The 143,324-nt window shown below is 45.4% G+C and overlaps 2 protein-coding genes across 5 annotated transcripts in view; one reads left to right on the forward strand and one right to left on the reverse strand.

Moving 5' to 3' along the window:
* The first annotated feature begins 1,882 nt into the window (after window positions 1-1,882).
* EXT2 (exostosin glycosyltransferase 2) lies at window positions 1,883-82,113 on the forward strand. Its single transcript, XM_075030958.1, has 14 exons — window positions 1,883-2,008; window positions 3,870-4,429; window positions 4,605-4,694; window positions 9,770-9,886; window positions 14,048-14,243; window positions 17,603-17,742; window positions 18,602-18,695; window positions 39,582-39,713; window positions 51,408-51,597; window positions 63,573-63,739; window positions 70,857-71,000; window positions 71,548-71,676; window positions 72,865-72,947; window positions 79,259-82,113. The coding sequence occupies exons 1-14, from the start codon at window positions 1,883-1,885 to the stop codon at window positions 79,395-79,397; spliced, it is 2,307 nt and encodes a 768-aa protein (XP_074887059.1). The 3' UTR covers window positions 79,398-82,113.
* Window positions 82,114-87,390: 5,277 nt separating this feature from the next.
* The window catches only part of ALX4 (ALX homeobox 4), a 63,884-nt gene continuing 7,950 nt past the window's right edge, over window positions 87,391-143,324 (reverse strand). The window contains exons 2-5 of one of the 4 annotated variants that reach the window (XM_075030959.1): window positions 130,282-130,695; window positions 102,496-102,806; window positions 94,257-94,385; window positions 87,391-92,349 (exon numbers count right to left, since the gene is read on the reverse strand). In XM_075030959.1, the coding sequence (XP_074887060.1) occupies window positions 92,026-92,349; window positions 94,257-94,385; window positions 102,496-102,806; window positions 130,282-130,693 (1,176 nt within the window). In that variant the 5' untranslated portion in view covers window positions 130,694-130,695 and the 3' untranslated portion in view covers window positions 87,391-92,025. Of the gene's footprint in view, window positions 92,350-94,256; window positions 94,386-102,495; window positions 102,807-112,233; window positions 112,486-125,669; window positions 125,838-130,281; window positions 131,056-143,324 lie in introns of those variants that run through there. The other 3 variants (XM_075030960.1, XM_075030961.1, XM_075030962.1) reach the window with 3 other exon arrangements.

Raw genomic sequence — 143,324 nt, forward strand, 5'->3', positions numbered from 1 at the left:
ACATCCAGGCACAGCTCACGCTGATGAGTCCCGTGGCTGCGGAGATCCAGTGCTCATCCCAGCAGCCCCAGCACATGAATGGTGCCCCTTCTGATTCACAAAATCAAACACGGTCCATTCACCCTCCAGAAGGAGAGTTCCTGCCTCTGATTTATGAACGGGGCAGCTCGCAGCAATTTCAAGCTGGTGGGTTAAAACCAGAAACACGATATGCTCTAACAAACCCTAGTAACATGTGCTAGGGAGGAGGAAAAAGCCATTACCAGCGCTCAGAAAGGATGCTTTAAGATCTATAAGTCCTTTCTGTTGTTGGCTTTGAATGTCATGGACAGGATGAAGAAGGTAGCAGTGAGTCTGAGGAGAATGCTACATCACCTGCTATGCAACGTGTGTGAGAAGAGCTTGAGAGAAAGCACTGCAGTGACAGCGTTTCTCCTTTCTTGTGGGAGTACTGAGCTGTCTCTGTGCGTGCATGTGGACGGCTTTGCAGGAAGCGGTTTTTCCCAAGGGCAGGTGAAGTGAAAGAGGACTAACCCATTGCTGACAGTCAAGACTGCTTAAGGACACTGTACTTTGTGTGAGAGACTCAGTTTAGAGCAGGGACAGGTACAAACACCCCATCCTTTCACAACCACACATTATAGAATAGTACACCATCACCTCACCATTGCACGTGAGCTACAAATACATAAAAATGGATACAAGAAAAATTGAAGAGGGGAATAATACACTTCAGGCCAGCAAAAGCTGTCACTCTTGAGATACACATGGTAAGAGTCTTTTAAACAACCAAGGATTACAGGCCAGGACCAGACCTGGCCTGCCTCGTATCCCAGGCAGCAGACAGCAGGTAGCAGACCGGAGATGCTTCTGGCCCAGAAACTGGGCAACTGAAGTGGCTGCAGCAGGAGAAGTTAGCATGGCAGGACATCGCTGAGCTCTGGTAGCTCCATGGCTATTTCAATGTTCCCTGGAAACCAGAGGCTTTACAAAACCGAGGACTTGCTCCTCAGACAGCCCATATCTGTCCTCAGACTGGCAGGAGAGGCGAGCTGGTAAACAGGTGAGAACCGTTTACAGGTGAGAGATGTTACTCTTGAGAAGGGTTTGGGAAAGGTGTGGGTTTGGGTTTTTTTTTCCCCTCACTTAAGTAGCGTGATCCAGCAGGTTGGAAGCGACACATGACCCAAAAGTCCTTGGTCAATGAGAAAGCCCAGAATACCTTTGGAAAGGCGCACAGAAATGGAAGAAAGCAAGCCAGGAATGCAAATGTACGGAAAAGCTGGGCGGCGCAGGGCTCATCAGCACAAATTTTGTACACCCAGACAAACGCTCATGTCGTCCCCGCGCCCTTTCTGACTGGAACAACGTCCCTTCGGCAGGGAGAAGCCTTCCCGAATCCCGCAGCCGGCCTTCAGTGGCTGGGGTGGGGCTGAAGCTGGCGCCGATTTGGAAGGAAAGTCACCCGGCAGCCGAGAAAACTCCCCGGACCGTATGGCAGGCCTCGGAGGGGACCCAGGGCCAAGAGCCCTCACAGGGACACGGCCGCCACGGCTGTGGAGGCAGGAACGTGAGGTAGGGGAGGAACGTGAGGTAGGGGAGGAGGAGAGGGCACGGCTCCGGCCTGGAAACGTTTGCCGCCTGGAAATGTTTGCTGTTTGGAGGTACTGAGGGTGCTTTTTCCCCTAAAAAAGGGGTAAAGTCACGGGTAAATTCACAAGGGGCGTTAAACCCCCCGCGCCCGTTGGCGGGCTCGGCCCAGCCCGCGCCCTGAGCCGTCCCCTCCTGCCCGTTCCGCCCTCCCGCCGCCAGGGGGCGCCCTCGGCGCCGGCGCCGCCGGACGGCGCCGCTCTTCGGCCGCGGCGCCGGTGGGGCAGCGCGCATGCGCAGCCTGGCCCCCGCCAGGCCCGGTGGCGGCGGCGGGCGGAGCAGCCGGCCTGCCCCGCTCCGTGGGGCCGGCAGCGAGCTGGCGGTGCGGGCGGCGGGGCCTGAGCGACTGCGGGCGGAGGTGAGTCTGGGCGGTTAGGCGGTGAGGGGTTCGGCTCGCCTTGAGCCGGTGCCGTGTGGAGGGGGAGACCGGGCCGGGCCGGGCCCTCACGGGCCTTGACGGCAGCCGGCGGCCGTTCCGTCCGCGGGTGGGACTTTATCCTGTAGGATAAGACCCGCGGGTGCCGCCTCTGTTACTTTTCCTTTTTTTTTTTCTTTACCCCCTTTTTGGCTTCTGTGTCTTACCCTTCTTACTTGTAATACTCCAAATGTCTTGTGCCCGCAGGTTGTTGAGTGGGCTTTGTGCCGCGTAAAAGTGATTAAACGGTTCCACGGGTGGAGAGTTACGTTTCATTCAGGTTCACCTCCCCTCCCCCAGCCTTAGGTCTAGGCAGCTTTGCTGTGTGACTCAAATGCTTGCTGCAAATGTGTAATCTTTGTTGTAACACGAGTGGTTCTGGCGCTGTATCAGGAAGGAGGAATAACGTGGTTAACAATCAGAAGCGTCTGGAAAGTTTGAAGTTATAAAACTGATAGTAATGTAGCATTTCGGTATCTGTCCTGATAACAGCTTCACGTGCGTGTTGCCTTGTACAGCAGGCTTTAAAAGCTCTCTCCGGAATTAGAATGTGAATTGATGAGAGCAACCACTAAAAGTGGAATATTTATTAGTGTCTGAGATTATTTTTGTGTAGCTGTGAGTACAGTCAGTTCACGCGTTAGCCACCCCATCCTAACAGTCTTTTGTTAAGAACTGCCAAATAAACATAACCGGATTTGTCATAAAGACCATTTAATGCCTTATTGATACTTCTTTTCTTCGTATTTGTTGCCTGCTGTACTGTCAGACTTCTTCCTCACAAAGCAAGAAAACATCCCATTTGTCCAAAAGGAAAACATATAATTATACCATCCACATTCTTCTTCAGGAAGAACATGCTTCCTACATTTAAAAAGCTCCCACTGTGCAGAGTTCAGGTTGGATTTATTTATTATGGAAGCTTTAGTTGAAAACCTAAACAGGTTTTTGTATGCAACAAGTAGCTGATTCTTCAATCTGTAGTAGTTATTATAAATTGCTTCTTGCTGGAGCCACAATTCTGTGTGTAAAAACTTGTAAGAAACATCAAAGATGACAGTAGTTGTGTGACTCTTTGTGACACTTTATATTACATCATGTTTTTCACTACAAGTGTTATTCAGACTGCAGTGAACTATTATTTAAATGCTTTTCTTAATGTGGCTGCAGTGGCAGCTCATAGAACGCTTTTTTGCCCCAAAAGGCATATTGACAAAGATGACAAATGAATTCCTTTTTCTTGCCAGAAGTAGTTTAGCATCATTCTGGCAGGTTTTGGTGGGGCTCCTGTAAAATTCAGTTTGAAAGCACCTTTACGTTTGAAGGAGTATCATGATCCTAAGTTCTGTGTGATGCCCTGTTACAAGCCCTTTGTGGGGTATCCAGGTTGTTTCTCTTCACTTGTAGATAAGTGTTTTATTTTTTTATTAGTATTCACTATGAATACACTTAGACATAGATGGAATGGCACCTACGAGGACTCACTACTTTTGTAGTGTTTGAAATTTCTTCCTCCCCTCACTGTCCAAGCCATGTCCTTTTCTCATGTGTGGTTGTTAACTGACCAACATCATTTCGTTACAGCCAGGCCCAGCAGATCAGCCTCATGTAGTCCTTGCCGAGTGGTGGTCCCAGTTGGCTTCTTAGGTTTTGGTGGCACATGTGAACATCTGAAGAAATTTTACTGTAATCTGCCGAGGCAAAAACCTGTCTTGAAGGTGTTAACTGGATGTTTCTCTGTGTTGTGATAACTAGGTATCTCTTCCACAGTTCATCCTAAAACGTCTCTCTTTCTGTTTTGTAGAGACAAGAGATAATTGATTCCATTATGTGTGCGTCGGCCAAATATAACACCCGGGGTCCAGCCCTCATCCCAAGGATGAAAACCAAGCATCGCATCTACTACATCACTCTCTTTTCCATAGTTCTGCTTGGCCTAATTGCCACAGGAATGTTCCAGTTCTGGCCTCACTCCATTGAGTCATCCAGTGACTGGACCGTTGAAAAACGCAGTGTCCATGATGTGCCTGTAGTCAAGCTTCCCGCCGATAGCCCCATTCCTGAGCGGGGAGACCTCAGCTGCAGGATGCACACCTGCTTTGATGTCTATCGATGTGGCTTCAATCCCAAAAACAAAATCAAGGTATACATCTACTCACTGAAAAAGTATGTGGATGAATATGGAACCTCGGTGAGCAACACCATTTCCAGGGAATACAATGAGCTGCTAACTGCCATCTCTGACAGTGAATTCTACACTGATGATGTCAACCGGGCCTGCCTTTTTGTGCCATCCATAGATGTCCTCAATCAGAATGCGCTCCGTATCAAGGAGACAGCTCAGGCTTTGGCACAGTTATCCAGGTACTTACTGAAACTTCAGTATGTGAATTTAAAGAACTCAAAGTGGAAAAAACTAAGGTTAATGCAGGAGGGGAGGATGCAGTGAGTCAATGCCAGAGCTAGGCTTTGACAGAACTTATCATCTGTATGTAAAGAACACCTTTCTAACTTTTGTCTGTTTCTTCATTTGCCTTAGGTGGGATCGAGGCACAAATCACTTGCTCTTCAATATGCTGCCTGGAGGGCCACCGGATTATAATACTGCCCTAGATGTTCCTAGAGACAGGTATGCGTTTTGCTGTGTTTGAATGCACAGATCTGGGTTAAAATGTCACTGAAGAAGCAACAAGCTCAGAAGTGCAGCTGATAGCAAAGGATGTGCTCCTTAACCTTAATAAAGCTGGATTATGACTTCCTCTCTTCTCAAAAAAGGGAAGTAGAGAAGTCCCTGTCTTGTATAGGACAAATGTTTGCTCCTGAAATCTGACGGTTTAGCCCCATCCTTAATTTTGCACAGGATGTGGCTGACAGCATTTGCTCATAGCTGTTGGGCTTGCTACAGCAAGGATGGAGAATCTTGAGGTTAGAAGTGTATCTTGTGTGTTACTGAACCTGAACACTTTACAGAATGTCCCATTTGATGCAAATTAGAAGTTCAAAGATGATTGTAGCTGCAAGTTTTTGATAGAAGTCAGGTGCCTCAAGGGCATTTTAAAGCAGCTGCTCTACTAGACAAAACTATGGTGAATTTCATGAGTTTTCATTAGCTTAACAATTACACTGTATTAGTAATTGGTCAAATGCTCTTAGTTGTTCTCTGGCAAGTGTGTTTTGAAAATATTTGCCAGAAACTTAAAAGGTGTGAATCCTGACCTCAGTTTTCACTTGCAGAATAGTTTACTTTTGGAAGAGGAAAGGAGGTTGTAAGGCAAAGAAAATTGGAATAAGACACACTTATATAGCTTAGATACTGTTACTGAATATGTTTCTACTAGATTAGCCTGTATGTGCTTAGTTCTGCTGAGTTAGGTCCTGTAACCAGTCCCTCTCTTGAAGGTCAAGGTTAACTTTCTTCTGCCAAATGTCAACAAAATCTTGCCTGAGATAAGGGATCTTTGCTAAGATGTTTGTGTATGGAGTATATCTTGATTTCTTTGCACCAAAGACGATTTAAACCATCCTTCAATGCCAGAACAGAACATGTGTTTTCTGGACATGTTCAAAGAGTAAGTTTACTCATTGTAATTAAATCACTGACTGTGAAGTAAGGCTTTAGTTTTTTACTTCTCTGTGAAATATGTTATATGCATGTGGGTTAGCCTGAAGAGGGCAGTCAAGCATCATTCTTACATAACCAAACCTGTTAATTTGTTAGTAAATACTCGTATTTGTTATCTTAAGATTTATACTTCTTAAGGGGGATTTTCATTTGGCAATGCTCTGTTTAATGGAATGGACTGCTCTGGGACTGTGTGTTTGTAGATGCATATGTCTATCAAAGAAGTAGGTTTATTGAATGCAGTAGATTTCTTACACTGCACAACTGTTTTTTAATTTAATTTTTCTGTGTCATTTATATCAAATGTCCATTTATATTTGGCCTTATGTGTCTTGGCTTAGTGTGCGGGAAGTGTATTATTTTGGTAGGTGTTTGTTCTAAGTGTTTGTCATGCTAACATGGAAAGCCAAGTGATTTGAATAACAAAAAAAATCAAATCTTTTTTGGCATACTGCTGTTGTCATAGCTTGCCAAACTGACTCTCCCTGCAGCTGTAAGATCACTATCTGTAATACATAAGAGAGGCAATAACAGTGCTTGGGACAGAAAAAAGGTGGAACCTCCTTTTTGTAGGCAGCCAACAGTTAGACTGTATTCAGTGTAGTACGGAACCTGTACTACAGGTCACAGGTGTGAAGACAAGGGATCTATGAAAAAGTCAGTAGTGTGGACCTAGTCCTGGAAGGGCCCGAGTGGTGCAGTATGAGGTTACAGTATGATTACGGAGACCTCTGGAGATCTTCATTCATGTCTAACAGAACAAGCAACCTGAGTGTGTTTTCTTGATTTGAGAATGTCCACACATTACAGAATGGGTAGTTAACAAAGTGTGAAGGACAGTTGTTTGTAGCATCACAGGGTGAGAGGCTGCAGTCCAAAACAAAGGTACATTGGCAAATTCAATTGGTTTTGAATGACTGGCCTGAACTGTACCAGTACAGCTCCAGAAAGACTGGATTTGTGAGATTTTGTTGCTTGCTTGTGAAATACACAGGTAATATTTGTGAAGTTTGCACAGGGCGTGTGGCCTGCCTTCTCTATTTGGCGTATTATCAGAGATCATACATAGTTGAACGGTAGTGGATCATGAGGTTTGCTAGAGTTGTGTTCTGTTGATTTGCTGCAGAATATTACTCCAGGTAAAATAAGACCTTACACACAAAGGGGAGTTCAGTTATATTTTTATGTCTGGAAAAGTCTTTAGCTGAGTTACCTCACTAAGGGGTTGTTTGTTTATTAAATCTTTAAATCCAATTTCCAAAGACAATGTAAAAGCTCTTTATTCCATTATTTCAAAGATGGAAGTCTGCGTTGTGGGGATGGAGGCAACGTTGCTGGTATTAGCTGCCATGACATATGTAATCTCCTGCCATAAAACTTAAAAAATAAGCTCTTTATTATTTGTTAATAAGTGCTATTGAATTTGGTACAATAATGAGGATGAAAGGATTTCTTTTGCAAAGCTACTCTGTAGCTGTAGAATTGAACATATGAACTAAGATAATTTTTTGTTCTGCTTCAGTTGATGAATTGGGTTTCAGTGACTTGTGAAGTTTGGCAGCAAGCCGATGATGATGGCAGCTGGGCAGAAACATTTAGACTACAGACCAGTTAGGGCACTTCTGGGAGAGAAAGAAGGATCAATATCTGAAAAGTGGTGAGAAGTTGCTCAGGAACAGGCTTATTCCTCACTGATCAGTGCAATTTAAAGATTATTTGTCTTGAGTACATTAGGAGTTAATATCTCCCTTACTGCACTGGACAATGAAAATCTGAGTGGCATTATTTAACTGGTGTTGGTTCCCTGTGGGTTTATTTAGGTAAAAGTCTGCATGACACACACCTGCTTTCTCAAGGCTGATGAGGTGCTGTCATGTTTTCACCGGATCCAATTAAAACAATCTGGTTGTAGTTTCCCAATTGGGGCAGGGTGTGTGTGTATGTTAAAAAAAGAGGAGGGGGATATGAAGTGCAAGAAAAGCAACACCCAAGCCAATTTTTTTCTCCCTGCTTGTAACTGAGTTAATATGGGTAAGATAGGAACATGCAGCTTCAAGGTTGAGACCTAGTCATAACAGCATTGTACATGTTACCGGCGTGGGGGTGGGGGGGGCACACATTGGAAAGGAATCCAAAATAATCACTTGATTTGGAACAGAAATTCTCACTCAGCACGTATGTGATTTATCATCCTGTTCTCGAGTTGATTTCTGCTCCCACCATAGTTTGTGATCTGACTGAGGAGTAATAAAGGGCAAGTTGTTTTCCTTTTGTAATTGTTGTCAAGCTGAATGCATCTCTAATCCAGATCCTCTAATCCAGAGCCTGGGATTTTCAAAGAGTTTCTTAAACAACACTTAGGACTGCTTGCTTGACTACTTGGGTGAAGTCACATTTATGGCAAAGTGTGCTTGTTGTGTTTGAACAACTGTGCTGCAGGTCAGAGCAGGAAGTGAAGTATCCCATGGGACATCTGATGGGGGTTAGAACAGGCAGAATGTACTGGTGTTTATCCGGGGTGTCATGTTCTGACAGGAAAAAATGGATAGGTCTTGGATGATAATTAGGTATAACGATCATCTGTTATGTAACAGCTGTGGAAAAACTGCTTCTCCAAGCACTATACTAAGGATTTAATTCAGTGATATCTGAAAACGAGAATATCAGCTATTGGATTGTCAGTGCCTCTTCCAGTCTCACCTTGACTTTTTGTTCTGATGTGTCTGTTCTGATTACTGATGAGACATGTGCCTGCTTGGATCTGAACTGTGACAGTATACAAGCTTGTGATAATAAGGCTTTTGGCTGTAATCATAGCTGCTACAATGGGTACAGCTCCTCAAGATCCTTTCTGCAGGGCCTGGTGTAGTGGTGTATTTGTGTTCTGCTTCTTTCCACAGAGGAGGAGAGAAACTGGAATTGGTGAAATACTTCTCTCCAAACTACTTTGTATGGTACCATAAGCAGACCCAGCATCCCTGATGGAATTCAAAGCATAGCACACCGTGCTGTTTGGTGACAAAGGACTGAAAGTTTGATCAGCTGTTTGAGAAGACTCACTAAAGAAGCAGAATATGAGCTTCTTTCTTGGTGCCACCTGGTCACTGAAAAAGAAATGGCAACTGAAAAGCTGATGTCCTTTACTAGCATATTTCAAAGCAGCCTGATTTGGGATAGGAGATAGTAACAAACCCTTATTTTCTGGCATTGTGAATGATGCATTGCTTTCTTCTGTACACATTGTTCTCTTCTGTTTCTTAAAGCTCTTCTGTGTGACAAAAGGTTGTCCCATATAGGAAAAGTCACAGACAATCGGGGTCATCCTGTTGGGAGGTTGAGTTACATATTCGTTTATCAGTCTTTGATGATTCCCATGCTCTCTAGCACATAGTGTCCCAAGCAGCCTCTACTGTTGGAAGTTAGTTTCAGAACATACAGAGTTCTTGTCAAGTTTTCTGTTTATAGCATTTTTTGTGTAATATAAAAATGAAATAAATTTCACTAGTTTGTATGATCACTTTGAAAATACAGTTGCAAGTAACTCCATTTTATTTTCTAGCCTGAAAAGTCCAGAGTCACTGTAAGCTGACAAAATACTATGTTACTGTACCTGGACTTGTATCTCAGATGTAGCTTGTCTCTACACTTTGAGAGCTGTGCTATACCCTATTTTAGTGCAGGCATTGAGGAATATGTTAACTAGTATAAATAATTAAGAATGTATTTATTTAAATTAAAATTGACTTAGGACATGTAACCTTGCAGAAATGCAAAATTGTCATAATGACTGCAATAGATTAAATTTCCCTATATTAATACAAAAATGGTCCATTCCTCAGTAATCGTATGCAATCGTAAGCATTCCGTTGATGACTAGATTCAATCTGGCAGTAAGCCCAGTTCACGAAAACTGAAGTGAGTCGAAAAAATGCATGAAAAATGCCACTGACAAAAGCTGATGGAAAAACTTATCTCGGAGCATGCATCTTCTTGATGTTCTGGTAATGACAATCAGTAAATCGAGCTCCGAGTTTGAATGGTGTACATACTCGGTTTAAAGTCTCTTTCTTGTATTTTTTCAGAGCTCTGCTGGCTGGTGGAGGCTTCTCCACATGGACTTACCGGCAAGGCTATGATGTCAGTATTCCTGTTTACAGCCCGTTGTCGGGGGAAGTGGATCTGCCAGAAAGAGGACCAGGGTAAAGCAATTCCCATGAATTGGGTGAAGTATATTCAATATCATGTTTAAAATTGATGCTGATAAAAAATAAATATAGCTACTAACTTGTTGGTGGGCTTGGGCAATTTTGTAAGAGTTGCTTTTAATAGCTCTTGCTATTAAAATATATGATGGTTCCAATGCTAATGGCCATGGCACATCTGCCAGTGTGTGGTTTAGCTGCGAACTGAGGATTTTTTTGGAGTGATTCTGTTTTTCCCGCTCTTGAAAGTGAACTGTGAAATATGACAGCATGACAGTGTTTCTAGTAGAATTAAATTCATTATTTCCAGTGAGCTAAGATATTTTGGATATAAAGAAAAGTAGTTGTTAATATGTTTGGTTTCTTTAAAGTGTAAGTAAAGCAGGGCAGTAATTCAAAGCACTATAGATTCCTGTTGTGGTTTAAGCCCAGCCAGCAACTAGGCACCATGCAGCTGCTTGCTTACCTCCCTCTCCCCACCCAGTGGGGTGAGGAGGAGAATTGGGAGGGGAAAAAAAAAGAAAAAGTAAAACTCGTGGGTTGAGATAAGAACAATTTAATAACTAAAGTAAAATAAAATGTAATACTACTACTAATAATAATAATAATAAAAATATAATAATTGTAATGAAAAGGAATATAATAAAATAAAATTTAGGAAAAAAAAAAAAACCAACTAAAAAAAAAAAAACCAACAAGACAAGTGATGCACAATGCAGTTGCTCACCACCTGCTGACTGATGCCTGGGCAGTGATCTCCCCCTCCCGGCCAACTCCCCCCATTTTATTTACTGAGCATGATGTTCTATGGTATGGAATGTCACTTTGGCTAGTTCGGGTCAGCTGTCCTGTCCATGCTCCCTCCCAGCTTCTTGTACACCTGCTTAATGGCAGAGCATGGGAAACTGAAAAATCCTTAACTTCAGATGAGTGCTGTTTGGTGACAACTAAAACATCAGTGTGTTATCAACATTAGTCTTACACTAAATCCAAAACATGCTGTACCAGCTACTAGGAAGAAAATGAACTCTATCCCAGCCGAAACCAGGACAATTCCCTAATAAATAATTACTTCAGACAATTTATTTTAGGATACATAAAAGCAAAGTAATGGCAAAAGATCACTCTTGCAATGATAAAAGAAGTGTGCTATACATCCATTGTGACTTTAAAGAGCTAGAAGGGATCATGGGGATCAACACAAGTGCCTCAGGTAGTATCAGCCAGTGCAAACTTTGAAAGAATAACAGGAAAATAGGAGTGAGGATGTCATCTTTACCTCTGTATATCTTACGGATACATTATTCGTAAATCAGTTTAGATGTTTTTCTGGTTCTGAAGTCCTTCCAGAATGTCATCAAGAGTTTGGAGCAGGAGAAGCCTGTAAATACATCTCTGAAGGGAAGAAGTTCTTGCAGAATGAATCTTAAGGAGGTTAGCGTGGTTGGCTCATGAAAAAGAAGGAGAGCTGATTTCATTATGGCAATAGTTACATCCAGAGCTTAGAATACTGATTTTATTTTTTTCTTTTTTAATGGAGTAAGATATAAACACAAACAACCCCCCCCCAACCTTGTAGCTGGAAGTAAAGCAAGACAAGTGGGAAATAAAGCACTAATTTTAACAGATCATGTAATTAGCCATTAAAATGAACTACCCTGGAAAGTGGTGGTTTTTCTAATCCATTCATGTCTTCAGAACAAGAGTATGTAGAAGTCTGAAGACATGTTTTAATTGGTTATGGAAGACTGCTCTTTTAATATTTCATAAGCCTCTTAATTACACAGCTGAAAATGTTTCACTGTAGCAAGGTCTTATCTCTGTTATGGTTTGAAAGATGGGCAGACTGAGGCAATGGGGGTAAATGACATGTCCACTGATTGTGAAGATCAAGTTCAGAAATGCAGAAACTTTAGGTCCTTTTTTCTGACAGCATCTTGTAGAGAATATGAATTTATTAAAGTTGAAAACCGATTGAAAGGGTGCTGCCACCATTGGACACAAAAAGTTATTGTACTTTGGCTTCAACTGTCTTCTCTGGTAATGGGAATGCTCTTGCTGTTGCTGTGGGCTGCTTCAAGTAAGATTCCACAGTCAATTACAGGACAAACTTGTGCAATAGTGGTTTGCTTTGCTCACACCCTTTATGTTCCTGCTTGTGATGCTCCCGGTCCAGGCCAATGTAGGGGCATCTGGTTGCATCCCAATCGATTCTTCATAGATCTCAAGTATTATTACAGTCTGACACAGAGTGAAGGCGTGCTCTGTATTTCTGTCTGGAAAGCATGAACGTGATGATAGGCTTCAGCATGTATAGAACCAATTGTAAAGAGAGATGCAGTCATATTTTTCATGTCCATGTAGTCAGCTAAATGCTATGTCTGGTTTTAGGTCGGATAAGAGGAACTGTTGTGTGGGAACTGATGCAATGCATGAGTCTGCGTTCAGTGAAGGTGTTGGAGCTTCCATGTTCTCATAGTTCTGGGTTTTGGGGGTTTTTTTTGTGAGGAACAGACTGTCGTCTCCGGAGTACCATCTAGTGGCCAGTTAGCATTACTAATTGAAACACATTCGCAGGTTCGATTGCTTTGTGCAGGAGTAGTGTGACAATGAAATGATGCTAAGAATTTGGGCTTACTTGGGATAAAGTAATACATTCCACTGCACTAGTGTGTTATTTCCTGGGAGCTGGGACATACTTTCTTTTGTAGCAAGATTTGATAGCTAGATTTTGAGTGTCATAGGATAATGACAGTTTCAAGGCAAAACTTGATTTTAAACATATACACAAACAAACCTGCATAATTTTTAGCTGGTTATAGGCATTTATTATCACTCATCTGCAGCAGTACTTTCTTTTTTTTGAGGCAAATCCTTTTTTTATTCCACTTAACAGAGCTGAACTGAGGGGTTTTGATTTACTCTCCTTTTTAGTCGGTTTGTTTAAAATGTTTTAAATCTACCTCTGCTAGAAATACATATTCTGTAGAGCTGTTGGTAGCAAGTTGGTAGCAGCTGGAGGCTTGGGAAAAAGAATGTTAAAAAAAATTCTATGCAAGTCTCATCTGTGAATTGGAGCAACAAAAGTGACTGGCATGAGAATGAGTAGAAGAGGTGAGAAGAGCAGCAGGAGAGGTCTGACTTTATAAAGTGTGTGTTTGTATGTGTTTTCAGAGCTGTAAATTAAAGATAGCATCACATGGAGTAGAACTGGAATCCTAAGTGCAGGCCTCGTGTTTCCTGTGTTCTTTTGGCAGCGTGAGGGCAGGCACTCGCTGTGTGTTCCTTTCAATGGGGAGCGGTAGAGCAGTCTGACTTAGCTGACCTGTTTAAAATGAAACCAAAGTAGATGAGAATGAGTATAACAATTACATGACATACTGTTTTCCAACATAAACCTACCTTTTTAAAGCAGTGAGCACCTAATTTGAGACTGTATTCCTGTGTATTTTACCTCCAGTGTTAATTAATGTCTTGCAACATTTCAGTATTAAGGCACATTTGAAATATTCATGGTTTTGGAACATGATAGGAGTTGAGAGTGAATGGGATAATGGGCCTTCAACTTTGTCCTGGAAACGTTGCCTTTAAGGTGCCCAAAAGGGACGGAACTGAATCACAGCTAATGAGATGAGCTTGTCCTGCTACTGCTGTCACTGTATCAAGACTAAATAAGCACAGGGTAGCTGAGTCGTCAGTTCAGCATCTTTTTTCAATTAAAATTGATGAGAAAATATATGGGAGGAGAAACTAGCAACAGCATTCAGTGTCCTATCTACTTTGTTATGGTACACAAACACCAAACAAAAGAATAAACAATCCTGGCATCAGAAGCAAGCTGTTTTAATATGTAACTAAATAATGTTTATTTCAGTTTATAATAGAGGTTATAATGCAAGTGCCTATTCTAATGTAGTAAGCACTCTTTCCAAGTACAGATTTATTCAAAGTTGTAAATAATGCTGAGCCACTTACTATCCAAGATTTAATTGTATTGCATCATTACCCTTTCCAGCCTTGTCTGAAAATACGGTCTTGGCAGTGTCTCCACATTCAGTTAATCTTGCTCTGCTTTTCCAGGGTGGAAGTAAATGTGTTCTAGAGTGGCTTGGAAGTAAACTCACAGTGCTGTCAGCTAACCTTGCTGTGATTTTTCAGTCCTCGCAGGTATTTCATTCTGTCATCTCAAATGGCTCTGCACCCAGAATACCGGTCTGAGTTGGAAGCTCTTCAAGCTGAGAATGGGGAATCAGTGTTGATCCTAGACAAATGTACAAATCTGTCAGATGGGGTCCCTGCTGTTCGCAAACGCTGTCACAAGAATCAAGTCTTTGATTATCCTCAAGTGCTTCAGGTAAGGCTGTCTTTCCTGCAAACTTCTCTTCCCCTTGGTGACCGTCTTAGCTTTGGGGCTGTTCCTGTTTAGCACTGGTAGGGTACTTCCTTGTATTTAGTTAACTTGCGGCTATGTTTTGAAACTGCATAATTTGTTATGTTAGCTTGACTATTGTATCCTAACTTTATTCTTATTTTTAAGAGGGCCAAGAACTATGTACTCAAACTGATATGCAGATTACGCTGCAATTTGAAAACACTGCTTATGTATAACAACTTCATGAGGTTGGTCATGGTGGTCTTCTAGTAACACATGACAATGTCATGTAAACTTAAAAAATGATACAAAGATACTGTCAAATCCAGCAGCAGTGGGAGGAGAAACTTTTGGAGGCCAGACAAAATTGCTCACTTTACAATTGGGGAAGAACATTGGAATCTATGCCCTACAGAATAACTGGCAAAATGACCTTCAGCAGGCATGAATTGGAATTGATTTCTCACATATGACAGTGCAGGCCTTACTAGATGAAGCTGGGAACAGAGGATGGCTTTGTCGATTGGAGGGAAGATTAAAAGGAACTTTAAAGACCTTATGCATGGATTTATTTGGGGGCAAAAAAAGAGTGCTATGTTTAAGGAGAATTGGTCAGATTATATTTTTTTTGTATGCAGCTTAGTAGTTAAACCCTACAAAATTCTCTGTATAGATGTGACAGACTGAGCTAGAAGACGTGTCAGCATGCAGCTATGAAAACATCTAGGTGAAATGTGTTTCATGGCCTTGGCCCAACTTTCAGAGGCCTTTTGATGTATCAGTGAAGATAAAACTAGATAGCGTTCTCAGACCCCTATGTCTCTTGGCAATTCACTAACAGAGAGGTGCTTTGGCATGCACTGTGGTGAAGTGAGTTATGCTACAGGCCACTGTGCTCTGTCTGTGGCCACCAGCACATAATCTGTCTTTGAACTTCAGCAAATGATGATAAAATAACAAACAAGCTGAGGAAAGGCAAAGTTTCCACCCCTCCTGTTATGTTTTGTAGGAAATATGTTTAAAATTCCTCGTGAAGGAGAGGGAGAGGGAGGAAAGGGTCACCCTGAGTCCTAAACTTTCAGCCAAAAGGGGAAAAAAAAAAAGTGTTTGCTTTATTTCCTTAAATGCAGACTGGATTGCTCAAGGATAGCAAGTCAGGGAATCTATATCTATATCTTGCTATATACGATTTTATAACTCAGAAGAGAGCTGGCACATGCCGAGATTGTTAAAATACTTTCCTTTGCAGAGCCCTGCATCTCCCTTTGGAATGTCTGGCTGATAACAGTGGTGATGCGAGGAGATGTATTTATAGTAACCTTTGTCTAGACAGGAAAAATGGTTATCTGGCCAGATGAGCATGTGTGTCCACATCTGGGCTTCTTTTTTTTTTTTCTCTCCCAGACCTTACTAGAGTCTCTTCCACCTGCTGCTGTGTAATCTAGCAAGTCAATGGTTAAAATGTGTGTTCATTTTCTCCACAACTTCCATTCCCCAAACCCTTCTTTTCCATGTCTTCTGGTCTGAGAGTGGGGGAAGGGGGACTGTGATCACAGTTCATCTTTCCAGTGCTGCCTTTATAGACTTCCTACTAGATAGGCTTTTGGGCTTCTGGGTTGCTAATGCTTCCTGTTTGCAGTCTTGGATGACATTTTCAAGCCTTTTAGTACACTATGGGTATGAACACAAGTCTTATGATTGCATTAGGAAACAAGTGAAGAGCCAGCAAACCCCCCTGTATTTCCTAGTTCCATTTTGATGTTTTGCTGTCCTGCTGAGCCTCCTGGCTCTTTCTCCTCAGGCCACAGAATGCAAGCTGGACAGATGTTTTCTTATCCGTGGGAGTCCCTGTGTCAACTTTATAATTTTTCTTTCTTAAACTTAGGGATAATACTGACTTGGGCTTTTTCCTTGTTTGTGTAGCTAAACTCTACAAGCATTTATTTTGCGATCTTGAATCTGTAGCAAGATTCCTCAGTGACAGTGAGAACCAAAGTCCCTATTTACAGGGTGAGTGCAGCATAGTCAAGAAGTCTTCTCTGCTGCAGTTTGAACTCATGGCATTTTGTCTTGTGTGTTGTAGACATAAGTGGATTTTATTCTTCCTTTTTGCAACAGCTTTTTATATCATTGAAGCTTCCTTTAGCCATCTTCTTCTTGCCCTCACCCCTTCAGAATAAGTAGTACCGATATAGCCAATCTTTCCTTGTAGATCATACTTTCAAGGTAAGTAATCATCCTGGTTTTTTACCCCTGGAAGTGCATTGCCCAATACTGAACACACTGCTATGAGGTCTTTTATTACTGAGAAAAGTGAGTGATTCCTTCAGTTCTTTTAGATTGTGCTTATTTTTGCATTCTAATACAACCTATGGTTTGCTTTTTCAACAGCTGCCTTGTGAATACCCTTTCTTTTCCTGTCCTTTTGTATTAAATGTCCTCTTCTGCAAAGTGCAAAACCTAGCCAGTTACTTCATGGTTTATATTTGTGCAGTTGATTATTTTATCTAAGTATTGAGCCCTATACGTATCAGTATATTTTAGTCAATTTATCCATATAATGTCAAACTGTAATCCCATTATCCATTATGCTTGCTAATCCTACAAAATCATAGGTATTGTCAGATCTAATAAGTATGGTCTTAATTCTGCTCCTTGGTTAACTACATTGAATACCGTTGCACCCAGGAAAGATTTGGTCATGACTGTTTTGCCTGTGAGCCACCAGTAACTGCTTTATACTTAGAGTTCTGTAACTATAATTTATGTAACTATAAAGCCTATGAGGGCTTTATCTAGCCCATGATTTCTTAATTTGCCTATGAAAATGCTGTCAAAGACGATGTCAAATGCCTTTTAAAGTTGAGATATGAAATCTATTACTTTTCTGCTATCCATAAAGCTGGATTGTCCTATAATGGAAGAAAATTAAGTTGGCTTCATACAGTTTGTACCCGTTAAGTTCATGTTGATTGTTGCTCACCTTGTTGTGCCAGACTTTCAAATTGTTTAACTTATTTTTTCCCTTGAATTTTCTCAATTAGAATTCTGAAGTCTGGCCATTGAAATAAAGCATAGAATAGTCCCATTAGCTGATTTCTCATCTCCCCAGTTGTGATATTTTTGAGCCTCTGGAAGATAAAGTTGCATAATTATTTTGAATTAGCTAGTAATTCAGAATACATTGGTTGCATGGAGCAAGCCTGCTTTCCTTTTGACTTGTTTTTTTACAAGGGAGGGCAGGAAAGCGTAATGCATACATACAGACATACACACACACTACAAATCTAACGTTTCCTTTTTTTTTCCTCATCTGTGTTTTGGATACCATTTGTTGACAGGAGTCTACGTTCTGTGTCGTTCTACGTGGAGCTCGCTTGGGACAGGCTGTGCTAAGTGATGTTCTTCAGGCTGGCTGTGTACCAGTGATCATTGCTGACTCCTACATTTTACCTTTCTCTGAGGTTCTGGACTGGAAGAGGTCTGTACCCTCACTATTGTTCATCGAACCACTGCATAAGAGACTTCATTGGATTCAGTTATTTGAATAAATGTGTGATAAGTCAAGTGTACTGGGGATTACAGGGAATACAGAGTAAGATACATGCAATCTTTGTCCTTGATATATTATGCATCAAAAATAGGAGAGGAAAACAAAGAGGCAGAGATGACAGAGCATTTGGTTATCCTGCAGCCAATGATATTTTTTCTAAAACAGACTTGCTTTATTATCTTGTGCTTGAATTCAGTGAGGACTGGTCTGCATTCAGGCTCTTTTAAGAAAAGTATATGCTAAAAATGCTAAATTCCCTACATTGTGTCATGATTCCTAAGTTCATCTGAGACTGAAAGGTATAATTATTTTGTAGCTGAGTACACTGTGTTAAGAGCTTAGATTATTTTTCCATGCACGCACTATGCCCAGTTACGTGATCTTAGGATAATACATACAAAAATTACTAGTTTGTATACATAGCACTGCATATGCTATTACTGTTTGGTCACTCCAAAAATCTCGGCTGACAGCAAGTCAGTGGCAATTCAGAGATGAGAATTCAGGATTTCTGAGTCTCTGTCCTTCCGTATTTATTAGGTTGTCTGTACAGATCAGTCCGCAGACTTCTGTGGCATTATCTGTGGGCAGACTGGCTGGTGTTGTGAAGAAACTGCTATAGAATAATTCATTACACTCAGAGAAGATTATTTCTTTCTGCTAATATGTTCTGAATGTGTCTTATTAGAATAGGACAAGATTCTGGGTTGGAAAAGCTGTTGACATCTTTTAATGTAGAACTTCTTTCTTCTCTTTTTACCATTTGTTTTGTGTTTTTTGCTTATAGGGCCTCTGTTGTCATCCCTGAAGAAAAGATGCCTGAAATGTACAGTATTCTGCAAAGTGTCCCCCAGCGACAGATTGAAGAAATGCAAAGACAGGTAAAATCATGTACTGTATTTAAATTACTTCATTTATGGTTGGAGTGTAGGTTCATACACCTGCCTTACTGTGAAGTCTGTTGGAATGCAGAAGCATCCATTATACTCATGTTAATGTTTGGATTATTCAACCCTCTTCTTTCTTTATGCTAAACATACTCATTCAATCATTACTTTTCAATGTCGTGTCTCTACCCATCACTGGTGCAGCTAAATGTGTTGAACAGTAGCGGTTGATCAGTACTGCATTACCCATCAGGTCAGGAATTTCAGAACATTGCGTATGATTGCAGTTGCAGCAGAACACTTCAGTAGGCAGACTTCAGTTACTCAGAGTGGATTTTCTCTAACCTACTACGTTAATGTACATGCTGTTGTGAAATATATTATAGCAACTTTAGCATCCACAGTGATCAAAGCCTCCCCATCCTGGCTTGCAGGAGATCTCCTGAAATGTGAAATTGAGGTTTTGACTATCTGCTTTTTCATATAAAGATCATGTGGTATTTGCCATGAGTGGAGACTGTCAGTTTCTACCAATGTAGTCAAACTCCACTTTCATTAATTTAACTTTTTCTTGCATCTCCTCTGCTTTCTTAGTGCACCCTGGGATAGAAGCTCTCCCTGAATGCAGGTGGACTCCCTACTCACATATATTAACATGCTTCTTTTTTCTACATGTTACTTATATTGTATTAAAGAAGTTCAAGAGTATGTCTTTATCTCAAGAGAGGCTTTGGTTTGTAGATAAATTTTAATTGCTCAAAATGTGAGGGAAACATTAAGTGCAAAATGTTTTAAATATTTTAACTAAGTTGACAATTCCTCTGAGAGGGAAATTTTACTTCCTTGGTGACTGGAAGAGCTGAGGTCATGAACTGTGCAAACTTGTGAATGAAGTCTGTGTGGGCTGAGTATATGGTCAAAAGGAAGTGTCTTCTAGTTCACTCCAGTTGATGCCAATTCCTGTTTTTTGTTAGCTTTGCTGTTATGGACACTATCATCATCAGTTGCTCTAATTCTAGAGCTCACACATAAGGTACAAACTGAACAGATGAGGACTGGTAGCTGTGTGAGGATTTCCACATAGTGTGAAGAGTTCTGTTGTCAGATTAGGAGGTAGGATTCAACCACGTTGGTCTTTTGGTGGTTGGAATATGTAGATGACATTTTTGGGCCAGCAAAGAAGTAAGATATTAACATGTATTGTGAAGTTGTATCTAGGATCTTTCATCCTTGTCACCTTATTGTACCTGAACATATATTGTTATATGGTAGGGAGATGACTGTTGTCATTGTTTTTCCTGATGAGGAGCTGAGAAAGTAAGAGCTACGTATGTAGGGAAAAAGTAAGGTATCTGATCTTAGGTGACTTTTAAAGACACATAGGATTTCTGTAGTCGAATTTCTGCAAGAATTATGAAGGCATGTTTCTGAAATCGCCTTACACAACCTTAGTGGCAAAGTCATCTTTTGTGTGGTCCTTGTAAGAAGTGACCCAAGGCATGTTTTTTTCACGGTGTAGCCTACAACACTCTAGTTATTTCTACCTAGACAGTGCTAAAAGCTGCACAGTGTATATTAGTACTGGATATGTGTGAAAAAGTAGACTCTCAGATTTAGTGGTAAATGTCTTTTCATGCCTGAACTCCGTTGCCAGCTTCACTTCATTCTCTGTACAGAGAGTCTGCAAATATCTCAGCAGCCATCAGGGGTCTCCTTTCTCTTTAGTCCCTTCACACAAATGAACCGTTTTGGTGGGGTCCACTGGCAGCACCAAGTTGCCAGCAGGAATGGCAGGTGAAAAAGTAGCTTTGCTATTACAGCTCCTAGAAACATGATTTTGCTTTATTTTCTTTTTTTCTCTGACATGAATGTAGAGATGTTAACACTAGGGAGTTTTTCCTAACAAAGCTTTAAAACTGACATTAATGGTCTGTTAAAGTATGCATTGATTTTCTTGTCCATTTTACTAATATCATAAAATAATCATTTCAGGATAGTGTTCTCTTTCTACAGAGAATGCACTTGACATTATGGACAGCTTAAACAGTTATTTTAAAGTATGAAATCAGGAAACAACACTAGTTTGTTAAACAAACAAAAAACCCCCTCAACATGAAACAAACCAACACCCCCCTCCCTTAATTCAGATTATCTATAAGTTTTATATCTATATATCTATATATATCTGTAACTCCATAAAATTACGTTAAAATAGAAGATATTTTAATACCCAGAATGCAGTTCTAATCTGTGTCTGGAGTTAATTTTGTTGTAGTATAGACCGTTTGTGGTAGTCATTGTCACTGGGTCCAAAACATCACTGAACATATTGGAACCTGTGATTCTATTGACTGAAGGTGGGAAATATGGGGTGTTTTTTTTTTCTAAAGCTTAGCCTCCCATCTTGATGCTTTTGTTGAGGATATAGTTGTGTGCTTTGGTAGTAAGAGTGTCAGGATGAAATCACAAGGTCTGTCTTTCTCTTGTCCTTGTGAATTTATTTCTGTCTGCATATTGAGGTTACTTACACGTGTTATCCATACATTTCATGTCCTGTCAACCTTATTTACAAGGTAAAGTCGCAGTGTAAGCATCTGTGAAATTCCCTTGCTTGATACATGGTACTAAGTTCTAGCTATCTGATAGGGTGAAAAAGTACTTAGCGACTGATACTGTGTGGACTACCAGTAACCTGATTGCTTTTCCTCATTGATAAATATGCACTAATATTCCACCTGTGCTACAGATTTTTGTTTCCTTCTTACCCATCAGTCTCACAGTAGGGAGCAGCTGCACACTTTACTTGCTGTCTTTCGATTTAAATGGTTTGAGAAAGTATCGTAGGACTTTTTGGCTAGACAAAATGTCTTCCCAGTTTTTTTCAGTGTCTTCACTTCAGTGACAATACAGGAGCTAATGAATAAAGATTCAGAAAATAAGGCTGAAGTGATGATAGGAGAAGAAAGAATTTGAAGTTGGAATGAACCTTTTGAGGAGGGTGGTGCTAAGGTAGTTTGGAAGCGAAGTGAATTTGTCCTATGTGCTCTATTTTGCTTCTCGGGCAAGGAACTACTAAAATGACACTCAACTATTACCCATGTATAGAATGGATCTGCAAATGAACTGAAATGATTTATACATGTTTTCAGATGTGATTTATAGCAGTTGTTTAGTCTGCTTAGCCATGGAAGGGCAACAAAAGTGTCAAAATATTCTGGTTTTGCAAGTAACCCAAATTTCTTGATAATTTTTAAACTGCTTCCTTTTGCTGCTTCAAATTCAAGGGCTAGTAACACTTGATATACAATATTTTGATGCTTGTTTTTTGTCAAGTGGAAGAGGACTGACTGAAACTGGTCTTGTGATATGTTTGGGTTTTTTTCCAGTCCATTCTAGTTTTCACTGAGCATTGCTCTTATCGAGATGGAAACAAAGATAGTTAGATCACAATGATCATGTTCTTTCTTGCTTGTACATTGTGAAACACTTGGAGTTTGATGTAACAGTTACAAAAAGATTGGTCCATAACTGATGTTAAAATGACACAAAAGTGATCTTTGCAAAGACTTTTCATTAAAATTGATATGAAAATTGTTTTACAACATCTTACTGTTTCCTTTGCAGTTAGGATGTGTTTAGGTTTTATTTCAAAAACTGTTTTTGTTGCACATAAAATTCCACTAGGGGAGACAATACGTTTTTGATAAAGACTTGTAAAACATGCTTTGCCAGTACCTGCCAATTAACGTACTTTTTCAGTAAATTAAGAAACTAGTTGACATGTTCTGACATGAGTATGGTTGAGATCATCCTCATTTTAGCCAAACAGAACAAATCCTTGCTCTAAATCTCTCCTGGTTTTTAGTAGGATGAATACCTATCAGACTTTCTGGGTCTGATAACCTTTGTGGGATTGGAGCCTTGCTGTCTACTTTGGTTTAAGTGGTTGTCTTGGTTATGACATTCCTATCCTTAGTTGGAAAACCTCATAATTAAAACAAATTTTATTGTAAGTGTTAGCTTGCCAGTTTTCTTTGTTGATTAGGTACTCTTTTTACAGTATTTTATTGCAGTTGATTCTCTGGAGATCATGCACCAAGATTTTTATTTTTATATATATATATATATATCATACACACATGTATATATGTATAATTTTTTTTCAAGTTGAAACAGATTGTCTGCTTTTAATGAGTAAAATTTTATCTGTGCTTAATTTTTGCTTTGTTTCTGGAAGTACTTCTAGCCGTACATCTGCTGGAGAAGAGAGGAAGGCTCTTAAAGAGAAGTCATTACATTTAAAATATATAAGATTTGAAAATATTTTCTTATGGTTTGTACAGCGATCATGAGCATCACAGTACTATCATGAAAATGATAAAATAGGTGCTTTAGCTTTGGAGTCATCATCTGCTAGGATCTACAGCTGGTGTAACCTGGGCTGCGATTTCCTATAATACAACTTTATTTTGCTCAGTTGTTTTGTGAGACATTACATGGTATGGACCAGGAAAGAGGTTTATTGGTTTGCGCAGAGCTGGAGTGTGTGAAATCAGAATTAATTTCTACTGTCCTGATTCTGTGAGGTCTCTGGAGAGTAGCCGTATTAACTTAAACTTTTATTGTTCAAACTTGCAGAACATTATGCCCTCAACAGTTCCTGGTTCAGTTTCCTGTCTTTGCTCACAAAAGGGAATAGTTTCTGTGCTCATGGCCTAGTCTACACTGCTGTGAAAAATTGTTACATATTTTCAATACTACGTGTACAGCCTATGTCCATGAGAACTGGAGACTAACGTATGATAGCTTTTATAAACTCCAGCATATTGACCATCAAAAAGAGCCTCTGCTAGTTGAGCTGCTAAAATTAATAGGGGTCTGGGTGAAACTTATGCATCTCTGAGATTGCTGTCTTGTCTGTTTTCTACAGTAATGTTGTCGTTCCCATTTTCTTTGAAGCTTCCTTGAACCATCCCCCTCTCACAAATAGTTCCATATGGAGTCTGAAACACTGGCAGAAGTGCCCAGAGGCAAGTTGATAAGCAGTTCAGCTGCACAGCTACTGATCCAGCAGACTTGATGCTGCATCCTTATGCTTTCATTTTCTCTGCACCGCAAACTAGCACGCAGGTAACAGCAAAGTTCTAGAAGTGGAGGGGCAAGAAGTAGAAGTAAATGTAATGGACCTATATGATAGTGAAATGTGAAATTTTGTCTTGCTCCTGAAGAAGAGTGAAATAGGTAAAGGAAAAAAAAACAAAACAAAACTTTGCTGGTGTCTGCTTATCCCATGCCTTGTATAGTTTCCCTCTAAACAGAGTTTTTCTAATGTTTTGCTTTGAAGGACTGTTAATATCTAGAAACATATTTTACCACTGTAGTTGATACATAAATGCCTTTAACTTGTATGAAAGTTTTCCTCAACTTATATCTGAGCCTCTGCGCCTTTTTTCCCTTCTTTTTGTGAGATGAATCTGTCTATCTGAATATACAGACATTTTGGAAATATTTTTCCTCACTAAGTATCAACATACTTGGAAGTCTTTTAACACAGATAGGCTCATTAAGGCATAGGCGCAGAATATGAAAGTACTATGCAATGGGAATAGAAGAGTTATTCCTCTGTTTATTTAGGCATTCTTTCTCACTGAATGAATTTTAGGTAAAGAGTTTATTTTTCAAAAGAAGGTTTTGTGCGCCTGTTCCTTTTTGACTTTATAAGACTCCCCACCTCCTAAAAATAAAACTTTTGAATTAATATCTAGTCTAGAAGACTGAGTAACTTTGTGTGCCCTAATGGTACAAGAATGAAGAGCTAGTGTTCTTGAGTGCAGGAATTCTTTTCATCCTGGTTTCCTAGGGAAACAAGGGTATGATCACGTGCAATGTGCATGCTGATTTCTGTTACTGCCCAATTTCAACCAAGCTTATGGAGAGGTGGAGATATTGTAGATAAATACCATAAAATTAGGTAGCTGTGTAGAAGGTAAGCAACCCAGAACAGCATAGCTTACTAAGGGAAAATTTGCAGCTCAAGCTAACAGTAATACAAAAACCCCTTGCAGTTACCCCTTATGAATGATTCTGCTTTAGGAAAGGTTTTATTTGGAACTGGCACATCTTAGACCAAAGAAATTCAGGTATAGCATGACCAAATGATAAAGTGACAAATGAAATGCAGTATACAAAGAAAGGGGTATATATGCAACTTATACAGCCTTCTCATAGGCAATGATGGCCTCTCGACTAGCTGCAGTCACTTCGAAAAGAGTTCTTAGACTATAATAAATAGGCGTGTGAAAATATAAATTCCATGGTCAGTTGTGGTCAAAAATAGTAATATAAAGAATTTTTAAAAAAGAGGTAGAGAACAAAATGGAAAATGCTATGCCACTGCATGAACCTGTTGTATGTCTGCACCCTGAATACAGTCCATAGTTATGGTTGTCCCATCCTAAAAAGGATATAATAGAACAAGGGTGATCAAAGGTTTCACGACAAGAGTGATTAAATAGCCTAACAGTCTTCATCTTGAAAATGAATGATCGGGAATAAGATGAGGAGCAAGAATATAATACAGAACTATAAAATAAGAAGGCCATGAAGAAAGTGAATGGATATTGCTGTACATTGTTTGATACAATTTCATTTGATGTTTCCTAGAACTTGTATTATTGGGAACCTGGTCTAAAAAAAATAAAAAAGGAGATGATCTTTTCCCAGAACTAGTAGGTAGTCTGTGGGGATTGCTGCTTCAGCATTTTGTGTGAGTGAAGGGTTTTTAGTGGCATAAAGGGTGAATGAAGAAATCCAGAGAAGGAAAATCTGTCAGAGATGAATGCAAAGATAGACCTCCTGGCTTAGAAGTTCCTAAGTTGCAGAATTCTGGAAGCTGGAGAGTACTTTGGGGAAGTGGTGGCTTATGCTTGCTGTGTCTGTGTGGGGCAGTTCCTAAGGTACAGGCTGTGGACCATTGTCAGAGACTGAATACAGAAGCAGAACGCCATTTGGTCAGACCTGGTGCGGTCACAGTGATGCAACTTCAGGACTTGGGTTTGCAGGAGACCTTGGTCTTACAGTGCCTTGTGGAATAACCTTGTCAGATCATCAGTGGGTTTTTTAAATGCATCTTAACTTCACTGGCTGCCAAACACTTCTGTGAGAGAATATTGACTGTGATGTATAGTTTCCTTCTTTGTATGAATGGATAATTCACCTTCCTGAAGCCCCACAAGATACTCTCTCAAATAGTGGCCACACAGCATTCTTGATTTTTATTAATTAAAGTTTTAGATAATCACAACCTCTTGTCTTTTCAGCTGGTGTGAACAATTAAAAGCTAAAAAGGGATGTAAATACAGTTTAAAAAATGTGGATAGAAAACTTGTAGTTTGCAATGTTTGTTCCCACAGTCATAATACCTGGACAAGCTTATTGTGGTTTTTCTAGTGCATGTCCCATGAGCCTCAGCCCTGACCTGAAGAAAAGTTCAGACTCTGGGTCAAAGAGAGCTGAAGACACATGCATAAATCAATGACTTGTTTTAGTGCCACGTTAAAACAACATGAGTGGCTGGCTTTTCTGACCCCTCCTCCCTTTCATTTAATGTGCTTCTTTGGCTCTTCTTTAAAGAGGGCTCTGTAGAGTAATTTCAACTCTTATCAGCTTGCTGACAGCTATATGAGCCTTTCTGCTGGCTCCAGGCAATCATTGCTGGTGTGTGAAACATCCCGTTCTTACAGTGAAACGGTCCTGGATAGAGTTAAAGCAAATGGGTGGTGGAGTTTTCCTGTGGGTGGTGCAGCTCACATAAAAGAGATGGGATTTAGTTCTTGTTAGCCAATTAAACAGAACTTCATTTCAATATCTGGACACTGGAAGCTCTTTGAGCATAGTTATATTTTTACAGGTCCTTTTAATGAGAATATTCAACTTCCAGCTGCAGTTCTTTCCCTGACAGGGGACAGCTTCTGTCTCGGGGTTCTTTAGACTCATCATTATCAAATTTAAACGAACTTTCATCTGTCTGCCATTTGTAGCATTTTAAGGAGTGTGATTGGAGAGGCTAACCCTGCTTTAATCCTCCCAGAGTGCTTCAGTGGAGCTGCGGGTCCCCCATAAATGTCAAGGCTGGACAATTTGCCATCTTATCAGATGCACTGAAGTTAGTTCCAGCCCTCTCACCCCTCCCCCAGAGGAAAGATTTGTTGCTGCAAACAGCAAAGGAAAGACAAAACTTTTTCCTGGCTTACTGCCAGTATCACCAGGGGAGTTGTAGAATCCTTGGCATTTATATATGAGACTTTCATTGCTCCCCCCTCCCCTCCTCATTTGTTGCGGAGAGTATCCTTATCCTAGATTTTTTTTTTTTTTTTTTTTTTACCCTGTTGTCTGTCCTGCCCTGTTGCTTTCCAGAGTGAAGAAAACTGTTTCCATGCTTGTATTACAGAGTGGTCTTCATGGCATCTCTGAGAAAGAGCTCAGAAATTTGAGAGCAATCAGCACCTCAATGAATAATTTTCATAGGATGCAGTTGGGCTGCCTTTGTATCTAGGTTTGCAGCCTCTAAACAACAAAAGGTTAAACTTCAACTGTAAGAGGGAAATTATGCTATTTTAAGACAATATTGGTTTTTTTTTTTTAAGAGTCTGTATGTTGTTGCAAAGTGGGCTTTTGGTACTTACACTTTGCAGATTGCTATACACAGCTTGAATAGACTACAGATAAACCCAGATGGTCCAAAAATTGGAAAGACATGTACTTTTAGAAGGAATATTTGAAAATATTCTGTCATGCACATGAAGCGGTTAGCTGCAGATAAATGGATGATTAAGCATCTCTCCTGGTGTTATGCTCATTCTTTGTTACTCTCTGATCTCTGCTGCTGCTTAGTCTGTACCACATCACATTTCTTTATCAAATTCACTTGCTCCACTTACCCTTTCATTATTGAAAGTGTTACAACTTTAGCATTTACCTATATATAGTATAAATACACTGCATTACTGTAGTAATTTGCCTGTAAGTATATTAAATAGTAGTAGTAAATACAACTTGGTATTGTATCCAGTTTACTGATGAGTGGATATAAGGCATAAATAACTTGTACAAGGTCAAATCATAATATTAGAAGTGGAATTTAGAAGTCCTGGATCCTGTTTTAATGACTAAATCAAATGTATCCTACAACACAGTAGGAACGTTTGGCTTTTAAGTTACAAAGGTCTTACAGGTTCTATAGAAACAGTCTGCTGCCAGATAATCTTTAGATGGCTTTTCCTTTAATTTTTGTAAATTGTGCAGATATATCTAACAGTTTCTTAGGTGCCTGTTTATAGGAGAACTATGTATCTGTTACAAATGAAAAAGTGGGCTGTGCTAGGAACATACTGTAATGCCCTTTGGCTTGCAAGTGATGTAACTTGTGTCTGGGGGTTGGCTCCTTCCTTTCCTCTCTGCTCTTCTTTTTTTTTTTTTCTTCTTTTTTTCCTCCTTTTTCCATTAGCTGACAAATTTGAATGCTCTTTAGAAACAAAAATGGCACCTGGCAGATATTGTGTCCTGATGGCTTAAACCTGTACAGATGCTCTGGAGAGGAGTATTACAGAGGGTGTGCATATTCCAGGATACTGATAGTGGAGTAGGGAATCAGGGATAGAAGTTGTTAGATTATGGTTAAGCTTAAGAAATACAGTTTCCTGCAACCGGACTCAGCTGGTAATGGAATTCTGGTCCCAGGGGGTCCACAGAATACTTCATCTCTGTTCCCCCACATGCCACAGTCTACCATAAAATGCTTCTCAACACTGCAGCAAACAAAAGCAAAAAATATCAATGGTAGCTGTTGAGGCATTGGGAAAAATGTTCTGGATCCTGAATCTGGTGATTAGGTTAAGCATGAGCATGAATGCAACACACATTAACCTACTGTCTGAAATGCTTCAGTAAGCTAGCAGCACCAAGCCCAGGCTCTGTGCTTTTCCTCACCACTTGTTTTTTTTGTGATCTGTTACTACCTGTGTTTAGTAGCCAGTGCTTCAGGGAATTTCCTGAGATGTGAGTTCTGTCTATTGCAGAGGCCAAGTTATATATATCAAGGGGGAAGGGAAAACAACTCCTTCCTCATGTGTTTAATTGTTCAGGTGAAGCAAAAGATTAATACAGAATAAATATGCAAATGCTGGTCAGTGGTGTACTTTCCATCTTTTTTGGGGTAGCAAGGACTTCTGTAATAAGCTTTAATGTTTATCTTTGCGGTTGCTTCTCTTTTTTACAAAATTCGGCTTCATGCAGTAAAGAATATTCCTCTTCAGCATGCTGTTTCAGATGTTTTCCAAGAAGAAATAAATAACTCTTGTTGATGTTTATCAATTATTTTGTCCATGTAAAACTATTTTCAATCCTGTTCTGTTGCAGTATGACCATCACATAGTATTATCACAACCAGCAATTATTAATCACCTTATCTATTTCATCAGACAGCCATATAGCCATGCACAGTTTGAGTCATAAAGGATGAGGTATTTTTACATAGCTTGAGCTAAGATCAGTTATTTTTAAGGTGTGGCGTTAAAAAGCAGCACCATGTCTTAAACTGAATTTTTTCCATAGATATGGGAAAAAACTGCCATGATTGCCAGTCCTTCAGCTTTTATCCTTGCAGAAGTCAGTAAAGTATATCTGTATTCAAGCAATGCTGGCAGTAATGTCTGTGGTTAAAATTGTCCAATGTTGAGAACTGTGTGTATGGGGGTATATGTATGTTTATGCTTATATAAAATAGAGCTATATAGCTTACAGGAAACTGAGCAAAACATGTCTTCTTCAAAAGGGCAGGTTCTTCCTGGTATAGGGCTTAGGCTCTGAAATTGAGGTATGTGCTGATTTTTGACCGCTATAATATGGTGGTAACCCTACCTAGATTATTTTTTTTCTTGCTTCAAAAAGCTGTCCTTTCATGTGTGTGATTGGCACTGGGCTTGCTTTGTGTTTAGCTTCTCTAATCAAGGGAATTTAAGCTTCTATTCTCCCAGCATTAGTACAGCAGTCATGGGAAATCTCAAACAAGACAGATCTTGTTGCAGCAGTTGACACAAATAAAGGCAGTTGTGCTTTTATTTATTTATTTTTGATGCTGGATGCTGATTAAAAGTTTCCAAGCATCCTTTAGCCATGTTATAAAGCCAACCAGCAGAGAGCAGGGCAGCTGCTGAGGAGGGGAGATGCTGGTGGACATAGGACAAGATCACAGTGGGAAGCATCAGTGTGTGTAACTCAGAAAGCTGGGAAAGGTGTAAACAGATCCCCAATTTATCTGTAGAGTGGGCTCTCCAAACACTATTTTATTGGCCAGTGGCTCCTGCTTTACTAACCTCTAACCTCTGCAATACTCAGAGGTGCTGCCCACCAGCCAGCCTTGTCTTTGAACCCCCCTTGGCTCCTGCCACCTCAAAGGCTTGCAGTCAGATTCCTGTGTTTTGCTTGGGACCTCACCTCTCAGCAGGATGTCTGCAGCAGGGAAAACCGATCTACCCTGAGAACATAGACATATTTGAAGGCAATACCCCTGGGACTAGAAACCTATTGCTTTCAGTTTCAGGAGCTGTCCATCATTTGTCAAGAAATGTGGCTAAAAGTCCCCCCACCCCCCAACTTGTGGTCATATAGTAGTTGAATGTTCCCTGCAATTACATACACATATTTGTTTTCTATTATTTTCTGGACTGCTGTTGAATCAATGATAGCGTAAGTCTAGCTCACTGTAGGTCTGGTTTCATGTGGTTAACAGGGAATGTGCAGAGGACAAACTTATAAAAAGGATGGTATAGATCCAAGTAATTTTGACTACTCCTCAGGTTAAGTGTGCCTGCCCCTTCACAGTAACAGCCTGGTGAAATTGGAGTAATTAGGGAGCCCTACAAAATCCTGGAAACTGGAGGGAAAGAGTGGGCTATTTTTTGTGTCTTTACATCATTATCAGTGATGATTATGTAAATATGAGTATCTGGAAGCCAGAGTAGGATCTATATTACTGTTTTACAGCTGTGTTATTTCCGTGGTGTCAACACATGTCATTTGGCTGTAAATAGGAAGATGGAACTGAAAGCCCTTTGGGAGCAAAGGGAATGCAGTAAATGGTAGCCATTTTTACGTTATGTGTTTTTCAAGCTCCAAGTGCTTTATGAGACTTTTTTTTTTCTCATCCTGCTCCTTTTTTTGCTGTCTCTGTCTCCATGCTTTGCGACAGTATTCCCAGCCATGGCCAAGAACAGGGTGGTTCCTTGCTGCTCATAGCGTTGATACCTATTTGTTGGCTCCATAACTGAAATGTATTTTGGCAGTGGATTTGTAGGGTGCCAGGGCAGCAAGTCAGGTTTCCTGGCTGATGCAATGTTGCCTTCTGCAACAGAGTTGTGGAGTTGACATACTTCTTAATCAAAGAAGCAAGTCTGAGGTGCAGAAATATATGGAGGGAGGGGAGAATGCCAGTGCTAAGTGGTATTTTTATCTATTCAAGTCTTGTGTTCTTCTTACTTTTAAAACTAAGTTACTATCACTAGGACAAGAAATAGCAGAAATCTGTATTTTTAGGGGTCAAGATAATGCAGGATTTCAAACGCATATTAAAATGTTACCATTTCTTGACAGAGAATGTGAACTATGCTGTTAAAAATAGCTGCTTCTGTGTTGTATATTTGAGCCAGATTTTGAGCAGAACAAGGCTCTTCTTCATAACAGAAGATGAAAACCTTTAAAAAAACCACCACCAAACAAAAACAAAAGAACACCCCAAAACAAACAAACAAACAAAACCCCTGCAAATTATTTGAAAGTATGGAAGCAAGACTCAAAATGTTAACTTTAACAGATATGGTTTCAAAGAGCCATTCTCTTATATGCATGGTATGTGGTGTTGTACATATGGATTACTGTAACTGATATAAGTGATTCTTTTCAAAGCACTAAAGATGAGAATCTGAGGAAGACTGCGGTGCAAGAAGCTTGAGATGAATATCTGAGCTTGCACTAACTTTTTCCTTTACCCTTAGTTCTTGAGTCAGCATTTGTCAAGTAGTATACAGCAGTAAAAGTAAGAGCCAGTAGAAGTTACTTACCCCCACGTGGCTGGTATCTGAAGAGTAGGACTAGCATTTTGAACTCTGACCCCTGTCCCGTTATGAATCAGCAGCTTCAAAAAGAAAAAGGAAGAAAAAGAAGTTTGGATGGTGGAAAGACTTAGTTTTCACTCTCCGTTGTATCTGAAGTAGGCAGATGTGCTTGTTTCATGGCTGAAATTACTACAGTGGAGAATGTTAAGCCAGGTGATTAAATCCGCCCACTGCTTTACTTTTGAAGAGATATTTTTTGAGACTGAATTACAATAAAAACCAGCACCACAAAATGTCTATCTAGAATATCTTTCTTAAAATGTAGGACACTATTGTTTTGCTTGCTCATCCTGCAGAAGTGTCTTGTAATTAAGGAATATTCCTCTATAGGCCGCTCACGTAAGTTGTATAAGTTAAATAGATGAATATTTTCAGGGCTTTACTTGGGAATCATGCATAGCTCAGAAACAAGAGCTTCAAGATGGAATGAAAATTCAGAAACAGTATTAGAACAACATTGTCATGTTCCATTGGAAGCAAACCTTAGCTAAACTGGAAACAGCTGTATGTACCCTGTGTTGTTCTGCTCATTCCTCCTCTTCCCATCTGGAGAAACTTCTGGTTTGAGCTTTGGGAAAACCCAATGTTGAATTATGGATTAGTCTTTATCTTAATCATCAGACAACCCCAAAAGTGCTGTCCCCATTTTTTAGCCTTAAAAGTGGCATGCTGATGTCATGAGCATTCTTTATACAAATGTCTGCACTACTGCTTTCCTTGGATAGGTCCTTGTTGACAAATAGACACAACACAACCAACTTAGGTCAAGTTTGAAAGGTGCTTTTAATCTGATCTATAAAACCTCAAAATAATTCAGAAAGCTTTTCACTTTTAGCCAAGTTAGCACGATTTTGCCAGTATTGCATTAATTTAATGGATTAACTCTTAAGATTCCTACATAGTAGTCTGTGTATGGGGACAAAGAATCTGATTTTTACTTTCACATTGCTCTTACGTTTTTTCCATAGCCTGAAACACATGAATTATTTTTTAAAAGATGTACCCTACGTTCTTGGTTAATGGTTTGACCATTCATGGTTAATGGTTGGACTCGATGATCTTGAAGGTCTTTTCCAACCTAAATGGTTCTATGATTCTTGTTTGTTCTCATTTAAAATTTTTTTGCCTTTCTGGGAAAATGAGAAGGCCCTCAGATCATTTTTTTAGTATAGGGCTTGAAGGGAAAGAAAGATCATGGCCCACAGCTGGTCACTTACTCTGTCTCCTCATGCTCCCTTAAGAGGAGAACAGATTGTTCAGGGGGTATTTTAAGGTACCAGAGCTCTAAATTTCTCTCTGAATGAAGCTCCTCCCCCCCCCGCCCCAATTACAGAGAGAAGATTGGGCCAGCCAGCTTTTAGGTGTGTTGAACTTGATTGTGTAATATTGCTAAGGGTGCTAAACCAAATAAGCATTATTTTTTTTTAAACCTGAATTCTTATCACTTTCTAGAAACAACAAATTACTGTCTAATTCTTAATAGTATAAAGTTTTCTGAGGGTTTCTCGTAAGCCTGTGTAAAGAAACAAAGATGGCACTGGTTTTAGCTGACCCAGCTGGTATCTTTGCTGAAGAACTGCATACTAAAAGTGATATCTGTGATCAACAAGGAAGTTGTTGGAACAGGGAACCAGCTGTAGAAACAGGAAGGCAGTCCAGAAAGAGGGGGCAGATTACAATTCATAGGCAGAAAAATGTGGGAATTTGGGGTTATCGGGTCCTCAGTCTGAACCCAAAATTTGTCTTGGGAAACTTTCTATAAAACGCTTATTCTTCCAAAAGAGGAACTTTATGCTCTTTTCAGTCCCGTTTTACCTTGAGGTGGGAGGTGGGGGAGTAGGGAGCTTGAGAGCTCAAGCTTGCTATCTGATTATTATATATCATCAGCTGTGCTCATATGCGTCTTTGGTATGGGGCAAATATATAATAATTCAGTTTATCTTGAACCTCAGTAGCCTATCTAATCCTATTGCACAATGGAAAGAGGTTTGGGGGGGATTGCCTGTGACCAATTATAGTAGTTTGCTTGATGGGCAATAACTTGTTAGGTCTCAGTAGCTTAAAAAACATTTGATTATATTATGGTATCACATGCAGCTTAAGAGCCTGAAGGTCTTAGTGGAAGAACTTCCACGCCCAGAGCTGTTAGATACACAGCAGAGCTGTAGGTATTTCTTCTAATATCTTTTATATCTCTGCTGAAGGTACACATTTTAGCAGAGGATTGCCACAGTCAGTTACTTTGGTAGCATTGGTTAGTTAAATATTAGTTTCAGTAGTTTAAGGTTTATTTTTACAAATAATAAGAGAGGATAAAGTTAACTTTTTTCTGTTCTTCTATCCACCCCAAAATTTGAAAGGTCTAGAATGGTTAAGTCTTACAATGTCTGTGTGAGGTGAATATTGCACATACTTCTGAGAGGCTGAAGTAGAAGCAAGAATCAAATGGATGTCAAGCATTTATCTGGAAATAAGTAACAGAACCAGGATTAAAAGTAAGATCAGCAAGCTTCCAGGCCAGTGCTGCTGCAGCAGCTAGGCCGCGCTTTTTTCTTCAGCCAGACTTCCCTAACCTAGCTGGTCAGGGTAGAAACCAGAACACCAATAGCCATCAAGAAGGGAAAGCATTTAAGTAGAGTCACCCCAGCCAGTGTGAAAATGGTTATATTTCAAGGCCTCATAAACCTTTTCAAGGCATTTTGGAAACACTGATCTCCTGCAGTGGGGCAAAATCTTACAGCATCATGGCGCCTGCCCTAAAAGCTGAGAGAAGTGGTGGTTTATGGGCAGTTAACTTTTACTACTCTTTTGCGAATCTTGTTTTCTTCCCCTTTTGCTAACTTTACCAACTCCCACCAAATCATAGGCTGTGAAAAGACAGGAGGTTAGAAAGTTCCTTTCATGGACTGTTTTCCCCTTGATCTAAATGTTACAGAAAGTATTCTTTTCCTTGCCTCATGCCCAGTGTTTTTCTTTCCACAAACTAATGAAAAGATTTACATTGATCTGTCTTGCACTCTACACTGGAGCACCATTAGTGGCATTAACACTAGAACTTACAAACATTATATGAATGGACTTTGTAACCTGATGCTATGCTGGGTTGTAAAGAGCTTATAAAGAGATGCTAGGCCCCCAAGTGTGTTTATTTCTAAGGAAAATAACACCTTACCTAAATAAATGTTACTTTCTGCGAGTCAGCTACCCTATTGCTGTGTGCTGCTGCCTGTTGTCTCTTATGAAAATAACTGCAAATGCTTCCGTCCCAAGCTCTTGCCTCTATGAGTATATGCTGAATATTGTCAGTTTAGTTTGTTCATAGTGCACCTGAAAAAAATCCTGGAACTGAAACCAAGTGGAACTGGAACTTCTGATTTGGATGCTTGCTTACTCGGTTGACGGAACACCAAATTTCCTATACTGTCTCCAGTTCTGAGGGAGAAAACTACAGAAAGTTTCTAAACTTTTTCTTTTGTCTTACAGATATTGCTAGTGTTACTCAAAGTGTGCATATGTATTTGTAAAGATAAAGTAACACCTCTACATTATGTTAAGCAACTTTAGCCTTTGCAGAAAAAAGTGGTGGTTTTTCATGGCAGATCTAATGAGGATGAAGCAGTTGAAACTGGGGTGTGGAGGAAAGATGAGAAACAACTTAGAGCTACCTACTGACATGCCCACGTTTGTGACCTTGGTCTGCAGAGCTCACCCCTTGGAGAGAAGGGATCGTCTGGTCTCCGATTCCTTCAGTCTTTGGCTTTCACAGTGAGGCTGTCTTGGTTTTGTAAAATTTTCTGCAGAAATTGAATTCAGGTGAATTAATTTCACGCAGAATCTATTGTATTTGTAAGAGATTCCAGTCACTTCCAACCCATTGAGCAACCCGATAATACCATGTATTTCTCATTGTCAGTCAAGTCATTCAGTACTCTACATTTGACTCTTTCACATGTTGGTAATACTCTTAAAGTAATGTTTTTCTGTCTTTCACCTTGGATCTATCCTAGATTTTCTACTTATCTGAAAATTTAGAAGGAGGAGAGAAGCTGTGTTTCTTAAATACCTGTTTGCAATTCCTGGCAAGCCATACACCCAGAACAAGATCCCATAGGTTAACATATGTTCATCTGTGTTGTTTTGGCAGTTGTACAAAGATTGATCTCTATTTACAATTTATATTGCCTGTGACCTAAGCAATATTTAGGTTTATACAAAGTTAGCATTCTCTCTACAAGTCTGTGGTCCACATAGTGTTTCCTTAAAAAATTCTGAAACCACATCAAGCAGACTAATAGAGTACTAGAAGTTAATTTCAGTTCAAGTTGAAAGGAATGGTAGTTTGGTGATATCACAGTTGTAGACTGTTTATAATCAATGCTACGTGGAAGACAAGATCTGTAATTATGGATCATTTATTTCAAGATCCTGAAAGACTCTCAAGTAGCTCTAGTATGTTACAACTGCAATACCTTACAAACATTACCCACTGTATTAAAGCTACTCTTGAGTATACAACCATTAGTCTTCTGAATTCATAGATAAGGGAAAAGAGAAATGGACAGCTCAGAAAAACTATGTAAGAATACAAAGAAAGTTGGCATAGGATTCAGGAAGAGATCTCTCTCTCTCTCTCTTTTTTTTGTTGTTCTTGTTGTTTCTCTCTCCTGTATCCCAAACGTGTTCATGGGGTATCCCTCCTAGATATTTGTTACATTCCAACATAAGCTTTTCAACCACACCAAGTAGGGCAGAAAATACATTTCAAATGGAATCGCCATACATCTTCCCAATAGAAAACTTTCCCAAAATATTTAGTAACTTAGCATGCTGAGCAGCAGACACTAGCAAACCATGTTAATCAGTTCTGCTTTATAAAAGCAAACAAGGTGGGGAGGAAGTAATGAGACCCTGAAACATCTGTTTGGGGACTTTGAATCCCCTTAGAAGGTTTTGAGTTCTGCCTTAAAGAAACACAACTCCAAAAAATTACAACCAACTGTGGGAACATTTTCTAGCTCTTTACAAAAAAATTAATTATATAAATATTAGTCTATAAAAAGTAAATTCCCTCTGCCCTCTTCTCCAGTTTTGCTTCTGGTATAAAGGTGTAATCTTGGCTGACATTGCAAACATTCTTTCAGTAAAGAGAGGCTAGATCAGGTCCATCCTAGTTTTGCCAAAGGAGGAAAACCAACTTTGATTATTACAGAACTAGATAATCATAGATATTACAGTATTAATAAACACTCTTAGAACAACATAGGAATGCTGTCATTTAATAACAGTTTAATACATGGTCTTGTGTGTATTTCACCCAATTAATAGCTACTTAATTGCTTTATAAAGTTATATGTTAAAAGGCAACATAAAATAATTTCTCCTTCCCACTTAGTGCTGCTTATAGCAGTGGTCCTAAAGTGTTATCTATTGTGAAAATGAAATTTGAAATCTGTGTTCTTACCCTTGTTTATTTAGGGTATTTCAATAGAGAGGTTCACTGTTCTGGTCAGTTTTAATTCTTAATCTACTTCTGGTTTTCTTTTTAAATCAGTTGAGTTCTGGATCACACGTTTTTCTTAAGAAATGGGTCATAGGAAAAGGAGTATTTAAGTCTTTGCTTAGCATGCGGTGTTTGCTTTATTTAGTGTCTTTCTGGTATTTTAGGAAGGCAGACATTATTTATTCTTACCTGTTTATGTAATTCTTTTGCTTTTATAGTTGGACGTAATATTTGTTTTGTTCTATGTTCTTGGTAATTGGCCTGTTATCCAGCTGTTAAGTTCTACCAGGGAGAGAAATAAGGAGAGGGAAGTGATTTTGTTCTAGAGTGAAATTGCTTTGCACTGTCTCTGGATGGCAAGCTCCAGAGAAGTGTAATTTTTGGACATACTCATCAGTCTCCTTAATAAAATTTTGAAATACTTCGAAGTAGTAAGGTTTATGGTTGTTAATGTTTTCTCACAGTAAAAGTAGTGCTCCAGAGAGCACTTGTCTCTTTCCTAGTTTGCTTTTTTTAATTGTAGCATGGATTTTTCATCTTAAATATTTAACAGAACTATTCTGAAGAACCTATTTTACAAACTGTCCACACAGAGTAGAGTTTTAGGGCCAGTGTTTCAGCAACAGGTCCTTAGTTCTGAATCTCATAGCTTACACTTGGAGTAAAGTACACTTGGGTAGCATGTGCATGAATATGTGCAAGTTTGCTTGTGAATTTGCACTTTCCCTACTTGTAATCTTTCCTGGACACTGCTATTTAGCCTAGGAATGCTCTAGCATGAAGTCTACTTGTAGGAAAGACTGTCTTCTATTAAAAAGTAATGACCCGCAGAGTGAGGCATACTGGCAACTTGTTAACAACAGCTAAACGAGAGTTATTTTTAGTTCATCTTAAAGTCTATACCTCCAAAAGTTTGGTATTCTTTCAGTAACTTAATATTCTAAATAATATTATTCTCATAGCATGTGATTAAAATGAGCCTGTCTGTAGAGCCTTTTTGCTGTTTAAGGAATCCATAGCAAGAGTAAAATAGCACTTGCCCAAATTTGTGTGTTGTTTTCAGTTGTATTCTGGCTCTGAAAGCTTCTTAAGCTTCCAATTATCAAAAAAAAAAAAGTCTTTTGTTTTAATTGTTCTACAACCTAGATGCAAACGCATACTCTCATAGTTGATACTGAACCATAGAGAGACTGCAAATTAAATTACCTTCTGGACACTTAAAGGTGCTGGAATTTCCTGAAGAAAAATTAGGTTGAAAAAATTCACATCTCTTGGGCAAAACACCTGAACTACATTTATTGGCAAAGTGTGTCTCCTTCTGGGTTGGATGGGGTCATACAGGATCATTTGGTGGTTCTAGGCATTTAAAAAGTAAGAGAATCGGATAAGTCAACGCTTTCATTTCCAAAACTCTACTTTTCTTCCAGCATTTCTGTCTTACGTAGAAACTGGGACAAGATTAAAACTTGCCATACAGGACCTTAGCTTAAAAATGACTCACCTGTGAAATTCAGTGCATCTGTGTATAAGAAAAACCCATGCTTCATTTCAGTGTTTTTACACTGCCTGTGTTGTAAATTAGCCTAGATTAATGACTGTAACAAGCTGGCATATGCATGTATGTTTATGTAAAAATCTTAATATTTACTTGTATAAATAATTTTTGGTTTTGGGAAGGTATTAGTTTGGTAGGGTTCATAAGTACTGAAATTCTCTAGCTGATCAGATGTCTCTAGTATGGATATTAAAAGGTGACTTTTAAGTTCCACCTTTTAGGTTACATGCTTTTTTCTGGCTGTTTAGCTGCATTGTGGATTCCTCTGCCTTGGAAAAACTGAGTATAACAGCAATTTCTTCTGTTCTATGGTCAAACTGCTTTTGACATTTTTCAAGAGGAAAACATATGATGAAAGTGTGAAAGTAACTGATTCCTTCAAGTATTCTCATTCTGTTTAATCACTTGCAAAGTAATGCTGCTGCTTCTTTTTATTGGCTGTAAATCCTGTTTTCTTTTTTTTGGGGGGGGGGGGGGAGGTTGAGTTTAAAGCCTTCAGGCTCTGTGGAAATACCCTAGCTACAAAAAACATGCCTCCTAATTTAATTTCCACCTGACATGTAGACTGCAGGGAACATATTGTGCATGGCAAGCCAAAATTGATTATTAAGCACTGGATCTGTGCAATGTGAAAGTGAACTTCATTCTCTTTACAGGCAAGGTGGTTCTGGGAAGCATATTTTCGATCAATGAAAGCAATTGCTCTTGCTACTCTTCAGATTATCAATGACAGAATTTATCCGTATGCTGCCATTTCCTATGAAGAATGGAATGATCCCCCAGCTGTGGTAAGTAAATTCGTTTGATTTACTCATAAAACAAATTGTGGTTTTGGTTTTTTTTGCTCGTATAAAAGGTATGTGCTATGAAACTTGGTAATAATTCTGTGTATGTGTGTTTCTGTGTGTATGTGTTGGTAACTTGCACAGATGAAGCTAATATATTTTATGACAACTGGCAAAATAACTAGCAGTTCATTTTATGTCCTGGCGGTGAAATGCGAACTTTTAACTTTTGCTATTGCACACACTAAGTTGCTTGCTTGTTTATATATTTATTTATTTTTCATGCATGCATACACACACTCTTCTTTATTTCTGTTAAATTTAGTGTGAGTTTAGTGCTCTTAAAAATGAATAACTGTAGTGGAAATAGCTGGTGGAAGTACTGAAGATCTTAAACAATCTGCAAGGCTCTTTCATGTAATTCTGATGAAATAGCTAATTATTCCTATGCCTACAATTTTCTCCATGTTATTTCTATGTAATTTCTCTTCTACAGAAACTAATGATCAAAGTTTTGCTCGTTTTTTTTTTCCTTAAAAAAAAAAAGTTTCACTGGTTGAACCCACCTCTGTTAAAAAGAAACACTGGAGTATTAATTAACCTTCTGCACCAAGCAGCTGGTTCTGATTTTTTACTATATAAAAGCCTGCAGATGATTTTCACTCATAATCAGTTAATTTTCTATGTGTCAAAATATAAAAAATAGTTTTGTTTTACTAATAAAACCAAACTTGTTAACTGTCTCACTTTATGATGGTTTAGAGAGAGTTTCTCTGAAAGCTGGGTAGGAGTGCTCAGGAGTAGTGTGTGTTTTACTTTAAACTCTTCAGGCTGATAGAGTGTGAACAGTTGCTGACAAAAGAGTTAGAAGCTCATTGCTGGCTTTCTGAAGATGATTTTCCATTGCCTAGCCAAAGGCATTAGTAATTTACTGTTGTCATTGCCTAGAGAGCAAGCATGGCACTTGGCAATATTTAAGGAGGAAATTAAGCTGCACAAGAAGTAAGTGTGTACTCCGCAAGAAGGGGATCAGAACATCTTAACACCTTCAGATTATGGTAACAAAACAAGGACCTTGCAACATGTAGGAAAACAAAGAAAATGGCTTTAGGATTACTCAGTCTTTAAAGGGGACGCAAAAACATCTCCTGGGTTGTCTCCTATGCTGGAAACCTATCTATTTCTGGGGAAGCTAATCTTACTCTGACAACAAGCAGGCTCTTTTTTTTGTTTTCTTTTTTTCTTTTTTTTAAATATATACTTGGAAACAATATTTATGTTAGTCATTCAACCTAGAGTTTCTTAAGCAGAAGGTTTATGACCACAGACATGGCAACATACAGAACAGAACTCTGAAACTGTGGAGGAACACATAACAGCAATATTGTGCTAGGGCAGTACAAGGAGTAGGCAGGAATATTGTATCAATGTGCAATTGCAAAGAAAAGTTAGAAGATTGACTGCAGTTAGACAGGCTGGAATTTGTCCAGGACGTTGGAGTTAACACCTCGTATCGTGGTGCTCTCATGCCACGAATGGTCAGTTCCTTGGTGGTTTTATGTCTCAGTTGAAAGAATTTGATGTTTATCCTAGTCTATGAAAATTGCTTAATATGTGCACGAATTCATTTCTTGCCTCAATATGAAACAGAAATATCAATAAAAGTTCCTTTATGGGCTGTGTAAGCTCCATATTAGCCAGCAACACAGAGTGCTTGTGACCTTTTCTCAGAGGGTCAGTTAAAGAAAATAGAATTCAGATCAGGAATTGTTTAAGAGCAGTTAAATTTGTAGAACAGCAGTACACAATCCTGTGATATCTTCAACTGGGGATTTTGATGGCTACTCTGAGCATGTATGAAAATTTCCCTCCATGAGGCTTTTATTTCTTTTTTCCTTTTTTTCTTTTTTTTTTTCTTTTAAGCCAGCTAATACTGTTTGGTTTTGACCATTGTTCTTTCATTCGAAGTTCTTTCTTGTTCTTTCATTGGAAGCAAATAAATGGAGCCTTCTCCGATATATCTGATATTTTTTTTCTTGTTCTGTGAATATATGTTATCTCTTTGAGGTGAGAGCATATTACAGTTGCAGTCTACAGGGGAGCGTATTTTTCAGGACTCAGCTAATTTCTAACTTCAGCGAATTTAGAAGGTGGTGGTATATACAGTATCTGCTAGTAGATTTAATAATAGTTATTTTAATGTTGGGGTTTTTTTTAAATAATTGTGCTAGTCGGAATTCCACAGTTGGTGTCTGCCTGTCAGGGGAATAATGACCCGATTGAGCCTGAGTATGTTTCTCATCTAAGCTTGTGCCTAACCTCCACTCAGCACTGTTACAATTTCTAGTAAGCCTGGATGAAACATTATAGTTGGAAAGCAAGTACATATATTTGTACATTTGAGGTAGCAGAAGATTGCAACTGTATCCTCTAACTCTGATAAGAAGACAAAATAACTAAAGATGACTTGAATGGGTTCCTCATTTACAAGAAAGTTGCCATATTCTTCTCTAAATAAACTCCAAGACGGAAGTGTTTAAAGCAAATTATTTCTGGTTGGCCCCAGGGCCAGGATATAGGTAACTGTTAAAATGAAGCACCTGCAAGTTAATGTTAATCCCACAGTGAAATGTGCGAGTAACTGGGTGTCATAAGATGTTATGTTACTGACTAGAGCTGTACCTCCAGAACTTGCCATAAGTATTCCACCTTCAAATTCAGCTGGCTCAACATCCAGTTCCTCTAGCTCGCTTGTTGTTCCTTGTGATGTTGTGGTTGGTAAGGTTTAAATGCGGTGCTCTTCTATACGCTCTTGCTCCTGTTACATGGTTTAGATAGGAACGTGAAGTTGCAGAAAAAATATGTGGAAGCTGGAGGCAGATTAACAGAAGGTGCAGAGGTGCAATCACCATTTTAAGGCAAGGGGCTTACTGCAGTTAGCCAGCTATTTCTTTAATCAGTACAAGGCTTTTAACAGAGCTCAGGTCCCTGTGCTTTGAATAGTGAGGTTTTGAAAATGAGAGCATGGATTTTCCTATGGAATATTTCTACAGAAAATGCCAACTTTAATGGGTTTATGAGCTTGCTAGAACAAATACACCTTTCTACCAGAAAGAAGAGCTTTCTGTCTGTGCAAGATCGTCATGCAGAGGAGAATCCTTAGCTAGAAAAAAATCCTTGGGCATTGTTGCTACCTGCCTGTCTCCTTGGTTTAAGGTTTCTTTTTTCTGGTGTGCTTATAGGGGTTAATTTTGCTTAGTATGTCACTAGGATCCTGAGAAGTAACAGAAAAATAGAGTTCAGTAAAATGTCCTGGTTGCTAGTTGTTTTGCTGCTCAATTGTAACAGTTGCTTCAGATGTTAAATAAAGCACTACAAACATTATTTCTACTTTGCCAATTAGGGTAGCTCATAACTCTCCAAGGTGCACGTTTTACTCTGCATTTTGTTCAGCTATTGCAGCCTCGTGAGTTTGCTTCCAGTTTTAAGATTCATCATCTGGTTTCAGTTCATTTCCTATGATTTTGTGTAGTACTGCCTTTTATTATTTTGACTACAGAACAGTAGAATTGAATCTATTTTGAGTTAGCAAACATTTAACAGATTACAGCCTGTAAGTATGCTAGATAAAAGAGATTTTTTTAAGGGCCTCAAATATTCCATTAAGTGAATTTGTAACAACAGCACCTATGAAGAGAAAGCTGCATCTTTAACAAAAGGTTGCCTCAAGTTTGATGTCACTTGCAAAGTAGGACTGGTAGGGACTTAGGGATATTTTCTGAAGATTTTCTCTGCTTTATTTTTGAACTTTGTACTTCAAATTAGGAATTAGGACATATCTGCAAACATAATAATGATTACATTCTCTTTTCAGCAAAATATGATTTTTGTATCTGAGGGGATGGCTGTTATCTTGTACAGTCACCATGAAAGTGATACTCATGCATTTAAAATCAGTGAGGCATGCTCATGGCTAGATCTCCATGTAGATTAGCTTTTTTTCCTGTTCCCCAGAAATTTCTCAAGTCTCAACACAATGACACACCAGCCCACCTTGTGTTGAGTCTGTAGTTTCCCAAACACTTTAAACCACTATAAGCAGGTACTGTTGCCAAAAGCAGCAGTCCTGCACTCTTCTTCAGCTGGATGACGATTTCTCTCTCTGTGTGCTACCTTCTTTTTGAATTTTCTAATTCACTTGTGGTGAATTAACTGAATTAATTTTCCTCATTTAAAACTTACCCAGCAAAAGAAAAAAAAAAAAGGTGCAGGGGGAAACAGGAAGGTGGCTGGAAGGCTGGGTTTTTGTGTTAGTTTGGCTTATATTGGCTCAAAATATTAGTGAGACTGTTGCCTGAGTATCTTCACAGTGTGGATACAGCAGCAGTACAGGAGGGTGTTTTCCAGCAGGAGGGAGTATAAGGTAGAACAGAAGATAAATGCATATGCAGTTAATTCCATACTTTGTACATTACTGAGGAAGCGATGCAAGCAGTTTTATGTGTTTGTGTGGGTTGACTGAAGACTGTTGGCCTTTTCTAAAGAAAAAAAAAAACCATTATAAAGTGGATTATTTTCCTACTTGTCCACTATCCCTTTGAGGAAGTGGAAGACTAGTAGCATATAACATGCTAATATGTTAGGGAATAGGACTTTCAATAAAAATACATTACAAGATATTTCCTCCTTTTAATGAAGAGGGGCAAATGATGTTTTTGGGGCCTGAAATTCCTGGACCACTTGAGTCCTTTATGTCTCAGACAGTCTTTTGCTGCAAGCATGGGAGTTTAATGCCTTTTGTATTTCTTGGCCCAGCCATTATCCATTAGGCGGGGGCAATCAGTTACGTTCAAGTAAGCCAGAAAATGACCACTTCTATGGTGTGCATTCTGATGGTTACCAGTTTGGGCTGGATTAGAACTAATGATCTGGGTTTGAGATGTGATCTGTTACCTTCAATTAAGTACTTCGTTATGCTCTAATAGAGGTAAATTACTTTTTCACTTGTGCTTCTTTGTAGATTATTTAAATTCTCTTCTTACTTTGCCTTATACCTTGCTAACATATATGGGTTTCTGAAAAATGAGTAAGACAGGGTTTTTCCGAATTGCTTCAGTTGCTTTTGTTGAAATTCTTTCAAGCCTGTTTATGATGTAGACCTATAAAACATTAGAGATTTTTTTTTTTTGTCAGGGGCTGCTTTTGAGCTATGACCTTGGATGATACAGGCCACAGTTTAAAAATCACTTGAGAATATCACTATGCCGAACAATAAACATATCAGATTTCATTTCTCCCAGCGAGGTGGAAAACAGCACCATCATTTGGTGTAAACTAAAATAGCCAAATTAACTTAGTGCAAAAAGTGCCATTCATTAAGCAAAGCCTAAGTAGGATGCTCATTTACAGAATACTTTGTGGGCTTCTGCCAATTACCAGGCAGTTGACACTCATTAAACAATTAAACTATTTCTAAGCTCTTTGACTAGTATTTTACAACCCTCAGTCTTCAGATAATGCCACTGTTATAACTATACTTCCATCCTAGTACCTTTCCTCATCTTCAAAGCATTAAGCAAATATTAACATACACTTTTTAACCTACCTGTAAATGAGATCAAGCTAGCACTTTTCTGGGCAATGCACATCGTTGTTTTTTTTCCATTGAACAATATTAGGTTTCTCTTCCTGCTGTATTTCCAGCTACATTGTGTGATGGTGTGAATCAGCTGCGTGAAATTTGGCTTTATTTACTATGTTAGAATTTAGGTATTCTTTCTTATACTACATAAATTTCGGTTTATTGATATGTTTTGCCAGTGTTGATATTATGGACAAGTTGAGTATACCACATGTATTCAACTATAAATATTGATATTTTTGTGTGTGTGTGAAACATGATTTAACAGTTGGTTCTTTAACTTACCTGCCTAGAGATTAGGATTCTTCTCTTACACGATGGTAGATAACCTCACAGTTATTCTATGTTGTGTGGTTAGTATCTAGTGTGTAGGTTTATTTCCATTGTAAATGATACCCTTTGAGGCATGAAAAACAAATTTTTGGATTTGGCTGACAGAATCAGAATATTTCACTTGAGTGACATTTTAGTTCTTAAGACTACACCTAACCATTTAATACTGTTGGGATTTATTTTCTAAGGGCTTTTTGCTTTGTCTTTAGCTTAGAAGTAGACACCTAAACACACAAGTGAGAGACACGCTTTTAATATTAGCAGAGCTGGTTTTGAGATGCACCCAAATAAAAATTGTGTTGCTCAAAGGCAAGGGTCTCATCATTGTTGCTCTTACCTTGTTTGTTGCACTGCCTGGTGCCTCCTGTGGCTTCCTAACTGTGCAGCTTTATTGTATGTAGTGGGAGTCATTAAAAAAACCAAAACAAACTTTGTTGTTGCTTTGGGTTCCACTAGTCATCTTCTCAGTACTCCCTGTCTTTTCTGGCTTTGGGAGCATGAAAGGTATGTTAAGCTCCATTTTCCCAATTCAGATTATGTCATACCCTGGGTTTTTTGGGTCAGGAGCTGCTATGTTGACTTACAGGGGAAAAAAAAAAAACCAACAACCAAACAAAAAAACACAGAAAAACTTGAATCCTTTTCCTGGTTCTCTTTCAAATCTGGTTCTCTTTCAAATTGTTTGAATATTCTCATTAGGGTTATAATGTTGTAATATTCTTATAATATTCTTATGAAAGAATGGCAAGAAAATTGATGGAGGGATTCCAAAAAGCATAAGTATTGTGGCAGCTGTATAATATGAACTCAGTTCTTGATGATTCTCTTCTTCTCACTGCAAATCTATTTCTTTGACACATTATTGAAATTAAGGAGTTGAAGAGATGAGCCTGAAGCTGAGTTTTTATATCAAAGAATGTGTTCAGCCAATAGTTTCTGTCAGAAGGGCTCAGACAGCTGATTAGATTTAAGGGGCTAAACAAAAAAAAAAAAGATGCTGAATAACTTAGTGTTATAGTTATGTGATATATTTTGGCAATCAAAATTCATGATTCATGACGGTATCAGATTTCATCACTCAAGAAGGAATAGGTAGAAATTCCTGTGTGTCTTGTAGCTAAAATTTTTTTTGAGGAGGGTTTATAATCTTCATCAAAACATGAAATGGTGGCCACTGCAACTTGGCTTGTGATTCTGCAGTGTGAGCACTATGGTTGGCTCTTGAGAATTGGAGAGGGTTAATTCCTTTGGTTTTGCCCTATGACCACTTGAGGATGGGAAGCACGATGAAATACTTTCTCAAAGTATTCAATAGAAACTTATCATGAATAATTGGAGCAAAATAGAATAAATCAAGGCTTTTTTTTTGGTCTGGTAATCCATAATTGAAACCACATTGCGGTTAGATTGATATTCAGAACAACCCAGCTGAAAAAGCCTTACCCACAGAGGCAGGGGATATATCTCTGTTTTCCTTAGATGTATAAAAGAACTGCTTAGCTACTGTTTAAGTTCAACGCACTGTTGTCCTTACCTCTGTGCTTTTAAAAGACAGTGAGTTATTGTTGTTGTTGTTCAAACTGTATGGTTTCACTAGTCTGTGGTTACAACAAGCCAGTCTAGCTGTTGAAACTAAAATACACAGGGAAGAAAGCTCACTCTCTTGTTTATGGGAGCAGTGAAATTTTATTCTTCTAAAGTGCTGTTGCTGAGTTTTCCCACTAAGCGATATGGGAAGTTCTTGACTGTCTTCTGTAATTTGGGACATCTTACACAGCCTTGTTTTCCTAGAGACCATTCTGTGATGCAGTTTGTAATGTGTCTGCTGTGTCTTTCTTCAGGTCTCTTTCAGTGGTACTCAGTGTCCACCCAAATAAGTAGTTTTGGTGTAGGACCCCGTCTTAGTTATGTCTAGTATTTCACCAATACCTTTGAGGCTCTGTAGCATTTATTATGATTGGCCAGTTCTCAGTCCAGTTGCGTTCATTGATGTCCTGAAGCTCCCACCTATCTCACTTCTGTATCCTGCTAAGGACAGTCTGTTTAAAACTTCTCTGCTGACTTGAACCTGAAGACTCTACATCGAGTCCAACCTTAAGCATCCCGCATAATGAGAATTCAACTCCTTTCATACCTTGTCCTTAATTTATTAACTTCTCCTAAAATAGAATAAAGTTGGTTTTAATGACCAAGAGGGAGGGCAATATTTGATGTATCTCTAGTAAAGGAAGGTGCCTTATTTGTAAGGCATTATTACACATGCACACTTGTGGAAAGCATGCACAGGACAGCTGCAGCAGTCTGAATCCTTCCCTGTATACATAGCTATTCCTGAATTCTCCTCTCTCCCCTGCTTCAGTCTATTCCTAAATTCTCACTGTCATTTGGGTCCCACTACTTTGGATTTTCATGTGAACTGCAGAGAGCTGTCAGACAGCTGAGACTGTGAGACTTAAATGACATGAGATTACTCTTAGGAAACTGGCATTTGAACTTGATCCTTTTTGCCCATAAAAATGATTCACAGCAAACAACCTATTAATCTTAGATTAATTATGCTGGCTCTTCTAATGATATTAGCTGGGAGGGCGAGAGTGAAGGGTTGTCTTATCCATAGCTGAGTGTCAGCACTTTGTCAAAGAAAGGTGATGGATGATCAATCCACTGTTGCTGTTTGCTCTTCTCTCTGAGAGTGAAAGTTCCTGTGAATTTCCATCAAGAATGTTAATAAAAATGGGACAGGAGCAAATGTTCCTTCACCACTTGGTCTCTTGAGCAGTGACTGGGAGAACCCATCCCTATGTCATTATCCATTTCATGCTTTGCTGCCATAATGGAGATTTAATTAGGTTGCCGTTGAATTAATTGCCTGTATGGTTTGCTTTTCCCAAGCAGAAATCTGGAAGACTTTAGCAAATTATGGAGGCTTGAATTTGCCCGATTTCCTGCAGAAAGTGGGGTCAATAGGTCTCAGACTGTAGACACACTCTTCAGGCAGGCAGCAGGGGGTTGGCTCTTAATGGCACTTGAGAGATGCTTAATTGCCTTTTTGAAATGTTTTTCTCAAATGAGAGGCATGGTTCTCCCATCCATTAGTGTGTGTCTATGGGCTTTTCCCTCCCTCCATCATCCTTCAGTAGATGCATGAACAAAAACACCTCAAAAGTTGCCTTATTTTTCCTAAGTTATAACCAGCAGGGGAGAATTTTCATGCCTTTCTGAAAGTAGTAAAAGTTGGAATTCAAGTAATGTACGTAAAACTTAGGTTTTTAAGAGAAAGCATGATAATTTTTTAGGCACATATGCATGTGCTCACACACCTGTATCTGTATTTTTTTCTGTAAGTACCTAAAATATTCTTAGATGATAGAAAAGAAATAATCCTTTTCCAAGGATATAATAGCAAGTGATTTGTTAGGAAGTGCTGTGGCCAGAGAGAAAAAGTTGCTAGAAAAACTTCAAGTGAGAGCTATTAATTTAGTTGGCAATACTCACCCATAAGTAGTAACTACAGCATTGTCTGTAGATTACCAGTTATTTCTTCTCATAGGGCAGAAACATTAGATTTTCTTGGCACTCTGAGTACGATGTTAAACCTCTGCTTCAAGTATTAATGAAAAGAGGTTTCCGAAAGTTGTTTTAAGAAGCTGCTCTTCATTACAAGGGTCATTTGGGTAATAGCAGTCTTGGGGTGGGGGTTGTGTGGAAACGAGTCTGTAAAGCTTTAATGAGATGGATTATGCTCTGGTAACATTTAGATTGTGATTTGCTGTAGGAATTACTGAAGCTGGAGCAAAATCAGAGGGCTGTCCCATCTGCCACCAGTTGTCTTGTAGAATTAGCAAAAGTATGTATAAAAGCTTTAATTTTAGAAAATGTAATAATCTGAAAGCAGATTTGTCTCTGCACGTATCAGTTGCTAAAGTAATGGATATATATTTTCTGAATTACTGAGCATAGTCCTCTGCTATCACAGGTAGTCATGTCCCTTTCATGAACCAAAGTTCCATATTATATACTGCTACCATTTCTACATTATCCTATTACTCCTGTTGGGTAAAAACTAGAACTTGATGCTTTCCATTAGGGACCTCACAAACAGTTTATGTTGAATGCTACTTGTACCAGACCTGATAAAGTATGTGTAGCTGAAGATTAGTTCATCTTTCCAACTATTTCAGGAAGTCTACTAAAAGGTATTACTCCTCCTGACAGATCCTTGCCTGGAACATACCCTTAGACCATCCTGGATAAAACAGTGTGCCAATGCTGTGCTTAACTTTAAGTGTCTCTTTTCTACCTCACATATTTATCCCATCTTCAGTGTTGATGTGTTCATAGAAGGAAATCATATTCACATCATATTTTTTTCTCCTTTACCAAAATGGTCAAAATGTTATGATGTCTTTTAGTAAATAGGCTCTCTATTCTCCTCATCCTTGAAGTTATTCTAGTTAGAGGTGTCTAACCACTAAATATGAGGAAGGTGATAGTTGGGTGTATAAAGTAACCCAAAGACTAAATAAGGAAACGGAAAATTGCAAAGTTTATTTCCTGCAAATATGAGCTGGTAACTGTGAGTCTGTAAAACTTGCTTTCCTCCTGACAGAAGCAGGTTTATGGTGTGAGTTTAGCTGGAGATTCTCGCAGTATTTCTGTAAACTGCTGGCAGTTACTAACGTCTTATGAGTGTTCATAGTTTTTACAGGCTAGGATTCAAGACTTCCCTGAAAAACAGCATCACTCAGTTTGTGCTTTCCCAACTCTCCTTTTCACCTCGTCCCAAAAGGTCTTGTTTTTCCCTTTGCTTCTCTGTCCAACCCCTGCTTGGAACATCAGCTGGAATGGAAAAGTTGAGACTGAAATGCTGGCGCTTTCAGTCATGTCAAATGGTCCCTTCACTGCCTCCTCCCCCACGTTGTCAGCTCCAAAGGAGGTTGGCACGTTCAGTGAGAATTTGGTTGTCTGTCTTGTCTTTTACCAGCTGAGCTGGCTTCCTTGTGCTGACAGTGTATTGAAGTAAGACCTTTAAAGTCTTAAAAGGGATGCCCTAGTTAAAATTCATAAGGAGTAGGTAATGCTCTGAAATTCATCTTTGCATCTCATGCCTTTTTTTTTTTTTAATGCAATAGGAGGTTTTTTTCACCATTGGATGAACGGGGTTTTGTGGAAGCTGGTACATGATTCCTCTTAGTGCCTGTTTCACCTTTTTTGCTTGGGTACACATTTTATGCTAGGTTTATGTTTTTGCTGCTTTCCGTTTGTTGTTGTTAACTCTTTTTCACTTCTGAAACTGTAGTGCTGATTAAGTTTCTCTCTGTTTATTGAGTCCTGACTATAAATACAAATGTCTTGAAATAGCGATTAGTAAATGAGAATTGAGTTGTGTTAGCTGGGTTCAAAATTCACTTTGGCCTCCCTTCTCCACAAAGCTACCTGCCTCTTCCACTTTATTTTTTACCTGAAACCCCTCTTGCTTGCAACAATACAACTAGACAAAAATGAAAATTGAATTAAGAAAGAGATTGGAGTAAAAGTTTTGAGAAATTGCTGAAGTCCACTGTGGCCAGAATTGGAGAGTCAGCCTGCCTGATCTGAGCAAATTCAAAATCTGACAGCTAGGTCCTGGCTATGTGACTTACTCCCTACTGTAATAATTACTTCCTACTGTGATAAGTCACTTTAATTGAATTGTTTTCCTGTTTTCTTGTTTTCCTTCACAGAAATGGAGCAGTGTGAGCAACCCACTCTTCCTTCCACTGATCCCACCTCAGTCCCAAGGTTTCACAGCCATAGTTCTGACCTATGACCGGGTGGAGAGCCTTTTCCGAGTCATCACAGAGGTGTCTAAAGTGCCTAGTCTATCCAAATTATTAGTTGTCTGGAACAACCAGAATAAGAATCCACCGGAAGGTAAGACCCCATGGTAGGTGTGGTGGAGGAGGGTGAAACTGGGGGTAGCATGCCTATTTGCACCTGTTACAGAATGACTTCTCTTCTACTTCATTAGTATGTCTTCGAAAAGTATTTCACGGTTACTTTCAAAATAATAAATTTGGAATTTTTTTTTGTGGCAATATTTTTGAAAGTGAAATGAGAAAAGCCAAAGTAGATTAAAAGACAAAAGTATACCAGTGTTTGTGCTGCTAATCTTCTGAATCAAAGGTAACAGATGCAATAGTTACAGGAACATTTCTGTCCTTATCTTTATTTTGGGGAGTGGTAAGGAGAGACCCATCCTTGATTTGTCAATGCTTGGTTTTATTTCTCTGTAGACAGTCTCTCATCGCAGTGATTACTACTTCTGCTAGACAGTTTTCTAGGGCAGATGTGGTTCAAAGCAGCAGAGTAGTTTGAATGCTTGGAGCTATAAAATAAGTGAATATTTTGGCTAATGAAATGAAAACTTGGGACATTTTGGGTGTCTGAAAAGGAGTTCCCACACTACCAGAATATCTCGTGAAAATGCTACAGCTAGCCCAGTAAGAAAAGACATAAGTGCCTTTTTAAAAAATGTTTCTGTTTCCAACACTTATGATACTATGTTGCTTTTTATAGTCTTTATGAGTGAGTCTGGTGAAGTCTGCATGATACTTTAAATTTTTTGAATTCATGGTTATTGTAAAATGAGGGCACATTCACAGACCTTTTCCCAAATGATTTAAATGAGTACATTTTTGGAAGAAGATTTGGTTTCAAAAGTATATTAATGATTCCAGTGTGAACTCAGTGCTGTAAATCTCTGAACTAATTTGTTTAATTTTCAGTAGCTGAGGTGTGCTTTGCTGGCATGGCATCTGCTGGCCTGGCATGCTGCTGTACTGTATCCCCTCGTGCCAGGACCTCAGTCTCGGGCTGCTCAGTCCTCACAGCTTGCTGCCTACGTTTTCAAACCCAAGATCCTAATGCCATGTTTCTCTGTCTCCTTCCCTGTAATGCCACTGCGTGCACCGTGGCTGCTCCGTCTCCCACCGGCTCCCTTTTTTTCCCAGCCCCGGGCTGTCTGCCTCCCAAGACCATGTTGCTCTTACTGTTCTCCCAGGTCCTCAGCTAGAAGCATAGATCCTGACATTGGTGAATTCCTTTACGAAATTGTGGAGTAAATGGGGGAGCCAGGAGACATCGTTGCCCCATGTAAAGGAAGATAGCTAGGCTTGGCCTGTGGTAATGCTCTCCAGTGCCAGACAGCCACTCCAACGCTGCTCATTTTATTTCCATGCTTATTGCTTCCTAGGATGAGCTTCTTCCAAGTTCTGAATGCTAGTACTAAAATCCTGAGCAAGGTTCTGGGCAATTAAAGCTTCCTTTTCTCATTCTTGATTAAATACTGTAGATATAGTAGCTGTAAATGAGGTGGTTTGCCGTATTGTTGTGTGTATGAATCTGTCATTCTCATCTGAAAATGTCGTGATTTTGTGGGACAAGAAATGTTGCCTTCTAGGAATACGTGTTCAAAAAACCACTATATTGTGGATTCTTCTGTGTTCTGTAGTGAATGAAGTGTGTCGTTAGGACTCCTTGCTTTGTAATTCACTTTTCAGAGGCTTCAGCTGCTGCACCTTGCCACTCTTCGAAGTTACCTATTCTGCATAGCAGCAAGATACAATGTAAAAATGAATACCTGGCCACTTTTCTCAATTTATCATCTTCTAACAGCTTCTCAGAGCCAAGCTATTGCTACCATTCACTTGGCTCATTTGCCATTTTGGCAACTTGCTCCAGTTGAAAGCAGAGTAGCTTTACTGCTTGCTTTAAAAAGTGTTCTGTAATACTGCTGTGTTGAACGCCTCAAATGTAGTGGTTTATTAAAAGTTTTGCAGTCCTTTAGAGTGAAAGGTGTTGTGTGTAAATTGATGATAACTGAAATTTTTGCAGTAAGAAGTTTTTTTCTAAAAGCAAAAATGCTTAGTGTTATATAAGCACTGAATGCAGGTGGATTTAACCCAAGTGGATTGTTTCCACATTTTGCTTGAATGAGTCTGAGACACAGGAGAGTTGAAGCAAATAAATCATTAGAATGGTCTTTTTTGTTAAATCATTCTATTAATCTTGCATTTAGAAATTATTGAAAATTAAAGTGTGTTTAATTTTTTGTGCCTCAATTACCACTAAGTCATAAACTAGTTTCAAAAAAAAAGAAAGAAAAAAAGCTTTTGCGTGTAAAGCTTAAAATTGTGGATTTGAGAGCACAGCTGAAAGCATAGGCAATTTTGCCCTTATATTAGCCTGAGCATTGCATTGAAGCAAATAACTGTTTGTTTGTAGTGTCCTTTGTCCCTTTATTGCTGTTATAACCATTGTAATCTCTTGGCCTATGGCTAGAGAGAGGTCAGTTTGATTAAATTAACTTGTTTTATTCCAGATCCATGCAGGGCATTCCACTTGGCTCTTCAGCCAGTCTCTCGTTCAGTCTGTCTATTAGTGATCCTAATCCTTGGACTTCAAAGCTTCTGCTGTTTATAGCCTGTTAAAGCCAGGAAGTTTCTGATGGATTAGAGCAAGGAATGAGTTTGAAGTTTGTAATGTGCACCACTGTCACTGATAAAGTCTAGTTTATTACCCTACAGTAGTATCTGCACTTTTATGGCTATTCACTTTTAATTGGTCATAGTAAAGCTGAGGTGCTTAACCTCCTAGAGTATCAAGTGCTGTATTTCCTGGTCCTTTCCATGTAAGGGACACATTTTGGTACAGAAGCAGCTCCTGGCTTTTGTTGTTGCAGTCCTTTGTGTGTTTGTTTTGTTTTGCATGTGTAAGTGGGATGGCTGGGTGAAGGACATCCAAGTTGTCTTCCTTAGTGATTATGTGCAGTAAATTGAGAATTGAATTTAGGTCTCCTGAGATGTAGCTGGGATAGTGCCACACAAATGTGACATGTAGCTGCTCCTATCTTTCCTCTGTCAACACCAGAAAAATATTATAACTGAAATTGTCATTGCTATCAAAGCAATATGTATTGGAAATAGAGGGAATCTGTCCCTCGGAATGGAAAGTTTTGAAGTACATGCAAATTCTAAAATTAACATTGTTTTTTGTTTGTTTGTTTTTTAATGAATGCTTATATACTTGTAATAATGCCTTTACGTAATGAAACTCAGCAAACTCAGGACTTAAGAGGAAAACAGAATAAAAATGAAATATTATGTTCTAAATGTTGTACAAAATCTAAGATGCTGCACCCCTCAACAGATGCAACACTCCATAAGATAAAAATCCTTTTTTGCTTGTCCTCAGCATTTAGTAAAGTTTGAGTGAAAAGATATATTTGTCAGCATGACCTGAAAATGAGCTAACGGTGATACTTGTCAGACGAATGACGAGGCTGTATTGTGATCACTCTGCCATCAGTACTACTGAGCATCCCTCAGTGCAGGTAAGAGGCTGTAGCTGATCTCAGCTGCTGCACTGTGGAATGGTTACAGGTGTGGGAAGCGTGCAAAGTGTGTGGAAAACAAACTCCTTGCAAATCTAGGTCTGTTGGAGCAGATGGAGCTCTGATCTGACTCACAAATTTTTTGTCACATTGGCTGACAGTAAATCAAGTAAGCAGCTAAGAGGGCTACGGATTAATTGAACACTTGACTGGAAAGTTTTCATGCAAATAACGTGCAAAAGTATAAAGTTGGAGAAAAAGTAGCTACATGTATATGGGCTAGAAATCAGTAGCAATTTAAAGACTGTTTTTCCCTTTGTCCTACGAGTTTGCAAGGACCACTCTCGTAACTTGAAATGTTTGAGAGCTGCATGTGCAAGTCTGAGCTCAGCACTGCATTTCATTTAGAATCAGTGAAAAGAAACAAGCACCTCCATCTAGCCTGCATTAGGTATTTATTTTAGGGTAAACTAAATCATCCCTACAGATGTACCCTTTTTTCCTCCACTGAGTATGAAGGAAACACAAGGTGACTACTACAAGCTTAAATGACTGATCTTTATACACCTAACTGTCTGCTCTGAGTTCCTGCTTGTTTTGCCATACTGGTACCTGAACACAGTGAAGGACACACAGGCTGTCTCACAAGGTTCTTGAGAAAATTAAGGAGCACTAAAAACAATGTTTCAATTATTGTTCTTGGGCAGATAGTTGTTGCAGCTGGGACACTGACGAGACACAACTTCTGCCTGCTGAATGGGAGCAACTCATTTCTTACTGTTCCTCAGTTTCCATGTCTGTAAAATGAATACAACAATATTGTCTTAGATAAAATGCTTTGAGACCTATAGTTTAAAACTGCTATGTATGCAGCATTGTTCATGGCATTATTATTAGGTAGATGCCGAAATTTCTAATTAGAAAGTTAATGTCTACTTTGAAATCAAAGTAAACTATAAATATATTAAAATATAAATAATAAAGGAAACTGCTTTTTATAGGTTTAATTTAATCTGAGTACCTTCAAAACATTTATAAATATGTATGTGTCCTGACTATATAAGCAGTAGATTAACTGGTTATTCCCATTTTACAGCTTTACAAACTGGGGTACTCAGAGGTGAAGTCTTCACCATCACTCAATAATTCAGCTTCAGGGCAAGGGATTGATTCAAGAAGGTCCTGTGCTTTGGCCTTTATTTTGCTTAGTTGAACATACTGCCTTCTCATACTTTCTATTTGAGAGGTATCATAGACATAGGTATGTATAAAGGGGTAGAAGCTTTACTGTGTATTTTGAGGTCATTGCTGAATCTGTGCGCCAAAGTAGGAACACTGTGCTTTGGGTGAGACTGGAAAGCAAGGGTCTAATCTTTTGGTTTTGAACTCAGAAGATGAGCAGTATCTTAGGAAAAAAAATACAACTGCAACAGATGAATCTGAGCAACACAGATGTCTTGGGCAAACATTTTGAAGTTCTCAGGAGTGCTTATGATGGTAAAAATGTTGGATCTTGTATGTGAAATACAGAGAGAAAATACCACATACGATGATGATTTTAATCTGGAACCTTGAAGCTTTATAGAAACATCTTGCTGATCTTAAGTGCTCTCTGGATTTAAGGGAGGTGATCTCTGCTCTGTGTCTTTGGCTGAGTTTTGCATATATTCTCAGCCATACAGAGTATGCTAGAAGCCTGTCAACTCAACAGTAATGTCAGCAGGCCCATGACTGCATGTATAACATTAGTAAAAAAATTAAAAGCTTTGAAATATTACAAGCAAAAAAAAAGAGATTTTTTTTTTTTCTCGTTTACTTTGCATCTATTAAAATAAACATTGTGGTCCAAGTGCCTGCTGCTGGGAATATTTGCGTAGACAGGATGTTTTTTCATCTTCTCCATCAGCCAAATACTTTTGCCCTTTCATTTGTATTTGTCTAAATTGCTAGTTCTGAAATGCAAGAAGATAGTCTGTGATAGAAATTTCCACCGACATTTCATCACATTTGTTTCAAACAATTGAAAAAAAACATTTTGTCTACCACATAAATGGTATAAAAATGTATTAATGCATTACTGTTAGTAAATATGCAACAAGCTACAAATCGTGTGTGGTAGCTTGATTCCTTTTTAGGTTCAGTTTTATAAAAATGAAAAGTGTATTTTAAAGAATGTGTACTTTCTGTGTAGTTGTATCGGTAGTGGTTCCTGGAGCTAAGTTGCTGATAAACTTGGAATAAGATACAGACTATAAGGCTTATGGGTATTACTGCAATAATCATCTTTGTATTTCAATTTGATACTATTAATGGACAGCACTGATATAAAACACTGGGCATAAGGAACCTCAGTATCCTATGGATTACTGTTTCTTACAGTGTTAACTTTAAAAAAAAATAGTAAAAAAAAAAATCTTCAGTGGCAGGTTTTTTTGCATACCATGCCTTTAATAGTCAACACTGGTAAGAATGTTTTTTCTGAACTTCTCTTTAGGTTTTGAGTTAATTTGGCTTCTTCACAAGAGACTTAATGCCATTTTCCTTGATTAGCTAGAGAGCTAATTCATGATGGTTTTAGTCTTCCATGAATCATCTTACGAACATTTTGCAATGTTATTTCCCAAGGAAGTCTAGAAATCTAGCTCAACAAACCCAGCTTAGCAAAACTGGGCTCTAAACGTCCTAGAAACCAATATTCTGTTATATATAAGAGGAATTCTGTGCATTACTGTAGATGAATATAAACATTGTAATGTAAGTAGAAAGCACCTGTTTTGAACAGATAGTCCTAAGTTGAAGCAGTTGAAATGTCTGGACAGACTTCTTCAGTCAGCCATTACTGAAGGAATTCTGGTAATAAATAGATGTAACATGCTTGATGATGTTGTTTCTGGCAGTCTTTTGAAACTTCAGATTCCAGCTAAGTTCTGCCATTCAGTCTTTGAGCCTGAAAAAGTACTTGTTAGGCTTCCATCATCCATGTTCAATTAGTTGAATTCATACAGACTACTATAGACCAATTAGAATGAGCATCAAATAAAAGATTTTTATAAAAGATCAGGTATGAGAGTTGAGTGTGATGTATAGGATTCTGTGCAACTGCAGATACATACAGAGGAGCTTGTTTAGGGGTGTTTTCTGCCATTTTTTTGATCTTAGTCTACCTTGCACAACTTCTGGAAAGGTTTTTCCTTTTTATAGTTCCAAGTGGGCTCCACAGAAGTTGTGGGAAGTCTGAGCTTAATACAAATCAATACTCTGGTGCCAGCTTATCGGTAGTCATGAGATATTCCTAGCTGTTGTTACTGAGGAAGTAAATCAGGAGAAGCATGTTTGTATGAGCATCTTTGTATGAGTCATCAAAATGCCATTATTTTAGTCAATAAGTGGATCTTATTTTCATTTTGATTTGTCATAGTGCTCTTAATACTGGCAAGCAGTCAGTTCTTGCCATCAAGAGCGTACACTGCATTTCCAGCTCCTCATTATCCTTACCTGCTGCTTCCAATTACAAATGCAACAAACCATCTGCATTCAAGTATCGTGCTATTTTTGAACTTGATACTACTTAGAATGGGTGTCCCAAGAATATTGGTTAGCTCTGTACAGCAGCCGTATTGATTCTCACTTTCCCTAGGCTGAACGTTGAAACTGGGAATGGATGATTAATAATTAGAGCAAGTCATTTCCTATATAAATACACTTCTGTCTGCTGACTAGGTAGATAATAATGCATCTGCTGCTGAGGACCCCTTCAGATGCTATTAACTTCCCAGTTTCTCAGAAGCAAGGATACAGAGAGTGATGCTATTTAACAACATGACAGTGCCATTTCTCTTTGAAAAGAGATAATACACTCCATAGAAATATTACTCACTATTATTTTTAATAATCCTTCTTTTATGTATGAGGTAAGAGTTCATTTAGAGCTGAGAAACAGGGCTGGATTTCAGACTAAGAATTCATTTTTATACATAAGCATTTTGCAAGCTTATGTTACTTACGTTTTTGTTACAAACATCTGATGGCAAGCCTAGGGAGATGTGGAACGTGAAGGGTTTTTTTGGTGTGAGAGGGTATTCGTTTAGGTTATAATGAAGTTGCCTCTCATGATTGTCCTCCCTTCTCTTCCTTATGTCTTTCATATAATTCACTGGGAGTTGTAGCTGAGAAGTGCGTATTTAGAGGATGGGTTTTTTTGCTTCTTTTCTATATGTGACTGTTTTAAATGGAAATGTAATTACAGCACTTTTTTGACCCTCCAGTTTGTGGAAGTCATCTTGAAATCATGCTTGAAAAATTTGCTGTGAGATGCGGACTTTCAGGACTTAATGGTGAGATTGTGGGCTGGCCAGAAATACAGCCATGTATGTGGTTGTTAGGGATTGTAAACCCATTAGAAGTGGAAGCTGCATTTGGCAAAGTTGAGAAACTGCTGATTTTGTGTTTAGAAGACCACATGCTGTTTTCTGTGGGCAGCTCCTGCAATCAGTGCTTCAGTAGTCCTAAATAGCACAAAGTGCCAAGAATGCCCTGAGTCTTGTTGCCAAAGAGCAAGTGTAAGTGTTATTCAAACACTCTTCTCTCACAATTATTTCAGTATGATGTGCAATAGGAGGTGCCCATCATTCTCTTCAGTCTCCATATATACGTGGACTTTTATACATTCCAGAGAGCTTTACTTTCATATTTTACCTCTCTTCTGCTGCATCACAGAAAGTCCTCACTGGTTTTAAAAGAAGTAAGAATAATTCCCAGTCCAAGCACGCATTTTTACTTTTGTGTGCTTAAAGGTTCTCATGCCTTCTTGTAAGATCTTTATCTACCTTCGTCTTGGACTTCTTTTATCTTTGTCATACTCTGTTAAATGATGCAGTGCCCTCTTACTGTAAGAATAAAGCATGTGCTTTTACCTTGGTTATAATAAAGTCTACTAAACTGAGAATTTCCCCCATGTATGTTTTGCTAGTGCTCAGGTTTCTCATAATTTCCCAAGCAGTATCTGAAATTTCAGAGCGTGGTGTTACAGAAGTGGCAGACCCCATCTCTGACTTCCCTTTACGCCACGTTTCTCCTATGTGCAAAAAAGAAAAGTACAAATACTCTTGTGGTCTTTTGAAATAAATATAGACAGTGTTAACCTTCCTGATGGATTCCAAAACTTTGACTTCTGAAGTAGCTGTTGTCTTTTTTTTTTTTTTTTTTTTTTTTTTGACTATATATTTCTTTTGGAGTTCCTGCAGCAGGGCTAATTTTGAATACTTGGATCTCTGAGTGGAGCCTGCTGTCCTTTGCAATAGTCATTTTTGCCCAGGCTGCCAAAGTGGTTACCCAGGTGTCATTGTGTCATGACACCTACCATGGGCTTCCATCTCTGCAGGTACAGCAACCTTCAGTATCAGATCAGATTCTAGGCAGCAAGTAGTCTTATGTTTTCTTTCATTTTGTGTGCTGCAGGGTAACTGGTACCCTAATGTCTTATTCAAAGTTTCTCCAAAATGCTGGTATTTTCTGTTCGTGAATTTACGTCCAAATTCAGAAACTTTTGTATTATGTTTCTCAAAGCACAAATATTTTCCAGTAACATACCTCTTTTGAGAATTCATCATTCTGAGAGTTTCCAAGACCTTAGTAAATCATGTGGGTTTAACAGGATTTGCTGACATACGAGATGCGTGCTGATTATAATTAGATTACACCTTCATTTTTCATACTTTTCATTACTTTTTCTTCCGTTACCATATTTTTGTGCAAGTGGCATGTCTGTTAGTAAGCTATCAAACAGTTGATTTTCCAAAGAGCTAGCTTAAAGCATCCATGCTTGCTTGCTTTTCTGAATTACTACTTTTCAATCCTAGTGACTTTTCAGTTTCAATTTTTGTTTCAGTGTATTCCTGCACTGAAATAAGATCTTTGTTGCAATTTGGTTGTCTTGTCTTTTTTTTTTTATGTGTAGCAGATGTGAATGGAAGAAAAGCCGGAACAAAAGAGTACTTAACGTGTATAAAATGTAAACTTTGTTAATATTTACAAATACAAATTTACAAATACATACATACCTATGGCAATTCTGATTGCTACTGAAGCATTTGTGACAGTAGGATATTTTCAGGGTCTAGCAGGCTGCTTAAAATTATTCAATACCAATACTGGGATTATAACTGGATAATTATAGGCAATTAGCCTAAGTTCTTTAAGTAGCTTGCAAATGTTAAACAGTCTACGGTCTTTATGAGGCCATTATATGTGTCTTTGAGGTATCTGTAAGTGTCTTATAAATATGGATACTTCCATGTTGTAGGGTAAACCAGAAAGCAGTGAGTTGACTTGAGAGTACTAATTTGCAATGGACGGGTCCAGTTGTTCAATGTTACTGTCTCCTGAGGTTAGGATAACTAGTAAGATGAAAATTTGGAATTTTAGTGGTGTCCTACTGAAATCATTGTTTCAGATTATGGTTCAAGCAGGGGATTTCAAAGACCTTATAATGCTGAGAATAAAATGAGCTCATTGCACTATAATTGGAATCCGTGGCTTTTGAAGATTTTTATTGTGGTCCCAAGGCACTTGCTGTATCTCCTCAGCTGCTGGCTGACTGTGACTTCCATTGGAGCCCATCAGTAATGTGGTTGAATCCTTCCAACTGGCTACTAATCAGTATCACAAGCCACTCAAGTGTGCACTGGTATTTGGGCTGATGCCTCTTGCCTTCTACTAGAAGGAAAAGAGGTGAGTAAAACTGGACAAGAACCTGCATAATGTCAAATACAGACCGTGGTCTATAAGACCACCCAGATAAAGGTGGATGTTACAGTCACTTTTTCAATCTCACAGGAAAAATCTCAGGGTAGGAGACTGAATACAAATTTTGCCAGTAAATACAACTGTGTATTTCTTCTCCTTTCTTTTGGCCACCCAAGCGTGCCAATCCTTCTTTCTAAAATACAGCTCCAAGAAAAACTGACTTTTGAAGACTTTTACTGCGGTTTGGAAAAACTGCTTTGTTTTCCTAGTGAAGTAGTGTTTGGACTCTGATGTCTTTAAGCAGTGTACAGCTCTGTGTTTTATTTGAGTGTTGTGTGAGCTGTTAAATCTGAGAGGCCCAGTGGCAATGAGGACGTGGACACTCGTTCCTGGGAGCAAGTTTTACTTGTACACGTTGGAATGAAGCCACTCCTCTCCTTCTCTGGTAGTAACTATCCTTCCTAGTGCAACAGACTGACAGTGGAAAGAAGGCAAAGCTGTCTTGGAAGCAGACCTGATTTTGGATTATTATGGAATTGGAAGTGTGTATGCATAATTGTTTCATGTTGTAACCCATTTATTTTTTGTGTTGTCTGTCATCCAACATTCTTCAGGTCCTTCTGCTGAGAATACTTCCAGAATTTGATTATATATTGTTGTTTACAAACTAAAACCATTTTCTCAGGTTAGGATTTCTCTTATCTCACCCCTTACAGTGGCTTTTTTCATTGACACCTGTTTTACCTTCCTCTTTTCATTCTCAGAACACACAAGCAAGGATCTTATTTCCTTGTGCTATTTTCTGAATTTCTGTATTCGCATCCCATGTCCTAGTAGTTTACATTCAAGTTTCTTATTCTCATCCCAATGACAGTCAACAATCTCACTGTTCATAGCGTTTGAGGCAGAAGGGGCAGTAAGATCGTCTGGGTTGACCTGTAAGTCATGAGTCACCACATTACCTTTCCTTTCAATCCGGTGACTTCTAACTGGAGTGCATCTTCTAAAATAATACCCAGTCTTGTTGAAAGACAAGATGTACAGAATCAGCTGCTGTCCTTGTTAAATTCTTCCAGAGGTTAACCACTGTTACTGTTAAAAATGTCTGCCTTAGTCATACTTTGAATTTGCCTGACTTCGGATTCTAGTCATTGTTTTTTGTTATGTCTTTCTCCAGTTGGTTGAAGATATGTGGCTTTTTTCTTCCTGTGTAGGTAATTGTACATGTTACAATTTTCATTACAATTACATTACTGTCAACAGTGATTAACATTTTAGGTGTATCTAGATTTTTAATTGATACAATAAAATCTGTTTTTCTCAGCACTTGATAGAACTAACATTCTTTTCCAAATTCTTTATGACCCTAGACTTGCAGTCAGTGATTGTATACTGTTGCTTCAAATTCTTTTAAAGCACTGCAGTTGAGTAAAATATCTTTTCTTGCTGTGGGTCCTAAACCAATACATAGTATCACTGACTCTTGTTACGCGATTATCACAGACTGCTGTTTTGGGCAAGCTATCCCCCTTATAGCTGTCTGTGAAGCTCTCCGTAGAGAGCAAAAGAGGGAAATGTAGCTGAACTTGTCTCTCACCTTCGTATGCTTATGTGTTTGCCTAACTGAAAGTCGGGTGTAAATTTGCCATTAAGAAGCTTTTGTTTAAGATGTGAAGGAAAAAAGAGTAAAGAGAAGCTAAGACAGATGTGCAGCCTCATTCAGAAGTAAAGTATAATATTGAATTCCATTTCTCTTAATTTTTCTCTCTAGAGTCCCTCTGGCCAAAGATTCGTGTTCCCCTGAAAGTTGTTAGGACTGCAGAAAACAAACTTAGTAACCGTTTCTTCCCCTATGATGAGATTGAAACAGAAGCAGTGTTGGCTATTGATGATGATATCATTATGCTAACGTCAGATGAACTCCAGTTTGGTTATGAGGTAAGAGAATTGGTTTTTTCCTGTCTCTTAGGCTGTCCGCTCCAACATTGCATGTGTATATAAAGTAGAGAAAGCACTGCACAGTCTGCTGATTCAGATTGTTGCATCTCTCCTTACCGTAACAATTCAATGCTGACTGAAATATTTTTACAGGTAGTCATTACTTTATGGAAAAAAATGCCAGCTAACAGAAAATTTTTGGTAACTGGCACAGTAATGCCACGAGACTCCAGAAAATGTTGTGTAATTGGTGTAATGGAAGCAGTCTGGAGACTGGATTGCATTCTTAACAGTTTCAGACGGTTTTCAGACAAATCAGAAGTGCTATCCAAGTTAACGTGTCTTGATGGACAAGACAAGTTTCAGAGATTAAGTGTTGGGAACAGAGGAGGCCTCTTGAGGACATGCCGAAGTAAGGTGGAGTGCAATGAAAAGAGGAACTGAAGAATGTCAGGGAGGGGACATATGTATCATAGCTTGAAATGGCAAAGCTTCAACAGCTGGTGTTGTAATGAGGGTATCAACAAAAAGAAAGTTTGTCCAAACCAGTTACCCATGGCAGTACAAAGAGGTGACAGTCTTCATAGGCATTTGAGTTGTTTGTTAAAAAGTGCACTTACTTAAAGCAACACTTGTCTTCCTTCCAAAATTTTGGGCTGAATGAGTTAAACTTTGTCTTCCATTTGTATTTGAGCTTATGACACAGTCCATAATCTGACATTACTGTTATGTGTGTATTTAAGACAAACATGCTACATTTGTAAATAAATCGGAGACATTAGAAAATGTAATATCATATTTTAAGAAAGGTTTGAATCATGTAGTCATACCTGTCCCTGCAATATCAAGAGCAAAACAACACTGGGCTTCATACACGAGAGCTAGAACACGAAACTATTGCCTAAATTGAGTGAAATAATGAAAGCCACTTTTCTAAAGGGTAGAAAGCAGACTAAATGTGATAGTTGTCTCATTTTTAACAATCCCATGTGTAGTTGTTAACACCAGAAGATATTTTGTAAGAGATGTTGGAAGTATTTCTTTAATGTGAATACATATGTGGTAAAATACAGCTCTTTCTCCCTCTCAAGTGAAAGAGACTGTTAGCAAATAACGAGCTTTGGACTCAAGAAATGACTTGTGGTAATATAGGTATGCTGATGTAATAACAAAGATGTTAAGTAGTGGAGACAGAGGTTTAATCTATCATGTGTGTCTCCAGAAAGGAAATACTTTCCTTGCCAGGTTAAGAGTAATGGGTTAGTACATGAAGTGTGAAAGAGGAATGAAGAGAAGACAACTAAAGGAAGGGGTTTTTTTGGCCACATATGCCTTCTCTGTACTCCGTTGTCTACACTGAATGTTTTAAGCACTGCACTGCAACAGCAGAGCAATCAAGTGTTGGCAGTTCTGCAAGCTGACTTACTTTTGTCTGTGTTGGTGCTTATAACTACTAGTTTTGAGGGTGAACTGACAGGATGAAAGATAACAAATCCATAATGTGCATGCTGTGTAAATCCTGTCTCCATTTGCAGTTTGATTTTCATTTTCATCGAGCTGTCTCTAAGTAAATAAAAATAAGTCTTATAAAAACCTAAGTGACTGTGTAAGTAGTTCCAAATGAATCTCTGCTACTGGCAAAGCAGTCTTGGAGGACTTCGAAGCAGAGATTCAAACTGCAGCTGAGTTTCAGCTGTGTCAGCCAGAAGTTGTGAGAAGTAGAACTGCAGTGCTCGTGTGTCTGAAGCGTTAATTTAAACATCTTCAGTGGAGAATTATCTGTAACTTCACATACATTGAGTCTGGTCACTTAGGCAGGAAGGGGTTATCCTCATGAAAAAAAAATGGAGCAAAGAAAATTTGACATGAATTCCCCTGTAGTCAGTGTGATTAGGTGGCAGTTGGGACTTAAAACTGTTCACCCCAGGTCTAGCTGTTGGACTGTGCTGGCTAATTTATTGGTCTTCTGTGGACCATACGCATTGGTTGCAGGGACTATCTGAGTAACAGTCCTTATATTCAGTGTGTGAATGTAACTGTTTGGACACAAGATTGTTTAGTCTGGCAGACTAAAAACTATTGCTTTTGCAGTTTTTTGCATTTTATTATAAATCCTATTCCTTTTTGATTCTGGGAATTCAGCTTACTACACAGCCCCATCGATGGAAAATTAAAATACCTTACTGAGCAGATAGTTGAGACAAACCCGTGGGTAGTTTGAATACTTATATTTTGAGATAGCTTCCCCCCCTCCCCCCTAAAATAAATGAATAGAAATGTCTTTGAATACAGAAGCACAGCCTATTATTTTATAAATACACAATTTTCCTCATATAGAGGGTGGTTGATGTAGATCCTACTCTTTGGCACAGAAATCAGGGGCTGAAGATTGATCTTTCCTGTCCCTGAGTGTCTGTGACTTGCTTGACAGGCCTGAGCTGGCTCCCAGATGTTTAAATTGTCCTCAGCCTGTGATAATTTATTTATCTGTTTATGCATGTTACCAGAAAAGTATCTCTCAAGCTCTTGACTCATTTGCAGGGGAATCCAGAGGGAACAGTAGCAGCATATAATGTTACTAGAACATTTTCTTTTAAAAGTATGTCTGCTTCTGCTTTGGTCATAAGAAGGGCTGGAAACGTGACATTCAGTAATTTTCTTTTCTCCTCCTGACATCCTTGAGACTTTACATTTAAACATGTGGCAAAACCCCCTCTGTCACAGACTTGTCTGAATGTATAGAGCAAGCCTAAAAAAAACCAGAAAACTTTGATCTCTGTACACTTTCAGCCATAAAAAATTATAGTAACACTCAAAGTGTCAGACATTTTTTACTTGTTAAAAGTGAACTATTATGGTACAGTGATTTATGACATTGCATAAATCTATTGGAGCAAGCAGAAAAATAGTCCCTGTGTGCTGCTGTATTAAGGTAGCAGAAGAATAGTCATGACATTCTGACTTTGAAAAAAGTATTTCTGTTAAGTTACATGATGAAATCACAGGCATGACTTGGGGCGCTGAAAAAAAAAACCTGTTTAGGGCTAGACAACTTTCCCCACTTACCAATCTTTGTTGTTCACAGAGGGAGTATCAGAGAGACCCAAGAAAAGGAGCAAGTATTTAGATTATCATAATCTTAAAAAATTAAAGTAGATCCATTGGCTGCTCGTGAAGGGTTTAGTGTTTGAATGTGAGACCGAAAGCACACGTTGTAATGTTCCCCGCTTTGCGTCTCAGCTGGCCTTGGGGCAGATGGCTTAGCATTTCTATCACCCTGAAAAGCAGGGATAACAGTTTCCAAGTATGAAGTTCATAAAGATTTCTTATTACGTACTCATGCAGCACTTTGTCCTTACAAAGACAAAGTATTTTTATTACAGCCATAATAAAAATAATCTAAATTGGGATTATTGCTCTGAGTCCATGGGTTTTGTTCATAGAAAATATTGGTTTGTGCATTGCTAAGTTTGTGTTTTTTCCTGTTGGAAGCTTTTTGCCTTCTGCTAATAGATGATCATATTCTGTCTCAGAGCTGTTTTTCACTGCTTCATGTCTCTGGCATTCTTTAAAAAAAAAAAATCAACTCTGATGAATTGCATATTTCACTAGGCTAAAATCATCGTAAAGTTTGAATGCCTTCTTTAGAAGAATTCTTTCATACCCACTTTGACTGTTAAAAGTGTATTTTTCAGCATTCCTTTGTAGGAGGAATAATATAACTCTGCTTACCAAAAGACTTATCCGTGGCTAACTGCTGGCCGTAATCAAAGCTCTTCTTCAAATTGAAGTTATTTTCCAAATTGTGTGCATGTGAAGCATCGCTTATCTTTTAATGGGCTTTGTGTTTACATTTTGCTTTGGTTTTTTTGTAATAGCACAAGCCATCCCTTTGAGGACTGGAGGAGAATTAAGAGTGGATGGGGCTCTGGGAGGAGAGAAGGAATACTGATTGGTTGGGTTTTCTTTCATTTGTAGAGGATAGCCAGTGTTTCATTCTTACAATGTTGCCATGGTAGCTTTGGAAATGCTGATTATTTTTCTGTTTATTAAATTAAAAAACTTTTTAGTTGTGATTAGCCAGTTCCTGAAGTTGCATGTCACTTAATATAGTCTAATAAATTTAATGCATAAGTGTTGGAGTATATTCTGGAAAAAGAAGTGCTTCTCTGTCCTTCTGGAGAATGAGTTGTGGCAGCTGTTCTGGTGGTACAGCGAAACAGCACAGAATAGTTGAGGCTAGGAGGCAGAAAGAACTGTGGAGAGGTGAGACTGGAGGGTGTTTTAGCTAGGCTGTTTATGTCACTTGAGGAATTCGACTCGAAACAAAATTACTGTCATTTTTTTCTTGGTGTCTCTCTACAAGATTTTTGGTAAAACTACCAAGTCAGAACTTCTATTTGACTTTTCATCTGGGAGATGCTTTGTCCAAAAATATTTATCTTCAGGGCTGTCTAGCAGAGTCATTGGAATAGTGTTGTCCACAAAGAAGCATACCTCCTCTTCACTTGGCAATATGTTTTTCCTTGGATGTGTCCCTTACCACTATTAAATCAGGCTATCCTTCTTTAGTCTGAGAAACCTAATAAGATCACTGCCTAAAATGGAACGTATTCCTAACAGACTAATAAATTATAGGCAACCATCAAACAAGAAAATGGACGGTAGTACAAAATAGAGAGTAGTATAAGAATCATTACCACTATTTTTGTTCTGAAAGCTTCCTTATAAGCAGTAGCTGTATATATTAATTTTGGCACGAAACGTATGTATGTATTTGGGCAATGAGCTGGATGCAGCTATTTGGAGCCTTTCCAGGAATTACCATTGAATGAGCTAGTGATGAACATTATGAAAAAGCCAAGCTTTTCAACTGACTTTGATAGCATTACTTTTAAAAGGAATCTTTGTTTAAAGCAACCAAGTTATTTTTTAGATGCATCGAACTGACAATTTTCAGAGGCCAGAATCAGGGTAGGGTTGAGCCTTACAGTGATACAAAGAAATCTGTATAAGTAACGTGCATTATAGTTGGCTTTTGTTTTATGTCATTCGGACTCTTGAAGATGACACCGAGGGCAAAAACTAGAAGGGATATGAATCTACGGTTCTGTGTTGTGAAGGCACTGAAGTCCCTTGGGAAGCAGTAGCTGAGTTTAATCTTTCTTTCAGCTGCCTTTAATACACATGCCATTCTCTCTACAAAAATTCTTATCCCAGTACGGTGCAGATCTGTAGTGTTCTATCAAATCCCTTGAGCCTCAGTAGCTTATGTGGTAGTGCCTTTCAACAGCTGGCAGATGGGCATTTTAATAGTCAGGTTTAAAAAAGTGATAAAGTTAAATCATTAATTTTTTGAGTCCTGGCAAGCGAGGAATAAAATTTTGAAAGAGGGAGTGGCCATACCTTGGTTTTGTGTTCTTTACTGATGTTTTTGACATCATGTCAAAACAGGTATCTCAAGCCCTCACTGGCTTGCCTGCAAAAAATCTGTTATTTTTATAATTAGCTGATGGCACCAACTTGCAACAATGTCCTATGAATTCTCTTCCTTGAGTTCCAAATCATCTCTGCTTTCAAGAGCTCTCTATGTTAGAGCGTTGTCCTATTTAAATACTCTCCCAGTACTTGTGCCCTAGAACTGTCTAGAAAGATTGATTTCTGGATAAAGTACAAGTCAGGGAGTCAGAAGATCTGGTTCCCATTCTTGTTTCCTGTATAATTTTTGGCAGGTTTCCTCATCTGTACGTTTGAAATAATAACTGCTCTCATCATGGGATTCTGAAGCTATATTAACTGACAGCAATAAAATGTGTTGAGATGTATAGATGAAAAGGTATATAGTAATGCAGAATCACAAAAATTTAGATACAGAAGCAGTAACTTTAAGCTGATTGTTTTATCATATTTACTCTGACAAAATACTTGCGTGGAGTCCTTATAGTCCAGGCCTCCCAACTGAAACATACTGGCATATAAAAAGTTCCCAAAGTGAACTGCTGATATGAGGTGAGGTTTGCAGGATGGTGAAATTCCAGGTAACACTTTCTTTACTGCAAACTCAACAGTAGGGTTCCCTTGCCTTTTGTACAGAGAAAAGAGGTTTGCTAGTGAAGTGATCGTGGGAGATTTATGAGATATTTTCTTGTTGTAGTTGATCTTGCATACACAATGAATTTTGGGGGGGTGTGTGTTTGTGTTTATACACTACCAACCTGAAACAGAAATTCTTGTGACCTAACAGTGTGTGTTGGAGAGTCAAGACTCGTATTCTCCCAACAAACCTAGCAGTTACTTGGATTAAAGGACAAGTAATTTGAGTAATTTGTCTGCAAATAATGCAGATAAATACTAACTTCATTACTGATCTGCAAAAAGACAAACTGTGTGTTTAGCAAGCAAATAGCATTCAGACCCTTCTAAATAATTATAATCCTTTCTCCCTTTTTTCCTAACGCAAAAATTGTCCATTATTTAATGTGGCCAGCAGTGTGGAGAACTGGGGTTGCGTTAATGATGCCCTTCTCCTTGTTCTTGTCTACTGTGTTTGATCCTGTAGTCAGCTACAAAATAATGTATGGAGTGACAGGGATGGTATCTTGATTGCATCCAGCTGTCTGGAACAAGTCAAGGGCAAAGAGGCCTTCCATGTAGCTGTAGATCCATCCAAGCACCCACTAAAGAATACCAGAAATATTAAAATATAAGCCTGTTCCTATCAAAGGAAGCAGGTTGGTTAGATCCAAAGCCAGCTGTGAAAGTAGTTAGGTTGTAGCCATATCTGCTAAAGTTAACATCAAAAGTTCCATTTTAATCATGCTTGGGTTTAGTTAGTGTTAAAATCTTTTTGAATAGTCGGTTGTATTTCTCTACAACATGGAAGTTAGTATTGCTTTAGTGGCCTTTTGCTCTGGGGTATGGCTTACCTGAATTGTAGGGTCCTTCCAAAGCAAGCTTGGCAGCTTCCTATTCCAAGAATTGGGACTTAGAAGAATTGAAGTGATCTTTGCACCACTGTAATGCTACCCTCCCAAAGCAAGATGTGTTGCATCCGCACATTTGCGTTTGCTTGCTCTGTGGACCTAGTCAGCAGTGTGTCATGTCTTTTTCTCTTCAGGTTTGGCGTGAGTTCCCCGACAGGTTGGTTGGATATCCAGGCCGCCTGCATCTTTGGGACCATGAGATGAACAAATGGAAATATGAATCAGAATGGACCAATGAAGTCTCAATGGTGCTCACTGGAGCAGCGTTTTATCACAAGGTAATATACGACTTGTAGTATACTAAGGTACAACATGAACCCTTTTTAAAGAGCTGTATGTGTGTCTGTCATTGTTCTGTGAGTGTTTTGTGGAGCCATGATTATGTTTTCTACAACAGTCGGGGAGCCGATCGCAAACTTTCCCTAAGCCTCTCAGTTGCTGTGAAAACTGATTTGTCTCTGCCTGTAAAAAAAAAAAACCATTACTTTCATGAACTTACAGAAGAGCTCTTGCCAGTTTGCATGACCTGTAACTAACTACATAGCAAATTTTGCAGTGAATGTGGCTTTGTAGCTGGCAGTGTAAGGAAAGAAAATCAATTGTAAAGAAATTTGTATGCTGGTCAGGAAAGGAGTAATTATGCAATTACTCTCCCCAAAATTTTTTTTCTATCTGCTAAAGTAGTCCTTGGCTGAAGGCAGTATCACAGTTTGCCCATAATCCATCCTTAGCTGCCTGCTGTTCAGCGGCTGAAATATTTAGAGTCTTATAGTTACTGCATCTGTATTTCAAATTATCTTCTCTCTCTCTCCCTCTATCCTGCAGTATTTCAACTACCTTTACACCTACAAAATGCCTGGAGACATCAAGAATTGGGTGGATGCTCATATGAATTGTGAAGATATTGCCATGAATTTTCTAGTCGCAAATGTCACTGGCAAATCCGTCATTAAGGTGGGACTTTTCTGCAGTTTAGCTTTACAAAGTTTAAAAACATGATGTACGTACTCATATAAATTTATTTAGTAGGCTTCAATATATTACTTTATCTTCCTTTTTCTCTCATTTACCCCTGGTATGGTGTCTTGTTCTCCTTCCATGGTAGAAAAGCCCTTTCAGTAAAACTTTCATGCTAACTGGGAAGAATTGGTTTTTACCAGTTGTTTCTGGTGGTTATTTTAGCCATCTAGATGAGGTATAAAAATGGTAGTTTAAATGGTAGCTATATATATGTGTGTGTATCTATACACACCCGCATACATATATTTTAACTATTTGAGATCACTAGAGGAAAGAAATTGCCAACTGTCCACAGCTCGCTCTGTCACAACCTGGCAACAGCTGATTTATAGGAATGTTAATTGCAAGAATGTTAATTGCAAGATCAGCTTTAAATGAACTTTTTATCCCTGAATTAATTTCCTGACATGTTTCGACACGTTTTCAGGTCTGGACATTCACTCTGTACATTCATTTCAAAGCGTGTCAACTTGGAATGAGATTTAGAGGCCACCAGGCGTTACTTCAATTAGCAGGGTCCGTTTTCCCATTTGTCCATCATCATTTATTGGGACTGGTGGCTGTGTTTCCTAGAAAAGTCTTTAGAAGATAAAGTGTGTGTTTTTGGTGAAAAAGTTTTTGAGCTGTATGAGGGCACAGCAGAGTAATTTGGCACCTCTGTGCAATTCGGAGAGTCTTGCAGAGTTCGCCAGTCAGCTATTTACTGGAGTGAGCAAAAGAGCGTCTGTTGGATTAATGTTACGGTGAAGTATGGGAAGCTATATTTCATCGCTGTTATGGCTGCAAGAACAAATGGTGTTTATACAGGGACCTTGGCAGTGAGAAAACAGTCATTAAACAGGAATTAAGGAGCTTGTCATCGCCACTTCTTTTCAGTTACAGAAGGAAAAACCCCTCCAAGCCGTTTTTATTGGGCCCCTGTGAATTTTGCAGTCAGCCGGGCCAGATGGAACTGAATGGAGGAATGGAGTGGCTTTTTTTTTTTTTTTTTTTGCCCCCCCCTTTTTGAGACAGCTCAGCTTACACTGCAGGCGTGTTCAGAGGTATTGCGCTGCTCTCTGTGCAAGGAGATTAATGTCCCTTCTGTTGATATTTGATGATATCTGGCGTGCCTTTCTGCAGGTGACCCCACGAAAGAAGTTCAAATGTCCAGAATGCACAGCAATTGATGGGTTATCACTGGACCAGACACACATGGTGGAAAGGTGAGTGACCACCCTTTATTCCTCTGATTGCCTCGTTCTGATCCCTAGAATCTTACCCTGTGTCTCATTAAATTAGGATCAAAAACGCTCGCTGATTGTATTTCTGTACATTACTGATTTTGAAAGAATGTTGCATGGATTTGATCAGCATAAGTCATTCCTACAATGGATGATGTGACACTGAAAAGTGGACTACTACAAGAAAGGACTTTAGAAGGGCACAATTTTTAGCAGCTTTGCTGTAAAGCCTATAGGACACATGTGAAATTCAGGTTGTTGGCAGTACCTTCAGTAATACCACATTTCTGTTTTACCGTGGAGTATCAGCTGTAATGTGTATGAGATTTGTTTTTTTTAAACCAGACAGTTGCTAGCTTACCAAAGAGTAACAAGGATATAGATTATTAATAACATTATTTGAAATTTTTTTTTACATTGTCTTTCCTCCAAAGATTGTGAAGCACTTTGCTTCCACTAATGAAGGGCATTTGCCTGCACAATTGGACGTCACATTTTTTAACAATGGCAGCGTTATTATATTTTTGTGAGAATTTAATTTTGAAATGAGGTATGTATTTGGAAGGGCAGTGAATATTTAGAGTGAAATACTGTGAGTTGGTAAGTATAAGAGTTGCATTCCCTGCTTTACAGTAAAATGGCTTCCCAACCTTGACCAAGACACTAAACTTTCCTCTGCCTTGGCTTCTGAACACATAAAAAAAGGGAAAGTTTCTTCACTTCTACAAAGCTGTTCAATGCCCATGTTTGAAAAGGGATATCTGGCAATAAATGTACCTACTAGTTATTGGGTGGAATTAACCTGCAATCTAGGACTGACAAAGGCATTTCACCTTGGGCTTCTGGGGCTGTTGCATCTCTTGCAAACTTTGGGAAAAATAATTTGCAGCCATAGAATGGATGAGGTAGGTAAACAGGGGTGGCCGTAGTGCTGGAAGAGACCACCAGAAGAGGTTACAAAATAAAATCTGACCTGCATGTAAAATAGGCCATTTCAGATGTGCACTGAGAGACATAACATGGTTATCATACCAGTAATCATCTTAATAGTGAGCTTTTTTCTGTCCTTCGCTGAAGTACTCGGCAAATTTAAAGTGTTGGATCCATTTACTGGCCTTTAGCAATGTAAATGATATTTATGTATTGTAATACATGCAATGAATTAATGCAAAACTGCTTAGTAGGTTGGGGGCTTATTTACAAAAAGAGGGCATACATGTGTCTGATGTGTAAAAACACATTAGATAACACATGCACACACATTTATAGTTTGGCTAATTGATTATTAACCAAGCATCATACCAGGTATGGAAGAGCATAACCGCCAAGGTTAGTGACAAAGTATTTAGACTGGATGTATAATAAGGCTGGACTGAAAAAAAGGAGTATGCAAGTTGGAAGTAAAACATACCACATTAAGATGGTAAAAATTACTCTGCAAAAAATTTCTTAAGGAAGGGGCTGGAAGCTTTTTAGATCTTAAATTTTAGCTGAAGGGGAAGCACGAGAGGTTGCCCTGTGTCTAGCAATTCTGCACTGGCTCACAGGATGGACTACCTGAAGCCAGTTGAGCTTTCCTATGATCATACTAGTAGCGTTACAGCACATAGGAATTTTGGTTGTGAGCTAGGTTCTTATTAAGGTAAACACTATAAAAACAGAGGATGAAAAAGTGCTTTTTGCTCCAAAGTGCATTAGGATGCAGGGTAAAGGTCAGGTTTCCATGTCTATAGCAATTCTTGTATCCTCAGAGTAAAGTATCATTGACAGTTTATTGAGAACACGTTTAAACTGTTGCTCTGCTTCTCTGTAGATTCCAACAGTGGAGATAACTGGGCTGCGGGAAATGTTAGATTGACTGCAAATGCACATACTTTTATTTGCCCAGCCAAAGGAGTATATGCTGGGATAGAGTCTGAGTGCAGGAGAAAATCTGGGGGGATATACAGTTTGGGTGTATTCAGGCTTCATTTCGAAGATCAGTAATATCATACTGAAACTACGTGCTACACCTAATACCCTCTCGCCCTGCGTTGTTGTTATCTATCTTCAATATAAGGGAGTTATATGAAAACCTGAAAGGGTATCTTTTTTTCAATCTTCTAAGCTAGCTATTCATTTTAAGTGGATAGTAAATGATAGCAACTCCTAGAGCAAATTTTCCTAACTTAGCAGTAAGTAAGGCTCTTATGGCTCATATATATATATGTATGTATGTTTGTGTATATGCACACTAGCTATTTTCAGGGTCAGGAGAGAAGCTGAATGGAAAAAGTGCATGCATCAGGGAATCCTTGTCATATTATAAAAGAATAGCTTTACAGTGTTGGGTGCCAAGAACAATACCTGGGGTGTCAGGCAAAGAGCCATTATCAGCTTCACTTGCAGCTTCCCAAAGTGCCTGACTCCTTGGTTTTTAGCATTCAGAAATAGTAAGCAGGTAGTCTGAGCTAATTACTTGCCCGGATATCCAGGGATCAACCTTCTGTTTGTGAAACAAACAGTTTATCAGGGTTGTCATGGGCACGCACAACGTTCAGTGTCAGGTTTCTGGTTCAGAAATAGCAGAGAGATGCCCAGCAACTGCCTGATGATTGTTTTGTAAGTGTGAAAGGTTTGAGAAGTCAGTTGTGGAGATCTGTCCAGGAAGGACGTGTAACTAACCAGTTCTGTTGGGCCTTTTGACACTTCCAGCGGAGACAAACGAAAGATGGTACAGTTAAACTCTCTTATTAAGAGATTTTTTTTTTTACCAATACTGAAGGATATTTACAGCAAATCGTAGGAAAGCCGCCACTGCTATTCTTCCTGCTGTGTAATTTCTCTGAGATAAATGAAAGACTTCAGTCCACAGGGTTATCAAGCTCCATCATTAAAATACGTGAGCTAAAGAAAGCTTTGAACCAAGAATCCCCTTCTTGCCCTAGGTTAGCCTTTACATCAGGTCACAGAAGAAGCCGTAGGAGGATCTCATATAATCCCTGTATTTACAGGTGCTGTTTAAGTAGCAACAAGTTTTCTGCCTTTAGCATCTTTGCATCTGGCTCTCAAAAATGGAGAACTCTGTAAAACGCAGCCTAGAGGGCAACTGCCCATACAGTAAATACAACAAAGGGCTGAGCTGCTTCTGCAGCAACATTAACAGCAGTGTCTTATGTAGGACATGTAAGTATTTGTTAGAGTCAAAATAGGAAGCCATTCCCTTAAGAGGCAAACTGACCAGGTAACAGTTGGCCAAAGGCTGCAGGTGCAGAGTTACCCTACCAAAAAATATTTGGGTTGTAAGGGAGAGGAAACTGATTAAGAGAGACTTTAACAGACATGAAGTTCACCCAGTCTGCTAGAGGCAACAGGGCTCTCAACTTCTGAGTTCACACAATCTTAATTCTTTGTTGAGCACAACTGCATGTTGTCGGCAGAGCGAGGAAAACAAAAAGAGTAGTTCTTGGAAGCAAACATATGTCTGTTAGTATGAATTTGCAAAGAACTATCAACACAGCCAAGAAAAACACCTTCCCTCCATATTAAGATGACATGTTACATTCTCTTGGCTACCCAGCTATCAGCTTTGAATGTTTAATGTTCTAGGTATCCTTTCTGGTTTATATTGTCCAAAAGTGGCAAAGGCTTTGGAATTCAAGTGATTTAGTTCAGTGCAGGAGATTAAATTTTTGGAAAGAGGCGACTTTCCTTTGAACACATTTTGTGGCTTGTGTATGATCTTTCATTCATCTAAAAAGCCTGTTTCTGATCTTTGAATTTGATATTTCCTGAGGACTAGCTTTTCCGATTCAGCCAGAGTGATTAGAACGTACTGATTTTTTCCATTTTTCTTTTTTTTTTCATTTTTTAACAACGAAATGGTTTCTTGGTGGTTAAAGATACTGTACTGGTATGCTTGAATGGTCTTGCCACCAGCATAAGTTTGGCTGTAGAAGGGTTCAATCTTGATATTTTCTCATAAGACCTCATCTTTGATTTGGGAGTATAACCTCTGGAGGAAAGAGGTCAATTTTGTCTCCACTATCCATTTAGTTTTGTCTTTTACTCTGAGGGTGCCGCTTAGTTCTGGCTGTGACAATGGCTGATCTGATGTGGACACCTGCCTACCAGGCAGCAGGCTGAGATAACTAATTCATTTCACACCGGCCACCCAGCAGCTGTTACATTACAATGTCTTTCAGTCATTACTGGCAGGGGCAGGATTTGAACCAGTAGACTAGAAGTATTCTGGTATTCCAGAAACCAGTGAGGGCCAGCAGCTGTGCAAACTTCTCACATGCACATCTCCCAGCGCATCTACCTCCTTGCCTGTGAAGTTTGTGGGTTTCCTGCCACGAGACTTCTCCAATATACGCAACTTGGATTACAGTTAGCCGTGTTTCTCAGAGGTAACAGATGATTTGGAAGTCTGACCTTATCTGAAAAATCAGATCTGTTTTAAGGTATCTCATGTTGGGCATCTCATGGAGGCAAGAGAAACTGCGTAGTGTTCCTGGAGAAAACGCTCAGTTCCTGCTCTCCATGCTACCGTAACCTTTCTGTGCCCAGGGCCCAAAGCTCATCCTCCCAGTGGTTCACCTCATTATTGCAGACGTTGAACAGCTGCTTGGGTCTCTTTGCTTCAGTCCTCACTGGTGGCTCCTTTGCTGTTTCGGACCCGTGCTACCCTGGAGCAAATAGTGCTTGTCCCGGGTCTAGAGGTTGCTTCCCACTGCACACGGTTTCCTCTTACACTCTGAATTCCTTTGTTTCCTAGTCCAAAGATTTGAATCTGGAGGTAGGAAGAGGTATGAGGAGATGAGAAGATAGGAGGAAGTGAAATATCTGCATTTACCTGTATAAATACTTTATTCAAGTATCACCCCATATGAAGTAGTTTTCTGACACTTTTCTCGGGCCAGAAAATGGCCTGAAATATGACCATTGCTTGAAACAGCTATGTAGAAACGTAGCACTTTAACAACCTGGGCTTTGTGTTTTCCAGTCATTTACTGTAGTTAAGGAGGGAGCCATGGGATGGCTCAGAGGCTGAGGAATTGATTTTGAAAACCAGTCTTGCTGTCCCATCTACTTCAAAAGAGTGTTTGGGGCAGTGTTGAGCAGTCCCCATCACAAAACTGTCACACTCAGTTGGTGTGATTGACCGGGTCTGTTGAGGAAAATTATCCTGGAGCCGTAGTGACCCCCTAACCCTTCGAAGGGGTCGGGAGAGGGTGCAGTGGTTGGAGAGCGCGAGACCTGCTCTGGGACCGCCTGCAGCACGTCAGCCCCTCTAGCTGAGTCAAAGTACTCATTTCTTTTTTGTCTTCCCTTTTGAGCAGCAAAAGAAATGTGACCTGATTTCTTGTAGCTGTCTCTGTTATGTGTAGGGGATGGTTGTCACGATTCTTGGTGTGTGAAGTTCATAAAAGCTATTTTATAAAGTGCGCCGCTAATGTTAGCTGGGCACTGGCTGAGGTGAGATGAGCCAAGTTTTCCCTGCCTTGCTTCCACAGGTACTGTGCCTTTCAGTGAAAGAGTTAAAGGAGCGATGTAAGGTTAAACATCTGTTTGCTTGTTTTTTGAAGCACATGGTTGTTTCCTTCCACAGCATTACTGACACCTGAGATTATTAAAACTGAAAGAGTCATCAGTGGTCCAATCTCTTTTGTGCTAATGTGATGCCTTACTGCTTAATATCTCTTTATTTAGACAAGGAAAATAAACTAGTTGGTTTCATTTTGTAGTTTTAATTCAGCTTCACTTTTAAGTTACAGTACAATCAGCGCTACCTATACACTGAGGCATGTTTATTTTTGTGGGAAAAGATAGAGCTGCTGAAGAAGCCTGAAAAAAACCAGGCTTTTTTTTTTTTTTTTTTTTTTTTCAGAACTCCGTTTTCACAAAGGCTTGGTTTTTGCAAAACCTTCGTTATGAGCCAAATTGACCCAACAGTGGCCCTTTAAGAGACATGTTGGCAGTTAATCTGTTCTGGTTTACAGCATGTACATTGCTTTAAGAATGACTGGAATTCTAGGGGGAGGGAGAAGGGAAGCTTTGACCTCCATGTGCACATGTGCTGCTGCCAGCATCCCCTTGCTCGTCTCTGTGATTAAATGGATAAATCAAAGAACACCAGCTTCTTTTCAGTTCTCTCTGCAGCGAGGCTCTCTTTTTATTTATTAGTAGCCAGCATGGCTGAAATACTTCCAAGTGCAAGAGGGAAGGTTTCTACCAGTTATGTTGGTGTGGGAGCTGGTAGCCAGCCCAGTTGTTGGGGTTCTTAATTACACTGCTTTCCCTTTCACCAGATCCGAATGCATCAATAAGTTTGCCTCTGTCTTTGGGACCATGCCTCTAAAAGTGGTGGAGCACCGTGCTGACCCTGTCCTGTACAAAGATGACTTTCCTGAGAAACTGAAGAGCTTTCCCAATATTGGCAGCTTGTAAAGGCAGCTGTGAGACAAACCCGAGTGATGAAAATGACAGCTGAAAAGGTGCTATGAGGAACAATATAAGACCCTGAAGAAAAAAACTGCTAGAAAGTGGGTTACATCTGAGGGAGATGGGAATTATTGTTGTATTCCAGTATGTTGTCTTCCCTTTGCCTTGCACAAAGATGTAATGGAAATCCAAACAACTGCTTCTCTGTTGCTCGCAGAGGACTGAGCAACCCATTTCATGGGTCCTCCCAGAAATGTCAAACACGCTTTTCTCTAAAGGAGGCTATGCACCTGGAGGAATAAAGCCGAATCTCGCTCTCTGTGGTCTGACTGGCATGACTGACCTCTTCTATCAAATGTGCTGCAGCTCTCTGGTTTGTTACGCATCCATCCATTCAAAGCAGCTGTCTGCAATGTATAGCTGCTCTCTTTTGGGAGGAGCTTATTGCCTGTGCGGTTGGTGGGCCTCTGTCTTTTGATCTTAATTGTTGGCTTAAGTAACGGTGTAACAAACATTTTCTTCTGCATAGTGAGACAAATGTTTATTTTTTACAATGTCAACAACAAAAAACTGTGTGCTGTCACATGGTTTAAAGGGCAAAGCATTTTGTGTTACTTAAATTATTTTGTTGCAAATTGAGACACGCAGCAGCTGGGAGGACGGTCTCCTTCAAAGCAGAGACCCGCAGGACAGAACTCCAATTGCTGCACCTCTTCTTCCTGCGTAAATCTCAGGTTTTCTGCTGCATCGGTGCAAAAGACTGTGACTCTATGTCAAAACTAGTTGTATTATACAGAAAAAGATGTATCTTTCAGTCTTATTATATTTTTTATTTTCATTTTCAAAACAGCGGTCAGGTTACAGTTTTACATTGTAGCCATACATAGGAACAACAGCTATGAAATTAAGTTTTTTGCAGCTGAATCCTCTTCGGCAAGCAGCGTGTTGTAGTATTGATTTGTAAAACACTTAAATTTACAGAAATTCCCAGTTACAGCTTCAATGTGCAGGGATTTGTGTACGTACAAGACACTATTAACGCACACTTACAAACTCCTGTAAATTACCGTTGTTGGGAAAACTGTTGGGTCTTTGCTTGTAATTTAAGGAACCCATTGCCACAGGCTGCCACTGAAATATATAGCTTAGGAAGGCTTTTGGAGAAGCTTTACATTTCTTATGAGCATTGGAATTGTTTCTCAATACTGAAATTAACCTGAGTTAGAAAACTAAATGCAACCAAATTAGAAATAAAATTGCCTGGACTGTTACTGTTTCCCTTTGATATTAAAGGTGATCCCAAGTCGGGCTGAGAAAGGAATCTCTTTTCCAGCTCCACTGATAAAATGTATGTTACCAGATAAGGGTGATTTCACTGTCTTTTGAAACCTCCATTGCTGCCAGTTACAGAGACATCCTACTTGATGGGCTGTTTTTCTGTTACACTGCAAGCAACCTTATTCCTCAGATTTTGCCAAACCCCAAACAATAGGACAAGTGTTAGGCATCACGGTTCACCCCCTCTCCTAAGCTGGATACGCAGCAATGACAGAAACCAAATGAAAGTCAGGCTAGAAACAGGAAACATCTGCTCCTATTTGTCTCACCCCCACTAAGACTTATCTTATTGCCCAATGCAGTGGATGTGCTGTGAATGAAAATCATATTGGAACAATAGCTCTGAGGGGATGCTTCACTTCATAACTCCCCTGGGATGTGCCTGTACACTGTATCATTCAACTCTCTGGGAACGTTTAATTACTACTAAATGTTTTGCGCTGCAGTCTTTTTTTCGTTCCTAAGTTGCTGTGGGAAGGGGCTGTTGGGGAGCGAGGAGGGTAGCTGCTGCAGTGACAACAACTGCTGTCTGCACAGTGGGTATCACAAGATAGAGAGGAAGGTTTGTCGCTCACTGTTTCGCCTTTGCACCCTCTCAGGTTCATTCACATGAACTTTCTTTCTCAGTCTTCCTGTTGATTTATGTCCCGGCGATTGAGCATCAGGAGATACCGGCGTATTTCCCCTGAGAATTTTGCCTTGAAAGAGTAGCTGTGACAGTGCAGTAGTCACTTCAGTTTTGGCTGTTCTTTTGGGGCTGGTCTCAGCTTGGCAGGCCTTAGCAGTTTAACTGAGTTACAACATCTTTCTTACGCAGACTTATGAAGCTGCTGTGATTTCTCGGTTCTTTCTCAGTAAGCCAGTAAAAAGTGCACATTTTGCACAGAGTGTTAAAAGACACGGAGGATTTGAAATAGTTGGTGGAATGGTTTTAGCTGGGGACTACCTAACCAACCCTCCTAAACCCATCTGTAGTCTCAGGTCAGTAAAAAAGCAACAGGTCTTTGTACCTGTACCTGCATCCTAAAACATCTGAGTGGATTGCCCTTCCACAAAATGCCCAGTGACCCCTATCAACCGTGTTTTGTCCTTTGGTATTTTAGTTGCTTTTATAGGGCCACCTCATTTAGGTGGTGATCTGTCTCTGATTTGTGCTGTGGAGAAAATTGGGCAGTTGACTGTAAAAATATTTGTAAAATGGCCTACTTCCCCTCTACGTTTATAACTGTGATGTTCTTGATGCAAAATCTGTAAGGGTAAGATGTATGTGTACGTCTGATTTGGAATGGGTTTGTTGTCAATCTTTAAGATCATTTTTAACTTTTCATTGTATATATGTTATTAAAAAAAAAATTAATGTTGGTATATTAAAAAGTAAATCCAAGGTGAGTTTGTTGTATTTCACTTCTGGAGCAGCATAAGGAAACATGAATGCATTTAGAAGGGAGGATTGCAGTGACAGGCTGTTTTGCTACATAAATCTGTGTTAAACTTAAATACCCACAGTGTATTTTAGAAAGATCTGTCAATATTTTGTCTTTCCTGTAACTGGAGTTGGATGGTTGTCTTTGAAGTAGAAGTTTGCTCTGCACGAATTCATCCCAGTCACCTTTTTGGGGAGAGTAGTTGTTACTCTAATTTTCCGCCAAGATTTGACAGTAGCATTCATCTTGGAGAAATAGGGAACAGATCCTTTTCTCTTTTTGTGAAGAGAGACAGCAAATGTTAAAGAATTGTGCTTCTGAGAAAAGAGCTTTGGCTGAGTCGCTGAGATTGTGGAATCCAGTGTGGTGGCAGCTCTTTGTTTCCAGAAGCGTTGCAGCACTGTCCCTGCAGAACATGCGGCAAAAAGGCAGCGTGTGTGCGTGGCACACCTTGCTACTTGTGCATAGCAAGGAGTGTGATGTGCCGCAGTGTTTGCCCTGCCAGTCGTGGTGAGTCTTAAGGATACATTTTTAGCATCACCAACTCTCCCTACAATGTGTTGACTCTTTCCTTCCTCACGGCTCCACTCTCTCATTACAGGACATGCCAGTTCAAGCCCTAATGTTCTGAATGACTCTCTCTTGCCGTCTCCAGCTCCTGCTTTTGAACCTGCTGCCATCCATGATGCTTCTGCCGGTGCGGTTCAAATATGCTTTACTGCAGCAACTCGTTTATCCCTGTCAATTATCAGTTCAAGGGCCTTTTAAACTCAAGGGCCTTGGAGACACAGATACCAAAATAATTGCAAGCTGGGATTTAAGTGATGCTCAGTACTTCTGACTCATTTTGCTTTTAGGCTGTGTTGGTGAGTGTTGAGCACTCTGGAAAAATGCTATACTGAGACACATGAAAATGGATTTAGGTGGGCAATTTTGATGTTAAAAATACCTTTGAGATTTGGCATGAATGTCCTCCATAATAAATGTCTGGTACCCTGGGTACTTCTCACAAGTAGAGCATCTTTTGATCAGGAAAGATCTCAGAATAGTTGATTGGTACTGCATAAGTCTTCTGTCCAATCCTTTCACATGGAAGCTGCTGTCGTAACAGGGCTACAGCACAATACGGGAAAGAAAAACTAAAAGTGACAGTGCTGATGAGAAAATGGATTTTAAATGCCCTAGCCAGAGATCAGACGGTGAGTATGAATTTTTTGATCATTCTTAAAGACTTGCATTTTAAAATTTTACTAGGACTGCTGCAAAGCATGTTATTTTGTAAACTGAAATGTAAACTACAGGTAGTTCTTGCAATCATGGGTAGTCTCCTCCGTGTACTTAAAGCAAGAAAAAAAAACATTCTGCAAAGTTGTGTTGGATGCTCGCTTTCTAGCATATATTTAATCTAATTGGTCCAATTGCTAACTTTAGTCTGATCCTGAAGAGCTGGGAAGAGCAGAGCAAATCCTAGGCAAGTGTTCCACCTGTACTGTGTTTTCTTTTTAATTTTTAGTCTGGAAAAAAATAATTTCTGTCAAGAACTGCCAGAAAACTCTGAACGCAGTATTCTTTGCATCTTTCTGTAGGATCTGAAAGTTATCCCATGAGCAGGTAGTCACTTCAAACCTCTTGCTAATATTGGTATGTAAACAGAGATGGCATTTGCTTAGCAGAAAAATCAGCTAGAACACTTTTGCTTTACTGTTGAGTCGTGGATCCTTCAGCTGTATCTCATGCTGTTGGGAGTGCATGTAGGATGGTGTAAGTTCTTTTTATGATGCCTGCTGCTGCTGTATCTGAGCACAATAAATTGAGCTTCACGGTCCTCCTTCTTGGGTACGATCAGCCTCTTACCTGTATCTGCAGATAAGGAAATGAGGAGAAGCTGTCATATACCCAAGGCATTAGGAGCTGGGTGCATAAAAACAGGGTTGAACACCAGTATCCCAAGGCTGTGTTTTAGCAGAACAGCAGTGCTTTTGTCTGAACTATTGTTTGTTTGGAGCTTTGGGTAGCTCAATACCAATGTAGAGGACCGTTAGCCTTGACTTTCAGTGTCAGCGTGATTCAGCCTGCCCTGGCTTGAAGCCATTTAGTGACATTCCTGATGAACTCTGTGTAATTTCAGCCTGATGGAAATGGCTGTAATGCAGTCCCACCTCTACTGATCTTCAGGATTCCCCTGTCTGCAGCTTCTTGTGGTTGCTTTGAAAGGGAGTTATGTTTCCCATTAAAGGATAACAGCGACAATTGAAGCAATTAAGTGGAGTGGCATGGAGCTAGCAGCACGCAGGGAGTTTTCCGACTGAAAACAGTGCAGCTCAAAGGTTCTCCCTGCAAGGTTGCCTGTTTGCTGTCTTCATTTGTCTGGAAAAGGATCCAGTAATTCTCCTTCAAATTTCCTTTACTCACTCTAAATGCCTGTTTACTTGCATAAATAGGAAGTGTTCCTGCTCCAGACAAGCATGACAACCCTGCAGTGACTGTGGACTGAGATCAATGCAACTTGGTCATGATTTTGTTACATCTCTGAACTTGAATCGGTGCTCAGTACCAGACCGTATACAGGGGGGAAGACAACAGGTAAGGTGGGCAAGGGGAGAACCAGGTGTCTGTAAAGAGAAATAATCCCATGTTGTGACTACTTCTACAGAGTCATAAGAAAAAGAAAATACCAGCTTAATAATTAAGTCACATCTGTTGGATTTTTAACCTAAATTTTAGTTGGTGGGGAACTGGAAAAAGGTGAAAGCTGCACCATTTGACCAACACAGGTGTGATGAACTTGGGAGACACAGACCTGCATGAGGTTTTTCATGTGTGATTGAGAGGTGTGGTTGCTGTTGCACCCTGTGCTTTTAAGGATGAAGCTTATCTCTTCTACCTCCCACCCCCATTCTGTGCAGCAATGGGAACCTGTAAAACTAAAACCCAAAGTTTGGGACTGACTGAAAAGTGCCACTTAGGGATATCCACTTGTCCAGCGTGAACTTCTCATGTTTGTCCGGTAGATAAGCCCGTAGTCCCTTGGAAAGATACCTGAGGTTTTCAGGCCAAAGGCTCTGTATTCCCTTCTGCGTGTCCATAGACTCAAGAAAAACACTGGACTGGCCGTTTGAAAACTTAGGGGTCCTTCTCTTGTGAAACCTTTCTTTCAAAGGGAGGGCCAGGTCTCAGCTGGGTGCTAGGCACAGTTAGTGCTGGGTGCCTTCAGCTGAGGACTGACAGGAACAATACTGCCTTTGCCACACTTCATACAAACAGGGAGGGGAAAAGGTCTGAAGCAGAAAGGACTGTAAAATGAGATCCAGGAATTCAGCAAGGCTACAGCAAAAGGAGCGGATTGCTAACTTGGAGCATCTGTCTTTGCCCCATGAGTAAGTTACGAACTGAAAAGCAAGAGAAAGTGGAAGATCCTTTCACAAATAATAAACACTTGTTTGTCTCAGATTAAATGCAACACCTTTACATCTGGGCTCCAGCTGGCCATAAGTAGATGCACCTTGCATGGCCGTTGCCTTCCTTGCCAATGAGAAGGTTATTGTACATCCATCTGCTTAAAGGTTAATAACCTGCTTTTAAAAAGAGGAAGAAAAAAGACAAATCTCTTTAGTTTACAGCAAGAAAAAATTGTTTTTCATTAAAGCTGCCCGAACTTTGCCCTGCCTCAAAGTCATATTCTCCAGCAGAGAAGGAACGCGTTAACCTAGGTGCTGTAGCCACATCTCCCAGAGAGAAATTTTTCAATGCGTTTTAAACAACTCCTGTAATGCCAGTAGGAAAGTGCAGCTTCAAGAAAAGAATGCACTTTTCTAATCTGGGTCTTGCCACTATCTAGAGTTTATGGAGAGACTTTTTAGCTCTTTGGCAACTTTCAGGCCACGAGCAATTTCTGATGTAAACCCGTGCAACCAGGATGTTGCTGAAACTGGCTTTAGGCTCTCAACAGTCTGAATTCTGCCAACATCTGGAGAGTCTGGCTTTGAGTGCTTGGGGAGGGAAGGAATTTTTCTCCTACAAGTGAGAGGAATGGATAAGCTTGCAACAGCACCTGCATTATCCATTTCTTTGCGAGATGGAAAACAGCCATGCTCCATCTGAACCTAGCTGATGCTCCCAGCCAACTGATGGAAAGGCCAGAAGGGCTCTGTGGGTCTTGGTGGGTTGTTGACAGCTGCTGGGCACCTTCTCGGCTCTCCCTGAACACAAAGGGCACTTTCCAGTTCACCCAGCATCTGGATGCAGGGCCTTGGGCTCGTGCTGGTGGGTCCGTGGAATCTGAAGGAACTGGGGTCACAGCTGAGGTGATTGACGGTGCGAAAGCAGCAGAAAGGGCCCTCCCAGAACCCGATTTTCCCCACGTTGCGATGGGGCAAGAGACGTGCCCTGGGCACCCGTGGGGTCAAGACAAGCCCCCCCCTCGGTGCGGAGAGAAGTGAAGCCCAGAGGGCTCAGCCCGCCCTGCAGCCCCAGCGAGCAGCGTCTGGCTGCCGGCAGGCACCTCTGGCAGAGCCGCGGTGGCGGAGAGGGTGGCCGACACTTGGAGACCTCTGCCAGAGCTGAGCTGGGAGGGGAGGGAGCGTGGCTGGACCTGCGGGAATGTGGGAGAAAGGAGTGTTTTCAGGGGGGAAGGTCCCCCCACTGCCAGCTCCGGGTGTCTTCTCTTTGGACTTCGGGAGATCTTGCGCCGCAGGGCCCCGAGCGTGACCGTGCCGTGTAAAAGCGGTGATGCCGTAGCCGGGTGGCTGAAGCTCCCCGGCTCCGTGGCATCTTGTTGCCAAGTCACTTCTCCTTGTGCCAGCCGTGATGGATTACCTGCTGCCTTGTTACGGACCGCTTGGGAAGGGCTGGGAGACCCGCAGGAGCCCTGCAAGGCTTAAGCTCTGCCAGAAGCAGCAGCTCTCGCGCGGTAAGCAAGGGCAACCATCCTCCTCCCTTCCCTGCGGCCACGGTGCCCTCTGCGCCGGTTGGTGATGCCGAGCGATGCCGAACCGCGCGCTCGGAGGCAGAGGGGCCCTCGTTAGCCGGGAGCTGGCTGGCAGGACGTTCCCGCGCCTGGCCGCTGGCTGTTAACCATCTCTTTGTACTGGGAGAGGCAGCGGCCCGTGAGCTGCCACCTGTTGTTAATCTACCCCCGGCTAATCCATTCTGCACTGCGTCAGCAGTTCAAAAGGGCACTGTTAGTATTTTTTGCCAACTTCAATTAACGTGAGATTTTGGAGGCCCCTCTGATCACATTTCATCTGTCATGAGTCAGGAACAAACCAGCCAGATTGCAGTTGAGAGGAGAGAAGAGAAGGAGTTTATTGCAAACCAAAACAACAACAACAGTGTTTGTGCCCCCTCGGCCAGGGCGGCTGGGAAGCAGGGTCCTTCCCAGCGATGCCACTCCTTTCAAAAACTGGAAAAATAAAAATTGGTGCCCAGAAATTGCAGCCCCCCTTAACCTCCCCCCCCCCCAAAAAAAAAGAAAAAAAAAAGCTGCAAGTGCAATAACTTACTTTTACTTCAGAAAAAGTTAAAAAGAACCAAGCTGCAAGACTGTTTGTTCTTTTTTAATATTCCACTGTAATGAACTGGTAATACATGGCTGCATAGGCAATAACATTGCATGGCACAAACCTCACATGGCAACATTTTTAATGATTTTTTTTTATTCTTTTTTTCCTGAACTTTTTAAAAACTTTTTTATTTTTTTTAATATGTTCTACCCCAGGCTGTTAAGCTAAAGGAAAAAAAAAAATGTTTGCGTTTATACAAGGTTACAATATTTTACAACAAAAAAAACAATAATATTGATTGAGGTTTGTTTTCTTTCTTTCTCCCAGTCTCTCTTTCAAACACTGCACACCTAAACCGATATATTATTATACATTGAAAACTGTCCTTCAAAATCAGTAGTATAAAAGTCCTAGCTCTACCTACCTACCTAGCTATGTGGGGGGAGTGGGGAACCATGTTACCAGCAAAGAGTTAAGGGGGTGCAAGGCCGCTCCGTCGCCTCCTCCCAGCTCCCTTTGGGAAGCTGCGAAGGGCTGAATGACTTTCCATCTGATTCCGCCCCTCCTTCCCATTTGGGTTTAATTTCTCCTTGGGTCTGTTTGCTTTTTGCCGTGTCAGTCAGAGCAGCAAAATAAACACGGGGCTCTGCCTCCGCTTGATTATTTTTCAAACCTTTCCCGGGAAACTACCTTTTTGCCTTTGTTTGTTTGGGGAGTGTTTTACAACACGCTGCCCGGTCTGGGGGTACTCTGGGAATCGGGGAAACGCACCTCCACCGCCGGAGAAACCCAGCCCGGCTTGGCGCCGCGTCCCCGTGGCAGGTAAAGCGACGCGTGCCGCAGCTCTGCGACATCACGGGTGACGCGGCGTCTTCCCCTAACGCCCTGCCCGCGTTCCCGGCTCAGGCCAGGCACGTTCCGGCAGGGATACGTGCTCCGGCCGGGATGCGCGCTGCCTCGCGCGCTGCCCTGGGCTCGAGAGGAGAAGGGAGGCTGGTTCTCCTTCGCCTTGCTGTCGGTCCTTTTCCCCGCGGGCTCTGCCCAGTTAGGTGCTGGGGCAGCGAGACCCGAACGGAGTGGCGTGTTCAAGAGAAGGCAGTCGGAGCCCCTCTCCGTGAGCTCGTTCGGGCACAGCAGCTCTGAAAAGTTTGGACCCAGCAAGCCCCAACCTGGTTCACTACTGGTTTGCAGTTGCTACCAAAGCGCTAACTACAGCTCGTAGGCGAAGAAGTGCCTCCGAGTGGTACCCGACTGCTTTTAAACCGGGGCCGGGAACCCATCCTGCTCTCGCTATTTACATCCTCCTGGTCTCGAAGCTCTGGGATGGGTCTGGGCAACATAAAGCAGCTCCCTTGTAGGGTACCCGCTGCACGGCCAGGACTGCTTGGGAGAAACGTTTCGCTGTCTCCGTGAGGCCGGAGAGGGCAGCTGGGTGCTGCACCCACAGAGGATGCCACCAGCGGTATGGCAGGTTTTGGGGTGGCTGGGGACGACGAAGCTTGCAGCTTCGAAGGTAAGTCCGAGCCAGGGAATCGCAACTCAACGTATGGACAGGAGTGAAATACTAAATAAGAAATAAATAGAGAAGAAAGTCATAAATAGAGTTGAAAGGTATTAAAATAATAATAATAATAATAATTAAAAAAGGCATCATCATGGTAACTCAAGATTGCAAGAACAGCACTGACCCTGTGACCCTTAAGAAATGCAGTAGCCGCAGGTTGGCTAGATTAAGGTACATATATATATATAAAAAAAAGTATATATATATATATTTATACAGTTTCTTGTTAATTTAACAGCTAGTTTAAAAAAAAAAACTTTTAAATTAATTTAAAAAAATGTGTGTAAGTACAGATGCACGTAGCTTCAAAACTGCCCGAACAGCTGCTTTCGGAGGCTTCCGAAGGGAGCACCTTCCAGCGTGACCCACAGGCGTGGGCGCGAGGGGCCGTGCCGGTACGGCGGCAGCACCCGAAGAAGGGAGGCAGAGCCCAGCCAGCGATGGGGGTGCTCCGGGGAACAACATCCCCCCCTGCCTCGCCTCGTGATGCTTTCAGGCAAGGCTTAGGGCCAGCGGCGTTTAAAATAGGTTGAGCGAGTCCAACGTGTGCTTTGCACGTGGATTTGAAGGTGAGAGAAAGCGGGGGCTCTGTAAATGCCAAGCCTGCTGCCAGGAGACTCTCCTCTCTAACAAGACAAGGGATACGGCACTTAATCCTCTGGGCTGTTAAAACAGCTTGGGTGAAATCCTGGCCCCGTGGAAGTCCGTGAGGAAAAGCTACCCTTTAACTTCAGTAGGGAATGCAGCTAAGCTCTTCAATAGCTACGGCCCTCCCCGTGGCTTCTGGGGCGCCCGGCGGGGGTGATGTCCACCTCCGACCGGTCGGCGTGATCCCGACTGGTTCAGCCATCGGCATCGCTTTTAGCACCTAGGCCATCGTGCCCGATGGCTTGGCTGAATGTTTAGGCTGGGACAGAAGTCCTGGCTGCTTGTGATGGGGGAGGCCCTGGTCGTACACACGGTGTACGTGTTAAATGCCTGCTGGTTCCCTGTGAGTGCCAAGGAAGGCATCTCAGCGTTTCTGAGGAAAGAAAAGACAGTGCTACTGGTCTTTTCTTATTCCAATAAATATATACTACATTTGATCTAGCAACGGTGTATCGTTTAGGTAGCGTATGGCAGTCTAGGCACTATAGAAATACTTGTCTGTCTTGTTAACCTGAAACCTGACATTTGGTTGTAGCTTATTTGGAGCCTTTTCCAAGACCTCTAAACACTCCTGGACCCTGAACTACAAGATCCCCGAACACTGAGCATGAGGAGGGAGGGCAGGGTGACACACAAATTTTTATGGGAGTAAAATCCTGTAGTTCCCTTGCGAATCTTAGAGAATCTGTGCCAGCTCAAGCTCAGCCTGCAATAGCCACGCCGTGTGGGTGATAGCGCTCAGCCGACCTTCAGCTTCTCCTTGGTGATAATTCAGTGGGGTAAAAGGATGTTCAAAAATTATTCCTAGCGCTACAAGACCATTGAAAAGCTTGTAAAAGATTTAGCCTTGCAAAGGAGACCTTACTTAGCAGTTAGCGCTCTGCAGGTAAGAGCGCTGGGAGGGAAAAGCGGGGAGGCACGTGGGCTCGGACAAACCAGGCAAGTTCTGGTGTCTCTCGCCTCCTCTGCAAGGCGAAGAGGATCCGAGATGGCTGGAGATGGGGCAGCGTCGCCTCGTCCAGCCTTGGGTTCCTTCCCAGCCTGCTCCCCGGGCCGTCCCCCCACGCGGAGATGCCCGCAGTGGCTGCGTGGAGCGGGGTCCTGGGGCGGAGGGCTGCAGGGAGAGGCTGTCATTGCACGTTTCCGACCCCGAGACGAGGTGTCTGGGGAATTTGGTGGCCTCACGCAACCGTGGCTGCGTGCTAGCGCTTTGAGCCGTTTCTCAGAGCCGTCTCTCTGAGGGCCTGTGGATTTACACGGCAACTGCGCTCCCCTCCCGTAACTGCTGGCTCTACGTTGAGGATAGTAATTCCCGACCCAGCGAAAGCCAGGGGAAAGCTTTTGCTGCCCCACCGCGCGCCTGAGCCTCAACGTTGACCACGGCGAAGCGAGCCGTGCTGGGAAGCTATCGTCTGCTGGGGTGTTATCGCCGGCTGGGCGACCGGAGGGCTGGCAAAGACTCCCAACCGTGCTGCGTTGGGAAGAGAGGCATTCCCTTCACGGGCATCTACGGCTCTGGGCTTCATCTCAGGCGGCAAGACGGGGAGGAAGGAGGGTAGAAGGAGGTGGGCTAACGTTTGCCTTCTTTCTAGCCTCGGGTATCTTCCCAGCCCTGTTCCCCACTCAGCTGTGGGAAGTCATGGCTCCTGCTAAGAGGACGGGAGCAGCCTGAGAGGTGGCTCTTTGCTGGTGCCAGAGTCCCCATCCAGTCCCCTGCCCAGGGCAGAACAGATCTGAGCAACACTGTCGACAAATTGGGGGGTGGGATGGGAGAAACCACTGAAATGCCAGCGGGCTCTTGCTCTTTGGAAAGGCAGATCTGGTGTCAGAAAAAGGAGCGGGGAGAAAAAAAATGCCCGGGTTATTGGGGAGGCGGCAGCGAGAGGGGACGCGTCCCATCCCAGATCTCACTGGAAGAGGTGCTGCTCCGCAGCCTCCCTCTCCCCACCTGCTCCGACGAAGCCAGAAGCTGCCGCGTTCGCGCTGGAAACACTCCACTTACGTTAACATATGTACTTTATACGCCTAGGGTAGCTAAAAGTGCTGCATTCAGATCCCCGAGGAGGCAACTGCTGTCTGGAGTCCAAGCGGATGGATTTATTCGGCTGTCCCCGTGTGCTCTCTCCGTTTTCTCGCGGGCGCTGGGCTGGAAACCCATGTCATGTCGCCCAGGAGATAGCGGCGCTGTGCTCCTTCGCTTTCATCCTCAGGGCAGCGATGCTGGAGGTCTTGCGGTCCGGCTCGCTGTTCAGCTCGTAGCCGTTGAGGCCGGGGCTCATCCCGGCCGTGCCGAAGAGGCCGCCCATGTGAGTCTGTCCCACGTGGCTGCCGGGACCGGAGACGCCGAGAAACTCGGAGACGCCGCCGGCCGCGTGGGGATGAGCATGGGGGGACATGCAGGAGGGCACCGTCTCGCAGGGGACGACGCAGGCGGGCACGGGGGAGGCGGCTCCGTTGTTGCCGATCCAGGAGGGGTTCTGGATCTGGAGGGAGGAGCGGGTGGGAAAAGAAGCGTCAGGGCTGCTCCGCGCGGGACGTGGCCGGCGGCTGGCCTGCCCTGCGGGCGAGGGGATGCGATATGCTGGGCCCCGGAGCCAGCAGATCTGCTTCAAAATCTGTGTGCCAGCCTGGAGAGGGGCAGGGAGTGCGGGAGACTAACTCCCAGGGAACAGGACCTCCTCTGCCACAGTGTCTCTCTGTTCAGCTCTTCCCCCTCCCAGCCTTTTCTCTTTTTTTTTTTTTTTTTTTTTTTTTTGCCCCGCGAGCGCTTTGTGGAGCAGGGATGCTCTGGGCGCAGAAAACCCGGTGCCATCCACGGCGTTTCCACAGGCCTGCCCGCGACAGAGGGAACAGGCAGCAAGGGATGCCGCGAGACTGCCCATCCACCCTCCTGCCCCAGCTCGGGGCAGCTTTGCCTACGCAAGAGCTTTTTTGTGCCCGTCGGAGGTGAGCTGCTTTCAGCCCCCAGCACGGGCAGTTTCCCTGCCTCTCACCCTCGAGCGGCCGTCTGGGCTCCTGAAGCATCGCTCATAAAAAGATATTGCAGAAGAAGAGAGGGGGGCTGAGCCTTTGCCAACAGGAGGAGGTGTGCTGCGGCGGAGCGGGGGGACAGGGGCACGCAGGATGAAAGCGAGGAGGAGGAGGCAAGCAGCTGGCTGGAGCAAGAGAGCAAAGGGCCCTTCATCCCACCGCTCACCCTTGGGCCCTCTCTGATCTCTTACCTCTTGCAAATTGCTTTTCATTTTTTTGATCTCTAGGACTTGGGAGAGGGGGGCAGTATGGAGGGAGGGAGCAGTCTAAGTTACAAAGGCAAGAGAAGGGAGTGCTGAAAAGGCTGCTGAGAGTGTCCTCTGCTTGAAAAGCTGCTTTGGCATCTCTCAGCTGTTTCATAAGGACTTCGTGTTTGGTTTGGGGGGGGGGGATGCCAAGCAGGAGAGAGGTCAAACGCCTTCAGCTTGGCTGCGGGGGCCCTTTGGTGCGGCGCTGGCTGGGGAGGTGGCTGACAGCCGGGGCGTTCAGGGAGGGGGGGAAGGACTCCCAACAGATCTGTGAGGACGAGTCGGGTTCAGAGCATCACGCCTGTGGAACTGCGCCCTCGAGAAAATTCTGGGTGGCGGGAAGAGGAGTCGGCAGGACAGAAGGAGTGCTTTGTGGGGCCATTGAGCCGTGGTGACAAGTTTCCCAGGACAAGAACCTAAGGCAGGGAGGCAGCCGTGTCACCTGTCTCCCGGGCAAGGGCAGGAATGGTTTCAACGGGCCCCAGCAGCAGCCCCAGATACCTCAACAAGGCTGCTCCCACCCTTCCTTTGGAGCGGAAACCCACAAGTCCCTTGGGAAGAATCCCCAGACGTCATCGAGTGTGCTGCGGGTACCGCAGCCCATTGCTGGGAGACAGCTGTGGGAATTTGCCAGAGGAAAAAATACTTTTGTCCAACCGCCTAAAAAAGGGGCATGGAAACCTAGGCACGGCAACAAGAAGCCTTCCTGGGAACTGCCGGTTTTTAGGCGTGAAACAGCCTTTTGGAGCTTTTCCAAACCAGTTAGTGAGCAGTAGCGCATCTGATGGGAGAAGGACAGCGCAATAGGATGGGCTGAGCAGGGCGACTGCACCGTGTCACGCAACGCCGGGCTTGGTGCCCGCTTTCGGGATGGCTGCTCCGGGCCAGGACACGAGGCAGCCAGGCAGGACACCCGGCTAAATAACTCCTGGCCCTTCCCTGCTTGGAAATACAGCCCCGGCCCCGGCGATCTTGCAGCCTTGCAGGTGGATGAACCCGAGAAGCGAAGCGTTGCTTGGGGAGGGGAGTGGGGGGGACTGGGAGCAGAGGTGGTGTGTCCAGTAGGCACTGGGACAGACGGACCAGGGTTGGGGGGGGGGGGATGCGCTCACCTGGGCGTAGTTCTCAGCACGGGTGAGCAAGGGCAGCTCGTAGGCGGTGGAGAAGTGAGTCCGGACCTGCTGCATCTGACCGAACCGCTCCCGCTTGCGCCATTTCGCTCGCCGGTTCTGAAACCACACCTGGGGAGAGGGGGACCGGGGAGGGGGGGGGGACACAACTGTGAACAAGGGGAGCTGCTGGCAGTGGCTGGGAGCCTGGCAGCCCCCCGGGGAGCCCACCGGCAAGCAGGGCTTCACCGGGTGGGTGGTTGTGCGCGGGACGGGGACGGGGTGCTGCTCCGCACGCAAGCCCTGCGGGGCAGCAGCGGTCCTGCCCCGCATCCCTGGGGGGATCTGGGACCAGCACCCCAGGCAAAAGGCGATGCCCATCTTTTGGTGTCCTGCCTGTCTGGGGACGGTCGCAGCTCTTGCCTCCCACGGTCTGGTTTGCCCTGGGATAGCCCATCTCCCTCACACCCCCAAATCAGCGTTACCCAGGCGCTGCCCGCGGCTCTTTTGCCGTCAGCCGGTCCCAGACGAGAAGTGCGAATACGTCCGTGTGTGCTGCTGCCAGGCTGAAACCAGCAGTGCTGGGGCTTTCCCCAAGCCTAATTCTGGCTATGACGATGCCGTTGGCTAAGAGCTTGCATTTCTCACTGAACTCTCAGTCTTATTTTTCTTAACTGTGACAAAAAGTAAAAAGCCAACACCCCTTCCCTCCTTAACTGCAGGAAAGGACAAGTGCCCTTCGACGGCACTGCGTGTCCTTTGCTTTACAGCGAGTTTTCTTTGCAGGGTTTGCAGCTCTCTGCTTCACAGTGCTGCTCAGATCCCTTCAAGGCAGACGAAAGACCAAAACTCTGTTTCTGCTCTTATTTTTACTGGCTTGACATCAGTGTGGATTATTGCACTGTTGTCAGCACCATTGCTCCTGATTTGCATCAGCCTAAGAGAGATCAGAGCCTGGCCCAGTGTCTTCAAAGCCTCTTGAAGCTTGTGAGTCAGGGAAACACATCAATCAAGAGCCGCTTTGAAGGCACTGAGAGATGCAGGCAATCACCAGGGGCTGGGTTGTGCAGGTCACGCCAGTGCATGAAAGGAGCAGTCCTAGAGCCGCTCGGTTCTGCTTCGAGTTTTACACGGTGACTCGTGGAGGGGAGCCGGGGCGGGGGGGGGGGGCAATGGCTAACGAACAACTTGGCCCTGCCTGCGCCTGGCCGTGGGGCAGCTCCGCTGCTTGGCAGGCAGCTGGGGGAACCAGATGCCGGGTGGGAAGCTCACGTCTTTGGAGGATAGCGGGGGGAGCCAGGCGCGGGGTGGGACGGCAGGCTGGTTTTGGGGGGGGGCAAGAGAGCGGTGGGCATTTGCAGCCTGCGTCAGCGCAGCTAGAAGCTGCTACAGGGAGAGGCAGGCACGAGGGTCTGTGGTTTCTGCTCTGAGCTGACCTTCTTGCTTGTGCTCGAAAAGTCACGTCAGGCTCTCCTGCTTCAGTTTGCCCCCTCCCCACCGTGTAGGCAGCCTCCCGCTGGTCTCCCGCAGCTCCCCACCACGGCCAGCCCTGTGGTACGAGTGGGCAGCTGAGGGTCTGGCCGTGCACCGCGGTGCCCGGGCACGTCCTCCCCATATGAGCTGGTGTAGGGTTTAGCACCCTGCCCCACAGCCCCGGCAATGCCACGGGCATGGGCCATCCGCAAGCTGGCCAGACTAGCCCTACCCAAAGCAGCAATCGGATTTTAACCCCTCACGCAGAATCAACAACCCCGTGAGGATTTTCAGCGGGTGCAAAAAGCACCAGCAGGAAAGTCCTAACGTTATCCCGGCTGAGCACATGCTCCACATGAAGAGCATCCTACTGGAGCAGGTTTGATGCCCCAGGCATCTGTCTGCTTTTCTTCTACCTCTTCTTGGCACAGCCGCTCCAGCCCAGCTGCAGGCCAGTCCCAGGGCTGGCCCAGATCGTGCCGCTTTGATCTGCAGATTCAAAGTTAGCGGTGGTGACCTGGTTCCTCCTCGGGCGGAGGAGGCCCCGCTGTGCACAGAGGGGTGGAAAGCAGGTAGGGAAGCAGAGCGCTGGCTGTGAACGAGGCCGGGGCAAACATATGCCAGGCATATGCGGCCATTCCCCTGCCTGGCGAAGGCACCGGCTGGCCTGCCCGCACACCTGCACTGTTGTGCAGGGGAGCCTGTCCGAGCATCCCACCCGGCTCTGTCCGAGCATCCCGCCTGGCTCCATCTGAGCATCCCGCCCGGCTCCACCCGAGCATCCCGCCCGGCTCCATCCGAGCATCCCGCCCGGCTCCATCTGAGCATCCCACCTGGCTCCATCTGAGCATCCCGCCCGGCTCCATCCGAGCATCCCGCCCAGCTCCACGGCCGTGCCTGGCTCTGCGACATGATCTCCAAAACCGTCAGCGTGGGATTCGTGCGCTCAGCTTCCCCGGGACGGCAGGGCAGCCGCCCTGCCGGAGCCACAGGGAGGTTTCCCGGGGCTGGCTGAGGCGGAGCGGGGTGTCCGGCACAGGCTTTTGCTGTGCTGCTCCTGATTTATGCATTGGATTGAACTGGTGCTGGCAGAGCAAAATGGTTTAAGCGGGTGGTTCCCGAATGGCAATCCCCATGCGGCTGGTGGGCTGGGAAGCTATTGCAAATCATCGCGTTAGGCTGAAAACGAGGAGTGTCTTCAGTCCCAGTGCTGGTACTGGGGGCACTGGAGACGCTCCGAGGGCTGGCAGCGAGCCACTGCTCTGGAATGCTTGTGACAAGGTTTGGGCCACTTTTTAAAGTTCTTCTTTCTCCTCTGGTCCAAGTCCTTTTTGGCTGCTTGGTGTCTTGCAGTTGGGTTTCTCCAGGCCTCCGCAGCGCTCCAGGGAAACCAGGGCAGGCAAGGCAATGTATAATGTGAAGATGTCAGCAAAAAGCCAACTAATCCTAAGTATTTCCTCAATCGTAGAAGACACCTACTTTTAAAAAGCAAATCTAAAAGCCAACAAAAGTCCATCTTCCTTTCATTGCCTGTCACCTTCCGTCAAGGGAGGCTGCTATGGGACGGGGAGGTGACGGCGGAGGTCGCAGCAGTCGGTGCAGCGTGTCCTCTGGGGTCAGGCTGGGGTACTTCGTGCAGGGATCAGCAGTCGCTGTGGGCTGCATCTCGGTGTTAACAATTAGAGTGGGAGTGTAGGGTAATGTCATGTATCTGACTCCTGCAGACAATGCTTTGATAAGCCCTGACGTACCAAATCAGCCCTATAAAAATCTACAGAACAGAAAATGTTTCATGTCTCCATAAACATTCAGCCATATGCTGGTACCTAAATCCATATGCATACACAGCTGATGTGCTGCGGGGGGGGGGTGGAGAGGCCAGGAACGGCCCGAGACAAAGAAAGTGGGAGGCTCCTGCTTGCCGTCTCACTGCCGATACCCTGGCACCAGTCTGCCCCTGCCACCGAGCCCCACGCCGGGCACGAGTGGATGGGCTGAGCTGGGACCTCACCCAGGCCCCTCTGACCACGGCTGGATAGCGGGGGACGGCACTGCTTGCGTTCGTCCTTCCTCCAAGTTAAAGAAAAAGGCGATTTCCCCTCTCTCCTGCCTGCCCCGGAGCAGCGGTTGGAGGGGAAGGCTGGCTTCTGCACGCAGAAGTGGTGGTGGGCTGGTGGCAGCCGCGGGGTCGGATCCAGCCCGCTGCCCCATGCCCTTGTGCTCAAGCGCCCTTCGCCGCATCGCTGCCCCGAGGCGGACAAGGTGTGCCCGCCGCCTTCGAGCCTCTCGCGTTCCTTCTCTCCCTCAGCAGCCTCGCAGCATCCCTTCTCTCCGTCCCCGTCCTCCGTCCCTTCTCTCCGTCCCTGTCCTCCGTCCCTGCTGCCCTCCTCCCTCTGCTCAGCCTCCGTCTGTCTGTCTGTCTGTCTCCCTCCAGGATCCCATCCCTCTGCAAAAGGCCGGGCCATCTCCCCTCTTTCCCGGAGATGGCCACCAGCCCTTTGCTTTCCAGCCTGCAAGAACAGAGCCAGAATTCATCCTTGAGCGCTGAAACTGGACACCATTTTATCAGTGGCCTGGAATGGGAAATTGGAGCCTGGGATGAGAGAATTGAATAACTCGAGCTTGTTTTCATTTCATGTTTAATTTCCTGCAGGCTTAGCTCAGTCTTTCCGCTCCTTCCACCAGCCTCCCAGGGTTTTATGGGGGAAAAGGGATCAAGATATATTACTTCTTGCTTTGCTTTGCTTTTTTTCTTTTCTTTTTTTTCCAAGGCGGTGATTTTGCTACAGCAGAGTTTGACATTTCCCTCTCACTTTCAAGCCCCCGCCGCATCACAGGGTCACCGCCAAAAACATTTCATTAACGGTCCCAGCGATCATAAGGCTGGCTCTGAGGGGTGGCTGGCCGAGGGGTTATATTCCCTGGCTGCAAAACCTCCTTTCAGCCCCATCTCTTTCTCCTCTGTCACAGGGCAGGCCAGGAGGCAGAGATACTCACAGCCCAAGAGAGATGAGCAGCCGGGGCCAGGCTGACGTGGGCTTGGGATGTAAACGTGTGTGCATGCAAGGGGAAGGAGCCATATGTGAATGCACATGTACGTCTACCGTGTTTCTCTAGTGCCACCGTCTCAGGCATCTGCTGCAGCCCTGGATGGGCTGGAAGAAGCTCAGGCGGTTGCTGGCACCGAGCAGGAGCTTTTCCTGGGGCTCTGCAGCCCCAAACATGGAAGAGAAGGAGAAAGGAATAGGATAGGCACGCTGCACGGGACCTACATGGAAACAGCACCTGCCACACACCTTTGCAAGTTGTTTTTTTTTCTGAGCCCTGGCAGCCTCTCCCTGGCAGGGTGGCTCTGCCTCTGCGCAGGGCTTACGCACGTCTCCCGCTTCGGAAAACAGGGACGTGCGGTAGCTTAATAGTACTTGGCAACGAGGGGCTGCGTTGTGGGGGGCGGGCAGGGAAAACGTCGCATTGCATCGCAGGGGGAATTAGCTCTGATGTTGTCGGACACCAGCACTGATGGCTGGAAACCAAGGCGGGCAGAGAAACGGAGCGGGAGAGGGGCCAGGCTGCGGGATGCCACCGCTCCACAGACAGCACGGCCGGCCCCATGCCCGCTGCTGGCGTGAGCTCTTCTCCAGGCACTGAGATCTCCGGCAGCTATTTTCACTAATGAAGCGTGAGCTTGGGAAAAGGATGGGAAAAAACCAGAGCTGCCACTTGCCTGTCTGGGCTCCGCATCTGCTCCAGCCTGCAGCGTGGCGGCTGGTTGCACTCCCCAAGGAGCCGAGCCTGGCCAGAGGGAACGACCTCCAGCCAAAAGCTGGCTCAGCCGTGGGAGGGAGCATCACACCTCGAACCTGCTGGGCACCTTGCCTTCCTGCTGCTCTGCTTTGCTTAGCTCAGACCTCGCGGGCAGCTGAAGCCGGCCTCCGTGAAATTATCCCAGGACACTCGCCATCCCTTAGAGGACCATACCTTCCTTGGAGAGAGGGACTGTTGAGCTCCCTTCAAAGCCCATGCAGCCCCACAGCACCCAGAGCCTGTGTCAGCTTGGCGGAGGGCATAGACTCATAGAACCGTTTAGGTTGGAAAAGACCTTTAAGATCATCGAGTCCAACCATCAACCCAACACCACCGTACCCACTAAGCCATCTGAGTACACAGTGGCTATTTGGCTTGCAGAAGGAAAGAAGGGGTTTGCGGCTCATGATTTCCACCCTCTGCCTTGGCCCTGGTTGGGCTTTTGGTCCTTGCAGTAGGCATTTGCTTCGCCGTCGGTCTCCAGGGCTGCTGCCCCGTGCCCGAGCCGATGGCCCTCGGTGCTGCGGTGCTGGCGTGGGGAGGCCCCTGCAGAACAGAGCTGCCCAGCGGGGTGGGAGGCCAAAGCCGAGGCTAAACAAGCTCTAACACAACCCAGAGCTGGAGACAGGTGCTAGGGCGATTCACTAAGGCTCCCGGCCCCAAAAGCCTCCCTCGTGGGAAGCGCAGCCCCGTGCCACCCCGGGCAGCATCCCCGTGCCCTCGTGGTGGCTGCCGCTGCCGTGCCAAGGCTAAGCAGCTCATTAGAGTCAGCAGCCCCGGCCCCCTGAGAACCCCCGTGAAATAGCCGGCACCGAGGGTGCCCCCAGCCAGCACCCACGACACGCGGCACGAGCTTGCTGGTTCTCGCCGAAGGGAATCTGCATTTCTACTGACGGCACGGCAGCCCTTCGTCTCAAGGCGGCGGCTGGGTGCCAGCCCGCAGCTCGAGGAACGGGGTCCTTTCCCGGTGGGGCTGGGGCAAAAAGTGAGTAAGGGGGAAGGGGTAAGCGAGTTGCTTACCCCTTTCACCCCACCCGGGGGTTAGCGCTCGAGCAGCCAGGCCACTTAGACAAGTCCTTCAGCTGCTCCATTACACGAGCCCTGGCATTGCCAGCCCCAGCGAGAGGTGCGTGCCGGCAGTCTCAAGAGGAGAGAGAAGCTGTTCTCGGCTGCCCGCGGCTTATCTCAGGGCAGGGTGAAACCCCCCCAGTTGCACCCTCCCTCCGCCACTTTTCCTCCTGGCTGCCTGGGGACGTACTTCTCCCCTTGGCCGCGGTGTTCTCCGGTGGTCAAGTGGGGGAAAAAACCCAAAACACCTAAACCCTGAGGTCGTGGGTCGTATGTAATGAACTTGTGGACTGCATCTGCCTCGCCTGCCCTGGTTCTGCTAGCCCGGCTCTGCGCGCTAGCTGGGATGCGCTAGCCGCACGCCCCGGCTCTGAGGCGAGCCGGAGGAGCTCGCCACCCTCCAGCACCTCATTCTCATTCCTGAGCGAAAGGAATTTCATGCGCTGTGCGGTTGGTAACCTGATGCTACGCCTGGCCTCCCGGGAGACCCCGTCAGCACTTGTGATGTGTCCCTGGGAAATCAAGGGCTGCGCGTCCAGTGGCAGAAGTAAAGAGCTGGCGTTTGTAGCGCCGGCTTCCCCTGCCCATCCCGCAGCGCTCTACGTGCGGGACTGACGGGAATGGCACTGCTTTCTTGCTGAAATGCAGCCGTGTCCAGCCTGAAGAGAAACAGCTGTGGGGAAGAAGAGCACACCAGCCCTGCAAACCAGTTTAGGCAAGCGGACAAGCAAAATCCTGCAGCTAGTTGAAACTGGAAGGAAATGTCCAGACTAAAATGGACTTATGCAAGGACGCTGGCCTGACTGCTTTGACTGTTCGCAACAACTACTCGTAAAGGTTAGAGCAGAGGACAAGCCGGCCTGCCTGCGACCTGGGAGTCTTCCTGGTATAAGAGATACAATCAGATGTCTCCACGGGCCAGCTATTCTTGATGCTAATGCAGGTTCTGGGGGCGGTGAACTGATAAATGCCTGCAGATGGAAGTCACGGGATTAGCTAGACTGGAGGATGGGAGCCTAAGCTTCAGCTGGACCTTTGATGGCCATCAAGGCGTGAACTGCGGATGGCCGCTCCAAGCGATGGTGCTCCTTTTTTGCACGTGCTTCCGAGCTCTACCAGGCCTTCGGTTTAACCTTGACTCGGAGGAAAGAGCAGCACTCGGAGAATCACTCACTCCGTCAGTGTGGGGTTTGGCTCTGCCGGACCCCCCAGTTAGTTCGGGGGAGCTGGTTCACGGGAGCTGGGACCGGTGTGGGTGGAGGTGGTTGAGACCGGAGTGCGGCTGTTTGATTCTCCTGCTCCTCTCAAGGCGGTGGGAGCACCTTTTTGCCCCGGATCACCAGGCTTCGCGCAGTCTCAGCACCTGCTTAGCCAAGCAGGCAACAAGAGCTGCCTCTCCTCTATCACCTCTGGCACCAAAAGTCCTGGTCACCTCTGCATCCCCATCTTGCCAGAAAGAGCCTATACTGTAGGAAAGCTTGCTCCCCCTCTGACTTATGAACCTATATGTCCCCTGCTGAGTCTCCTGGAGAAAGGAGCTTTTGTAAAATAGCTTTGCTGAGGGTGATGGTGAGGCTTACTGTCCCATTAGCTCAAGGACAAGGGGCATCTCTGTGAACGCTGGAGCCCGGGACACCAGCCCAAATAAAGGAGCTGCCACTAGCGCCAGACACGGACGTACCTCCCCATCCTGTCCCTGTCGGAGAGGTGTCCCAGCCTGCGGCACGAGCTCTGGGTCGGGCTCGGCTGCCTGCAGGCTGCGGTGGGGCTGCAAGGGACCTCAGGTGCAGCAAGGGACAAGAAATTTGCAGGGCTCGTGGTTTCATTCCCCAGCGAGCACGGGCTTGTTTGCAGCTCGCCCACGTCTCGCCCAGCCCCAAGCCGTCCCCCCCATTACCTGCACACGAGCCTCGGTGAGGTCTGTCCTCATGGCTAGCTGCTCCCTGGCATAGACGTCTGGGTAGTGGGTCTTCTGGAAGACCTTCTCCAGCTCCTCCAGCTGGTAACTGGTGAAGGTGGTGCGGTTCCTCCGCTTTTTGCCCTTGTTGCTCTCCGAGTCGGCCTTGTCCATGGGGCTGGGGAGGTCCGTGCTGGCCCTGTCCTGGGGCACTTTCACCCCGGCCTCCTTCACGCTGAGGTAGCTGCTGTCCATTCCCGAAGGGTCGGAGCTCGGCTGCAAGTCGGCCTCTCCCAAATTGCTCTCCTTACCTATTTGGGTGGGAGGGGAGAGGGGGGCAGGTTTGAGCAGGGTGGGGAGGGAGGGGGAGGAAGAGACGAAAACGGATGTAAATCTTTCGACGGATTTATTGGTTCAACCAATTAAAGCTAGCCATGGCAGCTGGGCAGCGGTCCCCGAACACAGGTGGAGAGGCTGGCACGACCCAAGGCAGAGGCAGAGGAGGGAGGAGAAGAAGCCGAGGGCTGCCCTGGGTGCAGGAAAGCTGCCGGCCTCGGCCTCGGGGGGTGCCGGAGCTCACCTTGGGGGTGGCACGGGCGCCTGGCCGGGCTGTATTCGAGGGCAGAGGTGGCTGTTATGGCAAGGGAGCTGATGGCAGCCCGAGGACACCAGCACAGCCAGGGAAGGGGAGGCTGGGGTGAGCGCTGCCAGTTCCTCTGGGTCCGCCTCGGGGAGTCGGGTGGAAGGACGAGCCCGGCATTTTCACCTGCGCGCACCCCGGCAAGGCTCTTCCTCCCCCTCCCAACGCTCACGGTGGAACTGAACCCCACGGAGCACCACATTCCGTGGTCCTGGCCACAGGAGAGGTCTCTGAGGATGGAGGGACCCAAACCCAGGCCTCAGCGGATGGTCCCCGGTCACCAGCCCATCCGTGCTCCCCTCCTGAATAACACAGGGTCAAAAACCAGGGGCACGCGGCGCTCGGTGGGATCTGTTTTCTGTGTTCCCGGCTGACACCCCCCCACGGCCTCCTGCGAGGACTTGCGCTGCTTTCGGCAAAGAGGCTGGGAATGGCGCTCAGCGCCGCAGAAAAGGGTGCTGTGAGACGCCTGCCGAAACACCCCGGCCGGTGTGCGGGGCAGGGAGAAACCAGAGGAGTCTGCCAGAAGCCTGGGGGTCTGTTCCTGCCTGCCTGCCCTGAGCAATTAATAATTAACGGACCATGACATACAAGAGCAGTACGGCGAAGCAGGAGGTGGACGTTTTAACCGCTGCAGCTAAAGGTAAAAACCACCTTTGAGCTTCTGTAATGGGGCAGATGTATCTTGCCCAGGCAAAGGCGCTGCGATGGGGCGTCCTTTCCTGCCCACCACGACAGCAGTGTCCCCTTCGTTAGGAGAGTGATGCAGGACCCTGCTGCGGACCCATGGCAAGTGCCCGCGGCTCTCCCTTGCCTGCTGCCGCTGTTCTGCGCAGTGGGCTGTCCCCAGACCAGAAGAAAAGAGGGATTTGGGTGAGCGACTGGCCCACCCGGCATATACTACGTGTCACACCTGCCCACGTTTCTGGCTGGGATCTTTGGGCAAAAAACCACGGTAGCCCTACTCCAGGGTTTAACCTTGAGCCACTGTGCTCAGCTCCTAAAGATCTGGGAAGGAAAGGCTGCACTGGTACTTCGTCTCCATGCTCTCCTTTCCAAGCCAAGATCATGCCAACTGGCTAATCTTTTTTTTTTTTTTTTTTTTTTTTTTTATAAATTTCACATTAGCTTGTTTTTAAATGTTCTCAGTCCAGGATCAGTCTTGCCGGGAAACAGCTCCACCACCTAGTGATGTCCCCACTGAGAGCTTTACCCCAGCAGTTGCCATATCCAGGGTCATTAATGCCAGCTCAGGCATCTTAGCCTGAAAATGGAAATCCTCATTTTTTTCCAGCACTCGTCCCTCGGTACAACATCCTTCTACCTAATTCACTCTATATTTACAGCTTAGCCCTTCTGCGAACGGCTCTGTCACGGCTTCACAGCCAAAAGCCCAGGCGCGGGCTTGTGAGAAGGTGTACGTTTCCTTGCCCTTTTCTTACTCTTGCAGCTGAAAGACTGCATTGAGATGATTGGGATGAAAACAGGAGGATGTCACCCGCGGGCGTGAGGGCAAGGAAGGCCCAGGTTTAAGCTTGGGAGATGAGCTATGAAAGAGATTTGAGAAAAAAGTTGCCCAGTTAGTACAGAGGAGTCAAAGGCAGACCTGGGGCCATCTGCTGCTACCACCCTACCGTGTTTTCACATTTTTTGCTTTCTCTAATACTGTTCCCTCAGGCTTTTGAGGAACTCCCTGTAAAGCTCAGCAAAGCCTGATGTTGCCTATCTATCTCAACGCTCTTTGCTTTGATCCTTAGGAACATTTTGCCAAGATTTATGCTCCCTGGGCGCCGGGACCGGTGTCCAGGCCAGTGACGGTCACCTGCCTCCTCTGCACCAGCACTCCAACCGGCTGAGCTTCACCGCCGCGCCTGGGGGTGCGGGTGGACAGACCCATCCAAAATGGGCTGGGACAGTGCCCTGCCCCACCACCTGGGTAAATCATATGCTACACCATGATATTTATTATTTTCAAAACTAATGATAATAGAACGGTTCCGGAAAGTCTGCAGCAATGGCCTACCGCCTGTGAGAGTCAGTAGAGATGGGGTAATAAATAAATAAAAGTATTCCAGGAAATTTTTTCCTCCTTTCTTTCTTCTTTTATTATTTATGATGTCAGGAAGGTCAGTACCTTTTCCCCCGTGCCTTTGTGCTGGCTGCCCCCCCTAACTCCCAGGCCGCCTGCATCTCAAGCAGCAGCAAATGCAAGACCTGAGACCTTTCCTCGAGAACTCCTCTGCCATTTCTTATCTGCTCGAGCAGCTCAGCTGGGGAAGGGTCTGCACGCACACCCGGCGGGGGTCCCCGTGCCTGTCTGCCGCCAGCCCAGAGCCCTCCTTGCCAGCTCAGCCACGCACAGAGTCGGCACAGGCTCCTCGATCTCCAGCCGCTGCGGGCACCGGCAGGGATGAGCTGTCTCCGTGGATGGAGGGCAGGAGGCAGGGAGCACGGATGGCAGCGTAGGGAAAGGATGGCATGCATCCACCCTCGGCTGAGCATCCCAAGAAGCAACTCTCACTCCCTAGAAACAGGCTCCCTGACCTCAAAACAGTCATGCTAACTGCTGAAGTGAAACAAATTGCATACATCTGCATATGGATATGCCCAGACTTCCTGTAACTGGAGATGGCCTCAAAGTTTCAGTGCAAAGTTTGGGGTGTCTGTTTCTAATCAAACCTAGAGAGACCTCGAGTTACATATTGTGAAGATCTCCCTGACAAGGAGGTAACGTGAGCATCGTTGCGCCCTTACAAGCCTGACAGGACCGCTCGGTGCCTCCTTCGCTGCTTATGACTCCGTCTCTGCCCTCGTAGCAGTGGAAGGAAGATATTTGCTGGCTTCCCACACTTGTACCCTGCTTTCCCAGTGCCTTGGCTCCCTCCTAGACCATCAGCACTTCTGAGACCTTCCCCGAGTCACCCTGTGTCCACTGCCGACCAGCGGGGACAGCCCAGGACAGCTGGGCACGTGGTCCCCGAGCATCACGCTGCTCCTCTTTGGGCAGGAGAGCTGCCTGCATGCCCAGTTCACCTGGAGGGGATATGCCCTTCCGATCTCACCGCGTCTGTCCTGGGAACCCCACAGAGGAGGAAGGGGTTGCAGGAGACACAGACTGTGCTGCACATTTGGGCCCAACTTTAAATGATAGGTCTCCTTTGCACAGTATGTGAATGACGAGCCGCAGCTCCTTCGTGATAGACTCCTTCCTTCGTGATAGACTCCTTCCTTCGTGATAGACTCCTTCCTTCGTGATAGACTCCTTTCTTCATGATAGACTCCTTCACGTAGATTCTGTGATTGCAGCCCCACAGCCTCCGAGGCTGCAAGACAGCATAAACCCAGGGACGCAGCCAGCACAGGGCTGTTTACCCCAGGCTCCAGGCAAAGAAGCCTGCAGGAGCTTGGCATGGCTGCTCTGCTGCTCTGGCAGCAGCTCATCCAAAGGAGCCCCAAACCATCCCAGCCCTGGGGGGCTCTCAGCATAGCCTGGGACACCTGAACACGTGGCGTGGGCGATGTGTGGCAGCACCAGGCTACCTCTCTGCTCCCACGCTAAATGATGTAGGAGCCTTCTGCCTTTGTGCCCAGGTCCGGGCACAGGGGTTTTCTCCCCTGCCCGTCCCCAGATCCCTACGGCTTCCTACGCTGGCCATTTCATACTGCCTCTCCTTGCCCGCACAGCCATGGTCTGACTCTTATTTTTCATAGCAATGATGCTTCTTTAAAAAAAAAAAAAAATCCCAAACCTCTAGTGCAGATGTTCAAGAAGACTTTTTAAATCCAGTTCTGGCTCTTAATATCATTTTCTCAACTCTTGCTTAAATACCAGTGCTAAAATTTTGCCTAGATAGGGTTGGGCAGTGTATTCTACACTTCTTACCAAGGAAGATTTGCACAGCAGCCCAGCCAGCACACCTCCAGGACTTGGCTGGCCATAGTAACCTTATCCAGCGATCTTGCCTTAACACATGCTGAAGCCATTATACTTGTTCCCAAGCTGTCTGTTGCAGCCTTCTGCCTCCTGTCTGTCATTGCATTCTAGAAGTCAGCACAAGGCTATCATTTAAAAAATATCCACATTTTGGGTTATATAGGATAAAACGGAGCGGCTGGATTCTAGACATATAAAGGTCCAAATCTTTAGGTTTATTTCTGTTCAGGGAGTCAGCATTCTTGCAGTCTGCAGATGTAGAGATGGCGAGAAGACCCACAATTTTTTAGCTGAATGTGGCATGACTGATTTTATTAGCGATGATCAGATACTTAATCATACCTTCACTCTTGGGCCAAACTGAAGTGTAAAACTGGGCAGCATTCATCGCTCCAATGCAGGTGGTAGAAGTCCACATAAGACACAAGCCATTGGCGTCATTCTGGAAGCCGCAGTTACCCTTGCTGCTAAGCCAAAACTCGTTGGAGCATCTCCATTTCAACTCTGGATAAGGATGAACACATTGCCTTGTGTCTAGCCTACCAGCAGTTCCCTCGAGTTTGCATAAAGCAGAGCTGGTTCCTGTCTGAAAGCACGTCCATCCATCTATCCCAGCCAGGGAGCTCATTTGGTTGATCCTGCAGAAACTGAAGAAAGGCTGGAACACGCTCCGGGCAGCTCCTCTGCTCACAGTATGGCATGCACCGACTTTCCGTTGCACTGAGACCACTGCATGAATGTGCTCGTCTGCGTGGACACCATCCATCCCTGCCGAGCCCGACCAAAGCTGCTGGCACTGCAGCATCCCTGCCGGCAGCCACCTGAGGCTCTTACAGCAAAGGGGGGGACATAGAGAAACCCGCAGACAAAAAATAGCTGTGAAATACCTGGCCACCTTGGGGAGCTAATTACAGACAGAGCAAATTCCTCCAGAAAAGCCTACTTGTAGAAGGATGAAAGGGGGAGAGGAGCATTTCGTTCTACTGTGCTCCTCCTGACTGCACCTAGGGCTCCTCTCTTCCAGAAGAGACTTATTTTTCTGAGCAGAGCATACAGCAGGAGCAACGCTAAGGCCTGGAGCAGAAAGGCCTCAAAAACTCCTTCTGCTCCCAAAAGACAGTCTGGGGACGGTACCAGAGATGCCACACAGCACCGGTGGGTCCACAGGGTTTCGGTGGCCCTGCAGCCAGTGTATAACTTGAGTCACTGGCTCCGTCTCCACTCTGTGTGCCTCGGAGATGCTTCCCTGGGAGTCAAAAACCACTTCAGCCCTGGCTGCACTTAAACTCTCTTGTGCCTGGCTGGTTACGTTCTCCTGGAGTAAATCACTGCGTGGGTTTGGGGACAAACAGCTTGATAAACCTTAACTCTAGTGCTGCTGCTAAGTGTCCATCACAGCAAGCCTGGGGAATATGTGTGCGTGTGTGTCCATATGTGTGTTATTTGTTTGTGGAAGTTGCTGTTCCTCTTGCTTTTTTTCTGAACGAGCTTGTTTTTCCAATACAAACATCTGCTTTCGAGGGCACGTACTGCTTTATTGTCTGATTAGCTGAATTCACACACCCTGTGGCTACTTGGGGAAAGCTCAGCATCATCTGTACAAACGCAACATGCGCTGCTTGCTCCTCTTTCATGTTATTTAAAGGACACTAACAAAACTGGCTTTTATATAAACAAATCAATTCTGAAAACTCTGCATAGAAGCTGTGGCTAGAATAAAAAAGGCACAGTTTATGCCCCAAGTCCTTCTTCATGTAGCACATTCATTTGAACAGCAGAAAAGAGCTGACTAGCAGATTTTGAAGGCACAAAAATGCTTCTAGCGACCTGCTGTAATTGCGGCTGACTTTCTGGCTCCCAGAACACGATATAGGAAAAGAGAAAGAGCAAGAAAAGGTACTGCCATTGCCTCCATGGGGAGAAAATGAAACTGCTCGGTTGCGTACCGTGGCTTCCTCACTACTGAATGTGAAAGGAGATTATTGTTTATGCCAAATATTCTGGAGCTGGGCATCTTGGTTCTCTCTGATGAACCCATGAATTTCTCAGTGGCCTGGCTCTCTGACACCTGAAATTCTTCAGTGGTCGCGGGGGATGTGCTCTGCCGTGCCAGGACCAGCCACAAGATGGCTTTTGAAGTGACAGCAGAGGGAGGTGACAGTCACCTCTGTGCAGCTCAGTGGCAGCCAGACCCTCCGTAAATCCCACACAGGCAGCCCCAGGCATAGGGCTGAGGTGGTCAGCTATGGGTTTTCAGCACACCAGGCTACGTGCAAAGTCCTGCTTCAAAGTGTGACAGTCAAGAGGGTCAGCTACTGCATTTTAAAACGTCTCTTTTATTTCCCACTGTAGGCAGGTCACAAACAACTGGGAAATAATTGTGGGTTTCTGCTATGTCCTACTTGTGTCTCCACCTAAAACAGTGCATGTGAACCAAAAGCCACCTAGTACCTCTGAACTGATATATCCTCAGTGCTTGCCTGCCGAGGAAGATGGACAAGGCAGGCAAGGATCGGAAGGGAGCTTGAAACAGCTTTCGGTTTCCTTTTGGCTCTGAATTTGATGATACCTTTTGGGTAAGTAGTCTCCTCCTTCCAAAGCAATCCTGCATTGCCTTGCTGTGGCCATGGTGCCTGAGGGTCTTGGCTTTTCTCAAGTTCCTCAGAACCAGATGTGAGCACCTAACAACTGTTCTGAAGACCGGGCTCAATGCTGAATAAGACAAAATATGGGAGCTCATAAAGAAAAAAAAAACAAACAGCATCACTAATATAGGACAAAGTATTGAATGGGATTATATCTCGGTTGTAGACCCATACCTACACACAGGCCAATCGCTGTTTTTTTGGGAGTTAAGTCCAAAAGGGTCCACAGACCCATGGGTAATTGAAAGGGAGAACAGGCAGGTCTCCATGCCGTTTGCGGAAGAATTTTGTTCTCCACAGACAGGCGTTACAGGGTTTGCACACTTTGATGCACTGACCCAACGTGGGGCCTCTGTCCCGCTCCCGTCGGAGCTGTGTCACCACCTGGCCGTCAGCATCTGGGGGAGCATCTGCCCCATCCTCCTGTCTGCCTTACTTTAGGATCACCCACTTCTCTCAGGGTTGTGTTCCCTTTAGAAAAATCTAGATACAGCAAGGTTGCAAGGTTGCTCCTCCCGTTTGGAAGTCATCTCCAGCCCGAGTTACGTGACGATAGTGTTTAAAATAGTCAAGATTCAAGCCCCCTCCCTGCTCCGAAGCGGTGTGAAGTCAGGCCAGGTACATGCAGCAGGGAAAGGTAAGCGCTGGGGAGCTCTGGGGCTGATGGCAGGCAGTGCCAGTGGAAACGCTGAGGGTTATTCAGGTGTGAGTGACAGATGAGGGTGATGCAGGGCTTAGGGCTAAGCTCTCCCTCTGAAAGGAAGAGCACAAGCCTCCCCATCGGATGCAGATTTATGTATTCATCTTAACCTCATCCATGCCCTTTGGCCACCGTGAGGATCTGAAAAGATCCCTTGCCTGAGCACTGCAAGTTAAAAAGGGGGCTCTTTGCTGCAAGTTGTCATCTCCCCCAGAGCTTTCCCCCGCAACCTGTCAGCACCTCCCTCTTCCCCAAAACACGCCCCGGACATTTCCCCTCCAATTTCCACCCAAGGCTGGGCGCTGGGTGAGCAGGGCGCCCGCTCCGTCGGGGCACGAGGCACCGGCGCGACCTTCCGCGGTCTCAACGCGTGTTGCCTCCCACGTTAACCACATGCCAAGCGCGGCACCACCAACCGTCGCGTATGACAGCAGATATAAATCAGCCATCTAGTTAGAGGAGAGCGGGGGGACACTCCTTCCAGCCGGTGGGGAAGGCTGGTGAGGGAAAAGCACCCGAAGGGAGTTGAGCCTTGCTCTGATGTCTGGCTACGGCACAGTTTAATTCCCTGCCGCCAGCTCGGAGAGTGATTCACCCCATCCTATGTGTCTGTGCCTGCCCGGACAGCGTTCACACCGTCGGTCGGTCCGTCAGTCTGTCTCTCTCTGCATTCTTCTGTCTGTCTGCTTTGCGAAAGCAACCTCTTCGCAGCAGAGGCAGCAACGCATTGCTGAAGTTCAGCTGCCTCCCAGAGGTGACTTCCAGTTGCCTGTTTTGTGCTGCTGGGAACGGGGCTGGAGCGGCAACCTGAAATAACCGGCAGAGCGGAGGGGCAGGAGGAGGGAGATCAGAGCCATTTTGTCACGAGCTGAGCAAGAGCTCAGCTGCCTCTGCATGATGGAGTCCTGGTTCAAATTAGGGACAGACGAACTTCAAAAGCCTCGCAGGCACCGGCCGGAGAGGCGTCTGAGCGGGCTCTGCCTGGCCGAAGCAGCCAGCCTGCGGCCCGAAGCCAGCAAAGCCCCGCAGCATATGTGTGTCCCCGGACTACCCTTACGCTCCAAGTGAAGCGTTGTGTACTTCAGACGGGCGGTCAGACAAGCCCCAACAAATCCTCCCGGCCCAGCTCCTGTGCTGCTCCTCGTGCTTCCCGATTTGGACCCCCGGGTGCCCCCGTGGAGAAGAGCTGGGGACGCTGAGTCTGGGCGAGATGCTGCGGCAGCCCCATTGCTACCCAAGGACAGAGCATCTCAGGGGGATTCGGGTGCTACCATTTTCATTTGGAAATTGGAAAGCGGGAGTGATGGGAAAGCTGGAGTAAAAACAGAAAACACCCAAAGTTGGCTGAACCTCACTGAACCACAGAAAGGGTTGAGTTTAAATATTGGGCCAAGGTTTGGGCCAGGTTCTTTAACAAAAGAGTTCTGCCATTCTTCAGTTTTATACAGCTGATTAGTACAGAAAGGTGCAAGCGAGGGAAGAAAAACATTCAGCCTTCCCCAAACCTGCCCGTTCTTGGAAGCACAGCTAAAACTTATTTCCATTACGACTGCACATTGCAAAACTCAAGGCTGCCCAGGTCTGGGAGTTGCTAATATTCCTACGAGCACTAGGCTTTTAGAAGTACCCCAGAAAGAAAGCAGGTTTCTGGCTACCAAACCCACCAGTTCACACTCACTGGGGCTGGGCGACAGACTGGCATCAGCTTTTCCTGGCAGAAAGAAAGAGGGCAGCAAAATCACAAACTGAAGCAAGAAGCAGCGCAACCAAACTGGGAACTTGCCAACCAAGAAGGAAGACAAAATAACTAACAGCAAACCTGAGAGCGGCAGGTTGTTTCCCCCAACCTCTACACCTCTCCTCGTTCCATTGCTCAGGTCACCCGCTGCAAAAAAAAAAAAAAAAAAATCTCCCTTGCCGTGGGGTCACGAGACGAGGACGGTGCCGCGGCCCTGAAGAATTTCCCTGCTGAGGAGATGCTGGGGCCGAGGGACAGGGGGGAGCCCAGACCCCCAACAGGGTCTGAGGGCAGTGGCCACCCCGGGGCTGTCGTCCTCAGTCCCTGTGAGCCCCCCCATGCAGTACAGGGGGGGCACAGCGGCCTCAAGGTCTCACTGCCCATGAGAGCTGTTTTAAGGTATTGGGGGGGGCACAGCTGCGTTGCGTGGCCGGGCTGTGAACCGCAGCGTGTCTATGCTATATAGCTGGGGAGACAGGGCAAAGAAAGAAAAATCTGTCTAAGACTGACTTGCCGGGAAACTCCAATTGCCCCTTACGCAGTCTAAACAAATATTTATTTAAATTACTCGGAACGCCCCGGTCTTCTTATATGCATCCCCAAAGAGTGTCATAAAACGTCCACATAAAGGACTCCGTTAACCTCTGCTGCCCTGCGTTAGAGGCACATATTTCAGCTCCAGTTAAACTGAAATTTAATAAACTCTTGGCCTCTGTAGGATCCCCCCAGCCGCCGCGGGAGCCGCTCCTCCCCTGCCCCAGTCTGGCTCCGGGTCTACGTCCACCACCGGCCTTTGCCACAAACAGCAGCCACCAAGGTGGGGAACCCCCAGCGCCGCTCCAGCCTCCGATGGGAGCCCACCATCAATCGTGGGTGCTACGCTCTGTCTCCTTGGCCCCAAAATCTAACCACCAGCTTAGTGCACTTTTATCTCTGGAGGGTTAGCTCCCCATCCTTCACGTCACAGCAGAGAGAAGGTGCGCGTTTCCCATGGGAGCCAGGGTAATCTAAGTCTTTTGAATGATACCCATCGCTGACGCAAGCTGCTGTGCGCAGGAAAATGCTGGGAAACCCTGCTTGCTTCGTGGTTTAAGTGCAATGCTTTCTTCATCCAAAAAAAGTATATATGTGTAGTTCAATAATCTCCTCTTAATGAAGTTTTGTCAGCTTATCAAGGAGCAAAAACAATACTACCTGACTTGGCCAATTACTCTCCTGAGACATTTGTGCAAGAGCCCAAGCACATGGTTCGCAAAGGAAAGGGATGAAAATGATTTACAGAAGCAGTGAGGCAAAGGTTTATTGATAATGAGGCACTAAGAGGAAATGGGATGAATGTGCCTAAGATTCCTCTGGTAAATGAATAAAGAATAGTATTCACAGCCAGCAACTTACGTTTTTCATTTCGAGTTGAGAATAGCAAGATGCAGGGCAAATGACAGTTATTAGGAAAAAAAAAATCCATTAGGTAGTACTGAGCAAGGAAAACATCCACAAAAGTGTGCTCTTACTTGCAAAAGGGGAGTCGTGAATTGCTCAAAGGATAAACTGTGCTTGTCAAATAATTCAGAGCACTACTCACTCCGTGGTCAGAGAAGGCAAGGGGGATTTCATTTCACTTGAGGACTACTTCACCTTGCAACACATTTAATTGTCACCAGGGGACAAAAACAACAACAAAACAGCAGAAGTAGGTTTGCATGAACCAAGAGAATTTGACCTTCTTTTCTTCTCCACCCCTGCGGTTCGATTCTCCCCCCCAGCCCGCCCATGCCCGGTGAGCTGCGCTCCCACAGCGTCCGCCCGTCCTGCCTGTCCCCTCCAGCCGCTCGACCCTGACCACCGAAGTTACTGGGGTCTGGCCACTGCTCTCGGCGGTGACTTGGACCAGGCCCAGATACGGATCTCTCACTAGCACCTGCAGCACCGAATGCCATTATAAAGCCACTCCGGGACCGAATTTTTCTGGGGACAGACTGAACGGGAGAAGAGGTTTGCCCCTTGTGCTGTTGTGGCTGCGGATGGTACCCAGAGCGGTGTGGCTCCACCGGCACCGATGGACTGTCTCTGTCGCCTGGGGCTGTCCCTGCCTGCTCAGCACCACGATTACACCCAGCGCCAGGACCAAACATATGTACAGGACGCGGGAGGATGAGCAGCGAGAGCACTGTGTGAAGGGCTTTTGTGCCTTTTCTCTTATTTCTTTTCTAACGTACTTCTTGCTTCCTGGCTCTTCAGGTCATATACACTGGACCCTACCCCCGGCGAACAGTTCTCCATTTTCTTCTCGTCGTTCAGCGTGTGTGAAGGCAATCCTTACTTACTGCACAGCACCCGCACCCTGTTCAGCAGTGTCCTCCGGGCTTCCCACAGCCTTCACCGAGCCGTGGCGGAGGGTTGCCCAGAGATTGCCTGAGCCACAACGAGCCCGGTGAGACGAGGCACCGCTAGTGCTCATGTTGTACGGACGGCAAACCGAGACAGAGAGCCGCCAAGCGCACAATCGCCACGCTGAGATACCTAAGCCTGAGTTTTAAAGAGTACTTAGCATTGTCCAATATTTTTGCAGCTTGGAGATGAAGGTCTTGTTGGCCTCTGCTATGCCTCTCAGATGCCCTGAATCATGCAATACCTTTGCATCTTGGTCGCCCAGCCCTACGCCCCCATTCAGTCCGACACCCTCCCCAGTCTTCAGACCAAGTTTCTGCCACATCCAGATTTCTTATGCCAGCCTTCCGCTTCTTCCCCAGATACAGCTTTTCTTGTGTCTGTAGCTACTTTGCCTGGCCCCAAGCAAGGCTGGATCATCTGCTGGGGTAAATGGCCACTGCAAGAAGAGCGGGTTCAGACCTGGCTGGAAACATGCCCAGAACATGGGAAATCTGCAGCGTGTTTAGGTGTGAATATCAAAGCCGTTGCTACTGAGCAAGTGAGAGCCACGGCTCCTTAAGGCTTGTTCTTAGATAATTTTCAGAGGAAAGGCACGAAGCACATTTCCTACCCAAAGCCCAGCTCCACTGCAAGTCTGACAGTCTTGCTCCACAGCACAGTGCACCAGAACTTATGAAAAAAGACATCGTCAGATTTTTTTTCCTGACATGGAGAAAAGAAAAATGTGCTTAGTTTTAGCTACATTCTTGGAAACAGCTTAATTGATTCAGATGAACTTTAAAAAAAATAGTATTATAAAAACAGCCAGAGGCAAACAACTGCTGTGGGAGGTTTTAGGCCAAATCGTTAAGTTTTGATTAAGTTAGAAGCAACTGGAGGTAGGATTTTGGTAGGAAGTGTCAGACAGTAGACACAAACAACAGCGACTCTGGTAACACGCTTCCTGACAGAGAACAAAAAAAATCATGACTCTTGGAAACAGTGAAGCTCCTGGAGCACCACTAATTCTCAGCAGAACTGGATGATTACGTGAAAGATGATGACCATGAAAATCAGCCTAAATTAAAAACTGTATCCACATCGGCTGAGCTCATGCCCACTTTTGTGTTTGTTTCCAGTTAACATTCCAGGATGGGATCATATTGACATGAGTGACTGCAAATGTCAAGTAAACACCAGCAAATATTTACAGAAATCTTCTTTAGGAACCCGTGAAAAGGAGTATTGGCCCCAGAAACCTACTTCTGCCGGTGATGCTCATCCAACCAGGGAACAGAAAAGACTCGTATCTCTCGTGTCCACCGTGTACCTACCTTCCACTCACCACCACAGATCACCTCTCAGCTCCTTGCACTGGCTGACACACACGCACAATCTGCTGACGAAAGATTACTCACAAACATCCTCCGACAACGATCCTGGGTCCCAGACAGACCTTGAAAAATCATACCTTGCTCACAATTTGCAAATATAACGCAAAGGGCGTTTTTTCCTCCCGCCCCCTCTCTCCCAAAATACTCCCTTAGGGGAACCCTTGGTTTGGGAGATTTCTGATCTACATGTGGGCGTCTGCATGCTGCAACAGCCCTCAGCTCAGAAGGGCTCTGCCTAAAGAAGATGCCGTCCCTACGCCAGTGCCACAACCAGAGCTTTGGTGTTTAGAAATTGCATTTTCTAGCAGGGTGGGAAGCAATGGGAGGCCTTAACAGCAAGCGGAAAGAGCGACTGCAGGCAGGATGGCCTAGAGAGGAGAATAAAATACACAATCGTAAAACATGGGCTGGAATCAATACATGTCGAAAGCGCCGGTCTGAAAGGTACGTACTGTTTCAGTTTCCTAGCCGAGAGTAAGCAAGACCCCTTTTCACCCGCTCCGTCTTTAGAAATAAGCCTATCTGCAAGGGTATGGAAAGAACGGAATTTGGGAAGACCAGATAAACCCTTCAGTTTCCAATGTCTGAGGACTCCTGGTATTAATGGGACCACCAGCTGACTTCTGCTCCCCAAAACATCCCCGGCTCTTGGGCTCAGAGCATCTGCAAGCGAAGCTGCTGGGGGCTGCAGTGGGTTGCTTTCTCCTTTCTTCTCATGTCAGACTAGGCTTCCTGCAGGCTGCCATCTCGGATTTACTATCTCACCGTACATTTGGGTCATGATTTTGCAGACTTCACGAGAGGCGAACATGCCTGTACGGGAATATGTGATTTCTGCTGCAATTCATTTTGTTTGTAAGGCTCTCAGGAGAAGATATACAGTCAGAAGTAAATAATGGGGCTCCAAACTACAAAATGCCTTCAGTGAACACAGTTATGAAGCTGTAGCTTCCAATAAGCCAGGGGTTTAGAGCCAAGGTTTTAGTACTAGAGGAAACTGGAAGCTCTTTATCCCGAAGAAGGGGTCAGAAAGCCCCTGTGCTGTCAGTACCAAGAGGCTTGCCTGGAATTAGGGACTTTCTGAGTATTTGCAGCTTGTGCCCTCTGTTTTCCAAAGCAAAGATGCAGCTTCCCAAATCGGCTTAAATCACACTGTTCTTCCCCATTGGCACTTCCTACAGCTGAGGCTTATAAACAGGGATAGCACACTGCTATACAGTCCAATTTGTTTCAAACTCTAGTACATACTGGACTAAATAGCCTTCCCCTGCAAGTAACTCCTTTGCAAAGTAACTCCCAGCTGAGAGGGATGGGGGATGTGTGTGCATGTAACTTTTTGTCAAGAACATGCTCTGACATAAACAGAAAAGAAAACTTTGGTGCTCCATCTCCTGTCAGTAGCTGGACTGTGATGTTCAGATGCTACAGTAAGAAGCTCTATAGATTATTACCAGCCGGGAACAGTCTGGAAGCCAGTGTATCATCTCTTTATTTAATGGGTCTTGCCCCCAGGAGAAAGCTCTGCCAGGAGAGCTGGGGGCTGTGGAGCAGAGCTGCCTGCCTGCCCGGGGAAGGGATGGCCTGGCACAACGTCCCCTTGTGCCGGACACGACAGGGTGAGGAGCGAGCAGGGACAGCCCCGCTGGGCTCAACCGTGGTCCTACGCTGTACCTAGCCTTGCTCTGGGATGTGCTTTGAGCGGTCTTCGGTGCCTTCATCTGCTGGTTTCATCGGCTTGCCGGTGCTCGCACCGCTGCATCGGTACTTCCAGCAAGGGGCTGAGCAAAAGGGAATTGCTTGGCTCACCCCTGCAAAACCATCCCCTGCCCAGCCTCCCGCCAGCAGAACCCAGACCCAGGGACCTGCTTCTTCTCAGACGTACGGGGAGGAAGAGCGTCAGAGCAACCGATTTAGCTATGGACATACTCGTATCGCGTTTGCCTGTCGGGCCATTTTCGCAGAGCCAGCTCAGACTCTGCTCCCACTGGGATGCCGCTGCAGGCTTTCAGCTGCTGCTCCCTTTCCTTTTGACCCCCTGAGAAGGAGTTCTCAGCAGAGTTTTTGGTTTTGGTGGGCTAAACCAGGCCATTCCCTATTTTTCCCCCAGTAGGGAACTGATTTCTGTCAGGCTCGACATCCACAGCTGTATTCTTGGCTTTCAGGACCCACTCAGTTCCCCTCATAACTCCTCCTGGGCCAGGACCCACTGGCCTCTTACGTGTTAACGCATGCACGTGGTCACTGCTACACATCATGGTTTATCTCCTCCGGACTCCTAATCTCTCCATCTCCATGGGATGTGGAATCAGCCAGGTTTCCACACACAAGCCTACATCAGAGAACACGCACGTTGCCTGAGGCAATACTCGCATTTGTTTTTCTCTAGAAAAACCTGAGCTGTTCCACTTTTAGTTTTTGCAGAGTCCAGATAGGCCAGACCAGTGCTTACCAAATGGCCCAAATTTACGAACTCCTTGCAAGGAGAGTGCTATGTTTCCTGGCTAATGCCCCAAAAGGAGAACGGGGGTCAGACTGCACTTTCCTTTTCTACTTCTCTGAAAGTCATTAAAATCAACAGAATAGACAAAGGGCTGGATTAATCCTGGTCCTTTTGTCATTCTCGTGTAAAGTGTCTGGGGGGGTGACTCAGTTGCCCACCCGTAGGTTTCTGGTGCTGTGCAAGACACACTAAGGTCTCTCAGATGCCGACACGGGTCAGGCAGATACTGAAGCCTTGAGGAGCAGCACTGGGAGACCAGGCAGTGTAAATGGGGGCATCTAGGCCACGTGTCAAGCAGTTGGCTCAATGCCTCCTCCCAGGACCAGCCAAGCTTCCCCTCTCCACCATCTGCAGGATGCTGGGTACCTCGTATTGCATTTGCTAGCCTCCAATAAATCTGCTGAAACACTTTGGCCTCAAAGCCTCTGCCTTGTTGCACGGTCTTCGTGTCTAGGTCCCCAAATATGGTGAAAAATTCATCCCTTAGAAGCTTGGTTGCATTCACAGCCTCTTGGTTCCTTTTTGGGTAAGCTTCAGGTCATTTTCTAAAGAAATCCATAGCTACCAACAAATATTGTCTGGCAGATTCCATCTCAGGCAAAGGCCCAACAACATCAACAGCAATGAATCGCAGCAAAATCCCCAGGAGACACTGCTCAGTAGGGTTTCTCCCCATCTTCGGGGACCCACTTTTGAAATACTACCCATGCAAGAAATGCAGCACATTTCCTGTAGTAATTTTCCATCATCTGTCTGCATTTTCCTAAAAACCAGTTCTCTCTTGGCTCTACTAAGGATTTTGCAACCTCAAGATGTCCAACGGTCTTGACATCATAAAGAAACCTCAGAACCTCCTTTTTGAGTGTTTCGGGTATAATGAACTCTCATGAATACTCATCACCCATTGTTTTATTTCCCCATCTCCTATACAACATTTCATCTTTCAATTCCAAGCCTTCCCACCATGACCAGAGAGCTTTTGCCCTGCTACTCTGAAGAGACGCTATACTCAAAAGCAGACATGGTTGCCAAATGAGGGTTTTTTTTTTTCAATCGCACCTTGTTTTGATACCGGGAGCCTTCTTGAGGGACACTTTTAGCTCCTTGAACTCTGCTTTTGCAAACCTACACCTACTGGATGAAGCAGGAGCGTTTTCACTCCTGCAGACAGTGAAAGAAAGGTGAAAAAAAAGGATGCAGCCTCAATCTTTTCTTGCTGTCCTGGTGAGGGAGGTGTCCATCCCCCAAAAAGACATTTGAACAATGCGTTGGTAGAACTAACCTTTGGTGACTACGGTCTCGTGTCAGCGCCATCCCCACCCCACAGGCACCCCCAGCTCTGTTCAACAGAAACTGCTTCAGCTCTGAAAATGCCCAGCTGCTCTCCTCCAGCCACCGAGGCAGCTTTCTCTTCTCCCAAGGAGCATGTGGAGCTTTTGTAATCCTGGCACGTCTGCAGCTGAGCCTCCAGCAGCGGGACCAGTGCCCTGCAAGGCCAGGCAGGCTGCCGGTGCCGTGCTCCCTTCCCTCGCATCGGGGAAGGGCTGCCCCATCGCCCCCGGCTCAGCGTTCGCCCGGGGTGCGTGTTACACCTCTTTTCAACGGTTCTCCTTGCTCTGGGTTCAATTTCAGATTGGCAGCCTCCAGCTCGCGACAGCCCCTTTATAAAACGTTATCGGTTCCTATTAAAGGGTCTGCCATATGCCAGGATACCCTCAGCTATAACGCAGGGACTGGGTGGCTGGCCGTGGAATACCTGCTCTGTTGGTCTCTTGAGTGAGGGCCACCTTACGCAGGTGATGGGAGACCCATGCTACAGTTTGCTACAGACTTGTGCTAACACGAAAGCCATTTTCACCTCCAGATATCCACTGTGGAAATCAAAATGAACCCAGTAAGGCACATCCCAGATATTATCTATTAATGGTAAGGCACAAGCACCCTTTGATTAATATATTACACAGCAAAGCTCTTGCTGGCCTTTTTTCCTAACCAGGACAACAGATGAGGTCCAAGAACTGGCTGCAAGCTCAAAGAGACAGCTCAGGGGCCTGCCCACGGAGGCAGGCGCCGCAAACAGATTGCCCAAACCTCTTTCTTTCACATGAGCCGTGTCTTTAAAGGAAAACACCGCAGGCTGCTGCTCGCGGACAAGATCCCAACCACAGTGATGTACATGCTGAGTGTCAGGTCATCTCCCACCTTGGCTATGCCAAGCATTTTCCTGGATCCCGGCGGTCCAGTCTCCTGCATACATTTCTCCCCAGCGAGGACGCTTTCCTCAGTCCCTGCCTTTCCTTATACCCATGGGGTGGCTCCCTTTTGGATTGTTCCATCATCTCCCTCTCTGTCTAGTTTCAATTACCAACTGCAGCACCTGAGCGAGCATCTGCGATGCCCATGAATGACACAGGCGATAAACCCCTCTCTTGCTGCTTGACTTCCCCCGTTGCCCTCCCTCTGAAGTGGACCGCTGCCAAATGGAGGCAAATAGGTTGTTGAACGAAGAACTTCGATTTTTTGCCACCAAGGCTAAGGAAAAGGGGATTTCCAGTACACCCAGCCACAACAGTACCCTTTCCAGAAGCAAACTAATTAAAGGCTACAAGGGAAGAGTGGGCTTCTCTGAACACCCACTTAATACCCAGCCCTGGGCACCGCAAAGCCTTGCTACAGCCTCAACTCTAACTTAAAACCAGCATCACCCAGCTTTGCATGTGCAGCTTCAGCCCCCGTTTCCTGAGCGGAGTTTGGGCCTTTCAGCAGATTTTTACGAGGCTCTGTCCTGACTAGCCATATATTTATAACAACCCTCTCTGTGGCTCTTTCCCCTCCCCACCAGAGCCGCACTTAACCAAGCTGCTGCACTCATGTTTGATGTTGTAGCCAATCCCCCATTGCTTTCTATCCTGCCTAAGTCTCTTTTCCTAATAGCTTGAAGTGGTATGAACAGGATGGAAATACTCTTCTCTCTAGCACAGGACCTCATACCTATATAAAGCAATCAGCTTCCCTTCTCTTCCAGTAGCAGCCTTCCAACTTCTATTCAAGGGCTGAAATGCAATATTTACGCTCTGCCATAAATCCCACAGCTTCATGGAGTGTTTCTGGCCTCCTGCACGATCTGCCTAAGTGTCTAGCAATTGGTCCATCGGCTATTTATCTTGGAAGTCCTCACTGGCATCTGGAGACGTGAGGAACACAAAATGTCTGCAGGTCCTCTGCCAATTTAGGTGGGTCTCTTCTTCCTCTTGCCTTCTAGCATTTGGCTGTGTCCTGTCTAGCTCAGACTGATATCTGGCTCCAATCTGCTTACGAAGGTTCAGACCAAATCTTGATAAGCCAGGTTATGTCTATAAGGCAGTGCTTCTCAGCTCTCAGGTATGGGTCCTTGCCACAGCTGTGCTCCTGACTCCACTCCAGGATGAGGTCTGGGCATGCACCATCCCAGGGAAGGCTGGAAAAGAACCGCATGGTGCTCCAGAAGGTCTCGCAGCCTCCTGAACTGGAGACCAGCACCGCAGTCCAGGCTCCAGAGCGTATCCCTGCCCCAGCATTTGGCCTCAGGCTCTTCCCTGTGAAGAAGCGCTTGGAGAGCAAAGCTCTGGCCGGTTCCTCTTTCCAGCCAGCCACGTGGTGGGAACGGACATGCATCAACCTCCCACGGGGTCTTTTCTCGAGTGGCGTCGCTGGGGCTGGGAAAAACCTGATGCTGTGGGACTCCACGTGCTTGCATTACAGAGCACGCAGGCTGGAAATGGCCAGACCCAACCGCCTGAGACCAACTCCACGCCCAGCAAGCTGGTGAGCCTCTGGTTTCCTTTTCGAGATGGGTTTATATTCTTTCAGAAACTGTGTGGTGGCTCAGGCCTCCTGTTAACTTTCAGGCTGAATAACATTTTCCCCTTTCCCCTGTTTTGTGAAACATCTTCTGGCCAGCGTCACGCACGTTCCCCAGCACCTTGCGGAGTCAGGGTCTTGCAGCTGGGCCTTCAGATCTCTATGGGCACTGTCCCAGCACAGAGTCATTCTCTGACTGTTCTTGACCCTTTCTGGGATAATTCCTGATATTGCCCTCTCTCCCTGTGCACAGTTTACATCTTTATTTTGTTTTGATTTGATTCTGGCGTGAATTCCTTTCACCTTCCACTGCTCCTGAATAGGTTAGATGTCTGCAAGCACCTTTGTTATCTGGTCCCTCTTGCATCAAAAGAATGAATCCAGTTCCCCATTTTCCTCTTTGGAAACTGCATCCTACCCCGACGCCGGTGTTACTGCTCCAGACTGAAGTGGTCAGCCAATACCCAAAGTCCTGAGGAGGCAGCTACAGGGAGGAACTGATGAGACCCAAGGTATTTCTTTTATGCAGCGGTGCTTGCACGCAAAGCCCTATCTCCCTAAACGCTATGGCAATCAGATAGGAGTTATTTTGAGACATTACAAGTTTCTTTTATTTCCCCCAGACGGAAGCCTGCCCCAAACATTTGTTCTGTCTCTTCCTCAGGTTCCTCATTTCCCATTGATAGCACTTCTCTGATGGGCCTTGACTTTCTGTTGACTCCCCCCTCTTTGGTTTTATAGTGTTTTCAGACTTTTACTGAATAAAGGCGCTTGCTATCTTCATAAACCCCACAGGGTTTTCACCCAGCCTCAGCGTACAGCATGTCTATCAGTGACTAAGCCAGCTTACCTTTCAGGCTCCATCACCAGCTGCAAACCCACTTGCCTTACAGCTAATGAACACAGTTCTTGCTAATAAAGAATATATTTAGAAATAATACTGATTCAACCATCTGTTTCCAGCAAGCAGATTAGCTGCCACAAGATAAACCTTTAAACCGCATCTTCACTAAAAAAAAAATTATCAGATGTAAATAGGCATTTAACTGCTGAGTTAGGCCATGCGATGGTCTTCGATCACTGCAGATAAGGAGACACCGTAGTTCATGACATACCAGCTTGTCATAGCTAAATCCTGCTGGGACCTGAAGATAGCAGCTACTAAATGTTGAATCACAGCTATTCTCAACAGAGAGAGAAAGAATTTGATGCTGGTGGATTCGTGCTTATATAGTCCATAAAACCAGTTGCGGATCACCTTCCATAATAGTGCTGAGTCTGCCACTGCTCATTGCCCATCCAAGACAGATCCTCTTCTTCTTCCCCTGCCTCTTCTCATTCATCTCTGTTCCTTCCTCCCTCTATCCCTCTTCCTATTCCTCACCAACCCGTCTCTCTTGGATCAAAAAATGGCCCTAGAAGTACCATGGTGATCGCAATTGCTCTTTCACATCATGTCTACTTATGTGACAGTCAAAATATGAAGATGATTTGCAAGCATGAATGAAAACACGGCCAAGCAGGTTCACCAGTGTGTATAATAACATTGATTCATCTGAACTTACACAGAAAATAAAGCAGAGGTCATTTATTTAATATATGTAAGTAGCTTTCCTCCTTTACTTGTGAACTTTCATTTACAAGTTGAGGCAGCTGAGACATGTAACTATGGTAAATTACTCTAACGCTTTATTCATATGAAATGTTCCCATCCATCCCTTAGTAAATGCTTCTGAAGTCACAGGGGTCCTGTATTAGCTGCGCTACTGCTCAGGCTTCTCCTAATCCAGAACTATTTCTTTTCCTTTTGAAAATGTATCCACGTAAAGATATTAGGCCTATGGTTTCCAAGCTGATTAACAACTGAGATGGGCTTTTTTATATTTTTTTTTTCCCCTAAACACGTAGGAGGAGTACCTCAGAAACATATGATTTTGGGGGCAGGGATTTCTCAGCATTTTCTGAAAAGCAGTGACGAACCTGTATCTTGTGTTGGCCATATAGGTTGCCCACGCTGATGAGTTGCATTTTAAAGATGAGACCTTTAACGTGGGTTGGCAGGTTGAGCCTAGTTCATGTACTGAGAGACCTGAGCATATGAAAACACACCAATTGCTACAGCTTCTTGCACCGACTAAGGACCTGACTGTCAGGAAAACTAAGTTCAGCCCCTTCCAAAGTCAAACACAGGCCCTCTACTCCGTGAGTTTTCTGACTCCGGCAGCGGGCTCCTTCTCCAGCCCACCGAGAGCCTCCTTCTGCTGGAGCCACGGCCCTGGGAAGGTCACCCTGATGCCACCGAGCAGCAACAGTTTCGCCTTGCACAGGCCACTCGCAGGTTGCGAGTCTCAGTTTTTCCGGCTGCAAAACGGGAAGAAAAGTCTCTTACTGCCACAGGATGCATCGCGCTTTTTACCTGAGAATTGCTACAGCTACCCAAATGCCCTGAACAAGATAATAAAGCGGCTTGAGGGCTCCAGGGAGCGAAACTGGCTGAAGAGCCGGGAACTAGGGTGACCGAAGGGACAGGGCCGGGGCTGGAGGTGTCCCTTAGCGGCAGTCCTTGGCTCGGAGCCTCCCAGACACCACCTCCCTCTTACAAGGGAAACTCATCACGGCTTTGAACACAGGGCTTGGAAAAGGAATAAATCTTCCAGATCTGAGGGATTGCAGTCTGCACATTAGCTCCCCTTAAACCCTGAGTGCATTTAACTTGGGAGGTTAGAAACCACAGCCAAAGAAATCTCTTTTGATTCACAACTTGTTTTGAGCAGTCACCCATAAAGCAGCCAGTGAATCACTCCAGCCAGTTAGTCATGCAACCACACTGAACGTACACTCAAAAGGCTGCACAAAATAAACAGCCTGCAGCTCCAGATAACACACACACAGCTCATTTGCGCTATCTGGCATCAGCATATATTGTTAATAGGACTCCTACACCAAACCCTTAGGAAAAGACGCACTCAGTAAGCATCTCCAAATCTCTCTCCCCATCGGTATTTTTCTCGTCTGCTCGGCGCTGAGTTGCTTTCAAAACAATTCAGACTAGTAAAAGTTTTAAGACTCTTTCTCTCTCTTTCCGCACCCTTCTTGTTGCTGGTAACGTCCTGCTGGGGTTACAAGGGTGTGCTGCAGCTAAAGCGGAGTTAATCCCCACCAGCAGCGGACAAGTCGAAAACCAACAGCTCTAGTGCGAAGAGAAATCTTCCCGCAAGGAGGGAATAAGGGGGGGGGGGGGAGGCTCCCTCTCCCCTGACACATGAGCGTTACAAACAGCGCGGGTCAGGAATCCTTACAAAGCCTCCAGCCAAAATCTACCGTCCGAGTCAAGAGAGAAGCGCAGAACCCCTCGGGGAAGAGCCGCGAGTAAATCTTCCTGCGCGGCCGGGGGTGAGGAGCGTGAGCCCTACCTTCGCCTCCTGCTCCCTGAGGAAATCCCGCGGGTTTCCACGGAGGAGAGAGATCCCGCACCTCCGAGGGTCTCTTCAAAGAGAGCCTTAGCCAAACTCCCGGCGAGAGCTCCCTCCCCTCCCTGGGAGGGTGCCGGAGCCCTTGAATGGCAGATCTGGTGGCCCTATTGCGGAAAAGCAGAGGGCGATTTGCCAGGGCGGCCGCAGCAGCAGCAGCAACACGCCGGGAACCGAACCGAGCCGAACCGAGCCGGGCAGCCGGCCCTGCAGCACCCGGCAAGGGGCCGGCCCCGCCGCCCCGCTCCCCTCCCCGCCCTCCCCGGCTTCTTCTTCTCCCTGATGCCCGCCCAGGGTTCCGTCCCCCCCCCTCCGCCTTCCCACTCGCGCCTCCCTCCCGCGTACTTCTCCCCTTTATACTCTCCTCTTGCCCTCCCCGCGGGGATCAGGGCAGCAGCACCCCACGCGGGTGCCCCCCATCGGAGCTCGGGTGGGAGCCGAGATCAAAGCTACGGGGGGAGAGGGAAGGGGTTGGCAGGACCGGGGACCCCCCCCCAAACCAGCCCCCGGTGCGGGGGGACACGGCATTACCCTGCAAGAATCCCGGGGAGACCCCACGGTCCCGGGTAACCCCCCCCACACACACCTTCCCCGGGCTCAGGGGCTGCGGTGGGAGCCGGGGGAAGGGAAGGGGGGGACAGATGCTGTCGGTGCTCCCCGGCGAGAACGGCAAAGGCCGTCGGATACCGGCGGGGGATCTGCGGGGCACCGCGGGGAGCCCCCAGCGCCTGGCAGCCGGCGGGGTCTCACGGGAGGCGGAGGAGAAGGAGGGGGGGGACCCGCCGGCGAGCTCGTTCCTGCCGTGCCTGCAGTTTACATTACATTAAGGGGGGGAGGAGGAGGAGGAGAAATGCATTAAAAGTGTCAATTTAAAAAAAAAAAAAAAAAAAGGACGCAGCCAGGCTCCGATTCCTACGGCAGTTGTTCTATTAATAACGCCGTTCGGGCTGCGCTTTTTATTTGCTCGCTAAATAAAAGAAATGGTCGTTATTTGCATAACGCGGCACTTAAAGAATTTCCTCTGTTAGAGAAAGCCCGTTTCCTTTCTCCTGTTTCCTTTGAGCAAACATCCCTATCACATTCGCCTTCGCTCCCCAAAGGATTATTTTTTTTTTCCAGCCCGTATTTCTAGCCAGCAATACACGTATATATTTGTGAGTGTATACGGGTATACGCGTACATATGTTTCAAGACATACAACTTACTTCAGCTCCACGCAGTAGAACTAGCGACTCAGATTACTCCAGCACATAAATCCTCGGAAAGCTTTTTCCCCTCCTAAACCAAGATATATAACCTGTTCTGAGGGCTTTTATTTCAGATTTCGCCTTTAATTGCCGGTGCCGCTCTGCGGGATAACCCGTACCCCTATTTATGGCTGGGAAAGGAGGAGGGGGGGGACTGTGGGAGCCCCCCCCCCCCCCCCCGGCAAGGACCAGGCCGGCAACCGCCGCTCCGAGGGGGCTGCAGGGAGCCCGGCCGGTAGCCAGGGCTGCCCGGTACCACCGGTCCTGCCAGCAGCCGGGCTTGGAAGCTCTTAGGCGACCGCCGCTGGTGTCCTCCGTGTATTTACGGCCGCAGTTTCTCCCTTGGCCTATATTTATCCGTACAATGCGATGGAAAGGGCTTAGATCTAGAAATAGAAGCCGAGAGCAATAGATGGCAGGCACGGCCTTTTTAGAACTCGAAATAACTTGTTTATTAGAGAATTAAAATAAAATTAAAAAAAAAAAAGGGGGGGGGCATCCCTGCTCGCCGTGCCTCCCGGGAGGGGCTTCTATACGCGAGAAGGGGAAAAGCGGAGCCCGGCCAGGGCGGTGGGCCCGCAGCAGCTCCGGCTGTTGGGGGGGGGGGAACCGGCCGCCTGGCGTTTTGTCGGCCTCGGGTTTTGGTTTGTTTTTTTTAAATCTTTTTTTTGGGGGTGGTGTTCTTTAAATTGAAGGATTTACGGGCACGGCGTCCCACCAGTCGTGTGTCCCCCCCAAGCATCGTCCCCAGCCCCGGGTAACCGGGGAGCCAGCGCTCCTTTTCCCCCTTGTGCACAACCGGGACGGCGGTACCGGCACCGGGGAGGCAGCGGAGCAGCCGCCGGTTCCCCGAGCAAAACCCTCCCGGAGCAATTTCTCCCCACCCGCCTTGCATCCCCTCCGCCTTAACCGGCCGCGCTGAACTCCCGCTGCGGAGAAAGAGGACTTTTCCCCGGAGAAAGGGTCTCTTTTCCCCGGCTCTCCCCCACACCCACGGTATTTCCCCCGTGATTTCCCCGGTCCCGTTAGCCGGGCGCCGTGGGTTTAGCCGTTTTGGGAGAAGGCGGAGAGGCACCTACGGGCGCTGCAGTCGCTCTGCGAACCCCCGATCCGGCTATTATTACCGGGTCTCTCCCCTCCATCGTTAACCATTATTATTATTATTGCTATTAATTATCCTCGCGGATCCACGCGTCTCTTATTACAGCCCCCCCGTCCCTACCCACAGCACAAGGGGCTCGCAGCGAGCCTGGGCCGTCCGACGCGGGGGTCCCACTCGAGTCAAGCCCGCAGCCCCGCTTGAAAAATTCAATCCGAGGGGACCCCGGCGGTGTTTAACGGAAGGTGATAAACTCGCGTGGGTCTACCAGGGGAGGGGGTTGTAACGTGTCATCACACGCTAAGCCGGCGCCCTGGGCTTTACAACCTAAAAAAACAAGAGAGCCGGGTTAGCGGGGAGAGGGTGGCAGGGCGGCCGGGAAGGCACCGGGGGCTCCCCCGCGCTCCCACTTCGCCCGTGGGCTCCCGCTTGGCCCCAGCAGGCCTCCGCGGGTGCGGAGCGGGTCTTGGTGCCGGCGTGGGTTTGTCCGTCCGTGGGGAAGGGGCAGGGGAAGAGAAGGAGAAAACCCCAGCCTAAGCCTGGGCCGGAGCGAGAACGAAAGCAGCTTCCCCCCCCCGCCCCCCACGCCACTCCGCGGTCCGGCGGGGAAATACCCGGGGTGCGGAGGGGGACGGGACATGGGATCGACCCCTGCCCAGCCGGGTTCTGCACGGCTACCCGGCGTGGACTTAATGCCCTTTCCCCGGGAAGGGTGTCACCTGGGGATGGGGGGGGGGGGGGGAGCGGGTCCGTGGAGCTGGATGCGGGGACAGGGAGGGATGCGGGGACAGGGAAGGATGCGGGGACACCTTGGCTGGAGACAGGGAATGATGGACGGCGCCTGAACGGGGCCCAGCGCGCAGGGGGAAGGGGCTTCTGCCTCCTTTTAGGTCTAGAAGATGGGGGGAAAGGGAAAGTAAAGAGGGCAAAGAGCCCCCCAAATGATGGCCAGAGCCTAAAGGTGGGATCGCCGGCTTGACCCGAGCCTCTCCCGGCTTCCCCACTTCCCCAGTCACCGCCCGTCTTTAGGGGCTCCCCGGAGACCCCGGCACGGCCCTGTCGTTGTCCCTGCCCGGCGGGGTCACTCACGGGTGGACCGGAGCATCGAGTACGAGGACACGGCGGCCCCCCCACGCCAGCCGGCGACGCGCTGAATCCAGGCCGGGGCAGCCCCAATTTGCCCGCCCCGAGATCACCGGGAGGGAGAGGAAGAGATTGCATTTCCACCTTCTCCAGAAAAAAAAAAAAATAAAAAATATGGGTGTTTCATTTGTTTGGTTGCTGGCTTTTTTTGCTGTTGTTGTTGGTTTTGGTGTGGTTTTTTTTTTCGGGGCGGGGGGATTTTTTTCTTTCTTTCTTTTCCCTAAATGGCCTCGATATAGCGGAAACCTCCCGAAGAAGCTTTTTAAAGCCACGCTCGGAAACGACCTGAGAAGCGACCCTGTTCCAGGCTGTCCCTGCCGAGCGCCAGCGCAAGGGAGTGTCTTAATTGCCGCTAATGACCCGCGGAGAGGATGCGAGTGGGTTATCTGCAGCCGGGCAGAAATCAATTAGGGAGCGGCAATTAGGGGAGAAAGTGAGAGACCGGAAAATGGGAGAGACCGTTACAGCGGAAAGTGAAGATTTCGGTGAAATTTTCCAGAAATTCTCCCTCTGGAAGAGGGTTCCCGTAGAGAATATTTTGCGCAGCCCGGCGGTCCCCTGGCTCTTTCTCTTTCTGTTTCTCTCCCCGTTTATTGCGGATTTCCCTGCATCGCTCAAGAACTGACGCTTCCCGGGAGCGCATCGGCCCCGCTCAGAAATTACGATTAAAATCACTGCGGAAGCGCATCGGCCCCGCTCAGAAATTACGATTAAAATCACTGCAAAGCGGGACGGGGGGAAAACGCGGCTTTCCGCGGGCATCGCGGGCTCCAGCCCCGGGTGGGAATAAAGATATTGGGGGGGTGGAAAGGGCACAGTGCCCCCCCCCCACCCCAGCCCCGCCACCGCTGCGGGATGGGGCTGCGCTCCCCGGGCAAGGTCTCCTTGACCCCGGGAGGACTTGTCCGGCCAAGCAACCACCCCCCCACACACACAACCTCCCCACCCCCCCCCCTCCCGCCCCCGGGAGGCCCTTTCCAGCCCCGGGCGTCTCTCTCCGGTTTCTCCCCCCGGTGCTTTCCTCCCCCTACTCCCCCCCCCCCCCCGCCGGACGCCAAGGACTCACCGTAACAAGAGACCTGCAGAGCTCCGTTGTGACCGCTGCTCTCTTGCAGCTTGAGGTTGCTCTCCGGGGGGGTTTTGCAGGGACCTCGCTGCATGTAGAGGTGCGGTGGTTGTTGTTGCTGCTGCTGCTGCTGCGGAGGGTATTTGTTAAAGGAGGCCGGAGCCCCGGCAGAGCCGGGAGCCTGCACGCTGCCATCCAGGGACTGGCATTCCTGCTGGCTGTAGCGGCTCCGGCACTTAGTGCTGCTGTCACCAAAGCCTTGTCCTTTGCTGGCCAGGAAAGTAGGGCTGAACTTGTCACTTGCTTGAAATGCCCTAAAAGGCGAGGAGCCTTCTGTGCCCTGGGAGGCTGCGTTGTAGTAGGAATCCATGGCAGCCGGATCACAATAAGAAACACAAGTATCAGCATTCATTCCTAAAATTAAAAGGCCCGAGTGTCCTTAATGCGCTTGGAGGGGCACCAGGAACCTCTCTTTCTCTCTGCCTTTCGCATACACACACACACACACACACACAGCTGGGCCAGGGAGCTCTAAGAGGATTCAGATGTTCTTGAAAGCTAACCAGATCTCCAAACCCCCTTAAGATCTCGCACAGTAAAAGGGGTCTTTTTCTTTCCCTCCCTCTCTCTCTCTCGCACACACACACTTGCCCTCCGTCTCTCCCTCCAAACTATCTACACTCTAAAGAAGCTCTTCTCTGCACTTTCCCCCCCCCACGCATAGGGGAAAGGGAAAAAAAAAAAAAAAAGAAAAAAAGAGAGGGAGAGAGACCTCTCCCCCAATTAATATGTAGATGATGACAGTGGAGGGGAGGGGGCCCAGGAAAGGGGGGTGTGTGTCTGTGTACGGGGGTGTGTGGCAGCAGAGGGGGGTGGAGGTCGTATCTTTTGCCTTAAAAAACACAACCCCGAAAGTTGAGTTTTTTGTTTTTTATGATTAAAAAACCAGGAAAGCAAACGCCTGACACGAATGCCACGAAGGGATGGACGTGGGACCCACGCAAGGCGGAAGCACCGGGGACCGATTTCACGGTCGTGACACGCTCGGTTCTCTCCGGCCCTCCCCGCCGCTCGCTGCCCCCCCGGCTGCGGGGACCCCCGCCTCCGCGGCCCCCTCCTCCGGATTCAAGGCAACACGGCTTCTCCCCGCAGCTATATGCCTTTAAGCTCCCCCCCCCCCAAATCCCAAATTAACCCCTTCAGGGCCGGCAACTCTCCCAGCGCTGCCGTGAGCCGTTTGCCTCCCCCGGTACGGCGGTCGCTCAGCACCACATCGGCAGGGAAGTTCTCGTTATTTATTTACCTCTAAAGCCCGTGCTCTCTCCAGGTGTCAAACAACTGGATCGAGAGCGGGAGGGCAGCGGGGAGGGGTTTTAACAGGGTCGCCAAGCACACAAAATTGGCCCCGGTTTCTGGGACTGCCAGAGGTGAACTTGGAAAGGGACAGAGGCTGGCAGGAGACCTTTTTGGTTCGAGGGGTCAATTGCAACCCCAAAAGAGCTCAAAAATAAATCCATACTCACCTTCCGTCGTCGTCCCCCCCTCCCGCCATTCAACCTGATTCCCCTCCTCCCCCGGTTAACTCCTGCTACCCCTTACACTTACTCTTACCCTGCCTTCCTCCCATCCCCACATCTGGTTTCTATTGCTCGCTTACCTTGAAGTTTTCAGTAATAAAGATATTACGCAAACTACATCCACAGTTCTTCAGTAAAAAAAAAAAAAAGAAAAGAAAAAAGAAAGAAGGAAAGAAAAGAAAAAAGGAGAAAAAAAAGAAAGGAAAGGGAAGAAAAGAAGGCCCTTAACCCCTTCGGGAGTGCGGGCCGCGGCGGAGCCGGTTGCGGGCGGGGAGCGGGGGCACCGGCGGCGGTTCTGGCTCCCAGCGGGCTCCCCCCGGGGTCCGGCCCATGTGTCCTCCCTTCTCCCCCCGGCTTCCTCCCCCCCCAACATGCAGAGAGGGGGGAGACTCGTGGCTTTCATCTGTGCACCGGGGGGGGGAGCGGGGCGGCAGGGCGGGGGTGCAGCCCCCGGGGGGATGGCTCCGGGGGTGGGGGGCCGTGGCTGGCCCCCCCCCAGGGCTTTGCTCCAGGAGCAAGACCAGCACCGCCGTTTTCATTAGCTCGGATCTGACAAGAACAGCCACCCCCGCCCCTCGCCCCCCAGATGCAGAAGGGATTTCTAGCGAGGTCGTCGTTAAAAACAGCCAGAGACGGATTCATTTACCAGCTTTCAGACCATTTCGCGAGTCTCCCTCAGAGCAGCGCTGGGGTCGCTCAGCTTTCTGGTCCAAGAAAGCTTTCAGCGGATTTGCCTTCCTTATTCTCTTTATTACCTTGCTTTAATTCTTTCCTCGTCGTTTCTCTCTCCCCTCCCAAACTCCCCCCCCCCCCCCCTCCCTTGTCCACGACTTAATAAAAAGCAAACCAACTCGGGGCATGAGAATCGTTCTAAAAACCACTTCGGGGAGGTCAAGGGAGCCGAGGCGCTGCCGGTACCCGCAGCTTGGCCAGCAGTAGCCCTGCGGCAGATCCGCTCGCCAAACTGCGGGTACCGGCAGCGCCCGGGCTCCCTCATCCCCGGCTCCGCCGCAGCGGAATCACAGCCGCGCTCAAGAAGGAGAGTATTTGGGGGTGTGAGGGCGTTAAATACGGGGTTTTCAGCCCCTTACTTCCCCAGCGATTAATTTTGACGAACGAAGCAGCAGCCTGAAAGAAACGATGTGAGAGGGCAGTCCTCGATGCTGCGGCGTTATACGCGGCCTCGGGGTTTCTGTTCGGCAAAGCTAAAGAACGGCAAGAATAAAAATTAAAGGGAGGGATGCCGGGATCGGGCAGATGATTTAAAAAAAAAAAAAAAAATTTTTTTTTAGAAGCGCTGCGGTGCAGGGGCTCGCAGAGGCACTCCGGCTTGGCCGAGCCGAAGAAGGGCTGCCCCGGGTCTGCCTCGGTCGGAGCGCTCTGCCAGCCCCTCCTTGCATTAAAACTGTAACGAAAAGTCCATTAGTTCCCAATCAGGGCTAATCCGCAGCCCGCGGAAAGGACCGCAATAAACCCCTCTCTCAAATGGCCAATTTGTGTCCCTGGAAGCGGGAGGTTAATTCGGGAATCGTTACCGGGGGAAAGGGTGCTCGCAAATACCTGGCGATCTGGCGGGGGGTGGTGGTGGTGGGGGAAATAACCGGGAAAACTCTTTTCTTGACGGTTTTCGTTTGGCTGGCTTGGGTTTTGCGTGAAGTCCTCCCGGCGAGTTTGACGGGGGATTCCCCCAGCCCCCGTTAGCTGGGAGCGAAGCCTTGCGAACACAAAAAAACAAACGGGGAGCCTGCAGCCGCCCTCCCCGGTAAACGAGGCGATTGGGGCTGCGGTGTGGCCGGGGGGGCCGTGTCCATCCGACGGGTCCGGCCGTGGGGCTCTGCCCTCCCGGTGTCCCCCCCCCCCCAACCCCGCACCTCCACCGGGAGAGCTGCCGGCTGCGGGGCGAGGGGAGCATCCCCGCCTGCGGGAAGGATGGATCGGCAAGAGCAGGGGCAGAAAGGGACACGGACCGCTTGAAACCCGATCTCACCCTTTTTTTTTTCTTTCCCTCCGAGTGACCCCAAACCTGCCCTGTCTCGGCACCAAATGCGTCCAAAAAGGGAAGGGCGAAAGAGCGGCCGAAAAGTCTGCGCTCGGCAGCAACCGGTTGCCAATGCCGTATGTATATGTGCTTTATGGCGAGACCGTTTTCAGGCTGGGTTTGGAAGGGGTCACTCCCGAGGGTCCCTTCCCAGCCAGGGCTGCGGGAGCCCAGGTGAGAGCTAACGGGTCCCGCGTTTAGGGGCGGCAGCTCCCACCGGGCGAGTCAGTGAATCGGGGGGAATCGCCCGGCTCTCCAGCTCCGGGCCATCCAGGTGTCCCCTCCCGGCGACAACCCAGGGAGAAAGGGAGCAGCCCAGGGTAGCCCTGCCTGGCTTGTTTTCGAGGAGCTGTGTCCTTTCCACTGGGACAAGGAGCGGGCATCGCTCCCGGGTTGAGGACCCGGTGCGAGGCGCAGGAGAGAGCGGGTGGATGCTGCAAGATCTCGATCTCTGCAAGAAAAGAAAAAAAAAAAAAGTCTTTATTCCCGTGCTATTGAAAGATTCGGGCTTGTGTCACTTCCCGGGAAAAGGCAGAGGTGCCCGCTGGTCCCCGCACACCGGGAGCATCAGCGAGGGGTTGCGGGGAACGGGCAACCGGGAGCGGGCGGTGGGGATGAGCCCGGTTCTCGCAGGGGGCCGAGGGGCGAGGAGGCAGGAATGCTCTTCTCCCCTTTTCCCGTCCCGTCCCCCGCCTCGCCCCCCCCCAAACCTCCACCGTCCTCCCGGGGCTCCGACCGGCTGCGGGGTGGTTGGAGGGAGGCACGGTGGGATTTTTTGGGGGTGTCGGGTCCGGCACCCCAGGTCCTCCCTGCGGGCGGTGGGAGAGTAAATAACCTCGGTGGAGGGAGTGGGGTCATTTCACTGGGGAGGGGGGGGAAGAGAGAGGGGAATCTTTCACACCGTTCCCTCCCGGCTCTTTGGCAGAGCCCTGCTCCTGGAAATTGCCTCCAGGTTGTTTCCCCCTTGCTTTGTGCGGTCACTTCAGAGCTGCGGGCTCCTTTTGTCCCGGACCGAGATTTGAAGGCGACCTATTTATAAACACCACTGCTAGGGGGGAGCAGAGGGGAAAAAAAGCGTTCGTGCTAATCTTCCCGAACGTTTTGGGCTTGGGTTTTGGTGGGGTGGGATTTGGTTTTGTTTTGTGTTTGTTTTTTTTTTCCAGCGGGACGAAGGTTGCATCTTTATTTCGGGAGTCCCGCCGGTACCTGCCCCCTCGCCCGGGCCTGAGCTGCGCCGGGGCGGACGGGGGCTTCGCTCTCCTGCCCTCGGCGTCTTCCCTCGGGGATAAATACCTGTGCACTACATAGGTATCGTCGATTGTTATTAAAACACGTTCCTCGTGTCACGAAGGGGCTTGCAGAGAACTGGAGCTGACCCGTTCCTCTGCTTCCCGAGGAGAGCGAAGGAGGAGGCTCCGAGTCGGGCCAGGCTGGCCGGGTTTGTGGGGGCAAAACTCTTCTCCCCACGTCCTCCGAGGTGTCTCTCGTCCCCCACTTCAAGCAAGACATCGAATTCTGCTCCCGGGCTCCGCTTCCCGCAGGCTCTCGCCCCGCAGCCCCGCTCTCCGCAGCCCGGCCCTCCCCGGGGTTTGTTCCATATGGATCCATAGGTGCGCGTCCGTACAGCTCTGGGGTTTCTGCACCAAAAGCGAGCACCTGCTTTGGTCCCTCGGACCCCGGGCTGCCCTCCGCTCCCGGGGTCCCCCGGGCACGGCGTGGGCTCAGACCCCCGGTGCCCCCTCGGAGAGGAGAGGGCGAGGCGGGGGCCCCTCGGCCCACGGGGCACCGGGGGGGGGGGCGGGCAGAGCTGCCACGGTGGGGCTTTGCGGACCGCTCCGGGCCGCAGGGGCTCCCTTCAAGCTTTTTCTTTATTTTTATTATTTTTTTAAATTAGAAAAAAAATATCAATTTTGTTTTCTTTTCCAGCAAGCGCCGGCGCTCCCTTCAAGCTGCAGGCGGCATTTATTCACCCGCTTCTGCATGCAGCCCCCCCCCCCCGAGGCCCTGCGCTGGTACCCGGGGTCCCCCCCCCCCCCCCCAAAAAAAAACCCATGGAAAATCACTGCTTTTGGCACCACACTCGGGGGGGGGGGGGCGGTGACGCCACTCCGTGAGAGCCAATGGGAAGGAGGAGCAGGGCCCCCCCCCCCAGCTCCACTCCGCGCCCCGCCTCGGGTCCCACCGGGCGCGGGTGGGCAGCGCCGGGGGCGGCGGAGCGCATCCAGCCGCCACGGGTGTCCCGGGCCGGGGCTGCATCGGGCGGTCTGGGACAAGGGGGGGCTCAGCTCCCTCGGACCCCAGCCTGGGCTTAGGCGGTCGCGCCGGGCTGGGTTAAAGCCCTGCCGCTTCCAAGTCCCCCTGAACGTGATCTAGCGTGGTGTCTCTATTTAATACGGGGTCCCGGGACTGAAATTTTTTTAATGGCTATCTGTCAATTCCTTCCTGCGGGAAAAAAATCCACTTGCTATTCATTTCCTCGATACGTGTGACCTCGCCAGACCTCGCTCTGAAGTCAGGGGTTTGGTTTTTTGTTTTTTCTTTGTTTTTTTTTTCTTTGTTTTTTTTTTGTTTTTTTTTTTTGTTTTTTTTCTTTGTTTTTGTTTTTGTTTTTGTTTTTTTTGGCTCGAATCGGAAGCCCCGGCGCAGGGAAGGCAGAGCGGCTCGCAGGCTCTCCGGGCGGCACGGCGGGCTAGCGGTTGCCCCGCGGCTACCGCCGGGAGAGTGCAGGGCAGAGCCCGGGGATGCTGAAGGAGGCCGGGGCAGGGGAGCCCGAGGGATGCGGTACCTCTCTCTGGGTACCATCCCAGCCCTGTGCTCCCGGACCCACCGCCCCAAGCGCCGGGCTCTGGTCCCGGGGAGAGAACAAGGAGCCGCCCCCGGCACCGGGGCATTTTTCGGGGGCCAGGCCGGCCATGCTCGGCGGGGGGGGGGGGCGGGGGGGGAGGCATTTCCCCGTGGGGTGCGCCGGCCTGGGAATGTCCTCTTTGCCCTGAACACGAAACAAAGAGGTTAGGGAGGAGGGGGCTCCGAGCCGAAGGCATTCAGCGGCAGCTGGTGCACCTGTCAGCGAGGCGAGAGCGGCTCCCCCTGACCTTTACGAACAAAAAAATCGCCTAGGGAAGCGGGGGTATTTTTAATTTACAAATAGGAGACGCTCGAGGGAAGGCGAGCCCAGGCCTCGGAGGGGCGGCGGAAGATCCGCGGTGCCCGGCTCGTCCCCCCCGAACCCTCGGGCAGCCGCGGCGGAGAGGCCGGCTCAGCCCCGGCCCCGGCCCCGGCCCCGTCCCCGCCCGGCCGCTGGATTTCGTTTACTCCTCTCCTCGCCTTATGCCCTGACAGATATTTGCACCCCGGGTCGTTTGTCAAAATTCCACCTTTCTCGTTGTAATCTCCGAGCGGTTTCCCCAAACCATCCCTAACCCAAACAAGAACAGAGCTGCTTAAATAAAGCCGCTCCTGATCCGTTGCTAAGAATAATAACCGTTGCGATTTTTTTTTTTCTTCCTGATTATAATCGCGTCCCAATTATCACAGCAACATGTTAGGCGGTCAGTGCACCATGCACAAGCCTATTTTCAGTGTGATTTGGGCCAAAATCTACTGACCCACCATGGTTAAAGCGCGGAGGGCAATGGCTCCAGTGTGCCTTTGAGCTCCCGGCCCGGGTGGGGAGCTCTGCACTGAGCTCCCACGCGTGTCCCGCGGCCACGGCAGTGGCTTTGCCCCCATCCCGCTTCTTGGAGAGGCAGGTTCATTCGGGGAGGGGTACAGGAAGGGGAACAGGGGTTGGTTTGGGTTGTTTTTTTTGGGGGGGGGGAAGAGTTCAGGCAAGCCGTGGAAAAATCCCTTCCAGAAATGCCCTGAAAAGGGAGAGGAGCAGGATGAGGGGAATTTGCAAATAACGCGCTTGGCTTCTTCGCCACGGCTTCTTCTCTTGGGACAAGTCCGCAGTATCACTGTGTCCCCCCCTGCCGCCCCGTTACTAGCAGCGGCGATGGGGGGCCCAGGCTCGGCGGCCCCTCGGCAGACACCAATGCCAGCCCGGTTCTCGGGCTGCCTGGCCCCATCGGAGCTCCCCAACGGGCTCCGCTTCCCAGTGCTGCCGGGTCTGGCAGCCGCTGCGGTGGGAGCTCCGAGCAGATGTGATTCCTAGCAGGGGCTCAATGCCACCCTTCGAGTCTCCCGGACCATAGCTGTGACCTTTTTTCTGTTACTCGTTTGCTTGTTTATTTTTTTAAGCCTTCCAGGAACGCTGCTTTTCCTTATTTTTGGATTTTTTTTGAGCTCCCACAAAAAAATCTGATCAAGGCTGATTGTGTAAGAGAAATGCTTAATTAAGGGGGAATCGGTTCACAGGGTTTGCAGATTCCCTCCATAGGATGGCCCAGGGCTGCTCTTTCTTATAGAAAGCATCCAAGAAATTTTGCGAGCTGAGGTGTTGCCTGGATGTACATCCCGTGAGGATGCCGCTTCTTTATTGTAAAGTCTCACACTGAGGGAAGCACCCTTGTTTTAAGGCAAAGAAACTGAGTCTCAGACAAGTGGTTGCCCAAACTCACACCAAGCCACAAAATCTGTGGAGCTACTGGGAGCTGGGAAAGAGCCCAAGAGTCCTGCCGGTCTCCGCGCCTCTTTCCAGTGAGCATCTCGGCATCGTCCCAGGCGAGAGGCTCAGCCAGCCCCCAGGTTTCAGGCAGGAGTACCTTATCTACTGACAGACACAGGGACACGAGTGGCTGGGATTTCCCCACATCCTGAGCTTCTTCAGCTTCCCCTGGAGCCAGCGGAAGCTGCAGCAGCTCGGACAGAAATCAGGCTGCTGTGATTCAGACTACCGAGTCAGAAACCCTGGCGATGTGCACCCAGTCTCCAAATTGCACGGCCAACCATCTTGCCCAGCCACAGCAAGAGACCTCTGCCCAGCAGCCATCCTCAGCTTTTAGGGGTCATCTGCCCGTCAAACCTTCTCATCAGGGCAGCCAAGACATGAGACAAAGTCACCGAGAAAGTCCGAAAAGGAGAAGCGTCTGAATGACATCATTAGGAAACCCACTACTATCAAGGCAGGAGCAATGACTCAGTGTGACTTGTTATCATTGGTGGCTTCAAGATCGGAAGGACAAAAAAGAGGGAGTAAACCCAACAGCAACAACAATAACAACAACAGCAATAACAGCAACGAAACAAATGCTGAGCCTCCCCAGCCATCGCAGTCTGGGACGGAGACAGCCTGTGGCTGCGCTGATGCTGGGATGGGGCGGGAGGACAGTCAGACAGACCTTTCCCAAGTTAGAAATGACAGTCGGGTCAGCTGAGCCCCAGGGCCACCTGTGTCCTCCCTGCTGCTCAGATTTATAGAGTGTAACATTTTAATAAAAAACACACACACCTCTCCACTTTGGTGCATTAAGAGATTTCTAGCAAAACACAGTAATGTTGCTATAAATTTCCCTCCCAGCACCCTCACAAGTAATAACTCAAGCCCCAGCATTTTGTATTTAATGTTTATTTTGATGGCTGCATTCCAGAAAGAAAAGGGAAAAAGAGGCAAAATCTACTCAGCCACTCTCCCCATTGCTATTAGCCTGATGTTTTCAATAAAATTTAGTGCAAACTGGGAAACAAACACTTGGAAAAAGAAAGGAGGAAAACAAGCACACTTGGGCAAAATTCTCCTAGACATCTGCCAAGGCCTGGGTTCAAATCCTGGCTTAAATTACAGATGTCCTGCCATGGGTTCTCATTATGTCCTCCTCCCTTGGCATGTTTGCACAGCACCCCGGGGAGCTGTACCTGTGTTAAGCAAGGCTCGCTGGTGGGATGCTCCAAAGGATTGAGACATATGGAGGCTCGAGGTTGAAATAGCCAAGGCTGAAAGTTAAAGACTGAGGCTTCTTGGCCAAATAATGCAGGGCGGAATACTAGGAGTGCTGCCAGTCATGTTCGAAGTATGTGGCAGAGCTATTTAAAGCTTTCAGAGCACCTGCTTCTCTGTGAAGCCACCAGTCCTTCACGTGCACCAACGCTAAGCCCACACTTGCCACTGAAGAAGGATGAAACCATGCGGACAGATGGCTGTACACCCAGACGAGCCACGGGCATTTCCTAACCGGCGCGCACGCTCCAAGAGACCACTCCGGACTCCAGTGGGAGTAGCTTAAACCCTCATACAACAGTGAATATTTACCCAGATGCGATTTAAACTTCTGATTGCTTACCCAGAAGTAGCAACCCTCGAATTCGACTTGATTCAGACATGGTTAACAAAAATGTGCTAAGAGCAGCAGCGCTACGTAACCGGGTTGCTAACTAGTGAGAGATGTGTCCCAGGCTCGCAGTGTGCGAGGTCCGCACGGGCTAAGCCTGGAGAACGGCACAGTCCAGGGCACGTGAAACCCATCTTTGTGCGTCGCACCAGAAGAAGCCGATGGGCTTAAGGAGTAACCAGATTTAGAGGTTGCAGAAGTGTGCCCTTTCCGCAAGACACACTTCGCCTTGCTTTCCCTGTTCAGTAGCCCAGGCACATGCCGGTATGGCTGTGTCTCTGCCTTTATGTGTATTAATCCAGTCATGGCTAGATGTAGATTTTTCAGGTTTCCTTCTCTCCCCAGATCGCTCTAGACCCCCAGCAGATTCAGAGACTGACCGTATTGCTACTGTGATGTTTCGCTGAACCGTCAGTGCCTCCACATACTCGCATAGGACATACTCCGCTGGTCCCCGAAGGCTCAACCAGCTCAACAGTGCTCCCCTTTCCATGGGGTTTCTCTGGTTTCTGAATACTTATATATGGTATTCTTTTCTCCCCAGTTTTCAGCAGGGAACTCAGAAAGATTCACTGCCCTGGGTCAAGGGTGCTGAATCGTCACCAGCCAGTTCTGCTACGGTGGCACAGGGATGATTTTAATCCCTTCTTGCGGTCAGGCCAACCTTGCTCTTGAGTTCACATCCAACACTGAGGTTTCTATGGACAAAACTGGTCTGCAGATTCAATCTCCACCGTGATGTTTGGCATATGACGTTAGGTTCATTGGGCAAGTGGTAGCTAATAAATTAGCTATTATGGTCATAACTTCCGTATCATCTCACACTAATTCTTACATTTTGATATAAATGACAGATTTGCGAATAAGTGTTCACAGCACCTTACCAGGAATGAGTCCTGCTTCTCCTAAATGGGACTTTGTGCTGTCTGCGACTCTGAAATTTCCGTGCCATCTGAGTGGACTTCTGCACTGCATCCTGTCATGTTAAGCAATCAAAGGCAAAAAAACCCCAGAGGGCCAAAATATATTACTCATGCCCACAGTGTCTTCCAGCGGGCCTCTGTTTTTTTTCAGTGGTGTGAAACAAGCATCCAGACTTGGTCCTGAGCACACTGATCAGACACTGAAGGTGTCACTGCCCATAAAGGTCAATAAGGCTTTCTGATCTCCATTTGCTAGCTAACATGGGCTCGCGGCGATGGTGACCTGCCCACCAGCAAGCTCTCTGCTCACAGGAATGGAAACAGCTCTTAGCTCCTTGCCGGTGACTGTCAAAACCCTATTTGCAGCCAGAAGAGGGCTAGAAAACATCAGATTGTTCCTTACTCCAAGCTGTTTGCTCTATTGACTTCACTGCTGAGGAGTGGTTTCAGCAAGGATAACACTCGTTTTACATCTAGAAGCTGGTCCTTTGCTTTCTTTTCACTCTTCTCTTGAACAGAAATTGAGCTGAGCAGCCCACAACTCTGTAGGGCAAGGCTGTTAAATATGCCGGCAAAACAGTATTAATCAAACATGTCTTTGCTATTAACTGGAGAACATCTGCTCAATGAATAGTATTTGGGACTTTCGGACTCATTTTAAGAAAGGCATCAGTCTGTGACCCCGTGGGTCTGAAATATGAACCTGCTGTTTCTAGAGGGGTTAAGACACATCTTTTTACCTGTTCTGTATTTTCCCACCTTCCTTCCCAGCAGAATTCTCCACAGCAGGCTTAGCGCATTGAATACCCAGGCTGGTTTTTTACCTCATAGGAATTGGCGTGGCTCTGATGACATCACGGTGATCCACACAAGGCATTTGACTCCTCGGTATTTGTCTCAATTTAAAAAAGGAGAAATCTAATGATGCTTAAAAAGGATAATGCTGTTCAGAAGGAGGGCTGCATGGGTTTGTGTTGACTGTGTTCCAACAGTCAGAATCAGCAACACTCCCAGCCAGCCTGGACAAGAGGAGAGAGTCCAGGGGTGCGTCCATCTGATTTCTTTTTTTATACAACACACGGCACTGCAAAATATTGGAAGAGGTATAGTAGTTCCTCTTCAAGGCCTCAAGCAGCACGAAGGAAATATATTCACTAAAAACCTCAAATTGACCCGGTAGACTGATAGCCAGTTCCAAGAAACTCAGCATTTTATTCTGTATTATTATTTTTTTTTTACTAGGTTAATATTCTTTTTATAAGGAGAATGGGAATAACAGTTCACTCTGGATGACCGGCGTGATTTACTTCAACTACATCACCACTTCCAGCTCATATTCGAGGCAGCGCTTGGGTGATATTTCCAGGAGGGCAATGGAGTTGCGTGATGCCATTTAAACAAAACAGAAAGCAGAAATATGATTTTTTTAGATTTCTTGAGGGACGAGAAGAGATTTGTTTTAAAAACCTTTAGTCGCCTTAAATCCATAAATTTCCTTTACCTTGGGACAAGCAGCAAAGATGAGATCACTGAACTGCACGGATGAACAGAGACCTCGCAGATACCACAGGAACAAAAGTCTGGTTGCTTCCATGGTGGAGGATGAAATGAAACTCTATCCGTTGCCTCGTGTCCAGCTTTCCCTCCCCAGACACCATTTCTGTGTTACCCTGGGTGCAAGCCTGGCCTGGCTTTGGCAACTGCCTGTGGAACCTGCCGTGAGAGGCAGGGGGAAAATTTGGTGGTGTCCTCTTGGACGCTTGGTCCTGACCTCTGTTTCAGACCTGCACATGACAGGCTGCCAGGCACAATCTTGGTTTGTGAACAGAAGCCAGCCTGAGTTTGCTAAGCTGATCCTTTTAGACTGTCCTCCTTTGAAATCCCTAAATAACTGTAGCGGCAAAAGAAAAAAAATGGTGTGGTTTTGACTGGGACTGCAAGGTTGTGTCCCTGTCCTTTGAGTTGCAAATACGGTCATGGGGAACTGAATTTATGTGGAAATTAAACTAATCCACTGGAGAAAACAAACCTCCAGTAAAGCTCAATGCAACGGAGTTGCTGTTCAGGTCTGCTGAGGATACACCTCTTGTGTTAATCTGCTTACAGAGCCAGAGGCCAATTCAAGGTCTTTGTACTGATTTTTAAAACTCTTGAGAGATCCCTCTGTACGAAGGGCCACATACAGCAGTGCGGCCTCCCGACAGCAGTGGCTGCTCACAGTATGAAACCAGTGACCTGC

Source organism: Buteo buteo, chromosome 6 (assembly GCF_964188355.1).
Source record: "Buteo buteo chromosome 6, bButBut1.hap1.1, whole genome shotgun sequence".
Classification (NCBI taxonomy): Eukaryota; Metazoa; Chordata; class Aves; order Accipitriformes; family Accipitridae; genus Buteo; species Buteo buteo.

Bases quoted from the DNA above. Each gene is read 5' to 3' on its own strand.
- EXT2 (XM_075030958.1), top strand. From the start codon at position 1,883: ATGCGCAGCCTGGCCCCCGCCAGGCCCGGTGGCGGCGGCGGGCGGAGC. The intron at 39,714-51,407 runs GTAAGTAAATTC...TTTCCTTCACAG, and splicing joins GGAATGATCCCCCAGCTGTG to AAATGGAGCAGTGTGAGCAA. The intron at 72,948-79,258 runs GTGAGTGACCAC...CCCTTTCACCAG, and splicing joins CAGACACACATGGTGGAAAG to ATCCGAATGCATCAATAAGT.